This window comes from Schistocerca piceifrons, chromosome 9, assembly GCF_021461385.2.
Source record: "Schistocerca piceifrons isolate TAMUIC-IGC-003096 chromosome 9, iqSchPice1.1, whole genome shotgun sequence".
NCBI classification, from domain to species: Eukaryota; Metazoa; Arthropoda; class Insecta; order Orthoptera; family Acrididae; genus Schistocerca; species Schistocerca piceifrons.
The window spans coordinates 36,880,519-37,024,697 of record NC_060146.1 but is presented as its reverse complement, the minus strand read 5'-3'; positions in this window follow the sequence as shown (position 1 = coordinate 37,024,697).

The following is a 144,179-nucleotide window of genomic DNA, read 5'->3' as shown; positions in this document are numbered from 1 at the left end:
TATTTCAGCTTTACGCGTGTCATCCTCTGTTTCAATGCCATCATCATCCCGTAGTGTCTGCATATGCTGTTTCGAGCCACTTACTGATTTAACGTAAGACCAGAACTTCCTAGGATTTTCTGTCAAGTCGGTACATAGAATTTTAGTTTCGAATTCATTGAACGCTTCACGCATAGCCCTCCTTACGCTAACTTTGATATCGTTTAGCTTCTGTTTGTCTGAGACGTTTTGGCTGCGTTTAAACTTGGAGTGGAGCTCTCTTTGCTTTCGCAGTAATTGTACCATTTATCGAGTAATCGAATTCCAACGGATTTCTTTTGGAACTCATGTGGATCACCTCACACTTTCCGTTATTTAGCGTCAACTGCCACCTGCCACACCATACAGCAATCTTTTCTAAATCGCTTTGCAACTGATACTGGTATTCGGATGACGTTACTAGACGGTAAATTACAGCATCATCTTCGAACAACCTAAGAGAACTGCTCAGATTGTCACCCAGGTCATTTATATGTCTCAGGAACAGCAGAGGTCCCAGGACGCTTCCCTAGGGAACACCTGATATCACTTCAGTTTTACTCGATGATTTGCCGTCTATTACAACGAACTGCGACCTTCCTGACAGGAAATCACGAATCCAGTCGCACAACGGAGACGATACCCCATAGGCCCGCAGCTTGATTAGAAGTCGCTTGTGAGGAACGGTGTCAAAAGCTTTCCGGAAATCTAGAAATACGGAATCAACTTGAGATCCCCTGTCGATAGCGGCCATTACTTCGTGCGAATAAAGAGCTAGCTGCGTTGCACAAGAACGATGTTTTCTGAAACCATGCTGATTACGTATCAATAGATCGTTCCCTTCGAGGTGATTCATAATGTTTGAATGCAGTATATCTACATCTATACTCCGCGAGCCACCTTACGGTGTGTGGCGGAGGGTACTTATTGTACCACTATCTGATCCCCCCTTCCCTGTTCCATTCACGAATTGTGCGTGGGAAGAACGACTGCTTGTAAGTTTCCGTATTTGCTCTAATTTCTCGGATCTTTTCGTTGTGATCATTACGCGAGATATATGTGGGCGGTAGTAATATGTTGCCCATCTCTTCCCGGAATGTGCTCTCTCGTAATTTCGATAGTAAACCTCTCCGTATTGCGTAACGCCTTTCTTGAAGTGTCCGCCACTGGAGCTTGTTCAGCATCTCCGTAACGCTCTCGCGCTGACTAAATGTCCCCATGACGAATCGCGCTGCTTTTCGCTGGATCATGTCTATCTCTTCTATTAATCCAACCTGGTAAGGGTCCCATACTGATGAGCAATACTCAAGAATCGGACGAACAAGCGTTTTGTAAGCTTCCAATGATTTACCACCTATGGCATAATCGTACTGGAATGGATTTCTGCCCCTATGTATGCGCATTATATTACATTTATCTACGTTTAGGGGAAGCTGCCAGCTGTCGCACCATGCATTAATCCTCTGCAGGTCCTCCTGGAGTACGTACGAGTCTTCTGATGTTGCTACTTTCTTGTAGACAACCGTGTCATCTGCAAATAGCCTCACGGAGCTACCGATGTTGAATCCAATCACAAACCTGGTCCGATATTCCGTAAGCTCGTATTTTTTTCACTAAACGTAAGTGCGGAACCGTATCAAATGCCTTCCTGAAGTCCAGGAATACGGCATCAATCTGCTCGCCAGTGTCTACGGCACTGTGAATTTCTTGGGCAAATAGGGCGAGCTGAGTTTCACATGATCTCTGTTTGCGGAATCCATGTTGGTTATGATGAAGGAGATTTGTATTATCTAAGAACGTCATAATACGAGAACACAAAACATGTTCCATTATTCTACAACAGATTGACGTAAGCGAAATAGGCCTATAATTATTCGCATCTGATTTATGACCCTTCTTGAAAATGGGAACGACCTGCGCTTTCTTCCAGTCGCTAGGTACTTTACGTTCTTCCAGCGATCTACGATAAATTGCTGATAGAAAGGGGGCAAGTTCTTTAGCATAATCACTGTAGAATCTTAAGGGTATCTCGTCTGGTCCGGATGCTTTTCCGCTACTAAGTGATAGCAGTTGTTTTTCAATTCCGATATCGTTTATTTCAATATTTTCCATTTTGGCGTCCGTGCGACGGCTGAAGTCAGGGACCGTGTTACGATTTTCCGCAGTGAAACAGTTTCGGAACACTGAATTCAGTATTTCTGCCTTTCTTCGGTCGTCCTCTGTTTCGGTGCCATCGTGGTCAACGAGTGACTGAATAGGGGATTTAGATCCGCTTACCGATTTTACATATGACCAAAACTTTTTAGGGTTCTTGTTTAGATTGTTTGCCAATGTTTTATGTTCGAATTCGTTGAATGCTTCTCTCATTGCTCTCTTTACGCTCTTTTTCGCTTCGTTCAGCTTTTCCTTATCAGCTATGATTCGACTACTCTTAAACCTATGATGAAGCTTTCTTTGTTTCCGTAGTACCTTTCGTACATGATTGTTATACCACGGTGGATCTTTCCCCTCGCTTTGGACCTTAGTCGGTACGAACTTATCTAAGGCGTACTGGACGATGTTTCTGAATTTTTTCCATTTTTGTTCCACATCCTCTTCCTCAGAAATGAACGTTTGATGGTGGTCACTCAGATATTCTGCGATTTGTGCCCTATCACTCTTGTTAAGCAAATATATTTTCCTTCCTTTCTTGGCATTTCTTATTACACTTGTAGTCATTGATGCAACCACTGACTTATGATCACTGATACCCTCTTCTACATTCACGGAGTCGAAAAGTTCCGGTCTATTTGTTGCTATGAGGTCTAAAACGTTAGCTTCACGAGTTGGTTCTCTAACTATCTGCTCGAAGTAATTCTCGGACAAGGCAGTCAAGATAATGTCACAAGAGTCTCTGTCCCTGGCTCCAGTTCTGATTGTGTGACTATCCCATTCTATACCTGGTAGATTGAAGTCTCCCCCTATTACAATAGTATGATCACGAAACTTCTTCACGACGTTCTGCAGGTTCTCTCTGAGGCGCTCAACTACTACGGTTGCTGATGCAGGTGGTCTATAGAAGCATCCGACTATCATATCTGACCCACCTTTGATACTTAACTTAACCCAGATTATTTCACATTCGCATTCGCTAATAACTTCACTGGATATTATTGAATTCTTTACTGCTATAAATGCTCCAAAACCCTACTGCAAACCGACGTCAATTATACAGGTCTGTTCAAAAAATGGTTCAAATGGCTCTGAGCACTATGGGACATCTTCTGACGTCATCAGTCACCTAGAACTTAGAACTACTTAAACCTAACTAACCTAAGGACATCACACACATCCATGCCCGAGGTAGGATTCGAACCTGCGACCGTAGCGGTCGCGCGGTTCCAGACTGTAGCGCCTAGAACCGCTCGGCCACCCTGGCCGGCATATAGGTCGGTAGTTCGATGGATTGCTCCTAGTACCCTTCTTAAACACTGGTGCGACCTGCACAATTTTCCAATTTGTAGGTACAGATCTATCGGTGAGCGAGCGGATGTATGGGATTGCTAAGTAGGGAGCTATTGTATCTGCGTAATCTGAAAGGAACCTAATCGGTATACAATCTGGACCTGAAGACTTGCCCGTATCAAGTGATTTGAGTTGCTTCGCAACCCCTAAGGTATCTAGTTCTAAGAAACTCATGCTAGCAGCTGTTCGTGTTTCAAATTCTGGAATACTCCATTCAAAAATGGTTCAAATGGCTCTGAGCACTATGGGACTTAACAGCTGTGGTCATCAGTCCCCTAGAACTTATAACTACTTAAACCTAACTAACCTAAGGACATCACACACATCCATGCCCGAGGCAGGATTCGAACCTGCGACCGTAGCAGTCGCACGGTTCCGGACTGCGCGCCTGGAACCGCGAGACCACCGCGGCCGGCGAATATTCCATTCGTCTTCCCTGGTGAAGGAATTTCGGAAAACTGCGTTCAATAACGCCGCTTTAGCGGCACAGTCGTCGGTAACAGTACCATCGGCACTGCGCAGCGAAGGTATTGACTGCGTCTTGCCGCTTGTGTACTTTACATATGACCAGAATTTCTTCGGATTTTCTACCAAATTTCGAGACAATGTTTCGTTGTGGAACCTATTAAAGGCATCTCCCATTGAAGTCCGTGCCAAATTTCGCTATTGTTGCGGCCGCTGAATGGCCCACCGCTGGAAAATTTAGGCCAAACTCCACTGAAACGTGTACCGCCAGGTTAGGACGCAATGTCATAGTCGTGCGGTAGAATTTACGAAAGTTCAAAAATGTTTCATGCCAAAGAAAATTTTATTTCGTTGGACAGTCGTTCAGCCGGCATTAAAAAGAAACAATTAACTTTTTCAGCCTCACCCCTCCACAAAGTTCAACGAACAGTTATCCACGGGAACACCGAAGCTCGGAAAGGAATGTTCGTCAGTGACAAAATTATTAGAATTTGTAGGCTACAATTTATTATTTTAACTGATATTTATCCATTTTAGATGCATACCACTAAGGCCCCGATTCTTTTAAGGATCGAACTCTCGTGTATAGAACAGCTTCAAATGTCTGATTACTTTACAAAAGAGTTGTAATGTGTTAAATATTTTACGTTAACGCTGTAAGTGAGAAACGTTTGTAGAAGATTTGGAATTATGCTCAAAATTTGTTGAAAGTTACTAAGTGTCCTCATATGGGTAATGTGTGCTTCATTTGAAGCAAAAGATAGTTTTTCACATATCTCAGTGTTAATGACGTTGTATCTCTTTAACTATGTGCCGCGCACTGATATGGTTTTCCAGTACGTTCATTGATACATATAGATACCGCCTGCAAACCGTGTTGCGAATATAGGGTCGGTACTATACAGGTAATGAGTCAAAACGTGACGCCTGATGCTGCAGTCTTACCTCATGAGTAGCGAAAATGTAGTAAGCGGTTAACTTTTCTTTCCCTTTATCAATTCGTGGGGAGTGCCCCGTGACAAAGTTTAAAAAAAAAAAATGGCTCTGAGCACTATGGGACTTAACATCTGTGGTCATTAGTCCCCTAGAACTAAGAACTACTTAAACCTAACTAACCTGAGGACATGACACACATCCATGCCCGAGACAGGATTCGAACCTGCGACCGTAGCAGTCGCGCGGTTCCGGACTGAGCGCCTAGAACCGCTAGACCACCGCGGCCGGCGACAAAGTTTCATTAAGGTTTTAAGTTATGTGTCATATTTGTTGGAAGATCTTAAGTGCCCTCATTCTCAAATACTGGATGAATACAATCCGCTTATTTACGCGCCGTCACTTACGCTGCTTGAAAACAAATACACAGTCTCTACTCCTGTCTTAGTGTGTTAAGCTTGTAACATGAGATTATGCGACTTAACGAGCGGATTATGAAAGCACTTTAAAATTTTACGCCAACGGTCTTGCCGCAATAGTAACACCGGTTCCTGTCAGATCACAGAAGTTAAGCGCTGTCGGGCTTGGCTAGCGCTTGGATGGGTGACCGTCCGATCTGCCGAGCGCTGTTAGCAAGCGGGGTGCACGCAGCCCTTCTGGGGCCAACAGAGCAGCCACTTGACTGAGAAGTTGCGGCTCCGGTCACGAAAACTGACAACGGCCGTGAGTGCGGTGTGCTGATATCACGCCCTTCAATATCCGCATCCAGTGGTCTGAGGATGACACGGCGGTCGGTCAGTAAAGTTGGATCTTCATATACCTATTCGAACGAAGTTTATTTTAGCTTCTCTTTGGTTAAAATTGTAAACTAAATCCAAACTCCGTCCGAATAGGCCTTGGAAGGCCCAACGATACCAACCGGCCGCCGTGTCATCCTCAGACCACAGGCGTCACTGGATGCGGATATGGAGGGGCATGTGGTCAGCACACCGCTCCCTTGGCCGTACGTCAGTTTACGAGACCGGAGCTGCTACTTCGCAGTCAAGTAGCTCCTCAGTTTTGCCTCACAGGGGGTGAGTGGAATCCACTTGCTAACAGCGCTTAGTAGACTGGATGGTCACCCATCCACCGGCTAGCCCAGCCCGACAGCGCTTAACTTCTGTGATCCGACGAGAACCGGTGTTAGCACTGCGGCAAGACCGTTGGCTCTAAAATTTTTAACTACTCTCAAAAATTACGCGAAATATTGAAAATTGAATTGCTGTTGAACCTTCGCTGCAACTGATGCCGGTTTCCGGGACAGTGTCCTAGTAATATAGATGCTGTGTCGTTAAAATAAAATAATACATGGAATAAATGAAACCAAAGATTGTCACCAAAAATGAGTGCTTTATGTGGAGTTTTATGAAGGCACAGAATTTCCAAGTAAATTCATTTTCTTTTTAAATTTTAGTTACGTTGTAACTAATTTGGGGCACTCCATCTCCCTTAACCACGCGTGTGATGGAGAGAGGTCGCAGTGATCAGCTAGCAGCAGGACAAAACAACACCCAGTCCCTGAGCAGAGAAAATCTCCTGCCCCAGCCGGGAATCGAACCTGGGCATTCCGCGGCGCTGAGCACCCAGCTAACGGGGACGGACTGAATAGGACGAAGATTTGCAACGACAGACGAGATAAAAGGCAATTCGTAGACGGCGCTTCGCGCGATCCAGCAAGAGGCGTACAAAGACAGCTTCCGGAAGAGGAAACGTCGTTGGAAGCGGTATATCAGTTGTGGAAGAGAATATTTCGAAGGAGACCATGCACAATAAGTAAAAGGTAAGCGTAGAAAAATTTTGTGGACAAAGCTCCGGAATCTTTTGAACAGACCTCGTATGTAACGGTAATATATGATAGCATCCAACCGTTTTCTGTCCTACACACGACTCAGCAACCCTTTTCAAGTCAATGCTCTTACCATCCGCTTGCCTAACTTAGCTGGAACGCTTAAAACACTTGAAAGCCTACCAACTAATTTGCGGCTTTCATATACTAAAACAGAATAAAAAGGCATAGAGCTGTTGGTTTTTATCCATGTGTTTTTACTGTTTTATTGTACGAACGAAGCAAATGTGTTGGTAGGCTTATGAACGTTTCAACTTAACGAACTAAGCTTGAAAATCTGATGATGAGACCACTGTGTCCTGAAACGTGCTGTTGAGTCCTGTGTAAGACTGAAGAAGGTTGAACGCTACCACTTATTGCTATTAAAATATAACCTCACATCCTTAAAAAGGACAACATTATACGTTTCCTTTAATTTACGTCTATGGTCACAATCTTTTCTGTTTAATAGATTACCGGTTTCGGTCTTTAATGACCATCATCAGATCTGTCTCATAAAAACAAAGTCCTAATGCACTTTGTTTTTATGAGACAGATCTGATGATGGTCATTAAAGACCGAAACCGGTAATTTGTTAAACAGAAAAGATTGTGACCATATACGTAAATTAAAGGAAACTTATAACATATACGGGTCACTGTGTTTTTTCGCGACGATGTCGCAGCTTGTGAAACATTATACGTCTTGAGACAGTGAAACCAAGACTATATTCATTACTTGAGAGTGATAGCATTTAGCAATTTCCAACAAGCTTTACACATAATTTCAAACTTTTCGAATGTTCTTTTTCTCGCTGATGCCCACCACAACGTAATGACAGGGAAAGAAGAAGTTTATCGCTTATTACATTATCGTTGTTCAAGCAGTAAAACTTGACCATCACGTATTACGTTTGAATTTATTACCTCCTGACTAGCGATTCTATTCGCAACGTGTTTAAAAGACATTATCCACATATACCACTGAGATTACCTGCACAATTGTATCACTGTACGACACATACTTCCAAGAGATATGACGTCGTCGACATTAAGATGCATGGAAGCTAGCTATTTTGTACATCTGACTTCGATTCTTCAACGACTCGAGGCTAGGAGATTGCTGGTTGAGTTATCAGTTACAGATAAAATAAGTCTGTAACCATAAACAGTTGAAAACCTTTTTTAACAAACACCAACATAGTCAAAACTTCAAAGTTCTCTCCTGGAGCATTTTACCGCCCATTCGTCAACACCTAACTCTAGCGTAAAAACTTGCCGCCCCGAGTCTACAGGCTATTCAAAAAGAAAGAACAGTTGTCAAGCATTTATTGCTTCCAAGCTACAAAAGACAGAAACGCAATTCCAACGTTCCTGGAAAGAGAAAAGTTCAAATTTTTATGCATTCAATGTGATCAACCGTGTGTTACACGATAAATACCATAACGGTGGTTCATTTCCTGCCACACACGAATCAGCTGGTCTCCCGTTATCGAATTCACAGCCTCAACAACGCGATTTCGCAGACTTTCAAGAGTGTCAGGTACAGGGCGGATAAAAACGCCGTCTTTTACGTATCCCCTCAGATAAAAGTCACAAGCTGTGAGATCTGGACACCTGCGAGGCCATAGACGATGATGTCCACCTTCTCCTTCTTCTATTCCAGTCCAACGTCCTGGAACAGTGTCATTCAGGTAACATCGGACGTGTTTAGAGAAACTGTATTTCTCTGTTTGGTTCAAAATGTTCAAATGTGTGTGAATTCGTAAGGGATCAAACAGCTGAGGTCATCGGTCCCTAGACTTACACACTACTTAAACTAAATTAAACTAACTTATGCTCCACTCCGCGCGGCTGTCTTTTGTATTAAATTTAATTGTATGGCTAGGGCGCCCCGTCGGGCAGACCGTTCGCCGGGTGCCGGTCTTTCAATGTGACACCACTTCGGCGACCTGCAGTCGATGAGGGTGAAAAGAATGATGATGATAATGATGATGATGATGACAGCACAACATCCAGTCCCTGGGCGGAGAATATTCCCCGACCCAACCGGGTATCGAACCCGGGCCCCGAGGATTGACAATGCGTCACGCTGACCATTCAGCTACCGGGGGCGGACTGTTTTCTGTAGTTAGGAACCAATAAATGACTGAAATCTGTTCCTTCTTTTTGATTAGCCCTGTATATTAGAAAATGGAAGTCAAACTGTCTTCAGTACAAGAGGAGACATTTGGCAACATCCAAATTTTCCGTTTGTGTTGAAATTTACTTTTCAAGTAAATTGTGAAACTACCTGTATCTCTTCAAGATGAACAGGGTGTCCATAAAGTCCCTTTACAGCTTCAAAATTTTATAACAGCGGCAGTTGCTGAAATATTTTAACAAAATATCTTTTACTGTAATTACTGTTTACTTATGTTTTTATATACACTAAAATTTTGTGTTTCAGATACTCTGTTGATGGAACGAACTGAACCTCTATAAAATGGCAACTCTTCAACAGAAAACAGAATGTGTGTCGTGGTTTATTGAGACAAAATCGGATGTTCAGACTCAACGAAACTTCAGAACGAGGTATGGAAGAGATCCACCATCGCGCCCTTCAATTCGTGGATGGTAAAAAAAAATTATGGAGACAGGGACAGTGTTGGATAAATGGAGGAGCGGGCGACCAAGAACATACGAGGAAAACATCGATCGCGTTTTAAACGTCTTCACTCGTTCACCTACGAACTCCACCCGCACCGCTGCCAGACAGTTGTAACTACTACGTTCAACTGTGCAGAAAGTACTCCACAAGAACTTACGGTTGTACGCTTACAAAGTGCAACTCTTACAGACACTTGAGCCAACTGATAAGCCAAAACGGACAGAGTTTGCATTCAACATGCTGGAACGCCTTTCGGAAGATGAAGGATTCCTCAATGCAAACGAATAATTGGCCCATTTCTCTTCCACGAAGTCAACAATTACTGCAGATGTTTACCTCGACCCTCTGACCGAATGTGTAGCACCACAATTGATTGACTTATAACCATCTATAATTTTCCAGCAAGATGGTGCACCACCGCATTGGGGACTGCATGTTCGTAGGTTCCTCAAAGAAACACTTCCAGGCAGATGGATTGGGAGAGATAGGCCATTTCCTTGGCACCGGGTTCGCCAGATATCACTCCCTAGGATTTTTTTTATGGGGGTATGTAAAAGGTATCGTGTATCAAACACAGATACGGGAGATTGCTGATTTGAAGCAAAGAATTCGTAATGCCATTGCCACTATTGATGACGCTATGCTACAGCGAACATGGCAAGATATCAAGTACCGTCTTGATGTGCTTCATGCAATTAAAGGCGCCCATATACAGGTCTATTAAACACTGTCAAAAAACTTTTACAAACACTGGTTATAATAAAAGAAATTTTGTTAAAATATTTCAACAACTGATGATGTAATAAAATTTTGAAGTCTTAAAGGGACTTTATGGACACACTGTATAAATGACTGAGACCAGTTATTCCAGGTCTTTGCTATATTAGCATTATCGAAGTTTATAATTATCGCCCTATGTTTCAAAAACGAACGTAATAGCTGTAGTAACAGACTTGTATGTATACCTCTGTGGCCGTAACGCTAGTGTGTCTATTTTGAGTGCGCAATGGACAGAGTATCAGGGTTTCCTTCATCTCATACTAAAAGATTTGCCCTTTCATATTTCTCGGAACATTGCTGGTTTCCTTAGTAAAAATTATTTCTTCCGCAATAACGAAGCAATCTTCAAACTCTTGCTACAGAGGCATCGACTAGGAGTGTTACCGGAGTGGAGTACGTTGGAATTAACGTAATTTCGTTTGACATCACTTCCAGAGCCAAAGTTCTTTACGCGGGAAATCGAGTGTTATTTTAAGATTATACGCGAACCTCGACCTTGATAAAAAGAAAAGCCAAAATCCAATTTCAACGTCTGCTAATTATTACCAAATGTATGTAGAACTCTGGCCTCAGATTAACGTCATTTTTACACGGGGGAATGGAAAGTAACAAACTTCGCAATATTTTGCAAAAATCGCCGATTCTGCGTTATCGTTTACGCGAAGTTTTCCTTTCCCCACCAACAGTACGCCAGAGCGCAATACCAATAGACCGCGCAAGAGCCTCGGTTTGCGAGCCTCGTATAAAACATTAGTACTTGGGTTCGCGTGATTAAACTCTGAAGTGCTTTCCACCACCTGCCACGCTCCGTCGACGGCGGGGGACGTTTGGCAATCCCCCGCCCCCGCCCCCGCCCCCTCCCAGTGTGACCCGCTAACCTTTCGCAGCCAGCGCGGACACCCAGCCGCCTAGCGCGAAATCATTAGCAGTCGCTGCTCGAGACGCGACGACCAATAGGGTCGTAATACTCTAAGCTTTTCTACGGACGACACGCAGATGGCGCTGTTGAGAAGTTACACTACTGTCATCGTTTTGAAAATACTCATTTGATAGTGTTAAAACAATGATATGTCCCAAAATACGCCTAGTAATTACCATTGCGCCTATACAAAACTATCGTCAACTTAAACTCTGGTAGATGGATGCGTGGCACTGTGAATGGGTGGTTAGTGGTAACGGATGTAGAGTACACAAATTTTTCCCCAGTATAAAGGATCGCATAAGACTGAAACATATGGATTCCAGCCGACATACGGTGCACTTCTTAACTGGACGCAGACCTCATCACACGTTCTTAAGCCGCTTGAATCTGAGACAGACATCAAGCTGTGCAAGTGGGAAACAAGGAACCCCAGAGAGCTCAGTCTTTAGTTGCAGATGACACAGAAGCGTCAGAGAAACACTGCAACTAGACTACAAAAACACAGAACCACAAATCTACACGATAATCGCGAACGAAGGACGATCGTCCCAACTTAACAAACCAAAGTATCAGTTATGAATACCTACGAACAAACGTAATACAGGCCCCAAGCCTATATGTTACTTAGTAACAGGTTCCACAGGATAGAATAATAATAATAATAATAATAATAATAATAATAATACCAAGAATAAGAATAACAAGATGATGGCCATGATTGTGGTTTACTGAAATATAACTATGAACAACATATTCAAATAAACAGTATCAGCAACAGGACATACTATCAGATACCTTTAGTCAGTGCAGGTGTATTGCCGCTAAAACTACACTCTAAACCTGTACATACCGGATGATCAAAAAATCGGTATAAATTTGAAAACTTAATAAACCACGGAATAATGTAGATAGAGAGGTAAAAATTGACACACATGCTTGGAATGACATGGGGTTTAATTAGAACAAAAGAAAAACAAAAACAAAGTCAACAAAATGTCCGCGTGAAAGATCTCTTGCGCGCGTCGTTTGGTGATGATCGTATGCTCAGCCGCCACTTTCCTCATGCTTGGCCTCCCAGGTCCCCAGACCTCGGTCCGTGCGATTATTAGCTTTGGGGTTACCTGAAGTCGCAAGTGTATCGTGATCGACCGACATGTCTAGGGATGCTGAAAGAAAACATCCGACGCCAATGCCTCACCATAACTCCGGACACGCTTTACAGTGCTGTTCACAACATTATTCCTCGACTACAGCTATTGCTGAGGAATGACGGTGGACACATTTAGCGTTTCATCTTTGCTTTGTCTTACTTTGTTATGCTAATTATTGCTATTCTGATCAGATAAAGCGCCATCTGTCGGACATTTTTTTCAACTTTTGTATTTTTTTGGTTCTAATAAAACCCCATGTCATTCCAAGCATGTGTGTCAATTTGTATCTCTCTATCTACATTATTCCCTGATTTATTCAGTTTTCAAATTTATACTAACTTTTTGATCACCCAGTATATACAAGTAAGGAGCATAGACAGTAGACTGATAGACCGCTAAAAATTAATTACATCAACAAAACACTTTGCAGTATCAACTATACTGTCACTGCTCAGTGTTCATTCTCCAACTGCCCAGAATCACTGCTTAAACATTTATTGATTATTACGAGGGCTATTTCGGAAGATTTCCATTTTCAAGTACCCGCGCATATAAAGTTTGAGAATTACAATGTGCTATAGTTCTATAGGAATTTTAGACTTAATGTGAAGAATTTCGTGAATTATTGAGGTACAGCTCAAGTTACAGTCATAATTTTCAGTATCACAATTACACAAACAACTACGTTGTAATTAATTTTATATTTAAGAGGGGGGCTTACTGGTGACTGTTCTCGTTAAATTTGAACTGAAATTCTAAAATATCGATTCACGTCGATTTTGTGCTGTTTCATACAGTGTGGCGTAGTATTCCGGTATGATATTGTAAATATTTCCTGTAATTTTTTGACATTTCACACAATAGATGTTTTATATTTACACAGTAACAGACTATGGTCAGAGGTGATTGTATCTTACGTATCTCAAGTATGTGGATCCTATCTTTGGTTCTCAGCTTATGTCAACGCCGTTCTGGCGTGTATATAACAGCTGGTGTGACTCTTTTTGCTACATTTCATGTGTAATTCAAGAAATTTCGAGATGGCGTCGATTTTGTGCTGTTAGGTTTCTTACAGCTGTCGTAATAATCAATCAATATTCTACGCACTTATATTGGAACCTTACATACAATGTCCTTTCAAGACATGTATTTCACTGCAGCCCCAATGACTAAGAAAACAGGTGTAACGGCCGCCATGAAGTTCAAAGGAAGAATTCCTAAGTTTTGACCACGGGTATGGCGATGGTGGCATTAAACTCAGTGGTCTCCTACCTTCTATATTTGCTGTTATTAAATATCCCTTCGTTACTTATATTTTCTTTCCAAAAGCTAATGTTTTGATTTTTGGGTTTGAAAAGGTGCAGAAAAAAAATGGAATATGAAGAAGCAGCTAGGATCCACGCAACATGTTTAAGGATGACGGCGGAAGTTGTCACAACGATCCCTCAATCCCCGCACCTGGACATAAAAGCTACGAGGCAAATTCACGATGTGGGGGCGTGAAGTTCCTCATAGCCAGTCTCTTCGCCAATGTCCCGAACTGAAATGTAAACCTCTCCGCAGTTTCTCATGAAGTGAGGGCACGTGACACTGCTGGTGTGCCCCTACGTGCTATTCCGAGGGGGGGGGGGGGGGGGGGGGAGTAGCGTATGCGCCGACAACGTGTTTCACCATCTTCCTCCTCCCCTCACCGTCACACAACACAAACGTACCAGCAAAATATACATACATCCATTCCGCTCACCTGTGCTCTTCTACAGGTACACATGTAAGGGAGAGACTTCTCTCATACCAGCAAGCAAGGAAAGGCAACAATGTCCGCGAAAACAGCTGCCTGAACCCACTCCGCGGTACATCCCAGTCAACAGTGCCATACGACGTTCTATTTTACCTCCAGAAAAGAGGGCTCACAATTGGTTGCAGAATATCGTCGTTGTCGTGCTTCCATAAACAATAAATCTCGCGGAGGTCCACGTAATTCACACCTACACAAATACTCCCCTAGCCACCGTAGAGTGCATGTGGTGGTGGTGGTGGTGGTGGTCGTGGTGGTGTTTGTGGTTATGGTAAGTTGTCGACGTCCAATTATTAGAAAAGTTTGGGAAAGTCTGGCTCATCTATAAAGGAGGCAGAGTATAGAACATTAGTGCGACCTGCTCGTGACTACTGCTCGAGTGTTTGGCATTCCTAGCAGCGGGATTGTAGGGAGGCATCGAAGCAATTCCGAGACGAGCTGCTAGATTTGTTACCGCGAGTTCCGACCAACACGCTAGTGTTACGGACATTCTTCGTGAACGCAAATGGTAATTCTCGGAAGGAAGATGTTCTTTTCGCGGATCGGTATTAGCAGAATTTACAGACCGTCCGTTTGCAGACGACTGCAGAATGATTCTACTGTCACCACCGTACATTCCGTGTTGTTGTTGTTGTTGTCTTCAGTCCTGAGACTGGTTTGATGCAGCTCTCCGTGCTACTCTATCCTGTGCAAGCTTCTTCATCTCCCAGTACCTACTGCAAACTACATCCTTCTGAATCTGTTTAGGGTATTCATGTCTTGGTCTCCCTCTGCGATTTTTACCTTCCACGCTGCCCTCCAATACTAAATTGGTGATCCCTTGATGCCTCAAAACATGTCGTACCAACCGATCCCTTCTTCTAGTCAAGTTGTGCCACAAACTTCTCTTCTCCCCAATCCTATTCAATACTTCCTCATTAGTTATGTGATCTACCCATCTAATCTTCAGCATTCTTCTGTAGCACCACATTTCGAAAACTTCTATTCTCTTCTTGTCCAAACTATTTATCGTACATGTTTCACTTCCATACATGGCTACACTCCATACAAATACTTTCAGAAACGACTTTCTGACATTTGAATCTAAACTCGATGTTAACAAATTTCTCTTCTTCAGAAACGCATTCCTTGCCATTGCCAGTCTACATTTTATATCCTCTCTACTTCGACCATCATCACTTATTTTGTTCCCGAAATAGCAAAACTCCTTTACTACTTTAAGTGTCTCATTTCCTAATCTAATTCCCTCAGCATCACCCGACTTAATTCGACTACATTCCATTATCCTCGTTTTGCTTTTGTTGATGTTCATCTTATACCCTCTTTTCAAGACACTGTCCATTTCGTCCAACTGCTCTTCCAAGTCCTTTGCTGTCTCCTACAGAATTACAATGTCATCGGCGAACCTCAAAGTTTTTATTTCTTCTCCATGGATTTTATATGTACTCCGAATTTTTCTTTTGTTTCCTTTACTGCTTGCTCAATATACAGATTGAATAACATCGGGGGGAGACTACAACCCTGTCTTACTCCCTTCCCAACCACTGCTTCCCTTTCATGTCCCTCGACTCTTAAAACTGCCAACTGGTTCTTGTACAAATTGTAAATAGCCTTTCCCTCACTGTATTTTACCCCTGCCACCTTCAGAATTTGAAAGAGAGTATTCCAGTCAACATTGTCAAAAGCTTTCTCTAAGTCTACAAATGCTAGAAACATAGGTTTGCCTTTCTTAATCTAGGTTCTAAGATAAGTCGTAGGATCAGTATTGCCTCCCGTGTTCCAACATTTCGCCAGAATCCAAACTGATCTTCCCCGAGGTCGGCTTCTACCAGTTTTTCCATTCGTCTGTAAAGAATTCGCGTTAGTATTTTGCAGCCATGACTTATTACACTAGTAGTTCGGTAATTTTCACATGTGTCAGCACCTGATTTCTTTGGGATTGGAATTATTATATTCTTCTTGAAGTCTTAGGCTATTTCGCCTGTCTGATACATCTTGCTCACAAGATGGTAGAATTGTGTCAAGACTGGCTCTCCAAAGGCTATCAGTATTCCTAATGGAATGTTGTCTACTCCCGGGGCCTTGTTTCGACATAGGTCTTTCAGTGCTCTGCCAAACTCTTCACGGAGTATCATATCTCCCATTTCATTTTCTTCTGCCTCCTCTTCCATTTCCATAATAATGTCCTCAAGAACATTGCCCTTGTATAGACCCTCTATATACTCCTTCCACCTTTCTGCTTTCCCTTCTTTGCTTAGAACTGGGTTTCCATCTGAGCTCTTGATATTCATGCAAATGGTTCCTTTTTCTCCAAAAGTCTCTTTAATTTTCATGTACGCAGTACCTATCTTTCCCCTAGTGAGATAAGCCTCTATACCCTCACATTTGTCCTCTAGCCAACGCTGCTTAGCCATTTTGCCCTTCTTGTCGATCTCATTTTTGAGACGTAGGGACCGCAAAGACAAGACATTAGGGCTCATAGTTAGGTGGATACACAGTGGTTTATCCCTCCCTCCATTTGCGTGTGGTACACGGAAGGCACTGACTAACAGTGGTACAAGGTTCTCTCCGCCACGCACCTAACGGTGGCTTCCGGAGTATACCAGCTGCAGTCTATTGTGACACGTCTGCAGTAACATTAACAGACGCTCCGCCATATACCTCGTCGCTCGTAACAGACGTTAGTAGCCACCGAGTCCTACCAGATCCCTACTAGCTACGAAATTACGGCAGCGCTATTAGCTGCGTATGGTATGGGGAGACGGCCCCGGCTGGCCGCGTCTGCACCGAGTGCCGCTCTCAGCAGGAAGACGGCGCGCAGCAGCTGCGCTCGCCCCGCCGTCTCTTGTCTTATCTTATCGCCCGCGGCCGCCATATTGCTACCACACTGCTGAGACGCGCTCCGCCGACCGGGACTGTATTAAGAGCGAACGCAACTGATGGCCCGCTCTGCGATTAAGACGCTAGACCCATATTCTTTCACTCACTATTTCCCGACCAGGGCGGCCATCTGGCCAGCCACAACCATCAGTTCTATACAGATTTCCTAACTGAAGTCTGCTGTTTACTTAATCACATTTCAGTCCGCGATCCCAATCAGTTTTCTGCTTCGAAACTATCGTCTCCACGGCAAAACGGCCACTCTCGTTTATCTTACAGATGATGATGTTGCAGTCCTCAGTCTAAAGACAGGTTTGACGCAGTTCTCCACTATTGCACTTCTTATGCAATTCTTCTCCTATCTGCGCAACGCCTACAACCAACACCAGTTTTTTTTAAGGTTGAAATGGCTCTGAGCACTATGGGACTTAACATTTGAGGCCATCAGTCCCCTAGAACTCAGAACTTCTTAAACCTGAGGACATCACACACATCCATGCCCGAGGCACCATTCGAACCTGCGACCGTAGCGGTCGCGCGGTTCCAGACTGTAGCGCCTAGAACCGCACGGCCACCACGGCTGGCTGCTTGCCTCATTCTACAATTTTTAACCCTCCTGTACCTTCTGCACTACCGAACTGTTTATTTCTTGACTTAATGCTTCAGGATTCTACAAATTTATTTGCTCTAGAATTAGATTCTGTAACTATTAATTAGTTATCTGCTCTACCCATCTAATCTTAAGCTTTCTTCCTTAACACCACATTTCGAAAGCTACAATTCTCTTCTTCTCTGCACTCTTTATCGTCAACGCTTCATTTCCACATAAACACTTCCAGAAAAGGAGTACCTAGTTGACAGTCATGGCGAATTTTGTTATTTCCGCAGGAGAGTATGTTCAATGCAGACTGTCAGTCGTTCAATTTACGTTCGATATTACCTCTTTTCCAAGAATGCTTTTCGCGTTATTCTCGCTCTACATTAAATACCTTTTTCTACTTCCCCGCACACAATGCAACTCCCCTATCATTTATAGCGCCTCATATCGTAATCTAATATCCACAGCTTTGCCTAGTTTTAATTCCACTATATTCTATTACCCTTGTTCTACTTTCACTTAGGTATATCTTAAATCCTCTGTTCTAACCACTATCCCTTCCGCACAAATCAGCTCCCAAGTCCTTTGCCGCCAGTTACATATTTAGCTCAAACTCTCTTGTTTCTTCGCCCTAACCTTGAATTAGATTTCCACTCTTAGAGAGATATGAATAAATATTATTCCTCTTTTCCAGCTGAGTTTTATTTTTGTTACTAACCAAACATGTTTCGCTTGCAGAATGAGATTTTCACTCTGCAGCGGAGTGTGCGCTGATATGAAACTTCCTGGCAGATTAAAACTGTGTGCCCGACCGAGACTCGAACTCGGGACCTTTGCCTTTCGCGGGCAAGTGCTCTACCATCTGAGCTACCGAAGCACGACTCACGCCCGGTACTCACAGCTTTACTTCTGCCAGTATCTCGTCTCCTACCTTCCAAACTTTGCAAAAGCTCTCCTGCGAAACTTGCAGAACTAGTACTCCTGAAAGAAAGGATATTGCGGAGACATGGCTTAGCCACAGCCTGGGGGATGTTTCCAGAATGAGATTTTCACTCTGCAGCGGAGTGTGCGCTGATATGAAACTTCCTCGCAGATTAAAACTGCGAAACATCCCCCACGCTATGGCTAAGCCATGTCCCCGCAATATCCTTTCTTTCAGGATTGCTAGTTCTGCAAGGCTCGCAGGAGAGCTTCTGTAAAGTTTGGAAGGTAGGAGACGAGATACTGGCAGAAGTAAAGCTGTGAGGACCGGGCGTGAGTCGTGCTTCGTTAGCTCAGATGGTAGAGCACTTGCCCGCGAAAGGCAAAGGTCCCGAGTTCGAGTCTCGGTCGGGCACACAGTTTTAATCTGCCAGGAAGTTTCATGTTTCGCTTGTTTTATGCGTCCTCAGAGGACTAAAAAGTACACTATTATTGTATTTGACCTCTTATTAAATAATATATAGTTATGGTTTTGACATGCAGTGTCTCATAGCAGCACTCTCAGGTTAACCTAATACTCACATTGATTTCAACACTACAATTTACTGGCAAGATTCCACTGGAGACTGCCTTCTTCCTTCCTTTCAAGGGACTTGCTCAGTCAAGTTATACACACACAGTTCAACGCGATCTCCGAGTGAAGGCATAATTTCGTACATTTCCACATCAACAAATGATTGCGAGAGGCGAAAAAACGATGAATGACATATGATCCACGGTCCGACTGTGGATCGAACCCCGACTTTTGAATTTCTACTCTATCAAACTCACAATTTACACTATGTGGTTAACACTGTCCAAACACTTGTTGGTCGACATTAATGTGCGACTCTGATCATGAAATGCCAGTGAAGTGTCACTGTCTGTGGAGCCGAAACCAAAGAACGTAGTCACCTTGGGCGCTGGGGTTTGGAGTAAAGTCGACGTTCTAATTAATCCCAAACGTGTTCTGCTGTGTTCAGGCCGCGTCTGTGAGCAATACTGTCCCTTTCAGCGATGTTATTCTCCACGGCCTCGAAGATGCCGCTTTAGGCCAGAGGTGCAATCTCATGCTGATACAACCAACCATAGTGCCCAGTTGTTCCTCTACTGTACGCAGAACACAATATTGTAACACGTGTTCCTATCCTTACGCTTGAAGAGTTTCCTTAAGTGCAATATGGGGACCGCACTCTAACCACGAATAGCTTATATCGTTAACACCTTTTTCCCCTGTTCTGCACTGCTGACGATACACATCATGGCATGACACGTTCTCCAGCCATTAGCCAAACCCAAACTCTTTCACTGGATTGCAGTTGTGTACTGCGCGATTCCTCACTTCAAATCACTGGTTTGCAGTCGTGCGCTGTCCACTGGTGTCAAACTTTACTGCACCTACAAGCGACGCTTAGCATTGCCAACAAAAATGTGAGGCTTATGAGCATTCTTTTTAACTTCCTACGCACAGTCGTGATGCTAGCTGGACTCCTCTACTCGGAACACAGTACCTCTCGCCTCCTTTTACAGGGGCGGGTTCGATTCCAGTGGCACCTTCCAGTCAATTCTGCATTACATAGGGGTGGGGAAGTACGAAATTGGGGCGCGTTTGAACTGTCTGTATATAGCTTTACTGGGCCAGTCCATTCAAAGGTTGGAAGAAGGTGATCCAGTGGAATCGTGCTAGTAAAGTGCACACTTGAAATCTTTGTGAATATTAGGTTAACCTGAGAATGCTACTGCGAAACACTACATATCTAAATAATAATACATTAGATGAGCAGAGGTAAAAGACAATAATAGTTTTCTTTTCAGCCGTCTGAGGAAGCATGAGACATTTACGTGAAGCATGTTTTGTTAATAACAAAAATAAAACTTAGCTGGAAAAGACGAATGATATTTATTCATATATGTAAGAATGGAAATGAGATTCACGGTTAGGCAGAAGAAACGAAAGAGTCTGAGATAAATACAGGATGAGTCAGGAGGCAAGGTACATGATTTGAGGGGTGATATTTTAGTGATTCTGAACAAAAAAAACTTCATATGGACGTATGCCCTATTCCGAATGGTTTCCGAGACAGAACACATTTAATATCACTTTTGTACGTTTTTCTTGAATAACTCGAAAACCGCATCCTCTAGCAAAAACGTGTCGCAGTTCAAAATTAAACTATATTAAATTTCCTACAAAAAAGGTGCTATTCCTTTTTTTCTCTAGAACTAATGGTCTGTGCGAAGAGAGCGCGAGAATGTTGAAAAGCTCGCTCGAAGCGCATGCGCTATAGCTTACGTAGTTTTTGTAGGCCAATTTGAGGTAGTTTCCCGATTTAACAGACCACAAGTGTCCTATATCAAACTGTTCGTCTCAGCTTGCTACCTCACTATGCTACCACAATATCTAGGATGCGACAGCACGTTTGAGTACAACCAAAGATTCACTTGTCGAGAGACTGTACAATAAAGCCAGGAAACAAACCCAGCTGAAGGTTTGCAAAACTATACCAGCACCGACCCTTATTGATGGAAGTGTAGCTCGGGTGACAATATGACACCAAGAACGTAAAATGAAGGTTCAGGAAATGACTTTTGTAAGGAGAGGGCAAGGATGTTTAAAAGATTGTATAATAAATACGGACGTAAGGGAAGATTTAGGAATATATATCCTAAACGAGAAACTGATCGAAAATAGCATTGAGTGGAAGGGACTTTTAGACAGTGTGGGTGAAGAAAGACTCCCGATACAGGCCCTCCATCATAGAAGCTGTGGAAGAAGACATGTAAGGAGGCCGTACGAGATACAGAATACCGTCAGATAATTTGTCTAATACATGAAGAGGAGGAGGAGGAAGAGGAGGAGGAGGAGAAAAATAGAAAATGAAACATCAAGTCAGTTCTATTAAACACCTGTCGCGAATCTCACCGTGGTATTCTAGGCGTGACTCCACAACAGGGCTCTGAACCCCACTTCTTCCGATCGATCGTCGACCACTAAAGAGTTGCGTCACCTTGCTCGACTTGTAGCATTCTGCTAGTTATGAAAGCGAATGTGATCATGAGCAATGAGATTTACAACTTCGTCCCTCTGTGAAGAGCGCAAATGCGTGAAACGCCTAATGTTGTACCTGCCGATAACAGAAGTTGATTTTAGCCTGTGACGAAATTCGTAATGTGTGTCGCAAACAGGAGAACAGAACTCTTATAGTATTAGTTCTGCGTCAACAGTATTCTCCGGACTGTGGGTTGTGGTGACAGACATATGTGGCGTAGCCCGTGGAGTAGGTTATAGTATCGTTACGAGTTAGCGAAGACGACGAATGTGATGTCATGAGACTAACTGTAAGTCATGTATCGGTGCGTGTGCTACGCATATTAGATTTCGATGAGACGCTTCCTACTCTCCGTCTTGGTGAAGTCGTGGGAACAGATTGGTTGTATCGAAGGCTTCAGTTAACCTGATGTCCTTGAAATGAGTGAGTCGATAATCTGTTGCGCGTGAAACATCTTTTTTGAAAGCGTACCCTATTTCAAGATATAATCGATACAATAAATTATCTTACAAAATTACAGCACAGCAGCAGAAACTGAAATAAATTTATAAATAACTGTGCACATCGTACCACATTTTCACTTATCATCATCTCTTGCCACCTGCTGACACAGATCTTCCAAACAGAAAGACTTTCCACCACGTGCGAAGGGGTATCAAAAACGCTGTACGCCATAGAACTGATATGAACGAATCCAGTACTAGTTGGGAAATTTCTCGAAAGTCTCGTTTTACATGATTAAAGGACAGTGGTTCTAAAGTAAGAACCGTGTCCCTAACCAGAATCAGCAGAGACGAAATGGGATTCGTACGTATATTTTCATGCGGACAGTTCACTAGTTTTGGAAAAAGCTGACCATCATCGTCTTTTTTTTTTAAATTCTAAGATAACGATGTGTAGGTTATTATATATCGAAAAACGTAGGTTTAAATGTTGTGATTAGTGTCACATTTATGTTCAGAGCAATAACTGTATGGAACATTACTGTAATTTTTACCATAAATAATTTTAAAATTTACGCTATCTCAGTGTGTGTAGTAACTTACATGTCACGTCATTTAAGGGGGGGGGGCGGGGGAGTGGAAATCACTGATGACAGCGAATTATCGCCAAAAGGAGTCTGGAACAAAAAATTAAGCGATCGCGAGCCGACAATTTCCAAATCACACTGAAAGACACATTCCCTTGTATCGACAACTAGGACACAAAGTTACAGTGGCGGAGAAAGTTCTGAGCCCACAGATTACAGCGAAACTGTTGCTTGGTTTGTTTAAAAGAGTGGGGGAAGGGCCCAAACTGCTGGCGAAACTGTCAGCGCACACTTCAGCGAGACAAAGTTCGCCACACAGTACCTTGCTTCCAGCTACGCCACACCGAACAATCGCCTGGCTCCACGCTTTGATGCTTACCTGCAACACAAAAAGAGAAATTCACATCAAAAGAGCACACTGGTTTTTTTTAATTCTCTCCAAATGGAGAGAAACGCATACAAGTAGGACACTGAATATGCAACAAAGTGAGTCATTCGCTACATCGAAAGTACCACTGGGCAACAGTAAAAACGCATTTTTAATCCCGCTATACGTCGTAACGGCCCATTAGACAGTTTTTTTTATTCACCTGGAATGCCGAGTGAAAGGAAAAGGCTGACAATGGGAAAAGATATTTTATTAATAATTTTGGAAAGAAATTAAACACTTTAATCGCCAGTCATTCTATCGTATCCATTCCGGTCTGACGTGCTTATTACTGTGTCAAGCTACGGCTATTACACTTATTTATATTTTAAAGACGGAAACGAATTATAACCGGCATGAGAATTCACAACGCAATGGAAACCACTGCATTAAAGACGAGAAAGACGAATCCACAGGACACGTCGCCTGTAAATGAAAAAGTGTCACGATGATCTCACCATTGGCAAAAGATTCCAGACTAGTCCCTCATAGTGCGATCACTTTCTAAGAGTCGGAGTTTGGAATTTCAGAAGTTTGAACGTGGTAAGGAAACTAAAAAATATGAAAAGCGAATTGCTAAGGATCAGTCTAGATGTACGTGGAGGGTGTCAGTGACGTGAAATGGAAAGAAGACAATGCTTCCTGGGTAGACTAACACAGGGTAATATCAACATCAGCAGATGGCGTAACGGGAGTAGCATTCGTTATCAGTGGGAAAGTAGGGCAGAGGTTGAATTACAGTTTATAGTTCAATGATTGAATTGTCCTCATCAGATTCGACAGCGAACCAATGCCGACAACGACAGCCCAGGGATACAAGCTCTCGTCCTCAGCAAAAGAGGAAGAGATTAAGTATATGAGGATACTGAAGGGGCAATTCAATATCTACAGGGAGATGCAAATCTAATACTCAGTGGGAATTGGAACGCGGTTGCAGGGAAAAGAACAGAAGAAAGGATTACAGGAGAATGTGGGGCTGGTAGCAGAAATGAGAGAGGAGGAAGACTGGTTCAAATGGCTCTGAGCACTATAGGACTTAACATGTGACGTCATCAGTCGCCTAGAACTTAGAAGTACTTAAACCTAAATAACCTAAGAACATCACACACATCCATGCCTGAGGCAGGATTCGAACATGCGACGTAGCAGCCACGTGGTTCCGGACTGAAGTGCCTAGAACCGCTCGGCCACAGCTGCCGGCCTAGTTGAGTTCTGCAATAAATTTCCGCTAGCAATAACAATACTCTGTTCAAAAATCACAGCAGGAGGAGGAATTATTCTTAGCTAAGACCCGAAAAAGCATGAAGATTGCAGACTCGTAACTAAGGTACGAGCATATGGGATTTGTTCCCAAGTATGTGAGTGGCTCGAAGACTTCTTAAGTAATAGAACCCAGTACGTTGTCCTCGATGGTGAGTGTTCATCGGAGGTGAGGGTATCATCTGGAGTGCCCCAGGGAAGTGTGGTAGGTCCGCTGTTGTTTTCTATCTACATAAATGATCTTTCGGATAGGGTGGATAGCAATGTGCGGCTGTTTGCTGATGTTGCTGTTGTGTACGGGAAGGTGTCGTCGTTGAGTGACTGTAGGAGGATACAAGATGACTTGGTCAGGATTTGTGATTGGTGTAAAGAATGGCAGCTAACTCTAAATACAGATAAATGTAAATTAATGCAGATGAATAGCAAAAAGAATTCCGTAATGTTAGAATACTCCATCAGTAGTGTAGCGCTTGACACAGTCACGTCGATTAAATATTTGGGCGTAACATCGGAGAGCGATAAGAAGTGGGACAAGCATGTAATGGCAGTTGTGGGCAAGGCGGATAGTCGTCTTCGGTTAATTGGTAGAATTTTGGGAAGATGTGGTTCATCTATAAAGGAGACCGCTTATAAAACACTAATACGACCTATTCTTGAGTACTGCTCCAGCGTTTGGGATCCCTATCAGGTCGGATTGAGGGAGGACATAGAAGCAATTCAGAGGCGGGCTGCTAGATTTGTTACTGGTAGGTTTGATCATCACGCGAGTGTTACGGAAATGCTTCAGGAAGTCTCTAGAGGGAAGGAGGCGTTCTTTTCGTGAATCGCTCCTGAGGAAATTTAGAGAACCAGCATCTGAGGCTCACTGCAGTACAATTTTACTGCCGCCAACTTATATTTCGCGGAAAGACCACAAAGATAAGATAAGAGAGATTAGGGCTCGTATAGAGGAATATAGGGAGTCATTCTTCCCTCGTTCTGTTTGGGAATGGAACAGGGAGAGAAGATGCTAGTTGTGGTACGAGGTACCCTCCGCCACGCACCGTATGGTGGATTGCGGAGTATGTATGTATGTAGATGTAGAAGATTTTAGATCCGCTGATAACCTCGCCGTCTGAGAGCCCGTAAGCTCCAAGATTTCAGTTAGATAACATCCTGGTCAAACAGTGATTCGGAAATCAAGTATTGGCTTGTAACGCGTAACCAGGGGCAGATACAGACAGGTAACAATTTAGTAATGATGAAGAGTGGACTGTAGTTGTCTGATGAGACAGTTTGAATTTCGCTAAGGATGTGGATGCTGCGTTAGGGAATACCACAGCAGACAAGTGTAGTAGACATTTCTGAAAAAAAATTGTTGTTGCGGGGATTGACTCAGCATATAGAAAAGTCAAAACACCCTTGGCTGAGATTAAAAAGAAGGGTGGTAGCATTAAGAGTGGAATGAGAATTCCACTGTTAAACTCAGGAGAGAGAGAGAGAGCGGATAGGTGGAAAGAAACAATGAAAGCCTCTATGACTTTGTCTGATGACGTGATAAAGGAAATTGGAGTCGATATAGAAGAGATAAGGGATCTTGTATTCGAGTCAGCATTTAAAAGACCTCGAGAAGACTTAAGATTAAATAACGCTGAAGGGATTGACAAGATTCCCTCGGAATTCCTAAAATAATTCTCGAATTGCCGTGTAGAATCTGAGAGACTGGCGGCATAGCATCAGACTTTCGAATAAGTATCAGCCACACTATTCCGAAGATGGGAGAGGCAGGTCAAGTGCAACAACTATCGCACTACCAGCTTCAAAGTTGCTGACAAGAACAATATACAGAAGAATGGAAAAGAAAATTGAGTATCAGTTAGATGACATTCAGTTTGGCTATGGAAAAGAAAAAGCCGGTCCAGACGGTGCGATGGTAATAGTAGCGAGACTGAAGAAAAATCAGATCATCCAATAGCATTTAGTGTTCCGGCGTAAAATCAAGCGCCGGCACGACGGACAAGAATGTTACAGCAGAGAGGTCTGTGAAATGACGTCTGCCAATGGTACGCCGACGAACCCCCTCTCTAGGACGACCACGAGACAGCAGCGGCATCTAGGCGAAGCTTTGCTGCGGACCAGTTGAAGTACAGGCAGTCTACGAACGCTACAGCAGTGACTCGGGAACTATTCTGTTTTGCTTGTATCACGAGCTACATATACTGAAGATCTTACTATGTTCGTCTGCCGCCCATTGTTTGTGACACGTCTACATCTCACGAAATTATGTATTGTCATTTATCTTACTGTTATAAAAATTCATTAATACGATTTGTTTGAACTGTTGTCTAGCGATCCGAGAAAGCAGGTTTCCTATGCACCCTATATCAGACTAGTGTACAGGACACAACATCCACCAATCCAGTCACGCTCACAGCATTCATCGACCCAGAAAAAGCATTCGGCAGTGCAAGATGTTCGAAATTATGAGAAAAATATGGGTTTTATGCAACCCGCAACAGCTTCAAAATACACGCGCGAGATTTTAATATTCTCTTGCTAGCTGCGCGCAGACGATTTGACTCACAAAAAAATGAAAGATAGCTTTTTGTAGGAAGCAATTAACGTACTTAAATTTTGTTCTGGGAAACGTTCTAGACGGAGGCCATGGTTTCCGAATTATTCAAGGTCACTATTGTTTGTTTTATGGAATAATTCGGAAAATACGGAATAATTGGGAAAATACGGAATAATTAGGGAAATACAGCCTCTAGCGAAAATACCAGCGCAAAATTTAACTAAATTAAATTTCCTACAAAAAGGTCCTCTTCACATTTTTTGTAGAACTAGCAGTTTGCATGTAAAGAGCAAGAGAATACGAAAATCTTAGAACATTATATCTGATGCTTAAAACCGAGAGGTACGGGCAAATCAGTCATCCTTTATACTCATCCCTCTGCACAAATTTCAAAGTCATTTTCGAAATAGATTTATTGCAAGATCTGCACAGAACAATTAGTTTGGACATTAAATTCATCCTACTACTTCGTTGTTGAGCAGTTCATACGACCACATTGCTTACAATCGCTACTTCCTTTATGAAAGAAGGTAAGATGCCTACATAAAAAAATGGCTCTCAGCACTATGGGACTTAACTACTGAGGTCATCAGTCCCCTACATCTTAGAACTAGTTAAACCTCACTAACCTACGGACATCACACACATCCATGCCCGAAGCAGGATTCGAACCTGCGACCGTAGCAGCAGCGCGGTTCTGGACTGAAGCGCCTAGACCGCTCGGCCACAAGCATTGTGTATAACCCGTTGCCAGCGATGTAGAAATCGTAGGATACTCTTAGCAGTGCCAGTTGTGTTGACTGTACGAGCGGCGCGGTCTACTGGTCGACGAATTTGCAGCAGTTCTGAAGCGAATGCCGTGAAGTGTTTCCTTCAGTTTAGAAATCGAGTTGAACTCACGAAGGCTTACGTCAGGGGATTGCAGTAGGTGGCATAGCACTTAGCAGCTCCATCACTTAAACAAATCAGTAACAGCCTGCACAGTACGTGCTTGAGCATTGTCCTGCAAAATGATGGTCAGGTCCTGCAGAAAGTGTCATCACTTCTGTCTCTATGCTGTTCATTTTTGGAACGCAACCTACGACCAGCTTAGAAAAAGCTCTTGTGGTGAAATTTCCTGGCCGATTAAAACTGTGTGCAGGACCGAGACTCGAACTCGGGACCTAAGGCAAAGATCCCGAGTTCGAGTCTCGGTCTGGCACACAGTTTTAATCGGCCAGGAAATTTCATATCAGTGCATACTCTACTGCAAAGTGAAAATTTCATTCCAGCTCTTGTGATTTGTATACTTACGAATACTTCAGTATAATTTTTTTTTTGGTCCACTCCATCACTCGTTAGCAATGGCGGCCTGCTACTCAACATGGGACACTGCGAAAATGATTTTCTGCTGTGGTTTGGCAAATTCCGTATTTTTGTCGACCGACTGTACGACTTCTCTGTCGGGTTCCACGCGGTCTCTCTAATAGCTGAAGTGTAGTAGTCTATTTTCGCTACATCCGCCGTTTGCTACCATTAAACCAAGACAAGTTGGGTTGGGTTGTTTGGGGGGAAGAGACCAAACAGCGAGGTCATCGGATTAGGGAAGGAAGTCGGCCGTGCCCTTTCAAAGGAACCATCCCGGCATTCGCCTGGAGCGATTTAGGGAGATCACGGAAAACCTAAATCAGGATGGCCGGACGCGAGATTGAACCGTCGTCCTTCAAGACAAGTCTTTGCCGTCCTTTATGAGTTGACTTGGTATCTGTGCATCTAAATTGTGGTTGTTAACATTCTTCGTCCTTCACCACATTTGTTATGGGTTTGCAGGATCTGAACTGAATGTCATCCGTCCGTGATTTAAGTAATCTGATAAAAACTGTCTTCTCCTTCGGATTTTCTTAGCCAATAAGTTTTCGCTTGGAGCTCTTGATAACCCTTCCGCGTTTGGTAACCATCGTAACTGTAATATCATCATGGTTGCTTATCCTTCTTTCACTGATGAGACTCGAGATATGACAGTGTCTGTTTTAGCCAGGAGGTATTAAATTTTCCTTTGGCGCCTAATTTGTACGAAGTTGCTCCCAACTGGCACACGATGTATTCAATATTATTTAGCAAGACGAACCGCCCTTACCATCGTTAACATATGCGTAATCAGTCTCCAGTTTATAAAAACTGACATTATTTTTAGATGTCGCAGTCCGAAATGGCGTGCTTTTATTAACCTGTCTTTCTTTTTAGGGTTTCTTACCTCAGTCAAAAGATACGTCCATTTATGGCACATATTTTGACACTCGCAAACTCATTCATCAATACGTACACGGTAGTTCCCGTTGATCTAGAATCATGACATTTGGCAAGAAGCAAGATTTCACAGTACAACTAAAAGAAATAAATCTAAACACTGTTGATCTATAATTATATCACATGAAAAAATATTTTTGTCAGTTGTTGTCTGATCTGTGTCTACGTCCATTTTTAAGTCACCTTCTTCTCAGGAACGGGTACACGTGTCAAGCTGAAGTTTATGTCAAATGCTAAGATATACGGTTCTTGGCAGCATAATGAGTGTAAGGTTCTAACTCAGTACAATCAAAAGATAGGGCCATGTACGTCCCTTTGCGCTGTAAAACATTTAAGCCTTTACATTAATGCCATCTAATGATACGGTCATTTATGGCACTTATTCTGATTCATTCCCAGTATTGATAACGGTAATAGGCAGCAATCGTCGAAATTCTATTCCTGGGATGGATGGATGAACTATACAGGGTGACTCAGGAAGATAAGAAGATATTTTAATGCGTTATTCTACAAGTAAAACTAAAGAAAGAAGTTCATATAAACTTAGGTCCGCAAATGTTTAGTTAAAGAATTACGGCTAATAAAAGATTTTGCCTGAAATTCAGCAACTTCGCTAACATGAAGCCATGGCAAAACTATACGAAGTTAAAGTAACGCACGATTTCGATTAATTTTGTTGTTGTTGGTCTGGTGAATCTAATAAAACATGTCCCAGACGTGTATCTGCAGCAGTTTTCCGAAACATCCAGAGAAGCAAAGATTATTATACAAGTAAATTTGTTTACTTTCCATTAAGAATATAGAAACGTTTATCCCCAACCGTTAGTCATTTATTTCAGCCATTTGCTAACCTTGAAACGAGTTAGTTTTCTTTATTGTTCAGCGAAAGAACACAATAACAACAGTGTGAGTGAAACCACATAGTAACTGTTGTAGTGTCATTATTACTTACGAGATAGGGATGCCTTACAAATTTACGACAGAGGGAAACGCCAATATGATGTTTATTTATGGAATATGTAATGGTAAAGCTATGGCTTCCGTTAACGAACATCGCGTACGTTATCCAACTCGGAGGATTCCGAATGCACCTGTTCCTCTTGGTACGCGATAGCAAATGTATTTTCAACATAACGGCGCGCTTCCACGTTTCACCAACACCGTTACTACACATTTAAACGAACATTCTCCCCAGAAATGGATTGGTCGTGGTGCTACATGTCTGTGACCATCCAGACTGCCCGATTTAACAAGTGGCTCTGAGCACTAAAGGACTTAACATCTGAGGTTATCAGTGCCCTGGAACTTAGAACTACTTATACCTAACTAACCTAAGGACATCACACACATCCATGCTCGAGGCAGGATTCGAAACTGCGACCGTAGCAGCCGCGGGTTTCCGGACTGAAGCGCCTAGAACCGCTCGGCCACAGACGCCAGCCCCGATTTAACACCAATGAGTTTTTGTGTATGGGGATTGATGAAAGAGGACGAAGTGGATACACGTGAGGCGTCACTTGCTGGCATTATGAGTGCAATAGGTGAAATTACGAACAACCCTGTGAAACTGAAATGAGCAATAAAATCGGTTCATTCGCTGGAGACGTTTTTGAAGATTTAGTGTGAATGTATTGTGAAATTGTATGTACACTAAACAACTTCCTTATCACTGAGCTTTGCTTTTTCCGGTTTAACCTGAATTCACGTGTGGTGCGGTATTAATAAAGGGAGACCTACTAAGGAGACTGCCTACACTACGCTTGTCCGTCCACATTTCGACTACTATTGCGCGGTGTGGAATCCTTACCAGACAGGACTGACGGAGTACATCGAAAAAGTTCAAAGAAAGGCAGCACGTTTTGTATTATCGCGAAATATGGGGGAGAGTGTCACAGAAATGATACAAGATTTGGGATGGACATCATTAAAAGAAAGGCGTTTTTCGTTGCGACGAAATCTTCTCACGAAATTCCAATCACCAACTTTCTCCTCCGAATGTTGAAATATTTGGTTGACACCGACTTACATAGGGAGGAACGATCACCAACATAATATAAGGGAAATCAGAGCTCGTACGGAAAGACATAGGTGTTCATTATTTCCGCGCACTACACAATATTGGAATAATAGAGAATTGTGAAGGTGGTTCGATGAACCCTCTGCCAGGCACTTAAATGTCATTTGCGGAGTATCCATGTACATGTAGACTACCTGACACATTCATAAAGTTTCCGTTAACGTTATTACCATCATTTTTCCACAATTAAATTCTCTATAACTTTTGCGGAAAACTTTGTACAATTGTCTGGAATTTAAAAAACAAATTGGGCCAAGTAGTTAATAAATTAAAAATGTTATGAAATCACTTCTTTGCTTCTCTCGACGTTGCAGTAAACTACTGCAGATACACGTCTGGGACATGTTTTATTAGATTCACCAAATCAATAACATCAAAATACATGGAAATCGTACTTTGCTTTAACCTTGTACAGTTTTGACATGACTTCATATAAGCGAAGATTCTAAATTTCCGGCAAAATCTTTTATTAGCTGTAACTCTGTATCTAAACATTTGCGGACCTATGTTTGTATGAACTTTTTTCTTTACTTTTACTTGTAGAATAAAATATTAAAATATTTGCGTATCTTCGCGAATCACCGTGTATACGTGATTACGTGATTAAGTTTGTACGGAAACCACAGTGCGCGAGTCCTGCTAGCAGTTAACCGGGTTTCTTTTTTTGGGTTTTTTTTCCAGCGCAGCAACGTGAGGTGATCACGCGTATTTATGTAATTTCTCACCTATGGTACTCGCCTCCTTTCGCTAGCAAGGATGACGACACAGTGAAGCTTGTATTGTTGACTTCAAGAATGTTAAAATTATACTGGATTGTAACTAACGGCTTTCAACAAGAGACAAGGTAACTCAAAGCTTTTTTTTTGTTTTCTAGGGGCAGCAGATTTGACGAAAAATGCGGTCGCGACAGGATAAAGTTCATTATCTAGCTCGGGTTATCCAAACGAAGTCTGACACCCTAGTGCAACGAAACTTCCGGACGCTGCAGGGATGTTAATCACCCTCCCGACCAGCTACTCCGGCTGGGCAAAAGTAATTTATGGAAACAGGCAGTGTTCTCCATAAACAGAGTGCGGGCCGCCCATCTGTTTCAGACGCCAAGGTGGACGAGGGCCGACTGGAGTTTTCAAGGACTCAGAAAAATCAGTGCTTACGGAGAATTGAAAACGGCGCGATCAACAAGGCAAAAGCTCGTGCCTAAGAGGTTAGGTGTGTATGCCTAAAAGGCGCAGCTCCTTCAGGCACTAAAGCCGGCAGGCAAACCTCATCTCTAACCTGTTTGCAGTGGATAAGCTAGGCAAGACAGACGCAAACAATGACTTCTAGGTTGTTTTGTCTTGAGTCAACTTTTCACTATCCGGCAAACTTAGCACTCAACATTCTTCGTATATGGTGATCAGAATGTCCTCATATTAGACTTCAAACGGACAGGGTAAATGTGTGGTGTGGACTTGCGCAGAACTGCATCACTGTCCCACTTTTTTTTTCAGAGAGTCTGCCCTCAAAAGTGTCGTTTACTTGGATCTATTACGAGAGTTTACTGTGCCACAACTGGTACACCTGGATCTGACGTCATATTCCAAAAGGATGGTTCAACACGTCACTGGTCCCTAAATGACAGTAAATTTCTGGATGAAAATTTTCCGGGCACGTGGATTACACGAGGTGGCCCGATTCGGTGGCCACCAATATCATCTGAAGTCACAACACTTCAGTTCCCGCAGTCTTGTAAAAAACCAGATGCAACGAGCCAAGGTGAAAGATCCACGCAATTTCTGAAGCCATGACGAAAATAAACTGAAGGCCGACTGGACACTGTCCGTGCAAAAAGCACTCCGGTTTTGATGCGCTTGGTAAGTTTGTTTGCCAGTTCTCCCCATTTTTATGAATCATTTCGGTTCTTGACAAACGTTCGAACTGCTCGAACTGCTGCCTTAGTCTTAATTTTCAGCATTTCTTCGTTAAGTTTACAATTGCGCAGCATGTGTTAAACAGTGAATTTATCAGAACGGAGAAAGTTACGCAGCAACTGTGATACACGATTTGTATAACGTGTCGGAAAGCTTGATGCGAATACATGACTATGTTAACAAAAGCCTCATCGAAGAGCAGACATGCTCTCGCCCAGGAAGGGCTACCAGTGGACATGTCCTTTATTTGGTGCAACACATTGAGGATGGGTACGAAACAGGTTCAAAAATGGTTCAAATGGCTCTGAGCACTATGGGACTTAACTTCTGAGGTCATCAGTCCCCTAGAACTTAGAACTACTTAAACCTAACTAACTTAAGGACACCATACACGTCCATGCCCGAGGCAGGATTCGAACCTGCGACCGTAGCGGTCGCGCGGTTCCGGACTGTAGCGCTTAGAACCGCTCGGCCACCCCAGCCGGCTACGAAAGAGGTCAAGTCACAGGTATGGCTTTCACTGACCTCACAACCGCTTATGATATGGTCAACCACAATAAGCTGGTTAGAAAAGTATTCAGTTAAATACTGTCACAGAGTTAATCCAGTCTTTGCTGCGAAGTAGGCGTCACTTTGTCACGGTGCAAAATACGAAAAGCTAGTGAATGATTTCCAAAAATGATATCCCTCGGAAAAGTGTGTTATCCCCGTTTACTGTATGACCAATGAATTAGCTCCGGCACTATAACATTTATTTACGCTTATGCCACTGCAGCTGTTGGCCAAACTAAACTGGTGGAGCATTAGCAACAAACATAGAGATTAATTACAAACGAGAGAGAGAGAATTCGGTAAAATGCAGGATAAAAGTGACAACAATAAAAATACGAGGATCAGTACGAACAACGAAACTGTCAGAAAGATAGGGCAAAAAAGGGAAACAGCAAATAGCAAGACAATTCTCTTCACATTCTGTTGAGGGGCCAGTATTTGTATGTTTTGACTGCTGTATCGTTTGCTGCAACGGGGCACAGGTAGCAGGCAAGCAGGTATTATTCCTTTCTGTATTTTATTGAATTCTCCCTATAGTTGATTCTTTATATGTAATTAATCTATTTGTGTGTGTTTTTAATGCTTCACTAGTATTGTAGTAATTTTATGTACCGGATATGCCAAACAAAAAAATTAATCGATATCTCACACACATGACATCATAGCAAAATCAAGACGACGGCAAACGAGTTGAAGGGCGCACTGACAGCACTTCACAACAAACATTAATACATTAAGTGATCAAAGGTATCCGGACGCTTGGCTGAAAATGGCTTACAAGCTCGTGGCGACCTCCATCGGTAATGTTGGAATTAGTATGGTGTTGGCCCACCCGTAGCCTTGATGACAGCTTCCAACCTCGCAAACAAACGTTCAATCAGCTGCTGGAAGGTTTCTTGGGGAACAGCAGCCCATTCTTCACGGAGTGCTGCACTGAGGGGAGGTATCGATGTCAGTAGTTGAGGCCTGACACGAAGTCGGCGTTCCAAAACATCCCAAAGGTGTTCTGTAGGGTTCAGGTCAGGACTCTGTTCACGACAGTCCATTTACTGTTACTGGCGTGTAACCACTCCGCCACAGGCCGTGCATTATGCAGAGGGGCTCGATCGTGTTGAAAGATGCAATCGCTCTCCAACAGTGGAAGCAAGAAGGTGCTTAAAACATCAATGTAGGCCAGTGCTGCGATAATGCCACGCGAAACAACAAGAGGTGCAAGCCCCCTCCATTAAAAACACGACCACCGCCTCCGAATTTTACTGTTGGCACTACACACGCTGCCAGATGACGTTCACCGGGCATTCGCCATACCCACACCCTGCCATCGGATCGCGACATTGTGTACCGTAATTCTTCACTAAACACAACAGTTTTTCACTATTCAATCGTCCAAGGTTTACGCTCCTTACACCAAGCAAGGCGTCGTTTGGGATTTAGCGGCGTGATGTGTGGCTTATGAGCAGCCGCTCGACCGTGAAATCCAAGTTTTCTCACCTCCGTTGTAACTGTCATAGTACTTGCAGAGGATCCTGATGCAGTTTGGAATTTCTGTGTGATGGTCTGGATAGATGCCTGCCTATTACATATTACGACCCTCTTCAACTGTCGGCGGTCTCTGTCAGTCAACAGACGAGGTCGGCCTGTACGCTTTAGTTCTGTACGTTTCCACTTCACTATCAAATCAAACAGTGGACCTAGGGATGTTCAGGAGCGTGGAAATCTCGCATACAGGGGTACGACGCAAGTGACACCAAATCACCTAATCACGTTCAAAGTCCGTTTTTGATTATTTCGTATGTGGCGTTCTTTGTCTCTCTTTTCCTCTCTCATAATGTCTAATGACTAATGAGGCCGCTGATATGGAGTACCTGGCAGCAGGTGGCACCACAAAGCACCTCATATGAAAAACGTATGTTTTTGGGGGTGTCTGGATACTTTTTATCACATAGTGTATATACATACGACACCATTATTAGATCAGCTATCGAAAATGCAGCGTATGTTGGATTGGCTAATTCAAGCCAAACGAAAATATTCAGCACAGGCAGACGAATACTAAGACTAGTTACTAGACCTAGCACACGCAAGACAAAGAACGCCACATACGAAATTTCCAAAACAAAGTATTTAAAATATCGAGCGCACGAACTTACTAGAAAATCAAACTAGACACCAAGAGACTTTAGATGGATCTGCTTGAATGTAAAAGCATAACTTACATTTTACCAGCCGGCCGTTGTGGCCGAGTGGATCTAGGCGCTTCAGTCCGGAACCGCGCAGGTGCGAATCCTGCCTCGGGCACGGATGTGTGTGATGTCCTTAGGTTAGTTAGGTCTAGGTAGTTCTAAAAGTGTAGGGGAATGATGACCCATAATGCTATGAACCATTTGAACCATTTTACCATATTTCTAATACACTTACTTGCCACATATAGTAGTACAAAGAATAGAGAACAGACGAAGACTTCAATGAAACTTAACTGCTAACAGATTATCCAGCAATATCAACAATCTGTTTGAGGAAAGGCAAGACAGAAAACTAGGAAAATAAAAGTGAAACCTGCAGTCCGCAACACAATCTCAGCGCGCGAGGCTACAGTTATTACCCTTACCCGCAAGGGGAATGCAGGTACTACACCACAACCCCTCATAATCAAAATAAAAAACCAAAGAAAAATCAGAATCCAAATCTGAAAGCAACAATATACATTAAAATGAAATTTCTCCTTTCTGCCCACTTACAAATAAAACAGAAAGCAACAATATACATTAAACTGAAGTGTCTCCTTTCTCCTCACTTACAAATAAATGTAATCCAAACAGTACAACCACATCAATGGTTGAAAACAGTGTAAGCTCTCTCATCACCCTACTCTTCAGCTGGGGGAACGAAAGAAAAATCGATGTCTGTTTCCGCAGACAACGTTAGATGTCTGTTTCCGCAGACAACGTTACGGAGAGTGGCGGAGAAAGCTGCTAGTATCACTATCTTCTCACCGCCTTGCCCTCTCCCCCCTCCCCTATTGCACGCTCACGCTCCCTTTCCCTGTGTTCCGTTCCTTTTGTAAACTTACAAGGTAACACCACTAACCTAACCTCGTATTTTAAGGGCAAAAAAAGCACACATGAAAAATACCAATCCCAGAAATCGAATCTCCGTGAAAATTTGGGTCATAATTCTGGTAATCCGCCGCAGTTACTACCGTCTCAGTGTAGAGCTGTAGAACTTCCGCGTCGCACCCACCAGTTGCACTCTCTCCATCCAACTGTAGCCGCCCAGTGGCAGAACTTTAACTACTGTACAGTGTATGGAGGCTCGCGTTCCGTAGTGTCCGTGAACCAACAAGCGACAGTGCTCTGTTCACTGTGCCACAGTGCGCCGTTTTTAACCTGCAGCTGGTGCTAGAGATTTATCTGCTTCGAACACTTTTACGTTGCGACTCATTAGTGTAGTGTAAATTAATTAAATGAATGAGTGTGTCGTTCAAGAAGTAGCGTAGCGGTTTTTAATTATTAACACGGCTGTTCTGCGTTATTATCTTTGTATTTAAATACTGACACTTTTACAGCGAATAGGCGTAAATTTGGAAGAACTGCGCTAATCTGCAATGTCATCGGCATGTTTACATTATAAATCGACAATCATTCATTGTTTCATAATAATTCTTCAGCTGCTTGCGTTTATTCATTTTTTTAAGGCAAATGCAGGGTGGTCGGCAACAGCCTGACAAGCTTGTCTACATCTACATTTACATTTATACTCCGCAAGCCACCCAACGGTGTGTGGCGGAGGGCACTTTACGTGCCACCGTCACTACCTCCCTTTCCTGTTCCAGTCGCTTATGGTTCGCGGGAAGAACGACTGCCGGGAAGCCTCCGTGCGCGCTCGAATCTCTCTAATTTTACATTCGTGATTTCCTCGGGAGGTATAAGCAGGGGAACCAATATATTCGATACCTCATCCAGAAACGCACCCACTCGAAACCTGGACAGCAAGCTACACCGCGATGCAGAGCGCCTGTCTTGCAGAGTCTGCCACTTGAGTTTGCTAAACATCTCCGTAACGCTATCACGGTTACCAAATAACTCTGTGACGAAACGCGCCGCTCTTCTTTGGATCTTCTCTATCTCCTCTGTCAACCCGACCTGGTACGGATCCCACACTGATGAGCAATACTCAAGTATAAGTCGAACGAGTGTTTTGTAAGCCACCTCCTTTATTGATGGACTACATTTTCTAAGGACTCTCCCAATGAATCTCAACCTGGTACCCGCCTTACCAACAATTAATTTTATATGATCATTCCACTTCAAATCGTTCCGCACGCATACTCCCAGATATTTTACAGAAGTAACTGCTACCAGTGTTTGTTCCGCTATCATATAATCATACAATAAAGGATCCTTCTTTCTATGTATTCGCAATACATTACATTTGTCTATGTTAAGGGTCAGTTGCCACTCCCTGCACCAAGTGCCTATCCGCTGCAGATCTTCCTGCATTTCGCTACAATTTCCTAATGCTGCAACTTCTCTGTATACTACAGCATCATCCACGAAAAGCCGCATGGAACTTCCGACACTATCTACTAGGTCATTTATATATATATTGTGAAAAGCAATGGTCCCATGACACTCCCCTGTGGCACGCCAGAGGTTACTTTAACGTCTGTAGACGTCCCTCCATTGATAACAACATGCTGTGTTCTGTTTGCTAAAAACTCTTCAATCCAGCCACACAGCTGGTCTGATATTCCGTAAGCTCTCACTTTATCAGGCGACAGTGCGAAACTGTATCGAACGCCTTCCGGAAGTCAAGGAAAATGGCATCTACCTGGGAGCCTGTATCTGATATTTTCTGGGTCTCAGGAACGAATAAAGCGCGTTGGGTCTCACACGATGGCAGTTTCCGGAATCCATGTTGATTCCTACAGAGTAGATTCTGGGTTTCTAGAAATAACATGATACGCGAGCAAAAAACATGTTCTAAAATTCCACAACAGAGCGATGTCAGGGATATAGGTCTATAGTTTTACGCATCTGCTCGACGACCCTTCTTGAAAACTGGAACTACCTGTGCTCTTTTCCAATCATTTGGAACCTTCCGTTCCTCTAGAGACTTGCGGTACACGGCTGTTAGAAGGGGGGCAAGTTCTTTCGCGTACTCTGTGTAGAATCGAATTGGTATCCCGTCAGGTCCAGTGGACTTTCCTCTGTTGAGTGATTCCAGTTGCTTTTCTATTCCTTGGACACTTATTTCGATGTCAGCCATTTTTTTTTTCGTTCGTGCGAGGATTTAGAGAAGGGACTGCAGTGCGGTCTTCCTCTGTGAAACAGCTTTGGAAAAAGGTGTTTAGTATTTCAGCTTTACGCGTGTCATCCTCTGTTTCAATGCCATCATCATCCCAGAGTGTCTGGATATACTGTTTCCAGCCGCTTACTGATTTAACATAAGACCAGAACTTGCTAGGATTTTCTGTCAGGTCGGTACATAGAATTTTACTTTCGAATTCACTGAACGCCTCACGCATAGCCCTCCTTACGCTAACTTTGACATCAGGGTGTTGCAGGCTAGGTTCGCTGAGAAATAACTGGAAAAACATCGATACCTTGCGCCATTTCCTTCAGAATTAGCTAGCATTGAAGTTAGCCAATCAGGCCGTTACGCGCGCAAGTTAGTGCTGCCCGCCACAGACGGTGACGCCACACGTGTTCCCCGTTTTGTTTTCTGAAACCGTAGAAGAGAGCGATTCAAAAGTCGGATACGGGACGTCAGTCAGGATCGAACCCGAGCCAAAGGCTGAGCAGCCTCGGGCGCCGTCATCTACGCTATGGGAACAACTGGCACGAATTTTATCTGGCGGACCGCTTTAATTTGCGCGCATAACGGTGTGATCCGCTAAATTCAGTGCCAGTTGACTTGGAATCGGCGCAACGTACTGAATTTTCTTCTGAAAATTATTTCTCAGCACAACCTACCCTGCAACATCCTTGCAAGCTTTTCAGTGTTTCTCACCATCCTGAATGAAGAGCGCCCCAGAAAAATGTACAAACTGTTGAATTGTTCATAACTGCCAACTTCACGGAAACGTCTCATTTTCCATACTTTAATAGTTTACTGTTCCGGCACAAACGTGTTTTTTGTTTTTTTATGTTGTGGTCGCGTCACTATATATTGTTGTCTTCCGTCCGAAACTCGTTTGATGCAGCTTTCCGTACTACTGTATTCCGTTCAAGCCTCTTCATATCCGAGTAACTATTTCCAATTACATCCGACTGAACCTGCTTACTGTATTCATGTCTTGTTCTCCCTCTACAATTTTTACCCTCCACGCCGCCCTCCAGTACTAAATTGGTGTTCCCTTGATGCCTCCGAACATGTCCTACCAACCGACTCCATCTTCAAGTCAAGTTGTGCCAGAAACTCCTCTTCTCCCCAATTCTATTCAGTACCTTCTCATTAGTTACGTGATCTACCCATCTAATCTTCAGAATTCTTTTGTAACACCACATTTCGAAAGCTTCTATTTTCTTCTTGTCTAAACTATTTATCGCCCATGTTTCACTTTGTAATGGTACTTGAATTACATAACCATTACGGCACCTCACCTGAACCTCTCGATACCAGCTGTATTCTACTGTGTTTCTGTGAAGTAGGTAACATATTTCTGAGACAACATTCAGATTTGATTTCATTAATGTAGAGGTACTTTGATACATCGATATGTTTATGTTGCAATGATATTATTCTTTCTTTTGTCACTATGATCTTTGTCGTACTTGTAACTGTGATTTTTGGGCGCGTAAGCGGTTATTAGTTAGCTGTTAGAGAGTCGGACCTTGAGAAAGTCAAGTCTTTGACGTCATGTTGGAAAGGCGCTTATTGTAGTCAGCTTATAAAATGTGAACTTTAACAGTGAGGAAGATGTTTTCAAGTATGTTTTGTATTGTGAAGCGACGTTTTGTGTGTTACGTGATATTGCAATAAAAGCAATTAAAAGGAAGTGTAACTTAAATTCGGAGTGCTGATTACTTTTTTTACATCACCATTGTCATGCAAAAGTGTTATCTTCAAGAATGGTTTGTGAAATACATCTACAAAACTTTTGAATATCGCAAAATAAAAATCTAGGCCTCTTTGCATCCGAGCTTGGGAACCATCACCACCTAGATTTTCGACGATTTTGCCATGATCTTACAACGAGACCAGCGTGGGAAACACGAAAGGACGAGTGCCTAGTTTTTTTTTATTTTTACATGAAATTACTTTATTAACTGTGCTCTAATGACACCTGCCACATAATAACTTTGCCACATAATAACTTTGTTGTTGCCCGAAAATGCAGTTTTTAGCAGCGTGAGCAACACCACAATAATTATTAAATTTTGACCTTTGTTGTGGTAGGGTTGTTAGAACTTTCATACGTACATCGCTGCACTCCATACAATTACTTTCAGAAAAGATTTCCTGACACCTAAATCTATACTCGATGTTAACGAATTTCTCTTTTTCAGAAACGCTTTACTTGCCATAGCCAGTCTACATTCTACATCGTCTCTATTTGTTATTTTGCTCCCCAAATAGAAAAATTCATTTGCTACTTTAAGTGTCTCGTTTCCTAACCTGATTCCCTTACCATCACATGATTTAATTCGACTACATTCCACTATCGTTATTATCGTCTAAAAGCCTCTGAAGCGATGTAGATGAACGCTGAGACAATTAATTTAATGTAAGACACATGGGGGTCGCAAATTCTCTCAATATGGTTTGTACCGCTGAGTATCATTGTCCTATGGGCGTCTTTATGAGTGGTAACGGGTTCGTACTTTCTGATGTTGATCAATATACCTGTTTTCCCTACTACTGAATGCAGTGCTTAGAGTTGCATAGAAGACAGTTGAACGTTATTTGCCAGTAAAGGCAGAACATCAGCGAAAGCCACAACGGGGTCCTTTGCTCGTCTGGACTGACTCTCATCCTCAAGCCGTAGACTTCTACAGGCTCGACAACGATCCTGGTGCGACCCAACAGGTTCAACATGTATTTGTCGCTGGTCAGTCAGAAATTGTGCGCTTAATATACAAAAACAGTGTCCCGCAAATTTAGATAACACATGAAACTTCCTGGCAGATTAAAACTGTGTGCCGGACCGATACTTGAGCTCGTGACCTTTGCCTTTTACACAGTTTTAACCTGCCAGTAAGTTTCATGTCAGCGCACTCTCCGCTGCAGATTGAAAATCTCATTCTGGAAACATCCCGCAGGCTTTGGCTAAGCCATGTCTCCGCAATATCCTTTCTTACAGGAGTGCTAGTTGTGCTAGGTTCACAGAAGAGCTTCTGTAAAGTTTGGAAGGTAGGAGACGAGGTACTGCCGGAATTAAAGCTGTGAGGACGGGCTGTGAGTCGTGCTTGGGTAGCTCAGTTGGTGGAGCACCTGCCCGCGAAAGGCAAAGGTCCCGAGTTCGAGTCTCGGTCCGGCACACAATTTTAATCTGCCACGAAGTTTCATATCAGCGCAAACTTCGCTGCAGAGTGAAAATCTCATTCTTGCATAACAAATATTTTGCAGAGTTTCATGTATGTATACATTATCTTTCGTGTTCCTTACCTAACTAATATGATTACTTGATAGTTCTTAACATGTAATAATAAAGACTGATAATCAGATTTCCAATAATAAACAATGATTATTCCTCATTCACAGTAATGTACGACCTTGTGTGCCCGTGGGGTCACTGTCCTTTCACAACTCAGAACTACAAATTACCAATACGGTTGTCTGTGGTTACTAGTAAATGACATGTCAAAATCATAAAATTCCGTGTTTAAGAATAAGTTGTGGGCATATGTAGCTTAATCCGGGGTTAAGCCGTCGGCACACGGACCGTGCTGTCGAACGTTAACGTTGAGCGTGCCGAGTTCAACGTGCTGCTGAACGCTCAGGAACGATGCGACTCGTGCACACGATACGTGGGGCCCCAGCGTGGTATACGCAATCACAACGCCCTCCAGCGGCAGTTGAGGGATGTTTCTAGCTCGTAAACCACACTGTCTTACTCAACGGGCCAGCGTAAAATTCCCACGTTAGTTCTATTAAAACGCACATTTCCTCCATCGTCCACGAAAAGGAATGTACCATGTCCAATCAATAAGCACACAGGCTTGTAAAAGTCCCATTACAAACAGTGCGGTACAAATTTGGAATACTTCTCCGCATAAGATAAACATTATTTCATCATTCCCACATTTTAGTAAAACCCCATGGTGAAAATGGTTCAAATGGCTCTGAGCACTATGGGACTCAACTGCTGTGGTCATAAGTCCCCTAGAAGTTAGAACTACTTAAACCTAACTAACCTAAGGACAGCACACAACACCCAGCCATCACGAGGCAGAGAAAATCCCTGACCCCGCCGGGAATCGAACCCGGGAACCTGGGCGTGGGAAGCGAGAACGCTACCGCACGACCACGAGATGCGGGCAAAACCCCAAGGTGAGTCTTACTTGATCACTGTTCCTACCCAGTAGCAGAATCTTTGCAACATGTGAATTACGAAGCGTAAAGAAAAAGGAGCAAAATATCTTTATTGAAGCAGTGCAATGAAACAAAGTCATCCCTAAAAAAAAGGTGAACTTAAATTATAGTATATATTTATATTAATCTAATAACAAAGTATCAGAATCTAATAAAAACGCGAATGTTAGAGGAAAAGAAATTTGGTAGTGATAAAGGGCGAACCACCGCCCCAACTAACAACTCTACCAGGACAGTGACGCTACTCGTTACGCTAAACCAACGTCAGAGCCTTTGTATCTAATCATATTGTATTACCCCTTGCTGAAAACCTTAATCGTAGATATGTTACTAATTGAAATTTAATTATAACAAATTGTACCAAGAGCAATACGTTTTGTGTGGATCTTCAGTGTGTCGCTGCCTTCAAATAGCCTACTCTCATAATACGCAAGTTACAATAATTCTTTCGCCACGAATATGATGTTTCTCATTATTTTATTGGAACGAATCGCACAGTTAACAACGGGTTTTCCAGTGATTCTCAATTTGCTGGTGCTCAGAAACGGCATATATACATATAGGCTTGAAATGAATGCCGATATGGCGCCTCACAACTCTGTACTGAAGGGAGACGGCGTGCTTGTGACGTAGGTGGCGTTGTGCCATCTCATTGGTCGTTCGGAGAGACTCCCGAACGTGCTATTCCACGCTATGACGTCAAACTCGGCACGCTCAACGCTCAAACGTTCCGATGCACGGTCCGTGTGCCGACGGCTTTAGCTTGTAGAGACCTCGTCCATTCTCTGACGACTTTTTCCGCGACACAGTTGATGTTGTTACTAGCTCTTCTGATTTTATTTCATATACTGACTTCCAATTAGCATTAGTCCTTCGGAGCAAGAAGCAAACTAACAAATGAAAATCCGCAGCATTCCAAACTGCCAATTGTGTTCTTTTACGTGGGTGACTAACACTTTGCCCGATAAGTGAGGCCGCAGCTAGCAGACGCCTAGAGATGCGGTGTTTGTTGTGGTCCCAGAAGAGCTCGAGCAGTCGGCACGCGAGGTAGCCACGCACCGGAAGAGGGGAAGCCGGCTGCGGACGCACTTCCGGTCTCCCGGCGCGTAACTCGAGCCGCCGGCTGCCGCCTGCTGCCGCTATGACCCACCCACCCACGCACCCACCCACCCACCTACTCACTAAGGCCCACTCTCTTCGCTGTGCGCCCGACCACTGTTTACCTTAGCGAGCTAGGTGGCGATGGTCTGCGAACGCGAAAGTGTACAGACGCGCTCAAGGACGTAAGTGCTCGCTGGTGAGACGATATTACGAAATACACGCGTGCATTAGGAAGCGAATGGAATAATTGTGTTCAGTGCTGGTCGGGAGCAATAAACCACTTCTACTAATAGGACTAGAATGAAGAATATTGTCGATGCTGTTCAGATTATAATGTCTGATGTTTTTAAGATAATTACAATTGGTAGGATTAGTGCGATTTCCACGTCAAAGAGTAGAAAGATTACGACAATTAAGAAGAATCGAAGGGACAGCAGCCCACCGAAAAAAATATTGCTCACCCCTTAAATAATAAAATAAACCATGGCCCGTTTTAAACGAGCAACTTTCTTGTCAAAATCGAGTAATAGAAGTGTATGCGCTTTTGGTGCCTGCGTTTAAATCAGCAGTCAATGATAAGGCGACTGTGTCTGTGAGGTCGATAACTACAAATTTTGCCAATTGGGGAGCCACAAATTTCCGTATATGTTGCGCAGTGCGCATGCGCAGAAACATTTATATGGCGGCGTCTGCTAACATTTTAAGTTAACCTGTTCTGATCGAACTCACTCCTATTACAGAAATGCGTTTTGCGATTTCGTGTCTCCTTAATCATTACTAAGCTGTTTGCGTTCGTTTCGCGTACCACTGAAAAGGCTGCACGATGTCTTGGTTTTTGCCCCATTTCTGTTCTCCTACAAGACAAACAAAATGTCGTGAAAGCAAAAAGGTATTTACGTTTTGCAGAGAAAAAGCCTGCACTGTGTATAAATAACAACACAAATGGGTTAACGTGTTTTAATGAAAATTACTTCAACAGTGAAGAACTCGGAATTATTTGGCGAGAAAAATAGTTTTCGTTCTTATTTGGTACTTAGCAAGAAAACGAGATACAAAAGCTCATTTACTGCGTTTGAAGTGTTCGGCAGTATTATTTTCTCGAGCAAATAAATGTACTTGTTCTGAAAAGTCTGGATGCCACACTCGATTCTTTCAATTCTCAGAGTGCAGACCATTTACCACACGATCTTCGACAAGAACTTCTCTGCTTCGGTCATTAATAGACTCCATTATGATTCCACAGTGAGACTTTCACTCTGCACCACAGTATGCTCTGATATGAAACTTCCTGGCAGATAATGTAGTCGGTTGCATGAAATGAGCACAGAAAAACGTAGTTTACACCGGAGCGTAGGTAAGAGAATACAAGCGAACGAAAATTCGCCGACAGTTCGCTAATATTCACAGATATTCGGTAGCATCTGCCAGCACGCGTTTAGACTGGACAGGACGCGCGACGACGAACATAGCCCATGAACACTGCAGTGCTGTTTTCCTCGCTAATAATCGGTACACAGGATGCGACATCAGACAGTCGTGTATCCGAAACGGATATTTAGTGAAGATTATGTTGCACGACGAAGTAAGCAAAAGGGCTCAGGATAAGAAAATTAATGCCGTCTGAATTTGTACGTAAGCTCCAAACACGTTCAGCTTATCTGACACTGACGCAGTTACAGCAAAACTTTGTACATATATCGACTGGACACTTTTCTCCGGCTTCTCATAAATCGACGAGGAAATTCAGAAGCAGAACACTAACTGCCAACGACCAACACAATCCGAAGAACACACTGGTTACCAGCAACTGGTCATACATACGCTAGTGACTCATCCGTATTTCAGCAGCTCACATATCTGAGACAGTTTCAGATGTCTGTAGTGACGCAAGCAATACACTTCCACTAAATTACGACTAAGGAAGAGAACTCCAATACAATATAATTAATGAAATGTGGAATACAGTACATATGACCTGTAAAAGAAGGCTACTTGATGAAATCTGCTATATACCTTTTGGAGGGTACATATCGTGAAGCTATTTTTATTTACCAGAAAAAATCTCTACCATAAAACCGATACATCTGCCGTGTAATTGCAGCCACCACGAACCTAAACAAGGAGAATGATCAAGATTCTCGCATTTCTTTTATTTTAATCAGAATTACGGATACACATCCGCATTGCTTTACTTTCAAGGAAAATATTGTGCTTTTCCATTTTAATAAAGAGAAATACAAAGCTTGTGCTTATTCGTTCTGTTTCCCGCTGATGCAGGCTTCTAATGAATTTGTGGTCTTTCCCACATCCCCGGTGCCTTGCCTGCTTCGACACCTTTCTAACAACCATATTTCTTCCCCTTCAGCATTTGTGCTGTGGATCTCTAATATCCCAGAACCATTTCGAATATCTATATACTTCTCTTAGCAACATTACATTCATGTCGACAACGAAAGTAGACAACACAGCGAACAAAAGAGGGTGCGAACTTCCTTTGTTAGTTTGCTGAAAGACCGACGGCCATGTTCGTTCGATGATATTTGCTCCCTTGTAAAACAGAATTACGATGCGGTGATGAGGAGAAATAACACTTGCACATACCGGGGTATGTTCTTAAGTGATTTGTTACGTCACAGCTGTTCAAGAAACATTTGTTCTCACATTGTTTACTTTAATATCCGGAAACGTAGTAAAATGTTTGACGATATGATGCCATCTCTTATTTTATGCCACGGTACGATTTTTACGTTGCTTTCGAGAACCTTTCTTGATGGTTTAACAGTTCTCCGAGCCTCAAAAAATTTAATACTCTTCTGCTAGTCTAGAACTATGGCTTATGGGATTATGTTCTATCGCTTGTCTGAGGTGACATACGCAATACATGCTCCCTCGAATCCTCCTGCCGTTGGATTACCTTTTCAATTAATGGCTCTACCACTATGGCTTTTAACAAATCTTCATTTCTTTTTCTGTCTTCTTTTGTGCAACCTTTTACTGATCTACGGAACTTAATTTCATGTGTTCCAATGAGCCTCTGGTCTTTTGATCATAACGTCCGACATTACGCTCCGTACAGTGCTCTGGGTTGTACCATCAAATTATAATTTTTTTCTGTTTAGGTTTTCTCTTCTCGTTTTGCCTTATAATGTTGTTGTTGCGTGCCACAAGTATGTTGGTAGGTGTTAATTTTCTTATTCAAAAGTGATACATTCTGTATACTGGAAACGGGACATATGTTCTGTCATCATGTTAGTGACTAGTATCTTAATTTTTACGGCGTATTGTTTTTGTCATTGATATTTTCAGTTTATACTTTAGCCTTCTTTTGTTCAAACTATGTTTCACTATTTATAATTTGTCCTCATTGTACAGTATGATTACGTGGCCTTCGGTAGGCCAATTCTTAATCTATACTGACTTTTTTTGCCCTCAAAAATGTAATAAATAAATAATGGTGTTGGAGCGAAAGCGCCGGCTGTCCCTCCGTCGTGGCCGTCAAAGCAACGGCAGGGTGGACACGAGGAGGGTGGCTTAGTTTAGTTTGCTGGCCGGCTGAGTCGTCTCCACACTATCGATTGTATGCGGCATAATGCATCAGCCGCACCGGAGCGCTTCGGGCTCTGACCGACTGAGCGTCACATCGCTGGGAAGGCGAGTGCAATCCTCTCAGCACGACACGTGACCACTACTGAACAGTCCCACAGCAACAACCACAAGTCCAGGCTACAAAGAATCCTTATTGTTAAACGAAGAACGCCACAGTTAAATGGCCAAGAGCCGCTAATAATACTTCTTTATTACAACTGGTATCAATCTTCACATCATCATCGTAATGTTGTTGTTGTTGTTGTTGTTGTTGTTGTCTTCAGTCCTGAGACTGGTTTGATGCAGCTCTCCAAGCTATTCTATCCTGTGCAAGCTTCTTCATCTCCCAGTACCTACTGCAGCCTACATCCTGCTGAATCTGTTTAGTGTATTCATCTCTTGGTCTCCCTCTACGATTTTTACCCTCCACGCTGCCCTCCAATACTAAATTGGTGATCCCTTGATGCCTCAGAACATGTCCTACCAACCGATCCCTTCTTCTAGTCAAGTTGTGCCACAAACTTCTCTTCTCCCCAATTCTATTCAATACCTCCTCACTAGTTATGTGATCTACCAATCTAATCTTCAGCATTCTTCTGTAGCACCACATTTCAAAAGCTTCTATTCCCTTCTTGTCCAAACTATTTATCGTCCATGTTTCACTTCCATACATGGCTACACTCCATACAAATACTTTCAGAAACGACTTCCTGACACTTAAATCTATACTCGATGTTAACAAATTTCTCTTCTTCAGAAACGCTTTCATTGCCATTGCCAGTCTACATTTTATATCCTCTCTACTTCGACCATCATCAGTTATTTTGCTCCCCAAATAGCAAAACTCCTTTACTACTTTAAGTGTCTCATTTCCTAATCTAATTCCCTCAGCATCACCCGACTTAATTCGACTACATTCCATTATCCTCGTTTTGCTTTTGTTGATGTTCATCTCATACCCTCTTTTCAAGACACTGTCTATTCCGTTCAACTGCTCTTCCAAGTCCTCTGCTGTCTCTGACAGAATTACAATGTCATCGGCGGACCTAAAAGTTCTCCATGGATTTTAATACCTACTCCGAACTTTTCTTTTGTTTCCTTTATTGCTTGCTCAATATACAGATTGAATAACATCGGGCATAGGCTACAACCTTGTCTCACTCCCTTCCCAACTACTGCTTCCCTTTCATGCCCCTGGACTCTTATAACTGCCATCTGATTTCTGTACAAATTGTAAATAGCCTTTCGCTCCCTGTATTTTACCCCTGCCACCTTCAGAATTTGAAAGAGTATTCCAATCAACATGGTCAAAAGCTTTCTCTAAGTCTACAAATGCTAGAAACGTAGGTATGTCTTTCCTTAGTCTTTCTTCTAAGATAAGTCGTAGGGTCAGTATTGCCTCACGTGTTCCAACATTTCTACGGAATCCAAATTGATCTTCCCCGAGGTTGGCTTCTATCAGTTTTTCCATTCGTCTGTAAAGAATTCGCATTAGTATTCTGCAGCTGTGACTTATTAAACTGACAGTTCGGTAATTTTCACATCTGTGAACACCTGCTTTCTTTGGAATTGGAATTATTATATTCTTCTTGAAGTCTGAGGGTATTTCGCCTGTCTCATACATCTTGCTCACCAGATGGTAGAGTTTTGTCAGGACTGGCTCTCCAAAGGCTGTCAGTAGTTCTAATGGAATGTTGTCTACTTCGAGGGCCTTGTTTCGACTCAGGTCTTTCAGTGCTCTGTCAAACTCTTCACGCAGTATCATATCTCCCATTTCATCTTCATCCTCTTCCATTTCCATAATATTGTCCTCAAGTACATCGCCCTTGTATAGGCCCTCTATATACTCCTTCCGCCTTTCTGCTTTCCCTTCTTTGCTTAGAACTGGGTTTCCATCAAAGCTCTTGATATTCATGCAAGTGGTTCTCCTTTCTCCAAAGGTCTCTCTAATTTTCCTGTAGGCAGTATCTATCTTACCCCTAGTGAGATAAGCCTCTACATCCTTACATTTCTCCTCTAGCCATGCCTGCTTAACCATTTTGCACTTCCTGTGGATATCATTTTTGAGACGTTTGTATTCCTTTTTGCGTGCTTCATTTACTGCATTTTTGTGTTTTCTCCTTTCATCAATTAAATTCAATATTTCTTCTGTTACCCAAGGGTTTCTACTAGCCCTCGTCTTTTTAACTATTTGATCCTCCGCTGCCTTCACTATTTCATCCCTCAAAGCGACCCATTCCTCTTCTACTGTATTTCTTTCCCCCATTCCTGTCAATTGTTCCCTTATGTTCTCCCTGAAACTCTGTACAACCTCTGGTTCTTTCAGTTTATCCAGGTCCCATCTCCTTAAATTCCCACCTTTCCGTAGTTTCTTCAGTTTTAATCTACATCATCGAAATATATCCTGCATATTGCCTGTACAAACCTTACTGTTCGACATTATCAGAATACCCAAGAGCAACCTTGTTACTTTTAACATAACTACGTTCCACTTGAAGACAAACATGTGCGTAAACGAAAATGATCCGTTCCAATTCTAACCAACGCATTAACATTGTTGGATGTAAGGCCCGCCAGTTATGAGAAACACCATTTTTTCCAAGTTCCCAAACATGTTTCAGAACCTCTGTACCATCATCAGTGGGTTTCTGTTTTATTTTATCTATAATATGAGCATTTTTACTAAATAATTACAAAATTACGGAAATATTTAGTTGAAACAACAGTTTGTTTGCTTTACTTAATACTTTTACATTCGGTTTGCATGGTTTTGCATGACCACTTGCGTATCATTTCCTTCCAGGTAGCTTGTCATCTGCAACCGAACGATGTTGACGAGAAATTTATTTGGAGTTAACCTATCATATTATGCTTTAAACGTATTTCAAAAAATGGTTCAAATGGCTCTGAGCACTATGGGACTTAACTGCTGAGGTCGTAAGTCCCCTAGAACTTGGAACTACTTAAACCTAACTAACCTAAGGACATCACACACATCCATGCCCGAGGCAGGATTCGAACCTGCGACCGTAGAACACATCCATGCCCGAGGCAGGATTCGAACCTGCGACCGTAGCGGTAGCGCGGTTCCAGACTGTAGCGCCTAGAACCGCTCGGCCACTCAGGCCGGCAAACGTATTTCAGTTTGTTGCGATATTTCGGGTACATATTCGTTTTCACTTACGTTTTTGTGCGGCAAGCCCTTTTTTCTCAGCATCCTGATGAGGTGTTGTGAAGCACACGTAAATATAACATATGTTCAGAAATATGCTGGTAAAAGCTCTTTACACTTCATCGAAACACACACACACACACACACACACACACACACACACACACACACACAGAGAGAGAGAGAGAGAGAGAGAGAGATAAAATGTTAACAAAATTCAAATTTGGCGCCAAACTCACTGTTGAACAAATAAACACTGACTGGTTGGGACACACGACCACTTTGATTACAGTCTGTTTTGGTGAAGTGTCAAGTGCTTTTAAGACCATATTTCTGAAAATATGTGTTATATTTACGTGTGCTTTACAGCCCCTCATCATGATGGTGAGAAAAAAGGGCTTGCCACACAAAAACTTAAGTAAAAACGTATATAGGGGGGACAAACTGAATTACGTTTAAAGCTTAAAATGATAGGTTAACTCCCAACAAAATTTCTCATCAACTTCGTTTGGTTGCAGATGACAAGCTACCTGTAAGAAATAATACGCACGTGGTCCTGCAAACCTATACAAACCGAATGTAAAGGTTATAAAGAATGTAGCAACCAGTCGCGGAAACATAATTTATTTATCTTGTCGCTACATTCTTTATAATTTTTTATTTCAGGGTCGTTGCACAGAAAGGGAACCTTATGGAGCCCAACATTCAAATCGAATGTAAAGGTATAATCTAAAGGAAACAAATTGTTGTTTCAACTAAATATTTCCGTAATTTCGTAATCATTTAGTAAAAACGTTAACATCGCAGATTAAATAGAACATAAACCCACTAACGATAGCACAGAGGTGCTGTAACATGTTTGGGAACTCTGAGAAAACGGTGTTTTGCATAACTGGTGGACCTTACATCTAACGACTTTTAACTGCAACACGAAATACACAAGGAGCTGCAAATCCAAATGATGAATACAAGGTATTAATGCTTCATGCAATATTCCTATATCATTTTACGGCTTGAAGTCTTATGAACGCTTTCAACAATGTGAGTGCACTGTATGTAAACACCACGTCAGCTGCTACCCCACCACCGGCTACTTTCACTGGAAGACTCGCGATCACATGTGTCTAGGACCTTGCTGAGTTTTTTGTACACATGGAAACAGTTTCAGTAGCGCGTGCTTCATGATATAATAATAACGATACCAAATGTTACGGTAACACAATAAGAAAGATGCGTCTCTGATTGAGCCAGGTATACATCCCAGCTCTCCAGAAGAGATTGTCTGCACGCCGTGCTCGTGTATGAAACGACGGTCATTAGATGGAAGCAGCAGCTGAGAACCGAGTGAGAGAAGACTGCAGCCGATACTCGATGTTATTCAACCTGAGCGTCGAGTATGCAGTGAAGGGAACCAAGCCCCAATTTGGAATGAGAATTACAATTCAAGAAGAAGAAGAAACTAACTTTAAGGTTATCCGATGACGGTGCTTGTTCCGACAGCAAAGGCAAAGAACTCCGACGAGCAACTGAACGGAACAGAGTGTCTCCAGAAGGGGTCGTGACAGGAACATGAACGAAAGTAAAACAAGGGCGGTGCAGTGCAGTTGACAGGTGATGCTGAGGGAATTAGATTCAGAAATGAGACAGTAGTAGGTGTGTTTTGCTATTTTAAGGCCAAAACAGCTGATGGTGGCCAAGGTAGAGAGGACGTGCAGTTGATAAAACTGCTAACATCGAATATAAGTTTAAGTGTTAGAACCTCTTTTTCAGGAGTTACTTGTCTGGAGTGGAGCTTGTGTGGAAGTGAAACATGGGCAATGAACAGTTCACACGAGAAGGGATTAGAAGCTTTTGAAACGATGTGCTGAAGACCAATGCTGACTATTACATGTCTAGATCGAATAACTATTGGAAAGGCGCTGAATAAAATCAGGGACAAGAGAGGTTTATAGTACAACTTGAATAACAGAAGGGTAAGATTAAGAAGACACATCACGAGGCCTCAAGGAATAGTTATTTCGGTAACGGAGGTCTCGGGGGAAGGAGCAAAATTCATAATGTACCCAAAGCTTGAGTACAGTAAGCAGGTTGAAATGGATGTAGGATGCATTAATTATCGAGGGATAGATATCACACTAGACCAATTTGCGGTTGCTCTAACGAATGGTCGCGTAAAATTCCGTCTGAAATATCATTTTGTTTGTACCGGGAAACGAACCTGCGCTTTCCGTCAACAATGGGCGTCTCATGGAGGACTTTGTGATCAGCACTTGTTTTGGGTGATTCCTGCTAAATACTGAAAAAAATAGCAATGTAAGTATCTGCCGAAAAACTAGAGAATACGTGTCTGTTGTTGTTGTTGTTGTCGTCGTCTTCAGTCCAGAGAATGGTTTGATGCAGCTCTCCAACAACTCTTATTCACACGCGGACGACACGCAACTCACGAAATTATGGCGTGAATCTGTCTCCTGGAAGTTTGTCGTGCGTCCGGTGGAAAGCAATTTGAATATCTTTGACGGGTAAATGAAAACTTTGTAGCGAGAATTAATAAGCCGGCCGCTGTGGCCGAGCGGTTCTAGGCGCTTCAGTCCGGAACCGCGCTGCTGCTACGGTCGCAGTTTCGAATCCTGCCTCGGGCATGGATGTGTGTGATGTCCTTAAGTTATAGTAGTTCTAAGGCTAGAGGGCTGATGACCTCAGATGTTAAGTCCCATAGTGCTTAGAGCCATTTTAACCATTTTTTGAACTAATTAAATAAATTACGCCAAGTTTATAAGCGCGTACCCGTAAAAAAAACAGCTTTTTTCCCTAGCCTTATCCGGCATCGGTTTTGTTATACGAGTTTTTGGCAATTTTAGTCAGAGCTGGTAGTTGGATACCTTGCCGGACATCAGCTCTCCCCCCCCCCCTCCTCCCCTCCCCCCCCCCCCCACCCCGAGACGGAATCTGTGTACCCCCATCTAAATGTTTGCGCAACGCTTATCTGGTGCGGGGGATGCGAGAACCAGCCCGTCATTTACCTAATTAGATGTCCGAAACCACCTAAAAAGTGCGTCCAGGCTCGCCGGCTCACCAGCCCTCGTCGATACTGCGCGAGGCGGATTTCGTCCGGGCGAGTCTCGCTCCCCGAATCCCGGAAGCGACGCATTAAGGCGCTTGAGGTCTTTATCATGTATCCTGTCATCCTGTCTGTTCTTCCCCAGTCCTGCCGGGGAGTACCTCGTTTCTTGTCTCGTAAGATCACGTAATTACCAGCAGCCTTATGTAACGTCTGAGACGTCTCCATTCCCCTCTTTTGACGCTGTGCACAAGGGCACGTCCGCACAGGGTCCAACAGCACCGGCGCCCACCGTGCGCAGTCGATGCTGCTGGCTTACGTGAGGACACGCGTTTACCCAGGCGTGGAGGCGTACGTCACTGCTTCAGACGGACACATGGCCGACGTGACTACCTGCACGCCCGAGAGCTGCTCCCCTCCACCGTCCCGAAATCACGTGCGCTGCTTCTCAAGGGAAACTCCCCATCGCACACCCCACATATTTAGCCGTAAGAGGGCTCAGTCAAAAAATGAACACAGTCGAAGCATGAAAACAGGAAGCAGGTGTACTTGAACTGTGTGGGGAAAAAAAAAAAACAGTGAACGTTCCAAGTGCAAGTGCAATATACAGCAGTCTTAAAGGGCAACGGCGTCATGGTTTTGTGGTCACAGTGGTGGACTGCCACACGGGTGAGTCGTGTTTAAACTTCCCACGTGCCAATTTGTTTTCCGCTGTATTCAAATTGGTGTCTGTGCCGTGGTGTAACGTCCGTTTGCAACAACGAGGTTTAAGGTAGGGACCTACAATGAGAGTTGTTTCTGTACAAGGAAGTGGCTTTCGAATGGGAACCGCAAATGTTTCGTGACAAAGCGACAAGTCAACCGAATCATCCACCGGATAACCTGTCTGGTGTGTCGTACACGGCGTTAGGGACAGTACGTGTGTCATACGAAAGGAATCTCTTATCGACGCACCTAATTTGTATGCCTGGTAAGGGAATGAGAGCCCGCCTGGTTGGCCGAGCGGTCTAACGCAAGGCTTTCCCGCAGCGAGAAGGAGCGCCTGGTCCCCGGCACGAATCCGCCCGGCGGACTTGTGGCGAGGTCCGGTGAGCCGGCCAGTCTGTGGATGGTTTTTAGGCGGTTTTCCATCTGCGTCGGCGAATGCGGGATGGTTCCCCTTATCTACATCTACATCTATATCTATACTCCGCGAGCCACCTTACGGTGTGTGGCGGAGGGTACTTATTGTACCACTATCTGATCCCCCCTTCCCTGTTCCATTCACGAATTGTGCGTGGGAAGAACGACTGCTTGTAAGTCTCCGTATTTGCTCTAATTTCTCGGATCTTTTCGTTGTGATCATTACGCGAGATATATGTGGGCGGTAGTAATATGTTGCCCATCTCTTCCCGGAATGTGCTCTCTCGTAATTTCGATAATAAACCTCTCCGTATTGCGTAACGCCTTTCTTGAAGTGTCCGCCACTGGAGCTTGTTCAGCATCTCCGTAACGCTCTCGCGCTGAGTAAATGTCCCCATGACGAATCGCGCTGCTTTTCGCTGGATCATGTCTATCTCTTCTATTAATCCAACCTGGTAAGGGTCCCATACTGATGAGCAATACTCAAGAATCGGACGAACAAGCGTTTTGTAAGCTACTTCTTTCGTCGATGAGTCACATTTTCTTAGAATTCTTCCTATGAATCTCAACCTGGCGCCTGCTTTTCCCACTATTTGTTTTATGTGATCATTCCACTTCAGATCGCTCCGGATAGTAACTCCTAAGTATTTTACGGTCGTTACCGCTTCCAATGATTTACCACCTATGGCATAATCGTACTGGAATGGATTTCTGCCCCTATGTATGCGCATTATATTACATTTATCTACGTTTAGGGAAAGCTGCCAGCTGTCGCACCATGCATTAATCCTCTGCAGGTCCTCCTGGAGTACGTACGAGTCTTCTGATGTTGCTACTTTCTTGTAGACAACCGTGTCATCTGCAAATAGCCTCACGGAGCTACCGATGTTGTCAACTAAGTCATTTATGTATATTGTAAACAATAAAGGTCCTATCACGCTTCCCTGCGGTACTCCCGAAATTACCTCTACATCTGCAGATTTTGAACCGTTAAGAATGACATGTTGTGTTCTTTCTTCTAGGAAATCCTGAATCCAATCACAAACCTGGTCCGATATTCCGTAAGCTCGTATTTTTTTCACTAAACGTAAGTGCGGAACCGTATCAAATGCCTTCCTGAAGTCCAGCAGGACTCAGTTACGCTATGTCGGCGATTGCTGCGCAAACAAGTTCTCCAAGTACGCGTACACCACCATTACTCTACCACGCAAACATAGGGGTTACACTCGTCTGGTGTGAGACGTTCCCTGGGGGAACCACCGGGGGCCGAACCGCACAATAACCCTGGGTTCGTTGTGGGGCGGCGGAGGGGTGGACAGCGGTAGCCGTCGTGCGGTTGTGGACAACTGCGGCTGCGGCGGGGACGGAGTCTCCGTCGTTTCTAGGGTCCCGGTTAACATACAATACACACAGTACAATGCAAGGGAGTGAGATATGCCTCCTTGCCCGTTTTAGGTGTTCATGTGAATGTGATCACTCCCGAGGAAATGATGGAACACACACACACACACACACACACACACACACACACACACACACACACACAACACACACTTTTTCTGTAAATAAAACCGCCTTTTCCTGCTGCTACTTAATTTATTCATCCCATACTCGTTTCGCCTTTTTCTTTTTCTAACGCATCATCAGTGGAATCTATTTTTAGATCATTAAACAGTTCACGTCGCGATTTTTTATGTAAAAAAGTAATTCCTTACGATTTACTGATCTGCGTTTCCTCTTATGTCGTCTGGAGGTCGCATTACCACTTTATTACTGACACATAAGCACAACTTTGCTTTCTGACCTCCTTCGCACTGTTCACCATGTCTCTCCTTTTTTGTGGTGTACTGTTGTTCTTTTGCCGCTCGATGTAACTATTTCGTCGAACACTGCTTTTAAGAACGTAAATATTGCAACTGCATTACGCTTTTCCTCCTCTTTGGCTTGTTTACCTACTTGTTGCCAACCTAACTATGTTCAAGGCAAAATTCTATTCATGATGCTTCAAAAAATGGCTCTGAGCACTATGGGACTTAACTTCTGAGGTCATCAGTCCCCTAGAACTTAGGACTTCTTAAACCTAACTAACCTAAGGACATCACACACATCCATGCCCGAGCCAGGATTCGAATCTGCGACCGTAGCGGTCGCGCGGTTCCAGACTGTAGCGCCTAGAACCGTTCGGCCACAACGGCCGGCCGTCGTTCCCTAATGGTATGGGCTGAGTTTACATGGTCCAACTCAACAGAGAACTGACTGGAAATGGTTATGTGTAACCACTTGATGAGTACCTACATCCTCTGATGTTCCCAAACAATGACGGAATTTTTGTAAACAACAATGCGCTATGTCGCCACGCCGTAATCATTCGTGACTAGTTTGAAGGATAATCTGGACAGTTCGAGCGAATGTCTTGGCCAGCCAGATCGCCCGACATGAATCTCATCGAACATTTTTGCAACACAACGGAGAGGTCAGTTCGTGCACAAGACCCTGCACCGGCAACACTTTCGCAGTTACGGCTTCCTATGCAGGCAGCATGGTCAGAACTCCTGCAGGGACGTCCCAACGACTTCTTGTGTCCGTGCCAGGGTGAGTTACCGCATTACGCCGGACAAGGCGAGGTCCGACACCACACTACGACGCATCCATGGCTTTTGTCAGCTCGATCTACACTCCTGGAAATTGAAATAAGAACACCGTGAATTCATTGTCCCAGGAAGGGGAAACTTTATTGACACATTCCTGGGGTCAGATACATCACATGATCACACTGACAGAACCACAGGCACATAGACACAGGCAACAGAGTATGCACAATGTCGGCACTAGTACAGTGTATATCCACCTTTCGCAGCAATGCAGGCTGCTATTCTCCCATGGAGACGATCGTAGAGATGCTGGATGTAGTCCTGTGGAACGGCTTGCCATACCATTTCCACCTGGCGCCTCAGTTGGACCAGCGTTCGTGCTGGACGTGCAGACCGCGTGAGACGACGCTTCATCCAGTCCCAAACATGCTCAATGGGGGACAGATCCGGAGATCTTGCTGGCCATGGTAGTTGACTTACACCTTCTAGAGCACGTTGGGTGGCACGGGATACATGCGGACGTGCATTGTCCTGTTGGAACAGCAAGTTCCCTTGCCGGTCTAGGAATGGTAGAACGATGGGTTCGATGACGGTTTGGATGTACCGTGCACTATTCAGTGTCCCCTCGACGATCACCAGTGGTGTACGGCCAGTGTAGGAGATCGCTCCCCACACCATGATGCCGGGTGTTGGCCCTGTGTGCCTCGGTCGTATGCAGTCCTGATTGTGGCGCTCACCTGCACGGCGCCAAACACGCATACGACCATCATTGGCACCAAGGCAGAAGCGACTCTCATCGCTGAAGACGACACGTCTCCATTCGTCCCTCCATTCACGCCTGTCGCGACACCACTGGAGGCGGGCTGCACGATGTTGGGGCGTGAGCGGAAGACGGCCTAACGGTGTGCGGGACCGTAGCCCAGCTTCATGGAGACGGTTGCGAATGGTCCTCGCCGATACCCCAGGAGCAACAGTGTCCCTAATTTGCTGGGAAGTGGCGGTGCGGTCCCCTACGGCACTGCGTAGGATCCTACGGTCTTGGCGTGCATCCGTGCGTCGCTGCGGTCCGGTCCCAGGTCGACGGGCACGTGCACCTTCCGCCGACCACTGGCGACAACATCGATGTACTGTGGAGACCTCACGCCCCACGTGTTGAGCAATTCGGCGGTACGTCCACCCGGCCTCCCGCATGCCCACTATACGCCCTCGCTCAAAGTCCGTCAACTGCACATACGGTTCACGTCCACGCTGTCGCGGCATGCTACCAGTGTTAAAGACTGCGATGGAGCTCCGTATGCCACGGCAAACTGGCTGACACTGACGGCGGCGGTGCACAAATGCTGCGCAGCTAGCGCCATTCGACGGCCAACACCGCGGTTCCTGGTGTGTCCGCTGTGCCGTGCGTGTGATCATTGCTTGTACAGCCCTCTCGCAGTGTCCGGAGCAAGTATGGTGGGTCTGACACACCGGTGTCAATGTGTTCTTTTTTCCATTTCCAGGAGTGTACATTCTACGTCGGTCTGAATCCTCATTCGAGTGCCCTGAAAGAATGTGAAGTAAATCTAACAACTTTATGGGATTTCTGGTATCAACGTCTCCCCTTTATCTATTACATGCATATTAATATTAACGAAATGTACAGCCTTTGTCCACCCAAATGTTTAATGGACTTTGGTGTAAAAATATGAAGTAAATCGGTCAAGTACTTGCCGAGATTTTTGATTACAGCGTTAAACAACGACTTGTCTTTTACAGTAGTGTAGAAAACTATGAAAACTTTTTTTTTTTTTAGTCATCAGTCTGCTGACTGGTTTGATGCGGCCCGCCACGAATTCCTTTCCTGTGCTAACCTCTTCATCTCAGAGTAGCACTTGCCATCTGTGTCCTCAATTATTTGCTGCATGTGTTCCAGTCTGCCTTCCTCTACAGTTTTTGCCCTGTACAGCTCCCTTTAGTTCCACGGAAGTCATTCCCTGATGTCTTAACCGATGTCGTGTCATTCTGTCCGTTCTCCTTTTCAATGTTTTCCGCATATTCTTTCCTCTGCGAGTCTGCGCAGAACCACCTCATTGCTCACCTTAGCAGTCCACCTGATTTTCAAGCTTCATCTGTAGCACCACCTCTCAAGTGCTGCGATTCTCTTTCTTTACGTTTTCCCACAGTCCATGTTTCACTACCATACAAAGCTGTGCTCCAAACGTACCTTCTCAGAAATTTCTTCCTCAAATTAAGGCCGGTATTTAATATTAGTAGACTTCTCTTGGCCAGAAATGCCTTTTTTGCCATAGCGAGTCTGCTTTTGATGTCCTCCTTGCTCCGTCCGTCATTGGTTATTTTGCTGCCTAGGTAGCAAAACTCCTTAAGTTCACCTACTTCGTGACCAACAATCCTGATGTCAAGTTTCTCGGTGTTCTTTCGCCTTTCTTCGATTTACTCTCAATCCATATTCTGTACTCGTTAAACTCTTCAGTCCATTCAGCAGACCATGTAAGACTGCTTCGCATTCACTCAGGATAGCAATATCATCAGCGAAACGTAGCAATGATGTCCTTCCGCCTTGAATTTTAATTCCACTCCTGAACCTTTCTTTTATCTCCCTCATTGCTTCTTCGATGTGCAGATTGAACAGTAGGGGTGAAAGGCTACACCCCTCTCTTGAACGCTTTTTAATCCGAACACTTCGTTCTTGGTCGTCCACATTATTCCCTCGTGGCTTGAGTACATATTTTACATTACCCGTCTCCCCTACAGCTTACCGTTTACATCGTCGAACGCTTTTTCCAGGTCAATAAATCCTATGTACGTATCTTTATCTATCTTTAGTCTTGCTTCCATTATCAACCGCAACGCCAGAATTGCCTCTCTGGTGCCTTCACCCTCCCTAAACCTTGGTGGGGCGGCTTCGGTGCCTCAGCGGTACAGATAGCTGTACCATAGGTGCAACCAGAAAGGAAGGTATCTGTTGAGAGGCCAGAGACACGTGTCGTTCCTGCAAAGGGGCAGCTGCCTTCTCAGTAGTTTCAGGGGCAGTGGTGTGGATAATTGACTGATCTGGCCTTTTAACACTAACCAAAACGGCCTTGCTGTGCTCGTACTGTGAACGGCTGAAAGCAAGGGGAAACTACAGCCGTAATTTTTCCCGAGGGCACGCAGTTTTAGTGTATGAGTAGCATGGAGAGTTGCATCGAACCAGTCTCTGGACTGAAGACCACAACAACACAAAGCCAAACTGATCGCTTGCTCTAGAAAATTTGGAGCCAAGCTTCCCCCAGACGACCAAATTCTTCGATTCGACTCTGGCTTGTAGTAGAATGTTTTTGGGGTGGGGGTTATGAGGGTACAAGCTGTGGGGGAAGATTAGAGCGGCTGTTTCCCGCCGCAGAGCACGTGGATGGCGGTTGCGGCAGGGCAGTGGCGAGCGGCTAATGTTTACGCGGCCTTGGGAAAACGCTAGCGGGAGCTTGGCAGGGGCACGTATGGCCGTGTTTGCGCGCTTGGAGGAATTTATATTCGAGAGCAAAATTGATAAAAAGAAAACTAGGAGTGAGACGGAGATGCGGGTTGGAACTTATGGACAGAAAAATTTGTAAAGCTAAGTTATCTACACGCGGCACAAAAATATAATAGTTTAAGAGTTATTCTTGTCTTAAAAAATTGTAAATGTATGAAAGTTCAAAAGACAATATTTCTGCAATGCTTTGGCCGATTAATATAAACAAAGTGTCTACGGATACGGCTAACAGAGCTGAATTGAGCATATAATGTTACTTAAAATCCGTCTTGATTGCAATTTTTTTAATTCATATGACCGGTTTCGGTTCATTCAGAACAATCTTCAGATCTGTAAAAATAATGATACTAATTTACTATTTCACGGAAGCAAATTTTTTTCATCCTATCTAATCAACATCAAATGTACCAGAACGTACCTGATATTTCAGTTACAGGAGTAACCTGTCCAATTCCAGCAACTTTCACATGCTACGTCACATAAAATTGGTTGGCAGAGTGCACGTCATTTATATTAATTGTAACACTATTACCGACAGGTGGCGTCTGGTACATTTGTTACATTCCAGTTGCACATACTGTATTCAGCAGATCTTTTTTATATTAAAAATATTTAATTAAAATATGTACATGTCAAGGTTAAAATCTGTACTTGTCAGAATTAAAAAACCGTAAAATTGTCATTTTTATACGACCTAAAAAGCATAGGGAGATTTATATATCTATGGTGCTGGTGTGAACTAGTTTTCCTCTACGGCCTGCTTCCGTGGTTCCCGCCATTTCGGTCCGCTCAGTCGTCTGCTGTCCATCGCCGCGGGCAAGAGGGCCGCACAGGACCGCCCCGTCAACGACGCCAGGCGCTGCACGCGGCTTCCGGCTTCTCCAGCGCGCACCATCTCTCATCCCTCGGCCCGGATCTCCACACGCAACAGTTGTCATCTTAGTAGGTCGTCATAAATGCTAAAATAGGCGTTATGATTGAATTCGCTTTGCTCGTTGAAGATTAAATCCGGATCTTTATTTCTGTGGGAGTACATTTCAATCTCTTCCAAAATGTTAAGAAACCGTCCCTTATGAGCTCTATGCAGGATGTCTAAATTGTGTTCAATGTTCGTGACTGACAAGGGGAGGCCGCCAATTGTGAAATTCAGATTCGATTCATACTGCGCATAATAAAAGCTCATGGCCAGATGTGTAATGTGGCAAAGCACCAAGATGCACTTCTCAGCCGTTGTCGAGAAAATCGACAGTTAAAAGAAACAGTTGCGGTGAAATACTCTATACGGTTAGTAGTTTTCTACAGCGTCGTGGCGCAGCGGTAAGCGCTCGGGTTTGAAATCAGAAGGTCGCCGGATCACATCAAATACTGACGAACCGATTCCACAGACCGAACGTGAGGAGAGGGGCTAGTGTAATTGTTTAATACAAACCATACAAAAATGCACGGAAGTATGTTTTCTAACACAAACCTACGTTTTTTTAAATGGAATCACGTTAGTTTTGTTAGCACGTCTGAACATATAAACAAATACGTAATCAGTGCCGTTTGTTGCATTGTAAAATATTAATTACATCCGGAGATATTGTAACCTAAAGTTGACGCTTGAGTGCCACTCCTCCGCTGTTCGATCGTGTGTATCGGAGAGCACTGCAACATACATCGCGTTTCTACAGAATGATCTGCCAACGTTGCTTAAATGTCCCACTGGAAACGCGTCGACGTATGTGGTATCAGCATGATGGTGCACCTGCACATTCCGCAATTAACACTAGGCTGACCCTTGACAGGATGTTCGACGGGCGTTTCATAGGAGGTGGAGGACGCATAAATTGGCCAGCCCGTTCTCCTGGTCTTACACTTTTCTGTGGCGTACGTTAAAGGAGAATGTGTACCGTGATGTGTCTACAACCCCAGAGGATATGAAACGTATTGTGGCAGCCTGCGGCGACATTACACCATATGTACTGCGACGTATACGACATTCATTACGCCAGAGATTGCAATTGTGTGCAGCAAATGATGGCCACCACATCTCTATTCCACTCCGTAACTGAAAACGGAAACCATGTGTGTACGTGTACCTCACCCCTCGTGGTAATGTACATGTGCGTCAGTGAAAAAGACCAATAAAAAGGTGTTAGCATGTGGACGTAATGTGCTGTTCCAGTCTCTTCTGTACCTAAGGTCCATCACCGTTGCCTTTGGATCCCTACGTAATTCGGTGCTCTCCGATACACACGATCGAACAGCGGAGGAGTGGTACTCAAGCGTCAACTTTAGGTTACAGTATCTCCGGATGTAATCAACATTTTACAATGCAACAAACGGCACTGATTACGCATTTGTTTATATGTTCAGATGTGCTAACAAAACTAACGGGGTTCCATTTAAAAAAACGTAGGTTTGTGTTAAAAACATACTTCCGTGCATTTTTTTATGGTTTGTATTAACCAATTACACTAGCCCCTCTCCTCACGTTCGGTCTGTGGACTCGATTCGTCAGTATTTGATGTGGTTTACGAAATATATCCAGCGGTAACGTTAGGTGACTCACCCTATATATATATATATATATATATATATATTCGTGCCATAACACGTGGGGGCTCGAAGTAACTGTTAAATCTACAGTGCGTAGTGCCCAGCACCGTCGTAATAGCAACTTACCACAAATTAAATCAAATTCATGTAGAGATCTGGAGGTCAGTATACGCATACTACATTAAAGCCCCTCCACTCTGTAACACTCGACCACTGAAACAATCATGTTTGCCATTGTTCATGGATCTACAACATGTTCCCACTTCCTGTCTTATGAGTTTAGATCCAGAATCACTACGAAGACTGAATCTGCTGTCATGCGAACCCACACCACGTTGGTCCAGTCACTATGCACATGGCACCATCACAGATCCTTGAACAGTGCACACACATCGGTCAACGTAAATGTGACGCAGTACTCCTTCTACATAAGCGTCTTCTTAACGATGCATTTTTATGCAAGAGAACGCACGATCGCACCCAGCTCTTGGAAGGAAGGGACATTGGGCGAATGGTGTGACCTGCTCGTTCGCAATGGCACGTGAGGCTGGAGCCAAAGTGTTCAGTGAGCTCTCTTGGGTCCGCGCCCGAACTGTCGTAGAGGTGTGCGAGGAACCAGCCGTGACGCTGTCGGCCAGCAGCAACGCGCCGCTGTCCAGAGGGCCGCAGCGCCGGTGGCTGCCTTCGCCTGCCGCTCCCCGCGTCCCGCGGCCGGCGGCTCGGCAGGGCCGCCATATTGATCCCGGCCACTTGTTGCCGCCGCTGCAAACACGGCGCTGGCGGTGGTGGCGGTCCCGCAGGACAACTGGGACACGTCGCTTTCGTGCGCCGCGGCTCCACTCGCCAAAGGTCAGACACTCGCTGCAGTGCCTACCGTCTCCAGGCAACCGTACCTCCGGTCCCACACCGACAGTGTTCAGAGCGAAAAGTAGAACGCTGCAGACGGACAGTATCGACCGTTCAGATTTCACCTTCGTATGACGGAGAGAACCGAGAATCCACAATCCGTGGACCCAAAATTTCGGAAAATTATTTACAGAAGAATCAAGAAAAAAAACAACAAAAAACAGATAGATGCCAAGCTCAAGGTAGATCAATTTCGGCTTCCGAGGAATGTCCAAACACACAAGGGCATACTGATTCTACATCTATCAAATGACGGGAAATCCAGGATGGACAGTAACAATATTACAAGGTGTACAACTTTGCTTTCGCCGCTTGCCGATAGGTAGCGACAACGGTAAGTAGCGGTCGAAAGAAACAGATCGCAGACGTCAGGCAGTTAGCTTGGACCTCGGTCACCACAACCTCATTCAAACATTGGCCGATTTGTGTCTGCGTCATACAGTTTTTCTTGATTGAAAATAGTTTAAGAGCCTATTTCTCGTCATTTGCGGGAGGTGTTTTCAATATGAAGAAAACAGCGGCTGAGTCTCATCGGATGCTCTCAAGTACGTATGGTAAAGATGCTATTAGTGAAGGAACGTGTCGTGAGCGGTTTCAACGCTTCAATAACGGTGATTTTAACGTCGTCGACCGGCATAGTGGTGGAAGAGAGAATGTTTTCGAAGATGCAGAGCCGGCCAGTGTGGCCACGCCGTTCTAGGCGCTTCAGTCTGGAACTGCGCGACCGCTACGGTCGCAGGTTCGAATCCTGCCTCGGGCATGGATGTGTGTAATGTCCTTAGGTTAGTTAGGTTTAAGTAGTTCTATGTTCTAGGGGACTGATGACCTCAGAAGTTAAGTCCCATAGTGCTCACAGCCATTTGAACCATTTTGAAGATGCAGAACTGGAGACATTGCTGAGTGAAGACTCGCGTCAGACTCAAGAAGACTTCGCACAATCAGTGGGAGTGACACGGCAAGCCCTTTCAAAACGTCTTAAGGCTATGGACATGATTCAGAAAGAAGGTTCAAATAGTTCAAATGGCTCGGAGCACTATGGGATTTAACTTCTGACGTCATCACTCCCCTAGAACTTAGAACTACTTAAACCTAACTGACCTATGGACATCACACACATCCATGCGCGAGGCAGGATTCGAACCTGCGAGTGTAGCGGTCGCGCGGTTCCAGACTCTAGCGCCTACAACCGCTCGGTCACTCCGGCCGGCCAGAAAGAAGGAACTTGCGTCCCGTGTGTGCTGAAACCAAGACACGTTGAACGGCGTTTGTGAACAGTTGCTTCAGAGGAAAAAACGGAAGGTACTTCTGCATCGCATTGTGACCGGGGAGAAAAAATGTGTTCATTACGATAACCTCATACGCAAAAAATCATGGGGATATCCCAGCCATCGTTCCACGTCGACGGCCAAACCGAATATTCACGACAACAAGATAATGCTCTGCATTTGGTGGCACCAGCTCGGCGTCGTGTACTATGACATGTCAAAACCAAGTGAAACAATCACAGGTCCTCGTTATCGAAATCAGTTAATGCGTTTGAGCAGAGCGTTAAACGACAAACGGCCGCAATACAGCGAGAGGCACGATAAAGTGATTTTGCAGCACGACAACTCGACCCCACGTTGCAAAAGAGATCACACCGTACTTGGAAACGTTGAAATGAAAAGTCCTACCCCACCCGCCGTATTCTCCAGACATTGCTCCCTCTGACTACCACCTGTTTAGATCACTGGCGCATGGCCTGGCTGACCAACACTCCGATCTCATGAACAAGTCACAATTTGGATCGATTCATGGATCGCTTCAAGAGGTGAACAATTTTTTTGACGCGGGATTCGTACACTGGCTGAAAGATGGGGGAAGGTAGTGGCCAGCGATGGAACATACTTTGAATGATGCATGTGTAACCAATTTGTTTCATTAAAGCCTCAAATGTTGGGGAATAAACGGCGGAAGCAAAGTTGTAGAACTTGTATGAAAAGGAAAGTTGTCACTCACCATATAGCGGAGATGCTGAGTCGCAGTGCAGATAGACAGAACAAAAAGACTGTCACAAATAAGCTTTCGGCCAGTAAGCCCTTCGTCACACACTGCCAGAAACTGCAGTCATGTGCGTGTGAGAACGTCACGTTTGCAAAACACGTGGATGCAGGATGGTAGATAGCAAGCCAGTCTTTCAAAATGCAATCAAGAATTGAAGGCTACTACTCGTGTATTCTGTCTATAGCTTGGGCAACAGAGTACCGCAACTGAATCAAGGAAGCTGAAAGGTTATTCTTACCTGTTTCACTTCGGAAACACAGAGTTTCCTCACACAACTTCTACGACGTTTTTCTGGTAGCACTCCGAACACGACTACATCAGTGGCGAGCTGACCAGTTTACTGAACAGTGAGGAACACAAGCTGCGCTCTCTTTGGGACTACCCACTCTTTGGTACATCTGCCTTACCGCGAGTTTTGGTATTCAGACAGAAAAATGATGATAACCGAAGCGCAGAGGAAAAATAATGCTGGCAGGCAATAGCAGTCTTGTTCAAATGTGTGTGAATTTCCAAGCGACCAAACTGCTGAGGTCATCGGTCCCTAGACTCACACACTACTGAAACTAACTTATGCTAAGAACAACTCGCAAACCCATGCCCAAGGGAGGACTCGAACTTCCGTCAGGAGTGGCCAATAGCAAGCTTAGCATTTCTAAAAAAGACGAATTTGTTAACATTGAACGTAAACTTACATGTTGAGAAGTTTTCTTTTTTTCAACGTATTTATGTGGAGTGTAGCTTTGTATGATAGTCAAATGTGAACGATAAACAGCTGGGGCATAGAGAGAACAGAAGCTTTCGAAATGGGATGCTGCAGAAAAAGGTTGAGGATTAGATGGGTAATGGAATACCTAATGAGAAGATAAACGAATTCATGAAGGAATCGCAAATTTTATAATGTAGGGGTGTACTGAAGATGAGGTGGGAATTGCAGAGTGGGACAGAGACTCGAATACAGTAAGTAAGCAAGCAAGCAAGTTCAAACGCCTGTAGGTTTCTGTCGTTGTACAGAAATGGTGAGCCGTGAGCTGCGTCGACTGGCGTGAAGAAGTGCACTGAATCGTTAGATACACGCCTCTTCGTGGAACAGTCCAGTTTTCGGAAACATTACCTGATCACACTAAAGCAATTAAAGCTTTTTTGCAAAACTGGAAGTCACACTGGTCGGTTTGATACTCCATTTGTCAACTTCCCCACTCTTCGTCTGGCTATGTAAATTCGGGCAAAACTTCACTGTGTGGTTTCCTCGGGAGTCCTCTATTCGCTCGGCTCATACATTTGACCAGTGACCTGGTTAAGCAGTCAGGATCACCGGCTCCTGACTCTCGAAGTGCACTTTAGAACACCACCTCCGTACCGGCGGGCGTACCACAGGTTGTGGCTTTGCGATCGTGGGCTTTGCGAGCCGTGACGTCATGGTGGTGTTTCCGGCGACAGATATTTTGGGCATGGGTTTTCCGACCGTCGAAGGAAGCCTCAACAGTGGGAATTTCATAATAAGAACATCCCTTCACATTTTATCCAGGCTCAGAGATACCGCATCTTAGAACTGATACACACATAGTACATAGGCATGTTTAAATTTTTATTTTTACCTTTTTTTTGCTTTGTATTCCTTATACAGCATTACTGCAGCAAATGATTAAACGTCTCTTCTTACTGTATGAATTTCAATTCCGCAATCAATTTTTTGCTAAAAACCTAGACATTCCGATCATCATATCAATTTCCCCCCCCCCCCCCGAGTCATACATACTTGCGAGAGCTTTAACGTTTTTTGAAGACCTATCGGGTGGTAAGGATGGCGGTTCTCCGCTACACCGATTATTTTCATATCCATTTTAACCGAACTGTTAAGCCCACTCCAAATGACCAGTTTCTGAAATAATTGATTTTCTTCTTTTTGCTGTTATTCCAAGAATAAACGAAAACACAGCACCAAGAATGGAAAATTCTACGACTCCCTTAGAGTTTTGTGTTATACGTTTCAAGATACATGGAATTAAAATGTCAAATAAAATAGGCAAATAAAAGAAAACTTATTATGTCTACGTTTACCAGCTATTCACTGAAAGTATTTACCGTTTGAGCACTACAAAAGATTCACTTGATTGTAATTTTTTACATCTGTATTGAAAATCACGTTGTAATTGAGGATGATAGCACTATTTGGGCATTACGAACAGTCGGTGCTAAAGAGGGGACACAGGTTTCGGACTATATTTTTCATGTTAAGATATCTGTTTCTTTGGGCTACAAGCAGATACGGGCATATTATGTAGATACAGGCATCAGATCTGTTATTTTTTGTACACTATGAATACACCGGTAAGTTTTTAATTTACTACGCATGCCGTAACATCCTTTATACAGTATTTTCCTTTTACTATTTCGAATGAAAAGGCGTGTTTTAGTGAAATATACCTTTGCTGTATAGCGAAAATTTTAGTATAATGGATTTTTGTTGGCAAAAATAAAAATGCTCTTTCAAAAAATTCAAATGAAGGATTTAGGTAGTGCGCAAAACATAATCTTTTCCAGGAACAATTACGTGACAACAGTTGTAAGTTTAATAGGTAATGAATTAATCTAATGTCGAATCTCTATTGGGAAATATCTTGAAAATACTCGTTCTATGATGTGTTTATCTGTAGTCTGACTCCTTTCTTTTATTTACCAATTTCATTCGATATTTTAATTTTGTGTATCTTGAAACTTATAACGTAAAACTCTGAGGGAGTCGTAGAATTTTTGAACTTTTCTATTACGTCCATGTTTATTGGTGGAAATAACAGCAAAAAAAAAAAAAAAAAAGAAAAAAAGAAAGAAAAGGGAATCTTATTTCAGGAACCGGTTGTTTTGAGCGGTTTTAACAGTCAGGTTAGACCGGAGATGAAAAAAAGAAAAACAGTTGTAAATACATAAAACTGCAACCAGTCACTATTTTTGAATAATTATTTATTATTCCATGAAGCAGTTTTCGAACCTTTTCAGGTTCACCTCCAGATGGTTTCCTGGAAGTTACATCAGTGTTTCTAGTATAACGCTGGTTGCTGGCTTGCGACAGTATGGGCGGTTTTTTTCGTTAGTGTCCATCTGTCTGCTTCCATTTTGATGGCCATTTGGTGCATGACTTCACACACTTTTACACAATCTGTATTTATTTAGACTGTGACATCGAAACTTTGGCAGCAGCCAGCATGTGCTATACAGAACCCCCTACAAACTATTTTTTTTTAATTTATCTAAAACGAAAAAATTGTTCACCAGTGCTATGGTAAATAGAGGATAGGTTTTATACCCGGTTATCAGTAAAAAAAAGAAAAAATCTTATGACTCAGACCAAACAAATACCGAGAAATACCGTTTTTAAGAACTAACAAGGGGAAGCCACGACGTTTGGAACGCGGACTTACTGCAAACTTCATACACTCGTAGCACTCCCTTTAGGACAACAAAATGTGTAAGCAGTAGCGCGTACTTCTCGAACGTTATTGAGAAAATCGCAAGATAATTTCGGTCGTCAAATATGTATACCTGTGCGTGGCCATTTTTACTATGAAGAGCTGGAAGCAGAGTGGTTGGCGTTCAAGCTGCTGGATCGCTGGATCGAGTCCCGTTGGTCAGTTTTTTTTTTTATTTCTAACACAGTCATTTTCTATACTATTTATATTACTATTGATATAATGGGAAAAATACGTGTAATCGGATGAACTTTTATTAAATTTACAATGTTATTTGGCAGTCTACAAATTTTTATCACCGCGAATAATGTAATATTCGTAACTACCGACTAGTAAACGACCAAATGCATAAAGTGATACTGAAAATGTATGCTTGTCCGTGTCTTCAAAATTGTTCGTATTTAATCCAAAGAGAACGAGAAATTGCTTCTCGTGAAGACGCTATTAAAATACACTCGATACTACATGACCAATGATCAGCGCAGATATCTAGGGAAATGCTGTATTATGCATGGTTTGCTTCCAAATTATCGGCTGAAAGAGAGGTTTTTGAAACTGTTAGGTCGTGCGGTTCTAGGCGCTCCAGTCTGGAACCGAGCGACCGCTACGGTCGCAGGTTCGAATCCTGCCTCGCGCATGGATGTGTGTGATGTCCTTAGGTTAGTTAGGTTTAATTAGTTCTAAGTTCTAGGCGACTGATGACCTCAGAAGTTAAGTCGCATAGTGCTCAGAGTCATTTGAACCATTTGAAAATGTTAACGAGTTTTGTTTTTTTCCACGGAAAACCTCAAAAGAACTTGCGTGTGCGGAAACATAGCATTTATTCAATGCAGCTTGTGCTGTAACTTTGTTTTTCATGTTTTTACGAAAAATACCATCCTGCAACTTGTAGTCGTAATGTCGAAAGCGACAATTAATTGTACATCTTTCGAAAGCCGTCTATGTCGGTCAAAACTTGGAGGTAACAAGTCGTTTAGGGCTCCTTCAAGGTATAAGGGATTTTTCAAATCACGGAAAGCATACATTTTCAGTATCACTTTATGCGTTTGGCCGTTTACTAGTCGGTAGTTATGCACAATTATATTTATAGAATGAGATTTTCACTCTGCAGCGGAGTGTGCGCTGATATGAAACTTCCTGGCAGATTAAAACTGTGTGCCGGACCGAGACTCGAACTCGGGACCTTTGCCTTTCGTGGGCAAGTGCTCTACCAACCACGACTCACGCCCCGTCCTCACAGCTACTTCTGCCAGTACCTCGTCTCCTACCTTCCAAACTGCAGGAGATCTCCTGCGAACCTTGCAGAACTAGCTAAGCCATGTCTCCGCAATATCCTTTCTTTCAGAAGTGCTAGTTCTGCTAGGTTCGCAGGAGAGCTTCTGTAAAGTCTGGAAGGTAGGAGACGAGGTACTGGCAGAAGTAAAGCTGTGGGGACGGGGCGTGAGTCGGGCTTGGGTAACTCAGTTGGTAGAGCACTTGCCCGCGAAAGGCAAAGATCCCGAGTTCGAGACTCGGTCCGGTACACAATTTTAATCTGCCAGGAAGTTTCAATAGTTATATTATTTGTGATGATAAAAATTTGTAGACTGCCAAATAACATTGTAAATTTAATAAAAGTTCACCCGATTACACGTATTTTTCCCTTTACGTCAACTGCAATATAAATAGTAAAGAATATGACTGTGTAATAAATAAATAAATAAAAAACTGACGAGCGGGACTCGATCCAGTCACCAGTGATTACGGGGCTTGAACGCTAACCGCTCGGCTGTCGGCGCTTCCTGGTAAAAACGGCCACGCACACGTGTATATATTTGACAACATTTGACGATAGAAATTATCTTGCGATTTTCTCAGTAACGCTTGAGAAGTACGCGCTACTGCTTACACATTTTGTTGTCCTAATGGAGTACTACGAGTGTACGAAGTTTGCAGTAAATCCGCGTTCCAAACGTCGTGGCCTCCCCTTGTAAGACGTCGGTAGCGTGTTTTCCCATCCCCATCGGCTAGGGCACTGCCTGACTGCCAGTGACCACACGTCCGCTACTGGCGAGCGACTGACGTAAATCGGCAGTGGGGGAGGCTGGGTGGGAGAACCCACTGTGCAATGATGATTGGCCGGAAGTCGACCGTGCCTGCGCCGCCTGCGCCACCTGCAGGAGAGTGGAAACACGACTGCCGGATAGCCCACGTGGGATAGCTACACCCGCGACGGCTGCCGGCTGACTACGGCCGGTTACTCAGCGTGCGGGGCGGGGAGGGGAGGGGACGCAGCTGCTGAGCGCGGCTGGTTTTCCGGCTGCGTGGAGCCGGGCCGGCTGGCAGGGGAGCGAGCAGTCGCCTGGTTATTATAGCGCACAACTCCACACGCAACAGGTACCCGGGGACCCGATCCACAGCACGGCGCCTGTTAAGCTGCGTTTTCCTAGCTGCGGCAATTTCCCGCAGCGTGCAGCGTAAAACGTGTGCGAGACGCCGCTGCCGACTCGCACAATGCGAACACACGAGGCCGTTTTCCTAGGGTGCGGACAACGCAGTGTCGCAGCGAGCTCCGGCTGCGAGGAACGCCGACACCCCCGGGATGACGAGGCCGCCCAGCAGTGTTAGTGACGTCACGCTAAGCGGCCCATAGCCGACGCAGCAGTCCACGGACACCTCCGTACAGGCGCGCCTGGTGCTAACGATCTTCTGTCCGTCATACAGAAAGGAGCGAACTATAATTAGAACCAAAGACCAAATTATATATATTCTTGTAAACAGCATAAAGGTTCATAACGAAATACCGATTACATATACGGGCAGGAATAAGTTTAATCGATTGAAGAACTTTGCCACTATTTTATAACTGTCAGAACACTATTTAGCTTTAAAACTCGCATACAGGTGGTGACAAATGCCAACTGACAGCAGGACTTAACATTTTCAAGCAATTACACTGAAAGTAAATTATCTTAAACACTGTCATACATAGCAAAACCCTCACAACTTTCGTTTACAATAAGGTAACAAGAGTTCGCTTTATCTCATAAAACACATGACTATTGTGAATTTAGTCATATGTTCATGGTGACAGCTCTTTTCAAGAATTTTTACAAGTGTATCCCCAGTAATAAAGAATGGAAACAAAAGATGGATATCAAATATTCTCCTTTTAACATTGACATCATTGAACACAAGATTCTGTCTTGCACCATGATACTAAGGGACTGCTCTTTCCTTTAAGAAAAGCCTGACAATTTGAAGTTCACTCTGCTATTGAAGATACACTTCTTGAAACAATATTAAAAATGTTATGAAAGGTAAGGAAATGAAAAACAACCAAGTGCATTACATGTAAGAATGTGAGCAAAAGGCTGAGGCTCTCTTTGCTTACCATTTTCAATCTCTCTACAGCTTTTCCACGTAGAAATCACCAACTGCAAGTCTCATTATTGCTGTCTGTTACTAACAAAATGCTTTTCTATTTAGAAAACCTGACAATTTGATGTTCATTCTGGTACTGAAGATAAACACTTTTCAGAGGAGTTCTAGAACCTATTCCTGCCCGTATATGTAATCGGTATTTCGTTATGAACCTTTATGCTGTTTACAAGAATATATATAATTTGGTCTTTGGTTCTAATTATAGTTCGCTCCTTTCTGTATGACGGACAGAAGGGCGTTAGCATCAGGCGCGTCTGTACGGAGGTGTCCGTGGACTGCTGCGTCGGCTGTGGGCCGCTTAGTGTGACTTCACTAACACTGCTGGGCGGCCTTGTCATCCCGGGGGTGTCGCAAACGCTCGCTTGCTTCGGCAGGAGTCCGGCCCGCACGTCGCAGCGGTTTTCTTGGCCGGAGGAGTGGGGGTAGTCCAACCTGGCAACAGCCAGATGACACCTTCAGTGTTATTTCGCGCGCACAGGCAACAACAGACAATTTTTAATAGAGTTGTTACAGAAGCAATCACAAGCAATGTCAGCTGACGGATACTCTGCCTTAGAGGATGAACATACCGCACTGGCTTCCTAAAAGTAAATTTTGCGGAATATGGCCGACGCCGAGTGGAAAAAATCAAATGAAAAAGGACTCAATTTGGGCAGAAATCGAAAGAAAAATGAATAAAACAAGTAAGTAGAATGTACTACATTTATAAATATATTTGTACTAATTGTTTACCATACTTATCATGAATTGGATGTTGTTAGTGTGATCAGTACAGTCAACGTCGATTAAAATTCGGTCAATTGAAGTAATCAGTGAATCCGCTTCTCACAGTGAATCCCTCAGCTTTCGGGTAACCTCCAACTCCTACCAAGGGTTGGGCAGTTCATTAATTTCTGACGGAGCTGTGTTATAAGGCTGTGGGGACTGGTAGTCTTCTCTCAGATAGTTGTGCAAGCATCAGCAAACTGGAATCACTTTGTCTATAGACTCAACTTTAATATTTATAGGAGCAAAGAAAACTCTGAGTGTGGAACACATGATACCAAAAGCATTCTAACTCCTCGTGTTTACCTTAACTGGTAATTGAAGTTTCTTTTACGTCCATCTTCTTGCGTTTGTCTAATTTGAAGGCCTTGTCGCAAAGTATGACATGAGGCAATAGCAGATTTGATTGTGGGAATACCTGTGGCGGCAAGAAAAATTGATTCATTTTTTACTAGTCACCCAATTCCCGATTTATTGAATGCTCCTGCGTCTCCCTCTTTGCCATAAGAGCCTATGTCAACGACCAGGAACTTGTACTTCGCATCCACCATGGCAAGGCACTCCTGAAAAGTAGCCTTTGTTGTTGTAGTATAGACTTCCCCTTTTGTTAGGTGCTACAGTCCTAACGTGTTTAGCCGGCCGATTTGGCCGAGCGGTTCTAGGCGCTTCAGTCTGGAACCGCGCGACTGCTACGGTCGGAGGTTCGAATCCTGCCTCGGGCATGGATGTGTGTGACGTCCCTAGGTTAGTTAGGTTTAAGTAGGTCTAAGTTCTAGGGGACTTATGACCTCAGATGCTAAGTCCCACTGTGCTCAGAGCCATTCGAACCTAACGTGTTTACCATAAAGTGCAATAACAGCATTAGGAAATTTCCAACGAGTCCAGATTTCTTCTGCCTTCCTCCCCAGTCTATCTGGTCAGAATGAGGTAAAAATTTAGGTAACACTGCTTGTTCAAGTGCCTCGATAACATGGGGCACAAATGTACTTATCGCAGACACTGAAATGCCATGTGAGAATTGTAGAGAATGGAAAAATTCCCCAGTTGCAAGATACTTGAGAAAATTATGGGAGTAAAATACTCTGGATGAAAAGTAAGCACTCGAACTTGAAACTGACACAAAATTCAAGACATAACAACATTTATGAAGTTTAATGACAATGCTAATTTTTTGTTGTGATTTCAGGTGCACCGTGCAAAGGGCGATGGAGAAATATCCAAGATCATTTTAGGAGATACAGGAAACTAGAAATGTCTGCGACAACTGGGCCAGCAGCCACGACGAAAAGAGCGGTGTACTGGGACAGACTTCGATTCCTTTATAGCGTGCATTCGGGAGGACGACGGTTCAATCCCGCGTCCGGCCATCCTGATTTAGGTTTTCCGTGATTTCCCTAAATCACTCCAGGCAAATGCCGGTATGGTTCCTCTGAAAGGGCACGGCCGACTTCCTTCCCTAATCCGATGAGACCGATGACCTCGCTGTCTGGTCTCCATCCCCAAAAAAAAAAACCCCCCCCACCCTTTATAGCGTGGAGGATGACAGGAAAACGTTTTCCAATGTCGACACGGAATGTATGGAGTCTACTGAAGAGAGACAGGCAACAGTCGATGATGACAACCACCCGCCAGCTGACGACTCCACAGCTTCAGTTGTTAATGCAGAAAGAACCATTCGGGAACCTAACAGCTCTCCTCCACTTGTTCATAGGCCCGCAGCAAACAAAACAATACTCGTGAGTAACAGTGTGCTACAGGAACTCGTTAAAGAAAGACGCCAAGATCGACAGACTTTTTGTAAATTTATTGAGAAGCTAATGGAGCCTGAAACTGAAGACGAAACTGATTTGTTCTTCAAATCCATGGCAGCAACAGTAAAAAAAAATTAGATCCGACCTTTTATGCGAAGCCAAAAAACAGATTTGCAGCATTGTGATGGACCTAGACACCACAAATCAGAGAGATCAAGGATATGGCAACAACACGTTTCGGTACAAAAACAGCAGCCTTCCTGCTTCTGTCCCAACCGTTGACAGTGAGGAAGGCCCTAAAAACTACGACAATTATCTCACTCCTCGGGCATGGATGTGTGTGGTGTCCTTAGGTTAGTTAGGTTTAAGTAGTTCTAAGTTCTAGGCGACTGATGACCTGAGAAGTTAAGTCGCATAATGCTCAGAGCCATTTGAACCATCTGAACCAATAATCTCACTGCTGCAAAATTTGATACCTATGATAAGTGAAACATATTTTCTGTATTATGCCATGTAGTATAATTTTCTTTATTTCTACTGCAATAATTTTTCTTGAAAGTACAGAGTCAATATTTTTGTCGCATCTGCTTCCGTCGGAAGCAGTATAAACCACTCGTATGTACGTAACGGAAGTTGGCGAATTAGCATTTATTCTAGTGGAACAATGACAAAACAGTGCAAAGTGTATTATAACAATCGATATTACTGAAATAATGGCACAGCCGTAGATAAAACAACCATTACTAAACCAAATAGCCCAACAACTTACACTATCGTTACTTATTATTGAGAAACTGTGAGTTTTTCTGCTGGTGTAATCGGTTTTGCCATTCGGTTCCAGGAATTACTTCTCAATTTGTCTCCAGTTAACGAAAGAAGATAATGAAACTGGTTGGGACCGAATCTGAAAAATCCCTTAAACTTCTCTGTATCGTCGAGCAAATGTTTTGTAACTAAAATTTTATATGCTCCTTCTCGACGATTCAAGAACATTTGTCTCACTGCTCAGCGCTTCCTGAGCACTTTTTCCAATGATGTACCGCCCTCCTCTTCCTTGACTTCCATGTACTTTCGGAGTGCCACGATTAACAGTTTTTTAGCTCTAGCACTGCGCTTAATGTTTGGCCTTCACTGCCTCCGCTGTTACTGCCGCGCTGCACTGCCCCGAGCCTAGCATTAAGATACTCGCAACGCACAGGACACAGCGTCGCGCCAATGAACTGCACGAAAACTTCTTTCGTCTAGGAGAAATTATAGCAACCAACGATTTCAAATGGACTGTAAAAATTACCTCAAACATTTCCGAAACTTTTTCTCGCTTTCACCCCCCACAAAAAAATGTACCTGGAAGAAGTTTGTCGCTTTTGGACGTTGGTTTGGTGAAAGTTCGCGTCAGACGTTACATTTTAATTTATTACCTCACTATTACCGACTCTATTGGCCAGAACTTTTGCAGACGTTATCGACATGTGCTACTGAAAGCAACTATAAAGTTATGTTGTTGTACGACACTTACACTACTGGCCATTAAAATTGCTACACCACGAAGATGACGTGTTACAAACGTGAAATTTAACCGACAGGACGAAGACGCTGTGATATGCAAATGAATAGCTTTTCAGAGCATTCACACAAGGTTGGCGCCGGTGGCGACACATACAACGAGCTGACATGAGGAAAGTTTCCAACCGATTTCTCATACACAAACAGCAGTTGACCGGCGTTGCCTGGTGAAACGTTGTTGTGTTGCCTCGTGTAAGGAGGAAAAATGCGTACCATCACGTTTCCGACATTGATAAAGGTCGGATTATAGCCTATCGCGATTGCGGTTTATCGTATCGCTACACTGCTGCTCGCGTTGGTCGAGATCAAGTGACTGTTAACAGAATATGGAATCGGTGGGTTCAGGAGGGTAATACGTAACGCCGTGCTGGAGCCCAACGGCCTCGTATCACTAGCAGTCGAGATGACAGGCATCTTATCCGCATGGCTGTAACGGATCGTGCAGCCACGTCTCGATCCCTGAGTCAACAGATGGGGACGTTTGCAAGACAACAACCATCTGCACGAACAGTTCGACGACGTTTGCAGCAGCATGGACTATCAAGAGCTCGGAGACCATGGCTACGGTTACCCTTGACGCTGCATTACAGATAGGAGCGCGCTGCGATGGTGTACTCAACGACTAACCTGGCTGGACGAATGGCAAAACGTCATTTTTTCGAAAGAATCCAGGTTCTGTTTACAGCATCGCGATGGTCGCATCCGTGTTTGGCGACATCCCGGTGAACGCACATTGAAAGCGTGTATTCGTCATCGTCATGGGGTGCCATTGGTTACACGTCTCGGTCACCTCTTGTTCGCATTGACGGCACTTTGAACAGTGGACGTTACTTTTCAGATGTGTTACGACCCGTGGCTCTACCCTTCATTCGATCCCTGCGAAACCCTACTTTTCAGCCGGATAACGCACAACCGCATGTTGCAGGTCCTGTACGGTCCTTTCTGGACACAGAAAATGTTTGACTGCTGCCCTGGCCAGCACATTCTCCAGATATCTCTTCAATTGAAAACGTCTGGTCAATGGTGGCCGGGCAACTGGCTCGTCACAATACGCCAGTCACTACTCTTAATGAACTGTGGTATCGTGTTGAAGCTGCATGGTCAGCTGTAGATGTACACGCCATCCAAGCTCTGTTTGACTCAGTGCCCAGGCGTATAATGGCCGTTATTACGGCCAGAGGTGGTTGTTCTGGGTACTGATTTCTCAGGATCTATGCACCCAAATTGCGTGAAAATGTAATTGTATGTCAGTTCTAGTATAATATATTTGTCCAATCAATACCCGTTTATCATCTGCATTTGTTCTTGGTGTAGCAATTTTAATGGCCAGTAGTGTCGTTTAGGAAATACGGCGTGATAACTGTCAAGTAGCGCGAAATATTGACTTTCCTTAAAATCTTATCGATTTCAATAACACAAAATTTTCATTGAGTCAGAAGTATCAGGAGGTAGTTCTCGTATCACTATCGGGTGCACTTACCAAATTCTAAAAAACATTTTTTAAGTTCTGACGCACACTGCTCCGCGCCTAGGAAAACATTTCACGCAGCACCCTCCGACCCGCATCGGAAGACGCAAACGGATTCCGCAACACGCTGGAAAAAATTCTCGCAGCTAGTAAATCGTAGCTTTATGCTGGTCGCAAAACACAGTGCCCCGGCAAATGCACTTGTTTTCGATACGACCTGCACTATGTGAGAGGTCTGTTCAAAAAATTTCGGAACTTGGTCCACAAAATTTTTCTACGCATACCTTTCACTTACTATGCATGGTCTCCTTCGAAATACTCTCCTCCACAGCTGATGCACCGCTCCCAACGTGATTTCTACTTTCGGAAGTAGTCTTGGTACGCCTGTTGCTGGATCACGCAAAGCGTCGTCTGCGAATTTTCTTTTATCTTATCTATCTTTGCAAATCTGCGTCCTTCCAACAGGATTTTCAACTTTGGAAGTAATAATAATAAATCTCCGCAGGTGTCAGGTCTGCAGAGTAGGGAGGATGAGGCAGCCCAGTGATTTCGTTGTTTGTGCAACAGTCACGCATCAACAGGGATGAATGTATGCGGCTGTGTTATCGTGATGTAAGAGCCATGAATTGTCTCGCCACATTTCAGGTCGTTTCTTTCTCACATTTTCTCGCAGACGTAGCAACACGTCCATATAGTACCATCGACTAACAGTTTGTCCCTGGAAACTATCAGCATCGCTTTGAAATTTGATCTGATCTGACGAGCTTTTTTTGGTCTTTGAGAATCTTTACTGACCCATTGTGAAGAAAACACAACGTTGTACTCATTATAGCACTCAACAATAACTAACAGAGATGCAACACTGAAACTTCCGGCGGTTACACATTAAACAGGCATTTGCCGGGATGCCAACCGCATTTCGCTCCAACACACCATTGGCGCAAAATTGCAAATGTTCCGGAATTTTTACAACAGACCTCGTAATGACAACAGCGTGGTGTGGTCTTCAACAGGACACCACGAAACATCGAGTGTGTTCCAGGAAAGAGTGTTGTCATCCTTGGTGTTCATTTTATATTTCAGTGGCCTGGCAAGCAATATTAACAGTAACTTCAGACTTTTGTCGTGCGAAGACCTGATCTACACTGCTTAACAAAAGGAAGTGAAGCATCAAGAACACATGACGTGATGTCCATCTAACGTAAACATCGTCAGTGGGTATGTAAAGGATTGTAGTTGCAGTTCTCTGTGATAGGTAGGACGGCCACCAGAGTTCGTTAGTGTTTGTTGTCCCAGTTTAGTGTTGTTCAAAAATGGTTCAAATGGCTCTAAGCACTATGGGACGCCGGCCGAGGTGGCCGAGCGGTTCTAGGCGCTTCAGTCCGGAACCGCGCGACTGCTCCGGTCGCAGGTTCGAATTCTGCCTCTGACATGGATGTGTGTGATGTCCTTAGGCTAGTTAGGTTTAAGTAGGTCTAAGTTCTAGCGGACTGATGACCTCAGATGTTAAGTCCCATAGTGCTCAGAGCCATTTCAAGCATTTGTTGATTTACACGTTCAGATCCAATATGATTACGGGGCACTGTACAAGTGTCACGCAGTGAATTGAATACACGAGTAAACACACTTGAATCTGGTAGACTGGAAGGAAACAGCCAGACAGCTACTGCTTCCTCCCAGGTCTCTGAGGGCTATTAATCGCGTTCAACGCCTCGGATACGAGTAGGAAGAATTTTATCGGCGATGTAATGAAGCATCGACTGTGACTCCCTGGCTGTTACTTCCCAGTTCTATGGGACTTTCAATTACGTTTGACGCCTCGGTCACGATTAGCAGGAGTTCTTATCGATTGATGATGCCTGGAACAGGCGAAACGCCTCACTTGTGAACATTAAGTAAAACTATGTTGTGCAACCACGACTGTTTCTTCTGCATCTAGAGACCTATTACGGTTATTGTACCAGTGCCTTCGCGGTAGTGATGTAGTGGAGTGATTTTAACTCGTTTTAAGTGTACAAAAACGTCAAACTGTATACGTCACATAACGAAAAAACGTTGTTGTTGTTGTTGTGGTCTTCAGTCCTGAGGCTGGTTTGATGCAGCTCTCCATGCTACTCTATCCTGTGCAAGCTTCTTCATCTCCCAGCACCTACTGCAAACTACATCCTTCTGAATCTGCTTAGCGTATTCATCTCTTGGTCTCCCTCTACGATTTTTACCCTCCACGCTGCCCTCCAATACTAAATTGGTGATCCCTTGATGCCTCAGAACATGTCCTACCAACCGGTCCCTTCTTCTAGTCAAGTTGTGCCACAAACTCCTCTTCTCCCCAATTCTATTCAATACTTCCTCATTAGTTATGTGATCTATCCATCTAATCTTCAGCATTCTTCTGTAGCACCACATTTCGAAAGCTGCTATTCTCTTCTTGTCTAAACTATTTATCGTCCACGTTTCACTTCCATACATGGCTGCACTCCATACAAATACTTTCAGAAACGACTTCCTGACACGTAAATCTATACCCGATGTTAACAAATTTCTCTTCTTCAGAAACGCTTTCCTTGCCATTGCCAGTCTACATTTTATATCCTCTCTACTTCGACCATCGTCAGTTGTTTTGCTCCCCAAATAGCAAAACTCCTTTACTGCTTTAAGTGTCTCATTTCCTAATCTAATTCCCTCAGAATCACCCGACTTAATTCGACTACATTCCATTACCCTCGTTTTGCTTTTGTTGATGTTCATCTCGCGAAAATTGATCGACAGATGGCGTTGTATGTGCCACAATACGTAAATGAAAACCTGTTATGTGCAAGACCCATTGGATTTGGTATAAACACGCTGGATACACAGCTTTTCCGCCTCTCGCGTCTGCAAAGTTCGCCATAACTGTTTCAATGCAGGATCGCGTTGTTGCTGTAAAGCTGCATTAAAAGAATCATGACTGCGCACATATCGTTCTGACACTGAAGGGTTTGGAAAAAGGCGTTGGTCTGGAGAAAATGATTCGGAAATTTGAAAAGACGCGTTCTTTCGGTGTGCAACGTGGTAGAGGGAGGAAACGAATTGATTCGATGTCAGTGGCAGCAGTGGCCACAGCAATGCAGGAGACGAGTGGTGGTGTGCAAACATGTAGTGTGAGGAGAATTGCCCGAACATTGGACATACGCGTCAGCACGGTGAGTAAAATCCTACAAAACATCCATGTTTGCTGTCCATTCAAAATTACCCATGTGCATAAGTTGGTTCCTGTTGACCTGATACCAAGAGAGACTTTTGTTTCAGAATTTCTTGCTTGCATGGAAGTGGACAATGATTGGCCGTGGAAGATTTTATGGACAGACGAACCCCACTTCCATCTGACAGGGTATGTCAGTACACAGAATTGTTGAATACGGGCAACGGAAAATCCACACGCAAATCAGCCAGTACCACTTCATCCTGAAAAGATCGCTGTGTGGTGCGGTTTTACGCCATCATTTATCAAAGCCATATTTTTTCGTAGAGATAGGTGCTTCCGGTCCTGTTACCTGTACCGTCACTGCGCAACCACGTCATTCCAGCTCTCCGACAGCGTGGATGTGTGGATGCGATGACTTTTATGCAAAATGGCGCACCTCCTCACATTGCAAATCCAGTTAAGCTGCTCCTGAAGCGCCATTTGGGAAATGCTAGAATTGTCAGCCGCCATTTCCCTACAGCCTGGCCGTCCCGATCACCTGATCTTAACCCGTGTGACTTCTGGCTGTGGGGCTGTCTGACAGATGTTGCGTTCAGTGTGCCGATTACAAACTTCGCTGCACTGAAGGCACGCATTGCGTAACACATTCTGAACGTGACCCCGGAAACACTTCGATCAGTTGTGGAACAAGCTGTTTCTCAATTTGTTGCAGAAGACGCTGGACAGCATACTGAACATGTTGTGCCCCAGTCACACGCAAATTAAAGTTCCGATTTGATTTTGATTGATGCTTTTTATGCGGGTTTTGGCCTCAGGAGGATTAAAAACCGGTTTTTCCCATCCGATGTGATATGACCTTGCCGTTGTGCATGGGCCTACGTAGCTGACAGTATCACACCTGTACACCCATGCACACTGAGCAGTACAATTTGTTTAACGTCAAACATAGACCTTAGGCATTGCTGTATGATTCATTTGTCATTTGTAGTCGACCAATATTAAATTATGAAACTTAAAGCACCATCTATTGCTGCGTTTCGTAACTATTTGTTTTCCTTCTGCCGTACATTTCACCCCTTCTCCGATAATATTCCGTTGCAATTTGACGTCATTCTGACCAGTGGTGTTATTTCAACAGCGGTTTGAAAGTTTAATCACCCTGCACAACGCGATCAACGAGCCGTTAACGGCAACAGGCGCCGCCCGCAACTAGCAGCTGAGGTGGCAGAGCGATATGGCAGTGGTAAACAGAGTGGGAGTCGTCCTGAGCGAGGTGGCGCAGCGGTTAGCACAATGGGCTCGCATTCTGCTGTGTTCACACCCGCGCTCGGCTATCCGGATACAGGTTTTCCATGATTTCCCCAAATTGGCTCCAGGCAAATGCCGGGAGGATTCCTTTGAAATCCTCCGCAATCACAGCTTGTTCTACGTCTCTAATGACCTCGATGTCGACAGGACGTTAAGCCGTATCTTCCTTCCTTCCTTTAGAATGGGATTTGTGGCCGATTTCGTCTGACTAGTTGTTGCTATGGTAGCTGTCGTGTAACTAACTAGGCGTCGATCATTTTGGTGTTCTGATCCAGGTATAGTAACATGTTGCTATGTACAGGGTGCGTCAAAAAAATGTACACACACTTTGAACTGTGTTAGACAATTTATTTCTGGTTTTGCAAGGTTAAATATCTGCGAGAAAGTAATGTTATGTTTCTTCAACAGGTGGCAGCAAGGGCAAGGAAGTAACTGCAACATGGCGGACGTGCGTTTGAGCTTTGAAGCGCGGAAGCAGATAATTAAGTGGTACTGAAAGTTTGGGAATGTAGCTGCGGTTCGAAGACAGTGGAGAAGTGAGTATGGTACAGAACCACCTTCAAGGTTAACAATTACACGTCTACGAGACAAATTCGAAATTCATGGAACAGTGTGTGATGTGCATAAAGGTCGATCAGGGCGACCTCGTACAGCTACAAGTGATGATTCTACAACTGCGGTCTTGGAACTGTTTCAGCGTTCGCCTCAAAAATCTTCAAGGCAGGCGGCACGTGGGAGTAATGTAAGTGCTAGTATTGTGCTACGCACTCTGAAGAAAGGCAAGTTTGGTGTGTACATTCCAAGGCTGGTGCAACAGCTAAGTGACGACGATCCAGATCGAAGGTTAGAATTTTGTGAATGGGTTCAGGAGATGGTGAGACGTGAACCGGCATTTAGGGGTAGCAGAATTTGGTCGGATGAATCCCAATTCGAACTCAATGGAACTGTCAATAGGCACAATTGTGTGTACTGGGCTGAAGATAATCCTCACATTACGGCTGAAAAGGCTGTGAATTTGCCTGATGTAAATGTGTGCTGTGGTGTGGTTTCTCTGCAAGGGGACTCATTGGGCCTTTCCGCTTTGAAGGTACTGTTACTGGAGAAACGTACCTAACAATGCTTGCTGACTCCATATTCACTGTCATTCGTGCATGATACGGTAATTATGAGTTTTATTTCCAACAAGATGGCGCCCCGCCGCACTATCATAGGGACGGACGAGCATACCTGGATCACAAAGTGCCAGGCCAGTGGGTAGGACGCAGGGGACCAATCGACTTTCCTGCACGCTCACCAGACCTCACGCCGCTGGATTTCTTCTTATGGGGCACAGTAAAAGATGAGGTGTACAAACGTGAACCACGTAACCTGGACACACTTTGGAATGAGATTCAGGCGGTGTGAGCAGAAATCTCTTTGGACACTTTGGTACGATGTACGGAATCAGTGGTGACTCGTACTCAGAAATGTACTGATGTTGAAGGCCACCACTTTGAACATTAATCACATTTGCAAAGTACATTTATTTTTCCAATTGGACTTTAAGCTTTCCACTTGCAGAAATTTAACATTGTAGAACGGGAAATGACGCTTCAAAGTGTGTATACATTTTTTTTGACGCACCCTGTATATGTATTTCCTCGTACACGCTGCTGCCGAATGACGTTTGCGAAATAGCTCGGGATAATAAGGCAGTGACACACGAGCTCGTCATCTCGGGCACGGAGCGCAGGTCGCGACGGGCACAAATCCCGAGCCGATGACGAACGTTTCAATACGTCACTGGGGGCAGACGGGAATCAACCAGCTTGTTTGCACAGCCGACGCGCTGACCACGTGTTGTATTTACACAGCAGTCAGATCCCCTTCCGTTTTAATAGTAGACACAGTGCTCTTACAATTGAGGAGTATCTGGACTCTCTCTCCACCTACCAGGTGTGGAAATATGACACCGGAATTTCCCCATACACGATGCCAGTCATCAGTGTAGGGCCGCGTCTGCAGCGCCACCTGGTTCCTGTAACGAATGTCAACACAGAGTAACCCAAGAAGTTCCATACATCGGTATCTAACCCTTGAACATGTCGAGTTTTGTGCCTACGAACTACGATTTGCGGACAGCATTGGTTTTCTGTTACCACTTGAAGAAAACTGCTGCAGAATCGCATCAGATGGTTATCGTGGCTTTCGGAGAACATGCTCTTGGGAAAACACGGTGTTTCGAGTGGTTCAAAAAATTCGAAAGTGGTGATTTTGGCGTCAGAAACGACGAGCACGCGAAACCACCGAATAAGTTCGAAGACAATGAATTGCAGGCTGTATTGGATGAAGACGATATTCAAACTCAACAGGAACTCGTGGAACAATTGAATGTGACGCAGAAAGCAGGTTCTCGTCGGCTGAAAACTACGTAAAAGGTGTAGAAAGTGGGAAAATGGGTTCCACATGAACTGAATGAAAGACAGCAATCAAATCGAAAGACAAATTGTGAAATGCTGCTCGCCAGATACAAAAGAAAGACATTTCTCCACTGAATAGTGGTAGATCATCAAAAATGGATCCTATGCGTCGTAAATAATGGGTGAATCCATGCAAACCATCGACATCCACTGGTAGACCAAATCGCTTCGGAACGAAGACAATGCTCTGTGTTTAGTGGGATCAGAAGGTTTGAAAGCGTCCTGTAGCCAGCTTTCATTAGCCCGGTAGCCAATTTTCGCTAGTATTTCTCTTACCTTCCTTGTTTCTCTTTTCCCATAATTATGACAGTGGTGTGATTGAATGAATGTGGTTGTGTGTCACGTTGCTAGACGGTGGCGTAGTCTGCTGCAGAAAGTCTGCGATAGTCGTACAGATTCAGCAGCAGTTGCACAGAATAGCCAACTCTCGTAGTGGTCGAGTAGGCAAAGAGGTTTTCGCTACTTGTGAGAAGTCCACCTGCCTTAGGTTGGTAGCGGAAACGGCATCTTTGGGTTTTCCGGGCCACGCGGGGCGTGGAAGAGACTGGAGATGGAAAAGGGAGGCAGTCTGCCGCCGGTACGGGAAGCGTCCACAGCTGTGCTCCAGTCGAAGAAGGGTGAGTTAGACTGACCGCGTGGCGCGCTGTTACTTGGCGAGGGGAGAGCTGTTAGCTTTTGGTCTCACTTTTCAAATCTGGAAGATTGCTTTGCCTTGTCGCAGCAAGGAATGCAAAACTTTGGCAGATTTTTCTTTTAGCAAATTTCTGTAGCAGACTTGGATCTTCCGGAAGAGCGCCACACTAAGGTGTCGATAAGAAGTGAGCCCTCGCTTCTGCATGAATGTCTGTTTGCCTTCAGCTGTGCCTGCATAAGCTTTCACCTTTCTAAATATTTAGAGCTTTGGCTTCTCGTAAATTTTCCTTGCTTTGTGTGTCTTTCGTCCGTGGGGAGCCAACCACGTGGTAGAACATTATAGTTGTTGTGCTACCGGCATCACTAACTGTCCGATCGCATGTTTGTTTTAGATAATGTTAACATGATTGTGTGATGTGATATTGTTGGAATTTGGCACTATACCTAGAAATTGTGTCTCCACAAGCCACGTGTTATCAGGAATCGTGTACATGCCTCACATCCTTATCTTAGGAATAAATGATTTTATCTACGATTTTCTCTAGTGTTCCGAGATTACGTTTTTGTACCTAAACCACTCACCTCGCAGCTTTCCCGTTAGCACATCCAATGCGTTTCCTTATGCACAGGTCCAGTGATTAAAAAAAATGGTTCAAATGGCTCTGAGCACTATGGGACTCAACTTCTGAGGTCATTAGTCCCCTAGAACTTAGAACTAGTTAAACCTAACTAACCTAAGGACATCACAAACATCCATGCCCGAGGCAGGATTCGAACCTGCGACCGTAGCGGTCTTGCGGTTCCAGACTGCAGCGCCTTTAACCGCACGGTCACTTCGGCCGGCTCCAGTGATTAGTCTCCCCTTGTATTTTATAACAAATGCTTTAGATTAAGTCTTATTTTTAGGTGTGTTGCTGGGAGCTGATCTTATGCAGTGTTCAGACATTTTCTATTTTATTTTTATGTTTGATTGCCGTGAACAGTGCACGGGCAATACTATTAACTACATCGTATCCGCTATGAGCGACCGCACAACGTATGCATTTTTGTGAGTTTTTGGTCTGTGATCAAATTAATTTATTTTCCGATTCGACCAAACCTTCGGTTAGTTGTATGGCTAGAGTCGGTGGCGACCCTAATCTTCTCAAGTTAACTTCACAAGCAATAAGTATTTACATTCCCAATAATAACGTAATAACCGGTAGTAACAGGTTAGTTACACATGGCTTACCCTGCTCACGGATTTCGGTAAACCAGATATCTTCTGATGGGCAGTGAGGACTAGTTATTTTCGGTTGGATGTGCTAATTGGTATATTGTCTTTCTGCAACACATAATTTATTTGAATTTAGGATATAGGTGTGCATTTTCTTCCATGTTTTATTTTGTTTATGTATTACTGTATAGACATTGTGATTTAGTATTCCATTGTGCTACAAGTGTGGGTTGATTCTTGTCCTGTGTCGTGTATCGGTGTAATATAGTAAATCTTGGCTGCCTTGTGGGGACTGTGAGTTCATTAGGAGACTTTGGTACTATTCTTGTATTTTGGAGCACGGAGTAACTGTCCTTGTGATGGAATATCGAGGAAGCAAATAAAAGATTGACTAGTGAAATAGTACAGGATGTTGGGGAGAAACTGGCGATCGTTGACCAATGCATCTCCGCCTTAGAAGAGGGGCAGCAAGTCATTAGCAAGCAGGTGATGGAGCAAGAAGAAAGGTTCGCTGGGAATATACGTATGCTAGCGGAACAATGCCAGAGTGAACAAGCGGCTCTTGTGTCCCGAATAGAGGACACTGCGGCTAAGTGCCCGGTCCACCTTAGCGCGCAGGTAGAAACCCTCAGCCAGGCGATAATAGCTCTCGAGCGAGAGCAAGGGATTACGCAAACAAAACAAGACACGGCCCACCGACAGATGCGAGAAGAAATAGCCAGGATCTCAGACGCAGTGGCGCGTAAGTCTGACAATAATAGGGAAACGATTACTTCTTCATCAGCGGATGCAGACGAAATACGGTCTATAACGAAATATCCGCGCGGACAGTGTGAAATAAATATACGACAAAGAGGGGTTACCGAGAGACTATGTGAGCGCAGAGGGGTTACCGAGGGACTATGTGAGCGCATGGCCCGTTTAGAACTTCACCTAAAAGGGTTAACGGCCCATAAAGTTGAAAGAAATGAACGAAGGGGCCATTATTCCGACGATGATTCCGGGAACGATGGCGAATTTGATCATCGTCACGATCACGGATCTCGTACCAGGTGGGAACGGAGCGGATACCCTCAGGAACGTTCGCCAAGGGAAACTCACGAATTCGACTTTAAACATTTTCTGACGGTGAGGAAGTTTGGAGTCTTCCGTAACTCGGCTACGGGGATTCACCCGCGGGCCTGGTTACAGCAGTTCGAGTTCTCCCTTCCTCCTACGTGGCCCAGTGCGCACAAAATAGAGAATGGAGTATATGTGCGGCTACCTCGAAGGTGAGCCACTGGCGCGGATGAGGTCAATTGCACGCAACTGCTACACTGTTGGGGAGTTTCGACAACACTTCCTGTCGATCTGTTGGTCAGTGGCAGCGCAAAGTCGTGTAAAACACGGACTAATTATGCTACCAGAGTTTAACAGGTCAGAATTCTCCAGCCCTGTGCAGATGTTCGAGCACATGCTGCAGGCGAATGAACATCTTGACGATCCTTATGGACCTGCAGAAATTATTCGTATTTGCCTGGGAAAGTTTCCAATGCAGTTGCGGCACGTTATCCTTGCAGGACGATGTAAGGATGACGTAGAGGGGTTTCGCAATCTCCTTTTAGAGCTTGAGTGCGATGCGAATGGCACCACGCGGAATTACGGTCAGAGCGCCTACGAGCAGCGGCCGCGCAAGCGAAGCCGCAGCCGTAGAGACAGACAGGTGGCAATACAGACGTAACGGGTCGCCTGAGAGTTACAGAATGCGCGAGCGTTGGCAGCGTCGCGACTCCTCACGGAACGCGGGTAGAACGAACTATGCCAATGGTCATCATTCGCCTAGAGGAAATCAAAGACACCCTCGGGAGTTAAGAAGATATGGTAATGAGCAGAGATTTAGGCGCAACTATAGCGGACCTAGGAACGCTAGTCGTGACCGACCACAGAATAATTATCGAACTAGCAACAACAAGGTTGCCGATAACAGTACGGGTGGTCCGCCAGTGGGTGTTGAAATTCGTCCCGCAAACCCGCGGCACAATCCGACAAATGCCTCTAATCAAAGGGATCAATGACTGTTGGCTGGCTCGGCTGGCGTCAAACTTAATGAGGACCGGTGTTATTGATGATATTGATGTGCATTTGATAGAGGAAGACGTTATTATGGAAGATTTGTTGAGGGAGGGCCACGGTATTGGTGTGCCCGCGGTAAACCCAGTCGCTTCTGTTTCGTAAAATTACAGTGCATATTTTCCAATGATGTGATTAAAATTAAAGTGTATATTTTCTATGAATTGTAAAGGGTCCCCCAATATGTGTGTAGTTATTTCTTCTTCTCAGCAGAAAGGAGTAGTGTTGTGCAGCTTCATAACGTCTGAATGTGAATGATTATAAGGCTCCGATGAAGCGTTTCCTGTTACAGTAAGATGGCTTTTGTTTTTTGATGACTAAAATGGTATCAGGTGTGTTGACGTGGTGAGTCAATGGTCTTAAGGTAATTCTTGATGATAAATTACAGTTGTAATGTTCTTATTCCCCTTAGGTCAGCATGATTCAGTGAGATTTTTCAAATATTTTGCGATGTTGATGAAGCGACTTGGTAACTTGTAGGTGAAGGATTTGTGTACGAAGGGAGATTAATAGTGTGTGATTTTCAGAGTTACCATCTTATAAGATATTTGGAAAGTGTAACTTGCCGCCACATACTACTAGGTACGGTTGAGGGCACCAGGATGTGAAACCCCAGAAGACGTATATGGAAACAGCTTATAAACTCAAGCAGCTTGATATTTAATAGAGAATCAAGCTGAAATAACATGACGGTAGGTGAGGACCCCTGGGGACATGTGGTGAGTAATTGTGTAATCATTATGAGTATCTTATGACAGCAGTAAGTTGGGTACTGCTGGCTCTGGGCAATGGATTTCTTTTGACAGTCTTTTGTATGTACTTATAGGACGAAGTGTTTATGTGTTTGCTAATAGGATAGAATGATTTTTATTTCCATTGTTATGCCCACTGACCTTTTGCATTAGTCTGATGAACAGATGTTGAAACATTTACAATTTCAAATGTGACTTGAATGAACCTTCTATGTCTCATTAATCATAACTTATATTATGCAACGTCCGTAGAAAAGAAGTCTCGGAAATGTTTCACAGATCAGCAAACGTGTGCTGCAAACCTTGGAGCAGCAGTCAATGAACAACGATATGGGTATTGGTGTTGGAAGGAATATTTTGTTTATATGTGGGAATTGTAGTCGGGCTATATGGTGATGGTGACTAGTACGAGCTCTGTAGATTGTGTGTGAGGGCGTAGTTAGTAGGTATGGTTTTGTGTCTGTAGTTAGCAGCGGCGCCAAATCCTATCCAAACCGTGACCAAATCTTGTACAAGATCTACCCTAAATGATAGACAGCAGATGTAATGCTGGAACTATATTTTACAAAAATGATTTTTTGTTTGTTTGAATATTGGTTACGTAATTTTCCTTATTTATACTGGTAGAAGAAAGATACAGGAATGGAATCAAGAAGGTGCACACATTACCAGGTGCAGATATTAATAGTGACCACAACTAAGTTATGGCAGCAATAGAAATAAGAATGAAAAAACTGGAAAAGGCGACAATGGTGAAGAAGTGGGATCTAGAGAAGATAAGGTCCAACACAGAACAAATTACAGAAATGCTGTCTCGGGACTTTCTACACACATTACGAGACAAAGAAGCACCTGATAATGCCAACGAGTACTGGAATATGCTGAAAGAAGGAATCATTAAAGCAGGACAGCAAAATATAGGATATGTAAAAGGGAAAAGGTCAAAAAAACCATGGGTCACACAAGAAATGATTTCCAAGATGGAGGAGAGAAGAAAATTGAAAAACAAGAACACTGAAGATGCAAGAAAGATATACCGAAGGTTAAATAACGAACTGCGAAGAGAAACAGAGCAGGCTAGGAAAAAATGGCTAAAAGAGGAATGTGATGAAATTGAAGAACTGGACAGGAAGGGAAGATACGACTTACTATACCACAGAGTAAAGACTATGACATGGGAACAAAACAGAGCAGGAAGTGCTACTATGGAAATTTTGAGTAAAGACGAAGAGGTAGTGTACAAAGATCGTGACGATGTCCTCCAGAGATGGGAAGAATATATAAAAGAGCTATATGACACAAATAGCAAACCAGAAACTCTGGAACTTGAACCACACAACAGTGTAAGTGATGAAGAGAAAGGACCGACCATCATAATGGAAGAAGTAAAGTCTGCCATTGCTGCAATGAAAAATGGCAAAGCAGTAGGTACAGATACAATACCGGGAGAAATACTAAAATGCTTGAACCACAATGGAATAAGAGAAATATTGAGGTTATGTAATAAAATATATGACAGTGGTGAATGGCCTGAGGACTTTGGCAACAGTAATGATTCCATCACCGAAAAAACGAGGAACCAAGAAATGCACCGAGCACAGGACAATCAGCCTCATTTCACATGCAGCGAAAGTGATGTTAAGAATAATAAAAGACTTGAAAAAGTAATAGAGGAGAATCTCGGCGAGGAGCAGTTTGGCTTTAGACGGAATACGGGCACCAGAGATGCAATAGGGCTCCTACGAATCTTGGGAGAAAGGTTTATTGAAAAAGGAAGAGACCTATATATGTGCTTCATCGATTTAGAAAAGGCATTTGACAATGTGGTTTGGGACAAGCTGGCGACTATTATGAGGGAAAAGAGAGTGGACTGGAAAACCAGAAGACTTATAAACTCATTATACCTTAATCAAAAAGTTTCAGTTTAAGTGAGAGGAGGAAGTACAAACTGGGTCAGACTAGGGAAAGGAGTAAGACAAGGATGCTGTTTATCACCTACTCTTTCCAACCTGTACTTGGAAAATATGATTGACCAATGCTCATTAGATGACAAAGGAGTAGAAACTGGAGGAAGAAGAGTAGGGTGCTTGAGATTTGCTGATGACATGGTCCTTCAAGCCACAGGGGAAAAAGAATTACAGGATTTGGGGACACCATTGCAACTAACGGAAAAAATATGGAATGAAAATTAACACAATTAAAACAAAAGTATTGGCAATAGGAGGAAATAAGGAAATAAAAATTGTGCTGAATGGAGAAACACTAGAACAGGTGCAAAATTTTAAGTATCTTGGAAGCAGGATAGACACCGACTGGAAGTGCACCACAGAAATTAAAACAAGGATAGCAATGGCAAAAGAGGCGTTTTATAAGAAAAGGAGAATCTTCTGCAGCGGTCTGGACAGAGAACTCAGAAAGAGACTCATAAAATGTCTTGTATGGAGTGTTCTTCTATATGGCGCTGAAACATGGACTATGAGGAAAAAAGACAGAGAAAGGCTGGAGACTTTTGAGATCTGGACATGGCGGAAGATGGAAAGAATAAGTTGGATGGACAGAGAAAAAAATGAAGAGGCACTGAGGAGAGTGGGAGAGAAAAGACAGTTACTAGCTGTAATAAAGAGAAGAAAAAGAAATTGGATTGGGCATATATTAAGAAAGAATGACGGACTGATAAAAACAGTTTTAGAAGGTTATGTAGAAGGGGAAAGGAAGCGAGGAAGGAAGAGATTCCAGATACTGGATGACATGATGGACAGTACAACATAGAGCAGCCTTAAGAATGAAGCAATGGATCGCAGAAAATGGAGAGGCAAAGGACCTGCTAATATAGCAGATAACTGGCGATGATGAATTTTCCTTATTGTTTTTTTATGAGATATGTTAAGCAGGCCCTTTTTATCGAGTTAATTTTGGGCACTATCCCATGTATTGATCAGGAGTAAAAAACTCCGCTGATTTTGTGTGGTAATCTGTACACATGATATTTTGTAACGATCTGTGTGAGCGCAGTTCTCAAGTGGGTGCAAGGCCGCCTAGGGAGCCTCCGCGTCAGAAAGCACAGGCCTTGCTTGGTCCACCGGCAGGCGTTGCAGAACCCTGCAGTGGTGCGGCGAGGCGAGCGGCCGCAGCTGTTTGCCCACCAGAGGGGAGGGGAGGGGATGCTGGTCTTCCCCCAAGCCCAGGCTCACACCGGGGCCCGCAGGCGTGTCACCCCAAAAATGCATACGTTGTGAGGTCGCTCATAGCGGATACGATGTAGTTAATAGTATTGCCCGTGCACTGTTCACGGCAATCACACATTTAAAATAAAACAGAAAATGCATGAACACTGCATAAGATCAGCTCCCAGCAACACACCTAAAAATAAGACTTAATCTAAAGCATTTGTTATGAAATACAAGGGGAGACTAATCACTGGACCTGTGCATAAGGAAACGCATTGGATGTGCTAACGGGAAAGCTACGAGGTGAGTGGCTTAAGTGCAAAAACGTAATCTCGGAACACTAGAGAAAATTGTAGATAAAATCATTTATTCCTAAGGTAAGGATGTGAGGCATGTACACGATTCCTGATAACACGTGGCTTGTGGAGACAAAATTTCTAGGTATAGTGCCAAATTCCAACAATATCACATCACACAATCATGTTAACATTATCTACAACAAACATGCGATCGGACAGTTAGTGATGCCGGTTGCCCAACAACTATAATGTTCTACCACGTGGGTGGCTCCCCACGGACGAAAGACACATAAGGCAAGGAAAATTTACGAGAAGCCAAAGCTCTAAATATTTAGAAAGGTGAAAGCTTATGCAGGCACAGCTGAAGGCAAACAGATATTCACACAGAAGCGAGTGCTCACTTCTTATCGACACCTTAGTGTGGCGCTCTTCCGGCGGATCCAAGTCCGCAACAGAAATTTGCTAAAAAAAAATCTGCCAAAGTTTTGCGTCCCTTGCCGCGACAAGGCAAAGCAATCTTCCAGATTTGAAAAGCGAGACCAAAAGCTAACAGCTCTCCCCTCGCCAAGTAACAGCGCGCCACGCGGTCAGTCTAACTCACCCTTCTTCGACTGGAGCACAGCTGTGGACGCTTCCCGTACCGGCGGCAGACTGCCTCCCGCTTCTCCAGCCTCTTCCACGCTCCGCGTGGCCCGGAAAACCCCAAGATGCCATTTCCGCCACCAACCTAACGCAGGTGGATTTCTCACAAGTAGCGAAAACCTCTTTCCTACTTGACCACTACGAGAGTTGGCTATTCTGTGCAACTGCTGCTGAATCTGTACGACTATCGCAGAGTTTCTGCAGCAGACTACGCCACCGTCTAGCAACGTGACACACAACCACATTCATTCAATCACACCACTGTCATAATTATGGGAAAAGAGAAACAAGGAAGGTAAGAGAAATACTAGCGAAACCGGGCTACCGGGCTAATGAAAGCTGGCTACAGGACGCTTTCAGGGCGGCATCTATTATGAGCAGCTAAGACCCGGTGAAACCGTTAACACTGATCGCTACCAACAGCAAATGATCGATTTAAATAGAGAATTACGTGAAAAACGACTGGAATATGGAAAAAGGCAACACAGAATCATATTGCTCAATGATAGCGCCCCATCACACACAGCAAAACGGGGGAGCGAAACGATCAAGGCGTTCAGATGTGAAATACTAGGGCATGTGGCTTGTTCTCCAGACTTGGCTCCGTCCGATTGTCATCTGGTTGCATCACTGGGACACGCTCCCGCTGAATGACACATCAGTTCGCATTACAATGTACGAAAATGGCTCGCTGGCTGGTTCGTTTCAAAAGAAGAACTGTTTTTTCGCGTGGCATTCATAGCCTGCCAGAGAGGTGGGAGAATCGTGTAAATAGCAATGGACATTATTTCGAATAAAATATTATTTATCAGTTTCAAACAACAGACGTGTAATTATTCTAACCAAATTCCGGATTCATACTTCTACACCTCGTCTATCAGTTTGACACCATCTTTAACACAGACCACGTGTCATACTTGCTACACAATTTAAGGAAAGGAACGATATTGGCCTCATTAGAATTGTACAGGGTTATTACAAATGATTGAAGCGATTTCACAGCTCTACAATAACTTTATTATTTGAGATATTTTCACAATGCTTTGCACACACATACAAAAACTCCAAAAGCTTTTTTAGGCATTCACAAATGTTCGATATGTGCCCCTTTAGTGATTCGGCAGACATCAAGCAGATAATCAAGTTCCTCCCACACTCGGCGCAGCATGTCCCCATCAATGAGTTCGAAAGCATCGTTGCTGCGAGCTCGCAGTTCTGGCACGTTTCTTGGTAGAGGTGGTTTAAACACTGAATCTTTCACATAACCCCACAGAAAGAAATCGCATCGGGTTAAGTCGGGAGAGCGTGGAGGCCATGACATGAATTGCTGATCATGATCTCCACCACGACCGATCCATCGGTTTTCCAATCTCCTGTTTAAGAAATGCCGAACATCATGATGGAAGTGCGGTGGAGCACCATCCTTTTGAAAGATGAAGTTGGCGCTGTCGGTCTCCAGTTGTGGCATGAGCCAATTTTCCAGCATGTCCAGATACACGTGTCCTGTAACGTTTTTTTCGCAGAAGAAAAAGGGGGCGTAAACTTTAAACCGTGAGATTGCACAAAAAAAAAATGGTTCAAATGGCTCTGAGCACTATGGGACTCAACTGCTGTGGTCGTAAGTCCCCTAGAACTTAGAACTACTTAAACCTAACTAACCTAAGGACATCACACACACCCATGCCCGAGGCAGGATTCGAACCTGCGACCGTAGCAGCAGCGCGGCTCCGGACTGGAGCGCCTAGAACCGCACGGCCACCACGGACGGCGATTGCACAAATCGTTAACTTTTGGTCAATTGCGAATTTGCTGCACGAATGCGTGAGGATTCTCTACCGCCCAGATTCGCACATTGTGTCTGTTCACTTCACCATTAAGAAAAAATGTTGCTTCATCACTGAAAACAAGTTTTGCACCGAACGCATCCTCTTCCATGAGCTGTTGCAACCGCGCCGAAAATTCGAAGCGTTTGACTTTGTCATCGGGTATCAGGGCTTGTAGCAATTGTAAACGGTAAGGCTTCTGCTTTAGCCTTTTCCGTAAGATTTTCCAAACCGTCGGCTGTGGTACGTTTAGCTCCCTGCTTGCTTTATTCGTCGACCTCCGCGGGCTACGCGTGAAACTTGCCCGCACGCGTTCAACCGTTTCTTCGCTCACTGCAGGCCGACCCGTTGATTTCCCCTTACAGAGGCATCCAGAAGCTTTAAACTGCGCATACCATCGCCGAATGGAGTTAGCAGTTGGTGGATCTTTGTTGAACTTCGTCCTGAAGTGTCGTTGCAGTGTTATGACTGACTGATGTGAGTGCATTTCAAGCACGACATACGCTTTCTCGGCTCCTGTCGCCATTTTGTCTCACTGCGCTCTCGAGCGCTCTGGCGGCAGAAACCTGAAGTGCGGCTTCAGCCGAACAAAACTTTATGAGTTTTTCTAAGTATGTGCAGTGTGTCGTGACCATATGTCAATGAATGGAGCTACAGTGAATTTATGAAATCGCTTCAATCATTTGTAATAGCCTTGTACAGTTCCAAAATACGAGAGGCAGCAGGATAGGCGTCAAGCCCCTCTAATGGCACGTAACGAATGACTCTACTTGCATCTGAAGCCAATATCTGTACAGCGTAAGTCATATCTACTTTGCGCGTGGTGATGTGATATGTGTCAGGAGTTATCTGCGGATCACTCTTGACAGTACGTTCGGCTTTAAAGGGCACTTGCTGAAAACTCCCACTGATACGAAAACAAGGAGAAACACCTTGCAGGAGCTTTCAAGGTGGCCGTCGGCTGCAACACTACGGACTGCTCTTTGACTGTCGTACCCTATGCCGGGATACTCCGCAGCATTCCGGGCCAACCGCCCACTCACCAGGAAGCTTGAAACAGGCTGTGCTCATCATCACAAGAACAATTAGAAACACTCCAACTTTCTGAAAGTTCCTGGCGGATTAAAACTGTGTGGCGGACCGAGACTCGAACTAGGGACCTTTGTCTTTTGCGGGCAAGTGAAGCTGTGAGGACGGGTCGTGAGTCGTGTTTGGGTAGCTCAGTTGGTAGAGCACTTGCCCATGTATGGCAAAGGTCCCGAGTTCGAGTCTCTGTCCGGCACACAGTTTTAATCCGCCAGGAAGTTTCATATCAGTGCACACTCTGCTGCAGAGTGAAAATCTCATTCTACTCCAACTTTCTGGTTGCTCATTCCCAGCCACGCAGCTCCCACAATTTTACGGTAAAGATCACCTTGAACGCGAGTTTGCAAAATCAGCGGTTAATCTGTATCTCCCTGTACGTGACGACATTCCTGCACTCAATACAAACAGATCACGTCTGCTGTCGACGGGAGGAGGACAAATAGCGTACAAATGTGTACAAATGGCGATTAACAACATTGCCGAACTGCGACTGTGGTGAAGGATGACAAACTGTTCAGCAAGGCATTGTACGTGTCCAAATGGATCGTTTCCTAGTGATTCGGAGGACATTCTGAAGGCAACAATTAATTTTGGATACATTTATTCACCGGCTGGCTGTAAGTCTGTGACCATCTGTGATTTGTAAATTTCAAATTCAAATGGCTCCAAGCACCATGGGACTTAACATCTGAGGTCATTAGTCCTCTAGAACTTAGAACTACTTAAACCTAACTAACCTAAGGAAATTACACACATCCACGCCCGAGGCAGGATTCGAACCTGCGACCGTAGCAGCAGCACAGTTCCGGACTGAAGCGCCTAGAACCGCTCGGCCACAACGGCCGGAATCTGTAAATTTAATTTACTTATAATTACGAATTTTTGCATTTGTTGGATACGTCTATATGTACTATTAAAGAATTTTTGTTCTTGTGTGGTGTGATAAAGCCCACATGGTAAATAAATAAATGATCTACACAGCGTAGCTTCTGAGCATAAGGGACGCCATTTGTTATGAAATACATTTAAGTCATATTGATACTCACAGGATCCTAATGCGACCTGCAGGTAGAGGAGACCATCACAAAAGCAGGGGAAAGTGACACAGGAGTGTATTTGTTACGGATAGAAAGACACCTTGAAATTTTACGTAATGCAACAGTCGCCATTCTAGCAAGGGGAAGAATTATAGAAAGAAAATTCCGTCCAACACCAATCCTACATAGCAGTTATCAACCTACGATCCAGGAAGCTGCTGACCAGGATTGGAACCCTGAACGCCATTTATCTCAATACCGTATGGGCAGACACCCACGGCCGCACAGCCGGGCATCTGTCCTTGAGCATTGTAAAGCTATGTGAAGCTAAGTAAACACCATATGATGTCAATCATTCGTACGACACTGGAATGCATTGACATAGAATAAAAATTCTAGTCTCTGGAAGTTGTTGTGCGGATCACCGACGAGGTCGACTTGAATCATACGATACTGGCATGCACGAAGTACAAGGAATCACAAGAAGACTGTACGGGAAGGTGATTGCAACGGGCCCTGCCGCAGTATTGTATATTACACTTGATGTAACATTGCATTCCCTTGACACTTAGCTGATGGGTATAACGTCGTTATTGTTTGATTTTAGCTAGTCAAATATTCTGACATGGTTTTAGGTACGGTGACATTTCGACCCATGCAGACAGTTCCTGACTCATTAACGTCATTAGACTGAATATGATGACACTGGATGATGTACTTAAGATCCTGATAGTCATCTTATACGTTATTACATGCGGCCTTAATGCAACCTTGAGAATGATTTGACATGGTTATAGGTGGTACCCTTAGTATTAGGGATGGTTTATGTTTTTTATCATTAATACTGCGGCAGCTATTTGTCGTACCACACACAACACGACCTAGGCTACACATATGTAATTTATGTATTGTGACATGGTTATGTCACATTTTCTTGGATTTTAATTTATTTTATTATTTATTTATATTAGTGAATTAAAAAAAATTCTTCCACTGGACGTATGATTGTATGCAGTACATTTGATTGTTGTGTTGCATGGCCTATTACAACCATGTGGTACGGATTTATGAATTAGCGTATACATATGTTCATCTGTTATGCTAATTAGAGTAAAGCAGTGAAAACTATTAACAATAGCATGACAAAGGTTCAAATGGCTCTGAGCACTACGGGACTTAATGTCTGAGGTCATGAGTCCCCTAGAACTTAGAACTACTCAAACCTAACTAACCTAAGGACATCACACACATCCATGCCCGAGGCAGGATTCGAACATGCGACCGTAGCGGTTGCTCGGTTCCAGACTGAAGCGCCTAGAACCGCTCGGCCACTCCGGCCGGCGCATGAGAAAGGCAAAAGCATATTTGCCCTAATGTTAAATATAGTTTTAATGGTATACAATATGTGTTTTTGAGCCACTTACATAGTTCACATGATCACTGTCAATTGTTAACGTATGTTCTATATTTTTTATAATAGTACATTTGTTCTACTCATTGTACAGGGGCCTGTAGATGGCATCAAAGTAATGCCGAAACTGGTAGCACATAAGAAGTTCATGAAATAAATTTCTACAATACAAAATTATTGCATGAAGGAATACATGTCAGCTGTTGTTCCACGGTCCATAATGGATCAACAAAGAAGTCTGTAAACCGTTCACGTGCCGCCGTGGTTAAAGCATATCGTGCCTGGCAAAACGGCATTATCCAAAACCGGTGCAGAGGCAACTGTGGTACACCACGGACCATAGATGCCAGGGGCGAACCACAGTCGCGGATGTTTGAACGGGCGAATGGGCGTGCAACTGCTGAACAGCTGATCGGCCAGATGAACAAACGGGCTACCAACCGTTTCTCCTCAAAGACCGTCCAGCAAACGGGGCTGGTTCATGCTGTAAGTAGGCTGTTTAGGTTTTTTTATTGGTAACGCCACCTCTGTATGAAAATCACTGGCTGTGTATGTAAGTAGGCTGTTTAGGTTTTTTTATTGGTAACGCCACCTCTATATGAAAAATCACTGGCTGTGCTGTGTGCAGTCTGAGTTTGCATTGTTGTCTGCCATTGTAGTGTTGGGCAGCGGCAGCTGGATGTGAACTGCGCGTAGCGTTGGGCAGTTGGAGGTGAGCCGCCAGCAGTGGTGGATGCGGGGAGAGAGATGGCGGAGTTTTGAAATTTGTCATGAACTGCTATATTTATATATGATGATATCAAGATTTGCAACGCTAATTCTTGACCTGTGAAATATTTTTATATGAGACTGTCACTGTAGCGGAAACTGCTGTCGTAAATATTTCCGTAAGAAAGTTAAGTGACCACCTGCACGTGCGTCGTCGGCACACAGCTGTGTCAGACACCTGGAGAACAAGCCATTAGGGTGTGCCTTTCTGGAAGCACAGGTAGAAAAAAAAAAGGGGGAGGCCATTATCCTCGCTATTGACATTTCCTTGTTGAAAGCATACTGTGGAGCTCGTAATTTATGATATTTACTAAAATGCCTAATGAAATGATTAGAAACATTTTACATCTATTGTCTTTGTAGTTGAGAGATTGCTCATTTTGTTTAATATCTGGTTTCCAGCTGTGTTGCAGCATTGGTTTTATAAAATAAACTTAAATGCATCTGCTAATGTGAACACTTTCTGTCAACAGATTTATTAAATAATTATTTTCTGATCCACATTCTTCGAAAAAGGAGCTCTTGGAATGGAGAGAACAATAAGAAGGGACTAATAACAGTAACTGCATCTATAATTTTCTTTTTAAGTACTTGGTAATTTCTTTTGTTGAATAATTTGTGGTGCACCACTTTAATTACATAGACATTAAGATGTGAATATACATTTCCCTTATCTGCATTGTTGTTTTTACTGTAATATTTTTTCTGCTTGAGCTATGTCATGTTTAGGTATAAGTTACTGCTGTTTGCCAGGCATAGTGTTACTGAATTTGACTTTGTGTTACTCTGCTAAGCCAGTTTTACTACTCATTTATTTTTCTTGTTGCTGCACATTGGCTCATATTAGTTGTAATGTTGCATTGCTTGGTAATTTAGATTTACTGTAGCTTGCTTTGCAATTTTCCATTTTTTTGGTCATTGCTGTTTGTGTTACTTATTTTGTGCTGCTGCATTGCCTCGTCCCTTAGTCTAGCATCTGAGCTCAGTAGATTTAAGTTAGCTTAAGAGGGGGTAGCCTCTAAGAGAATGAGTTGCGATGAATTGGAAGAAATGCATTGAGAAGTTATACGAAAAAAAGTACAGAAAACAGGTTTAGGTAGGATTTTCTTGGAAATAAATGTTGAGGTAAGAAATGTGTGAACATATAAATACAGAAAGCATGCTTGGATAGAATTTTTTTGGTGGAAACAAAGGATGAAATAAGAGGAAAGATATATGAAGTTTTGGGTTCGACTGCAGTACCAAATGTTACACTGAAAACGAACCCTGTCCTTTCCTATTGGTGTTACCCCATTACGTGTTTGTGTACCCTTGTGTATTTGTTTTCTTCCTGTCTCTGTGTACTGTTTCATAGAACTTTTTTCTCTTCTAATACTAAGTTACATTCACTATGATGAGGAATACTGTTATCCTCAAATACAATTGGCATTAATAATGTGTTATTTACTTTGTAAAGATGTTTAGACATTATTTATTCTGTTTTGTGTTAATGCTCATGTGTGAAGTTGATGTTTCAAAAGTTATTGTGATCTTTTATTTATGTATGTACTCATGTCATAATTCCACTGATGTATATGTTAGTTCGATTCTTTTGTAAAGCCTGTACTACAAATGTTATCTGTATTGTTATGTTTTTAATGATGTATTTTGTACCTTTGTTATTGTATTCTGATGTTATAAAATTGTAATTGTCACCAGTTCATGATATTATTAACTTGTTAGTTACATTTCACTGCACACGTTTCTGTTGGTCATAGTATATGGACAATATGTGAGAAGTAGGGACTGATAGTGTTTGCACATTTGTTAATAATTCAGCAAGGGACTGGATAACAGCATTGCTGGTTCGAAGGGCATTTCAAAAAAAATTTTGTGAGTGCACAAGTGGTAGTTCATGGACTTGCTATATTATCTGCAAGACTCTTCAATGGTGATTGTGCACCTGCACAGTCACAACAGATGGCTGCTGGCCATCTCTACAAGAAATACAGTGGGTCTGCATCTTTGATGACCAACCAGTACCATTATTTCTACAAGGACTGCAGTGGGTCTGCACCTCTGGTGGCCCACCAATACCGTAATCTCTATCAGGACTACAGTGGGTCTGCTCTGTGATGACCTACCAATCCTCTTCAAAATTTCGACTGACTGTGCTGTGGGTTTGCTCTGTTGTGGCCCATTACCTGTATGCATGTCAAGAGTCAGCACTGTCTTTCCGTTGGAAGGACAACACTACTTCTTCAAGACTGCATGGAAATCCACTACTTCCGTGTGCATTTTCTTCTACTGCTCAGACTTTGAGAAAAACACTACTATTTTACCGTAATGAACGATCAGGACTGTCTTTATGGACTGTGAGAAATTTTTAGCTTTTGACCAACATTGTATCAATAAGTGTGTGCATTTGATTTCTTTGTTATTGTAATTATGAAAAATTTTTTTCAAATCTGTATTGGCCACTGCCCAATCCAATTTGTAAAATTTTTTTTGTGGGGAGCATGGGGGCTATGTAAGTAGGCTGTTTAGGTTTTTTTATTGGTAACGCCACCTCTGTATGAAAATCATTGGCTGTGTATGTAAGTAGGCTGTTTAGGTTTTTTTATTGGTAACGCCACCTCTATATGAAAAATCACTGGCTGTGCTGTGTGCAGTCTGTGGCTAGTTTGCATTGTTGTCTGCCATTGTAGTGTTGGGCAGCGGCAGCTGGATGTGAACAGCGCGTAGCGTTGGGCAGTTGGAGGTGAGCCGCCAGCAGTGGTGGATGCGGGGAGAGAGATGGCGGAGTTTTGAAATTTGTCATGAACTGCTATATTTATATATGATGATATCAAGGTAAATACATTGTTTGTTCTCTATTAATATCTTTCATTTGCTAACTATCCCTATCAGTAGTTAGTGCCTTCCATAGTTTGAATCTTTTATTTAGCTGGCAGTAGTGGCGCTCGCTGTATTGCAGTAGCTTGAGCAGCGAAGATTTTTGTGAGGTAAGTGATTTGTGAAAGGTATAGTTAAATGTTAGTCAGGGCCATTCTTTTGTAGGGAATTTTGAAAGTCAGATTGCGTTGCGCTAACAAAATATTGTGTGTCAGTTTAAGCACAGTCGTGTATAATTCTTCAAAGGGGACGTTTCAATGCGACCCAGCTTGACTACTGTTCATCGGCGACGAAAGCTGCAACTTTTTTTCAGATGTATCACGTTTTATGCTTCATCAGAACAAATCGCCGTTGGCGCGTTCGGAATGAAATGTCTGAAACCAAACCCCGTGCAACAGCCATCAGATGGGTCCAGGCCGGAGGGAGGGGGGCAGGGGGCGGATCGTTATGATCTGGGGAATGTTACCATGCCATTCCCTGGGTGATCTCGTCATTCTGGAAGGCACCATGTTCAACACAAGTAAGCATCTAACTTTAGGGGCTCCCCCACCCAAAAATATAGTTTGTTTCTACTGGGAACCAGAATGGACAATGAAACGTTTCACACAGCTCGCTGTGTACGTGCGTAGTAATAAGTGCACCGAGATTAGTTTACCCTACTCCCCTCGTCACTAAACACCCCGGGTTGAAACTCAAAAGGGAATATGTGGGACCATCTCGATTGGACTGTTCGTGACATATATCCTCAACCGAGGAATGCAGTGCAGCAGTTTACGGCAACGGAGTCGGCACGCCTTCACATCCCCGGGGTTGTCGGTGGCCTCCGCAACTTCACTGACAGTCATCCTGCACGTCTGCGCTGCGCAAGGCGGGTATTCAGGCTTTGGACAGGTGTGCACATTAACATGTTCAAATGTGTGTGAAATCTTATGGCACATAACTGCTAAGGTCATCAGTCCCTAAGCTTACACACTATTTAACCTAAATTATCCTAAGGACAAACACACACACCCATGCCCGAGGGAGGACTCGAACCTCCGCCGGGATCAGCCGCACAGTTTATGGACTGCAGCGCCTTAGACCCGCTCGGATAATCAGGCGCGGCACATTAACATGAATCGACCGGGTATATAACTAGCATTAATCCGCATGTACATAAATGGCGGGGGGATTGGATAGTAAGCCGGCCGCTGTGGCCGAGCGGTTCTGGCCGCTTCAGTCCGGAACCGCGCTGCTGCTACGGTCGTAGGTTCGAATCCTGCCTCGGGCATGGATGTGTGTGATGTCCTTAGGTTAGTTAGGTCTAAGGAGTTCCAAGTTCTAGGGGACTGATGACCTCAGATGTTGAGTCCCATAGTGCTTAGAGGCATTTGAACCATCTGACTGCATAGTAACATCAGCCGATGCTTCTACTGTAGTCCGCAGAAACTTCTTTGCATCGAATTACTATGTTTCGAAGATAGATTCAAATATTCTGTACTGCTCATCTAGTCTCCAGCAGACATGGATGGAAATTGCATTTTTCTTCTGGCTGTTAATTTGTGTACACCTACCGTTAGATCTTCTTCATATGCGACACAGAGCTAGAACACTGGCAGGTGTTGGGGTTTCCACGTAGGTACCTCACTAGGTTGCAGACCAATGTTCTGCGTTTGCCACCTTAGCCGTACGCCTGGTCGTCGCTCAGCAGTCCATTCGCGTGTGCCGACGCAATTTAAATAGCAGCCGTTATCGTGCAGCATTAGTACGAAAGCAGCAGATCACTGCAGACAACTGCCGATCGATGGCAAGGTCGCATTTACCGCGTAATAACAGTTAAAAGTCAGAGGAGGGCGTTGACATACAATTCTCCATGTATGAAGAACATATACCATCTTCATATAGATAAGGCTTACCGGTCAATGACCTCCTTCAGTGCGGATGCATTCACATTGCTCAAACTCTTACGGGAATCGGTAGACTCACTGCCCCGAGTAATGGGTGTGTGGACAGTAAGTTGGAAGTGTGGGTCTCAAGGGGAGCGTGCCAGAGGTAAGTCCCAGCAGTCGCGCTGTCCTCTGTGACCTCGGTGGCTCAGACGGATAGTGTGTGTGTGCAATGTAAGCAGGAGATCCCGGGTTCGAGTCCCGATCGGGGCACACATTTTCAACTGTCCCCGTCGATATTTGTCAACTCCTTTAAGCAGATGACGGTCATTATAATTTCATACAATTCTCCGTGTCTCTCGCAAGTTATTCATCCAATTTCCGACACGTGGCACCGAATTAATGCTAGCTACTGCCGTACGCTGAATCGGTTTCTCGGCGAATTTTCGCACTCGCCGAATAACGGAGAAATGCAGAGCGTTGTTTAAAAGCAACTAAGGTCTCCGAAAGTGATTAAACTGATCACAACTGTAAACTGGAACTACTAATTGTAATATTATTGGGATTTCCGTCGTATGAAAGCTTTGAGTACCCTTGGAAAGGCATTCACCTAACTGTATATTAAATGATCAACTTATGAGATGAGACATATTCTTTGAAAGACAGTTTTATATAATTTACATAACTGTAAAGATGCGCATCTAGCGCGGACGCTAATACATCGATTGCGTAGTCAAAGAAACATTTTAACAAAAGCTGAACTGAGGTTCCGCTTCGATCTAAATAAAAGATGACAGTAAAAAACTATTGTAGATCTTCAGATTTTAATGTACTTCTGCTTGTAATGTGAAAACGTAAAACAAGGTCGACTTTAAGCTAGAAAAGTGAGCGGTCTTGCGAGCGTGCAGACAACATTATTAATTAATAAAATTCAAGTCATTTATGTTCGAAACTGTAAATCGGCAAATTATTGTTATGAAGGTGTTGGACAGTGCAAGAATTGTCTTTAACGAAGCAGAAAGTAATGACTAATTTGTGACAAAAACGTAAACCAAGGAGACAGCACAGGGCAGGCTGAAATCTGATCGCACCATACAGTTAGAAAAGTACTTATGTAAGTTATATTGTTTATAAATAAGCCCTAATTTGCAAGTGAGAATTGTTTGAATATATTTAGTGTTTACCAGATTTCTTATTCTATTCTTTTGCTTTATATATATATATATTTACCTCCATGTCATATTATTTTTATAAACGTCAAACAGCCTTTACTACAGCAGGGAATACTGCGGCATCCTGGTCGTGTACAGAAGGCCGCCCCTTGTCTTCTATACAACTCACAGCTGCCCCATTTATTAATGATTTCATTTGCAAATGCAATTTTTTTTTACTGTTCATTGTCATACTGATTACGTAAAGAAATCCGGGTTGTTCTTTTCCAAATAATAGAAGTCTCTGAGTAATCAAAAACTAGCCTCCTTCTGACAACGATCAAAAGCCGACCAGAAGGCGGACGTCTTCGACCGCTTTCGTGTCTCCTGTGGCAAAGCTGTGCCAAACTGGGAACGCGACATTCTAGTATGAAACACAGATTTAAATTGAAAGAATTGAAATATATTTAAAATAATAATTTTTTTATCGTACTAGATAATTTACTATAACCACACCCAATTCACTTTATTTCCATTACGTGTTCCGGAGGTTGAAACCTCCATCATCAAGTCGATTCCTGATGATTAATAAACCAGGTTAAGTGTGTGACTTTTTGGAAACTGGTCTCCAGTGGTCACTGGCAGCCTCTCCTGTCGTCTTTGCATCATATATAACAGCCACACATTAGGAACTTTGTTTTTCGCCGCGACATTTTTGAATAAATGCCTCACTGAGTCTTTCGCTGCGTCAAATTTGCACTCAGTCTCCAGCCTTCGACGGCTTCATCCTAATGGGATTCGAGTAGAGCGTGTTGTACTTAATCGAGAAGCTCGGACTCTGTAGACGGGAGGAATTAGCAGAATGCTTGAGACTGAATACGAATCTGACGCGGCAAGAGCTTCGTGAAATGTTTAATTCAATATGCCGTACGCTTCGTACGCACTGTAGTAACCCAATTTGCCTACAAATAAACTGTGACAGGATACAGTAAACTTGTAGTTACTACCCATATCAACAAAAGTCACGGTACAACCTATCCTAGATGTTCGCATTTAAAACTTATTAGAACTTTTATTTACACTGGGTCCCTCAAACTATACATGAGCGAGAAATCAGGACAAGAAAATTTGACACATCACTGCAAATTAGATTGACAAATTATCTAAGAAACCTGACCTGTACAAGTTGCGTATGTAATGCGCACACATTACAAAGCTCAGGCAATGGGTGCTAATTCCAACGTGAGTTAGAACAGGTCCGTTATGTCATGCGACTCATGCTCATAATTATATTTCTGACGTCAATTATGTTTCAAAATTATGGAACACCATTATTCTCTCGCAATATGACATTTTAGGAGAATCAACAGCGATTCCCTAAACCGAACCGAGTTCTTGTGAAATTCGGCTCTGTTAGATAGTTGTTGTTGTGGTCTTCAGTCCTGAGACTGGTTTGATGCAGCTCTCCATGCTACTCTATCCTGTGCAAGCTTCTTCATTTCCCAGTATCTACTGCAACATACATCCTTTTGAATCTGCTTAGTGTATTCATCTCTTCGTCTCCCTTTACGATTTTTACCCTACACGCTGCCCTCCAATAGTAAATTGGTCATCCCTGGATGCCTCAGAACATGTCCTACCAACCGATCCCTTCTAGGCAGGTTGTCCCACAAACTTCTCTTCTCCCCAATCCTACTCAACACCTCATTAGTTATGTGATCTACCCATCTAATCTTCAGCATTCTTCTGTAGCACCACATTTCGAAAGCTTCTATTCTCTTCTAGTCTAAGCTATTTATCGTCCACGTTTCACTTCCATACATGGCTGCACTCCATATAAATACTTCCAGAAACGACTTCCTGACACTTAAATCTACACTCGATGTTAACAAATTTCTCTTCTTCAGAAACGCTTTCCTTGCCATCGCCAGTCTACATTTTATATCCTCTCTACTTCGACCATCGTCAGTTATTTTGCTCCCCAAATAGCAAAACTCCTTTACTACTTTAAGTGTCTCATTTCCTAATCTAATTCCCTCAGCATCACCCGACTTAATTCGACTACGTTCCATTATCCTCATTTTGCTTTTGTAGATGTTCATCTTATACCCTCCTTTCAAGACACTGTCCATTCCGTTCAGCTGTTCTGCCAGGTCCTTTGCTGTCTCTGACAGAATTACAATGTCATCGGCGCACTACAAAGTTTTTATTTCTTCTCCATGGATTTTAATACCTACTCTGAACTTTTCTTTTGTTTCCTTTACTGCTTGCTCAATATACGGATTGAATAACATCGGGGAAAAGCTACAACCCTGTCTCACTCCCTTCCCAACCACTGCTTCCCTTTCGTGCCCCTCGACTCTTGTAACTGCCAACTGGTTTCTGTACAAATTGTAAATAGCATTTTGCTCCCTGTATTTTACCCCCGCCACCTTCAGAATTTGAAAGAGAGTATTCCAGTCAACATTGTAAAAAGCTTTCTCTAAGTCTACAAATGCTAGAACGTAGGTTTGGCTTTCCTTAATCTAGCTTCTAAGATAAGTCGCAGGGTCAGTACTGCCTCACGTGTTCCAATATTTCTACGGAATCCAAACTGATCTTCGAGGTCGACTTTACTAGTTTTTCCATTGTCTGTAAAGAATTCGCGTTAGTATTTTGCAGCTGTGACTTATTAAACTGATAGTTCGGTAGTTTTCACGTCCGTCAACACCTGCTTTCTTTGGGATTGGAATTATTATATTCTTCTTGAAGTCTGAGGGTATTTCGCCTGTCTCATACATCTTGCTCAACAGATGGTAGAGTTTTGTCAGGACTGGCTCTCCCAAGGCCGTCAGTAGTTCTAATGGAATGCTGTCTACTCCAGGGGCCTTGTTTCGAACTCAGGTCTTTCAGTGCTCTGTCAAACTCTTCACGCAGTATCATATCTCCCAATTCATCTTCATCTACATCCTCTTCCATTTCCATAATATTGTCCTCAAGTACATCGCCCTTGTATAGGCCCTCTATATACTCCTTCCACCGTTCTGCTTTCCCTTCTTTGCTTAGAACTGGGTTTCCATCTGAGCTCTTGATATTCATACACGTGGTTCTCTTCTCTCCAAAGGTCTCTTTAATTTTCCTGTAAGCAGTATCTATCTTACCCCTAGTGTGATAACCATCAGTAGTACCTGCCGCCCACCCCCACCTCCCCCCATCGCTGTGTCTTATGTTACCAGTTCTCCTAATTTTCAACATCCTTCTATAGCGCCGTGTCTCAAGCTTCGATTATCTTCTTATACGGTTTTCCCACATCCCGTGATTCACTTCCGTACAATGCTGTGCTTTAAATGTACATTCTCAAATATTTCGACCTCAATTCTGGACCAATGTTCGACACCAGTAGACTTGTTTTGGCCTTTACTTCGTCCACCACACAGTACTTTTCTTGAAAGGTAGCAAAAATTAATCATTTTTCAGACCCCAATGTCGTTATTAAATTTATCGCTAATCTCATTTCTGCTACTTCTCAATCACTTTCGTTGTTCTTTGGTTTACTCTCAGTCCATGTTGCGTGCTCAACAGTGTATTCATTCCATTCAAACACTGTGACTCGCCTTCTTCCATGAGGACAGCAATGTCTTCAGCTAATCCTGTCACTGACATAGTTTCAGGGTTCCGTAGGGCAATCGATGATCACTTTTTGTCCGTCCGACTGTTCAGAACCCTTTTTCTGAGACAGGGGGTAGACGTATGAAACCGAAATTTGTGTCATTTATTAATGTCTACTGTCCGTTGGCGATGTAAAAAAAGTAAAGCTTCTAAGTAAGTGCAATCAAAAGATACTGTCATTTATGCCACATACTTTGATACTCACAAACTCACCCTTAGGGTACCATCCCTTGACGCATAATCATGAAATGTGGCAATAAGAAAAAGTTTCACAGTACCAGTAAAGGAAAAAAATCGGAAAAATGTTTATTTGTAATTATATCACATGAAAAATTATTTGTCATTTGTTACGCGACTTCGGTTTCAAACATTCTCGAAAGTCTTGGAATCCTTGGAACCGCTATCTTGTCAGTATGAATGTCGATAACAGGCAACAATCGTCGAGAGTCCCCATTCCTTGGATTTTAATTTTACTCCTGAAACGTCGATTTATTTCCGCCGTTACTTTTTCGATACACGGGCCTGAAACGTCCCCTTAGAAAAATTTATGAGTGACTGTGCTGGTAAACCCCTTACGTTATTTGATTTTCAAACAGCTGAGCAAAACTGAACGTACTCAAGACATTTCTCTCTTTACTTATTCTGATCATCACTGAACTGATATGCAATATTTTTAGCGCAACGCAATCTGACTTTCAATAATCCCTACAAAAGAATGGCCCTCACTAACAATAACCTATACCTTTCACTAATCACTTACCTCACAAAAATCTTCGTTACTCTACCTACTGCAATACAGCGAGCGCCAAATAAAAGATTCTCACTACTGAAGGCACTAACTACTGATAGGCATAGTTAGCAAATGAAAGATTTTGATAGAGAACAAACAATGTATTTACCTTAATAATGTTCAAAAGTCATATGTATCAGTTCATAATATCCAGTATTACAAATTTACTCTTTCTGGCGGACACACGTCCAGATCGTCCGCTCTTAAAATTCTGCCATCTCTCTCCCCACATCCACCACTGCTGGCGGCTCACCTCCAACTGCACAACGCTACGCGCTGTTCACATCCAACTGCTCAACACTACAATAGCGAATATTTCAACAATGCCAACCAGACACAGACTGCACACAGCACAGCCAGTGATTTTCATACAGAGCGCTACGTGGCGTTACGAACATAAAAACCTAAACAGCCTCACATGAAAAACTATTTGTCGTTTGTTATGCGACTTCGATCTCAAACATTCTCGAAAGTCTTGGAATCCCTGGAACCACTATCTTGCCAGTATGAATGTGGATAACAAGCGACAATCGTCGAGAGTCTCCATTCCTTGGATTTTAATTCTGTTCCTGAAACGTCGATTTATTTCCGCCGTTACTTTTTCGATACACAGGCTGAACAGTGGGAGTTAAGGCCGGACACACTGTCGTATCTCCTGCATCAAGTAACTTGTCTCTTAGAATTCCACTCCTCCTGTTCTTGTTCGCGTTTTATAACGTGTGGCTCGGTTAAAAACTGGCCCGCCCCACCTTTGAATGTGAATGCAGTATTTCGACTTCTGAAATGGAGTAAACAGCTACAACAGTGGACAGTTTTGTGCAAAAAAACTGGTTGCCAGCATTCTTCTTCGCCGTTTCAGTTTATTTCATCAGTGAAGTTTCTCTTTACGTTCTGGAAAACGACTTTCTCGTTAAAAGGAAGACCTGAAATTGTGTAAGCATGTGTGAAAACACGTTCGATTAAGGTACCGCGCGAAATTTTCGGGGTCAGAGTACCCGGATAGAGGATTATCAGCGAGGAGAGCAATACAAAGCACGTATAAAAACTGGCGCACATATGGACCTCTGCAAAATGGAACACGACAAACAGTTTCTCCAGTTCGCACGCCAGAAGTTACTGCAGACATTCATCGAAGAACTATTGAGAGCCCAAAGAAGTCTACACATAAACTGGCCAAGCAGGCTATGTAAGTAGGATTAGTTAACAGCGGGTATTGAAAAGTCTTAATTTGAAGCCATCGTGTGACGGTTGTGTAGCAATTACGTGAGGATGACAACAAGAAACGTGTAGATTCCTGCAGGTGGCTTTTGAATAACATCAACGATGGTGTGTTAGACCCTTTCCCTTACAGCACGAGTGTTGAAGCATGGTATCATCTTTCGGGTCACGAGAATTCACAGAACACAAGGTGGTGGGCAAAGGAGAACCCTAATATTGTCTGCCAGCAACCACTCCACTTTTGTGCTCAACTCACGGAATATTTCTTTCTCCAGCCGAGATGGGACAATATGCCAAACGTCTGACGCATCCCTGGAACGAGTCCATGTCTTCACTGAGGAACCAACTGTCAATAAACATGGCCACCACGTTCGCCGAATTTAACAACAAATGATTTTTTTTCCCGTGGTGACACTCGATAAGCAAGGCCTGTGAAACAACTCTACACACAAAACAGGAACCGAAAGACAACATCAGCCGCGAAATTGCCGCCATCGGTATCCGAACTTTACACCGGTTGTATCTGAATGTGCTTAAAGGTGCACAGCTGTGTAATGGTATTGCAGGGATTATTTTCAACATTACCTACAAATTTATTTTTCACTGTAAATAAATGTAAGTCCATTTCAGCTCTTCGTTTCTGTGATTTCACGGCATTTCCTTTATACTTAGACGGGCTACTTTTATCCGCGCCCCCCTGTACTTCTGATATTTCCCAACAGCATATACCAAATTACTCAGGTTTTTCTAGGCCTAAAAAATCCTACGAATAACGTGTGTTGCATCCATTATCAAGCGGCACGTCAGAACTGTTTCTCTGATGTCATACACTCCTCTTGCTCATAACGCGTAACCTCATGGAATGGCCACTGACGTTTCGTACATACAGAACGTAGTGCAGTCCCAGCTGCAGCGAATCTCAAGCTGTTATGAAAGTTCATTACGTGTCACTTGATATTAGGTGAACGAGACTGGTTTTTGTGTCCAACCAGTGCAGTTGATGGCAAGTTTGCGGCCGAATATTTAGTTTAGTACCACTGAAGTTTCAAAAACGGTGAAATTAGGATTCCACGCCCTGTCGGCGGCAAGGTTCTTCGACACGCTTCCCAAGATGGGGTCTGGGAGGGAGGGGGGCCTTGTACGGTTTAAGGTGATTGCCGACAACCTCAAAATCGGTGCAGTAAATGTATTCGCAATAGCGTATATAGACAACCATCAGCTGTGGAAGGGAATGACGACAATACAAATGTGTGCCGGACCGGGACTCGAACCTGGCTTTCCCGCTTGTCGCGAGCGGTGGCCTTACCATTTGGCTATATGTGCACGAATCACGGCCAGACCGAAACTTCCACATGCCATCAACCATGCGTCTACAACCAGTACACGTACATCCGTCGTGGTCTCGCGGTAGCGTTCTTGCTTCCCCAGCACACTGTCCCGGGTTCGATTCCCAGCGAGGTCAGGGATTTTCACCTGCCCCGAGATGACTGGGTGGTGTTGTGGCGTCCTCATCATCATCATTAATCCCCATTATGGTCGGAGGAAGGCAATAGCAAACCACCTCCACTAGGACCTTGCCTAGTACGGCAGTGCGGGTCTCCCTCATCGTCCCCTACGCTCTGTCAAGGAGTATGGGACGACATCATCATCATCATCATCATCATCATCATCAGTACATCCCTTATGTATATTCTCTTGGCTGGTGTCGGCAGATATATACGAATACACAACTGGCCATTAACATTTCTACACCAAGAATAAATGCAGATGATAAACAGGTATTCATTGGACAAATATACTAGAACTGACATGTGATTACATTTTCACGAAATTTGGGAGCATAGATCTTCAGAAATTAGTACCCAGAACAACCACCTCTGGCCGTAATAACAGCCTTCATATGCCTGGGCATTGAGTCAGAGCTTGGATGGCGTGTACATGTACAGCTGCCCATGCAGCTTCAACACGATACCGCAGTTCATCAAGAGTAGTGACTGGCGTATTGTGACGGGCCAGTTGCTCGGCCACCATTGACCAGACGTTTTCAGTTGACGAGAGATCTGGAGAATGTGCTGGCCAGGGCAGCAGTCGAACATTTTCTGTATCCAGAAAGGCCCGTACAGGACCTGCAACATGCGGTCGTGCATCATCTTGCTCAAATGTAGGGTTTCGCAGGAATCGAATGAAGGGTAGAGCCACGGGTCGTAACACATCTGAAATGTCACATCCACTGTTCAAAGTGCCGTCAATGCGAACAATAGGTGACGCAGACGTGTAACCAGTGGCTTCCCATACAATCACGCTGGGTGATACGCCAGTATGCCGATGACGAATACACGCTTCCAATGTGCGTTCACCGCGATGTCGCCAAACATGTATGCGATCATCATGATCCTGTAAACAGAACCTGGATTCATCCGAAAAAATGACGTTTTGCCATTCGTGCACCCAGGTTCGTCGGTGAGTACACCATCGCAGGCGCTCCTGTCTGAGATGCAGCGTCGAAAGTAACCGCAGCCGTGGTCTCTGAGCTGATAGTCCATGCTGCTGCAAACGTCGTCGAACTGTTCGTGCAGATGGTTGTTGTCTTGCAAACGTCCCCATCTGTTGACTCAGGGATCGAGACGTGGCTGCACGATCCGTTACAGCCATGCGGATAAGATGTCTGTCATCTCGACTGCTAGTCATACGAGGCCGTTGGGCTCCAGCACGGCGTTCCGTATTACCCTCCTGAACCCACCGGTTCCATATTCTACTAACAGTCATTGGACCTCGACGAACGCGAGCAGCAATGTCGCGATGCGATAAACCGCAATCGCGATAGGTTACAGTGCGACCTTTATCAAAGTCGGAAACGAGATGGTACGCATTTCTCCTCCTTACACGGGGCATCGCATCAACGTTTCACCAGGCAACGCCGGTCAGCTGCTATTTGTGTATGAGAAATCGATTGGAAACTTTCCTCACGTCAGCACGTTGTAGGTGTCGCCACCAGCGCCAACCTTGTAGGTCAAAACTAGGTGGTTTTTGTATGATGCTCTGAAAAGCTATTCATTTGCATATCACAGCATTTTCTTCCTGTCGGTTAAATTTCGCGTCTGTAGCACGTCATATTCGTGGTGTAGCAATTTTAATGGCCAGTAGTGTATATATGCATGCATCTCACACGAACTTTGTATCGTGTAGAATATCACAGGCACTACAATATCGTATGAAAATGCATGGTCGGATGCGAATTTGAAACGTCGGCCTTCCGAATGCGATCCCACATTTCTAACATTGCAGCATCTCGCTCGGTCGCCTACGAAAAGAAAGTAGCACCACGTAAGATATTCGAATTTTGAAACTTGCCTATGCAATCTAAAAATGAGAATATGTTTTGGTACGCTTTCAGTCATTGTATTTGGTGCTTTTCCCGTTTATTGTTGCTACCTGGAAACAAGCGACGTTCGCCGACGAACTGGAAACAAGCAATACAGATGAGTAGAACTAAGAGAGGGATACGTGGGATGTGGGGTGAAAAGGGCGAGCTGAGAAGCTGTGTGTATGATGCAATAGGTAGGACTACCAGTAACGGGATTTTTAGCGGAGAGCCTTAACGTTACGGTAGCCACGTTACAAAGGAGATCGTTTACTAAAAAGCTCTAAAGAACCATCCTAAAATATCACTCGGGTCTGTGCGGCCTATACCAATAGGACTAACGTGGGGTATTGAGCGTACACACAGAAGAATGGTCACAGATGTATCAGATCTCACAACAGTCCTAAGGAAGACGGCGTGCCGCAATACAGCCAAGCATTCCGCAAAACCCCTGGTTTTCACAAAAAAAAACCTATCTACACGAATGTTAATATTCACAACTTCATAGCTTGAAATTTCAGCCCCTTCTGTGCTCCGAAATCCGCCAAATGTGATTGCTGGCCTCAATCTGTGTGATACTTGGGTGTGGGCGTTACGACAGACAGCGCCGCAAGTTTCTCCGGGCCTTGATCGGACTAGGAATTCCGCAACCTAAATCTGTGACTGACCTGTTTCGGCAGCTGTCCAAAGCGGACTGTGTCAGTATTGCGCTGTTTCTCCAAAAAGGGGATATACAGTCATAAATCAGCCACAAAGCACCCAGCGTGAGAATATGTGATACGTGGATGCTGTTGAATGTATATAGTGTACCATGAAGTTTAACTGGTATTAGTGTAATTTAATATGCCTATGTTGTTTATACGATACTGTTTACTAACTCTGTCATTACTCACTTCTCCAGCTAAATAGTTAACACCGAAGGCTAATATATAAATAAAAATATACTAAGAAGGGCGGCAAAAATGATCACAGCAGTGTTTGATACACTGAAGAACGCCACGGAAAGGGTGAAAAAACTGAACGGTAGGCATCTCGAAGACAGATGCACATCATCCCGTGAAATCCTGTTTACAAAGTTGCAGGAACCAATACTAAGTGAGGAGTCTACGATTAAACCACAACTATCTACCTATAGCTTCCGAAGCGACCGCCTAAGCAAATTAGAAAGGACTATACGATAGTGCAGTGCCTGTGTCATTCTGACTAGAAACGCATTTAAGCAGTCAGTCTGTCCGTGATCCATACGTGAATGGGACAGGACGAAAACCTGATGTCGTGCAATGAGAAGTACGCTCCACCATGCACTCCAAAGTGAACTGCAGTGCCCGGATACAAGTGGCTCTCCAGCGGTGAGGCGCTATCGTGGGAACGAAACGGGACAGTTCAATTCAGTGACGTATAAATTCATTTTTATGCCCGTCGCCGCGTCTCGCTCCCAGGCTTACGCGTTTTCTTATCACGTCATCCCAGTTTGAGCGTCCTCTGGCGATTGTCGTATTACCAGCGACTACGTACCGTCTCCTAGACGAACCTCTCCGCTTCTTTCTCTCTGGGGGAAACCATCCGTGCATGCCTTTCAGCCTTCAATTTGCGTTCATCCTCACAAGGTGACGAAAGGACTTGATCCTCTTCTAGCAGCAGAACCATTCAATATGGTTCATACTTACGCATTACGACGTTTTTGGAGAACGTAAATCTCCCTTACGAACCGATTTCGTAAAGTGAATTTTTGTCCCTGAGATCTAGAAAGCCAGGTTGATACCATGCTGCTCAACTTCCGAACTTCCATACAGTTCCACACTGCCGTTTACTCAACGTAGTGCGAGCTTATTTGGAGCATCGGATCAGATACGTGACTGGATTCGGATCTTCCTAGCAGACAAAACTCATGAAAGTTGTCCTCAAAGCAACGACATGGACAGATGTAATTTCCAGAGCATATCAACGGAGTATTTGAAAGCAGTTACTGCTTACAAAATACATAACTGATGTAGTCGATACCGTCGGAATCTCCATTAGACTATTCGCAGGTGACTACGTTGTCCACAGCAGCGGTTTCCGAACTCGCGGGTCCACGGCTCCTTTGAGCCAAATAAAAACCCGCAGCCCTTTTCGCACGTAACATCGGAGTCGAAATGTGGAGTAAATAAACTCAGACTTCGAAAAAAATTAACAACGGTAGCTGTTTCTTTATCAGCCGTCGATGTAACTATATTAACCAACGTCTAACTTTTTTACATCTCATACTTGCAATGAAATAATCGTGAAGGATGAGTTTGCTTCTTTTCAGATCTCAGAATAGGACTGGAAATTACGACTCGCATTTGTTTCTCCACATTGATAACTGCCAATGCTCAAAAATGTCCCTCACATACAGAGAATGTTGCAAAATGTATCACAACTCGTAAAGCCGTGTTGTTGTTGTTGTGGACTTCAGACCAGAGACTGGTTTGATGCAGCTCTCCATGCTACTCTATCCTGTGCAAGCTGCTTCATCTCCCAGTACCTACTGCAACTTACATCCTTCTGAATCTGTTTAGTGTACTCATCCCTTGGTTTCCCTCTACGATTTTTACCCTCCACGCTGCCCTCCAATGGTGATCCCTTGATGCCTCAGAACATGCCCCGCCAACCGTTCCCTTCTTCTAGTCAAGGTGTGCCACAAATTTCTCATCTCCATAATTCTATTCAATACCACCTCATTAGTTACGTGGTCTACCCATCTAATCTTCAGCATTCTTCTGTAGCACCACATTTCGAAAGCTATTCTCTTCTTGTCGAAACTCTTTATCGTCCATGTTTCACTTCCATACATGGCTACACTCCATACAAATACTTTCAGAAACGACTTCCTGACATTTAAATCTATACTCGATGTTAGCAAATTTCTCTTCTTCAGAAACGCTTTCCTTGCCATTGAGTCTACATTTTATATCCACTCTACTTCGACCATCATCAGTTATTTTGCTCCCCAAATAGCAAAACTCATTTACTACTTTAGACCCTCAGCATAACCCGATTTAATTCTACTATATTCCATTATCCTAGTTTTGCTTTTGTTGATGTTCATCTTATATCCTCCTTTCAAGACACTGTCCTTTCCGTTCACCTGCTGTCTCTGACAGAATTACAATGCCATCGGCGAACCTCAAAATTTTTATTTCTGCTCCATGGATTTTAATTCCTACTCCAAATTTTTCATTTGTATTATCAAGTAAACAGCACGGCTTTGTTTTTAGCAAGCAGTGAAGGAAACAAAGCTGTGTTGTATACTCGTTCTTCACCAAGCTTCAAAACTCAAACGGTGATGAAGGAACGAACTTCGATTTCAGCGTGGAGTTTGAAAAAAGAAAAAAAGAAAACTTAACAAATTGCCATTGTTCTTCGTTGGTAAGTGTTGATTCAAGTTTCTGTTGGAAGAATGTAGATTCCTTGTTTGTCTTGATTAACTACTTCTGTAAAGTAATTCAGAAAATAATCACAGAGTTCAGTCAAATGATCCACAAACACAGGTCTTAAATATTTCACTCAAAGTCACTGTTTTCTAAACCTGTGGGGGGAAAAAAGGACAGGGACATCGTAACGTGTACCTTTATTATCGAACTTTTCCTTCCACATTGGTAGTTTCTTTTCGAAGGCTGAATTATATCCGAACAGAGGTACATCAACGTCAAAATAAATTCGCCGTCTTCGATCTTCCCCGGATGTTTCTCTTAAACAAGGTATGAGTAAAATTCATTCCTAAGTTCATAGACCCTATCCAAGGCATCCCATGTGAAAGCCAGCGAGAGCTATTGTTACAAATTAGGGGCATGTGTACAGCCCCCATATCAACTTCAGTAATCGTTACTGAATAAGAACAAATGAAGAGCCGCCCAGATAGCCGAGCGTGTTAAAGCGCACGCTTAGAGATCGCAGGGAGGTGCGGCAGCCCCGGTTCGAAAGCGCCCAACAGATTACAGGCGGGGGCCAATGTGACGGCATGCCTGGATGTGGTTTTCAGTAGGTTTCCCACTTCAGACTAGGTGAACATCGCGCTGGTTCCCACGCCCCATCTCTGGTACACGATACTCAGATTCAATCTAGATCCCCATAGATGACTTACACAAATTCCGTCCCGGCTGCAATTGGTGGATATCCGACCACAAGCACTGACAAAATCAATTCAACATGCCGACACGGGAAACAGGCAAAGAAGAACCTACCACGCTGCCACAATAACATGACTTATTTGCCGATTCGTTAGGTATGCCATTCTAGCACGCACGTACTTACTTTACTCTCAAAGAAAATAAACCAAATTATTTTTCATGAAATCACGGCGACGCCCCGTAAGGACCGCGACACACTGTTAGAAAACCGTTGGTCTACAGGAAGGCTGCAATGCCAGAATACTGTGCCCAAAAGCAGCAAGATATGCGGAGGATCAAAAATGGTTCAAATTGTTCTAAGCACTATGGGACTTAACATCTGAGGTCATCAGTGCCATCGACTTAGAACTACTTAAACCTAACTAACCTAAGGACATCACACACATCCATGCCCGAAGCAGGATTCGAACCTGCGACCGTAGCGGTTGCGCGGGTCCAGACTGTAGCGCCTAGAACCACTCGGCCACTCCGGCAGGCTGCGGAGGATCGGTTATTGGTGCAGTGGCTTGTGGCTGACCCTGAGCGTAAATAAATTTAAAGTTTTCGGCTTAAACAGACGAAGAGCGCCATTACTGTTCCATTACGATACGGACATTAAACCAGTTGATCAGCAACAACGGGAAGAAACCTCGGAGTGTCTGCACGGAGCAACCTAAAGTGGAATGATCGCATAAAACTAATTACGGGAAAAGCAGATGCCACAGTAACAGTCATTTGAAGAATCCTAAAAATGGGTAAATCATCAAAGAACGGAGTGGTACACAGAAAACTTCGCTGACAAATTGTCTGGTACACACATAAAAAAATGTTTTGCATCACCCCGGCTCCCAGAACTCCTGAAGATAGACGTTGACTGTGGATATTGTATCACACACACAGTCCCTTTGACTGTTCAGAGATGTCACTAAACCCGCCCAACGATGTAAACAAGCATGCACGAGCAGCGCCTATTACACGGCGGTAGTTTGACAGCCGATCAGTTCCAGTCATTCCACCAGGGAGGAGATACACGGTTCGTATTGACCGTGGTTCAACCATGCCTAGACGGTCAATAAAGTGGTTCGACCGCGTCCGCATTGTTACTTTGTGGCAGGAAGGGCTCTCAACAAGGAAAGTGTCCAGACGTCTCGGAGTGAACCAAAGCGATGTTGTTCGTACATGGAGGCGATACAGAGAGACAGGAACTATAGATGACATGCCTCGCTCAGGCCGCCCAAGGGCTACTACTGCAGTTATGCCAGACAATCGTCGGAGACGTGTTTGGAGGCAACCCCGTCAGGCTGAACGCCTTAGACACACAGTCCAGCGAGTGCAGAAAGGTGGAGGTTCCCTGATATTTTGCGGTGGCATTGTGTGGGGCCGATGTACGCCACTGGTGGTCATGGAAGGCGCCGTAACGTCTGTACGATACGTGAATGCCATTCTCCGACCGATAGTGCAACCATATAGGCAGCATATTGGGGAGGCGTTCGTCTTCATGGACAATTCGCGCCCCCAACGTGCACATCTTGCGAATGGCTTCCTTGAGGATAACGACATCGGTCGACTAGAGGGGCCAGCATGTTCTCCAGACATTAACCTTACCGAACATGCCTAGGATAGATTGAAAAGGGTCGTTTAAGGATGACGTGACCCACCAACCGCTCTGAGGGATCTACACCGAATCGTCATTGAGGAGTGGCACAATCTTGACCAATAGTGCCTTGATGAACTTGTTGACAGCATGCCACGACGAATACAGGCATGCATCAATGCAAGAGGACGTGCTCCTGGACCACCACCTCTAAAGGTCTCGCTGTACGGTGGTACAACACACAATGTGTGGTTTTCATGAGCAATAAAAAGGGCAGAAACGATGTTTATGTCGATCTCTATTCCAATTTTCTGTACAGGTTCCGGAACTCTCGGAACCGAGGCGATGCAAAACTCTTTTTGATGTGTGTATTACTCGTGTCTGGGCCTCTTGATTAGAAGAGATGAAGATCCATGGAAGAGCGACGCGTTTCGTCACGGGATAGTTTAGTCGGCGCGAGAGCGTTTATGGAGATGTTCAACAAACTCCAGTGGCAGAAGCTAGGAGAGAGGTGTCATGATTCATGAAGGAGTGTTTACAGTTAAAATGAACCGAGTCGTTTTCGCCCATCAGGCAACATATTACTTCCTCCCACACACATATCGGACATAAAAATAAGCCGGCCGCGGTGGCCGAGCGGTTCTAGGCGCTTCAGTCCGGGACCGCGCGACCGCTACGGTCGCAGGTTCGAATCCTGCCTCGTGCATGGATGTCATTAGGTTAGTTAGGTTTAAGTACTTCTAACTTATAGGGGACTGATGACCTCCGATGTTAAGTCCCATAGTGCTCAGAGCCATTTGAACCATCTGAACATAAAAATAAAATATCTGGAATTTACCACGAGAGGTGGTTGCTCGTGTAAGAGGAAGGAAGGAAGTACTGTGTTGTAGGTAGAGGTGCGGTAACAGCAGGACTGGTCGGTCAGGAGATATCATTGGATGCCACCTGAATAACAAATCCATCAGACATTTCAACTCTTGTGAACCTGCTCAGGTCCACTGTTGGTGATGTGACTGAGGTCCAAATGCAGAGAGAACAACCACACCTGAACAACGACCAGGCACACCTCGTGGTCAATAAAATTCTTCTGGGCTGTTGACCGCATAGTCAAATACATAAAATTGTCCGATGTTTCGGTCACTGTTGCAAATGGCCTTCTTCAGGGCTTTGTGCTGAGCTGGAAGACACTCGCAACAGTGGTCTAAACGTCGGACAATTTTATATATTGACGATGCGGTGAAAAGCCCAGGAGAATTTTATTGACAGTGACAACGGCCGCCGAAGTCCACGCCTACAGGCTGACCGCAAGTATTGACGGGCAGGGACTGTCTAACATTGATGAGGGTCGTAAAACATGGTATGAAATCAGCGAAATAAATCACTTGTGACTTCCAAGTTGCTACCGTCAGTCTGGCTAGCACAATGACTGTGCGTAAAGAGTTAAAAAAGAATGGGGTGCATTCATCACTTATGCCATATTAACATGTGTGTATATCGCACATTCCACACATATTTGTCAAAAATAAAATTACAAACAGACTCGCCGCAAGTAAAAATATACACAGCTAAAATGCCTGTTGTCGAACTTGGCATGTCTATATATCTATAGCACCCCTTTATGCTTGTCAGATATTAAAATACAGAATACATATTAGAAGTGGACATTCATACCAATGTTTACATTTAAATGACGAGTGAAGCACATCTTCGAACCTACTCACTCGAAACACACACCGAAATGACACATTTCTATAGTCAGTGCTAAGCGTTGCTTGAGGTGGTGCGTGGAGCGACAGTACTGGACAGTGGGTAACTGGAAACGAGTGATTTGGAATGACGAATCACTCTACACCCTGTAGTAATCCGATGGTAGGGTTTGGGTTTGTCAAATGCCTAGAGAGCGCTACCTGCAATTGTGTGTGAAGTCTACAGTGAAGTAAGGAGGAGGCCTGACCAGAAACCCAGACCTCATGCCAATGGCCCAATGGAACACTTTTGGGATGAGTTAGAACGTAGACTTCGCTCCAGACCCCTGCACCAAACATCCGTTCCTTCTGTAGCTTCGGCTCTTCAGGAAGAATGGGCTGCCATTCCTGCACAGACATTCAGACACCTTATTGATAGCGTCCCCAGTATTGTTCAAGCAGTCATGAAGGCGAAGAGCGGATGAACCGCATATTAGTCCACTGATAGGTGTGCTGATACTTCTGGTCAGGAAGTGCGCACGTTCCGAAAGGACCATAATTCAGACGGAGGTTTTTCTACAGCCTTTCTACCCGAGCACCATTCGCAGTTGGTGACAGCTGAAGCTTCGTCTGTTGGCTCTGTCGGGCTACTCACTAGCGACCGCGTGGATGCGGCTGATCGACCAAAATGGACGTCGCTTCAGTTCTGTTTCCAAGTGTGTATATACTGCACAAGAATAAAAATACGACAACACTTATCATTTTCTACACTACACACCCTAGAAACGCAACCGGCATCATCCGTAAGTCTGTATACGACATTTCTTTCTCCAAAACCTTAATTCGCGCTCTATTACTTTTGGTATCTTCTGTAATCGTACTTAATGTAATACTGCCAGTAGTTCTTGGTACAGGTACTTCCATTAACATTTGAAATGACGGCTATTTCACAGCAGCAGTACAAAATTTACGTTTCCACTTTAAAATGCTATGTTGGGGAAAGTTGTTCCATTCGGCGACGAGGTGACTTGAAGCGCGCTAAAGCAATGAATCTGCTGTATAATCGGATGGAGCCGTTTGTATTCGTACCCGTGGATGCCGACGCCTTAAGTTGCAAACATCTGGAATCCGTTTCATAGCGTGAGTGTATGTGCTGCTCTGGCGCAGATTAGTCTGTCAGGACGAGGTGTTAATATCAACAATACTGCAAAGGACATACACACTGAAGAGCGAATGCAAACTAATTATAATTTCAAACTGCGATTCTAATCTCGTCAAGGCTCAAAAACTCAGAATTTGAAACAGGAGTCTAGCAAGAGCAGATTCCTTATCACCAAAAGCTATTTCCAACAATCATGGGGAAAGTTTTCAAATCCTGAGTCCATGAAAACTAAGATTGAATGCAGGTTAATGGAGTACATGAGAACTATTCACTGATGCCTTCGATATCACTTCAGTAACTCACAAACGGTCAACTTTTAACCTAACAGGGCTCTAGACCTTTGGAACAGATCAGTATGTTAGCACAATCTGCATTCCAAAAAAATAATGTAGACGAAAAAAAGTTACCTATGTCATGTTCTCTTCCTATTTGCGGATGTATGGCGCCACACGCCACATCATCCATTACGTCACAGGACGAATCCGACATCGGGTATCCACAGGTCCAGTTGACCTGAACCATATTCGTGGTGGTGATGAAATTGTGCTCTTTCCTCATTGTGCCGATAACTTCAATAGTCGGTGGAACAAATTATTAACATAGGAAGTATTTGCCGGTATGACAGAAAATCAATTACAATAGAACTAATGCAATGAAAGTGAAAATATGACTGAGTTGGCGAAGCCAACGAATGACTAAGTGTAGATTGTGGCAACTGTCACGAACTCCGAGGTCTTCGATAGTCGTTGGAAACACTTGCTCCCTATTTAATACACATCATCATGAAGACATGTGACCTCTGCTTTGTGATTTGTAGGGCCACTTCCAATTTACGTACCATATCAATACGTCTTAGCCAACACTCACTCTGCATTTAGCACATGTTCCTTTTAAATAACTAGAAGTGCATGATAACTTTGGAATATCTTGTACTACACTACGGTCGCAGGTTCGAATCATGCCTCAAGCATGGATGTGTATGATGTTAGGTTTAAGTAGGTTTAAGTAGTTCTAAGTTCTAGGGGACTGATGACCTCAGATGTTAAGTCCAATAGTGTTCAGAGTCATTTGAATCATTTGATTTGAAGTGCTGCAGACCACAGTTGTGGGCGAGCTATTGTACAAAGCCTGGACAGAAGAACCATTTCGGCACAAAAACTGCATCAAACCTAAAAGCAACTTGAGTTACGGAATTTGATAACACGATCTACTTAAGGCAGTTCTAGTAACTCCACCAAAAAGTGCAACGCAAAAGAATACTAAGACTATAGGACAATTAGTTTTACAGTCATGTTACAAAGCCTGTAACGAGAGTCATACTTAGGTGAAATGAAAAGAAAACTAGAAAACAAAAATGTTGGCGAAGACAAGTTCATGTTCAGAAAAGGTAAAGGAGCAAAAGATGCAGGTGGTTTAAGGACGATTGGAGAAAGAATGATAGACATAAACAAGAAATGTATTTTCTGTTTTGACTGGGAGAAGCGAGTCCGACAGAGTCAACTGGAGCATGCACCTGCGAATATTAAAAGGTGATAGTATAGAATGGATAGATCGAAGGCTAATAAAGGAAATGTACAGAAAAAAAGTGACAGAGTAGGTAATGAAATGACGAAAGAGAAGAGCACTGGAAGGGTGTAAGGCAAGGGTGCTCAGTGTCACAAAAGTTGTTCAACATATGCGGGACCGAACTTACAGGTAAGACCACAAGGGACTCAAGAGGCATTGTCATTGGAGGAGAAAGGCTATAAAATACGCAGATTATATCGAAATACTGGTAGAATCAGGAGGACCCACAACAGATGCTGAAGAGTATTGCAAGAAGGGCTGTGGAGTATATAATGAAGACAAATTCTTCTTCTTCTTGTACTGGTGCCTTGTCCTGCAGTTTCACAGGGTCGGCACGGGTAGGAACGGATTTGGCAAGGTTAGTTTCAATGCGTGGTCAGATGGAATTACTGTACCCCAGTTGTCTGCGTCTAGCGTAATCAATGGAAGAGTGTGAACATATTCAGACGTCTGCGAGTCGTGTAGCTGGGGCAGAAGGTGGAGACCAGCCTGGTGTTTACCTATCGGGATGTGGAAAACCGCCTAAAAGCCACATCCAGGCTGGCCAGCACACCAGACGGATTCAGTGCCAGGCCGCCGCTCCAACCGAGACCAGGAAGCAGCACATTAGCGCTCTCGGCTAACCTGGCGGGTGTATATATATATATATATATATATATATATATATATATATATATATATATATTTTTTTTTTTTTGAGCACTATGGGACTTAAGATCTTTGGTCATCAGTCCCCTAAAACTTAGAACTACTTAAGCCTAACTAACCTACGGAAATCACACACATCCATGCCCGAGGCAGGATTCGAACCTGCGACCGTAGAGGTCACGCGGTTCCAGACTGAAGCGCCTAGAACCGCAAGGCCACACCGGCCGGCGGGTATATAATTAGGACAAATATAGGAAGGCAAATGCGACGAGAATAAGTCGGAAGAAAGGGCCAGATAACGTATTTTTGGATGGAAAAACGATAGAACAAGTACAATCCTTTATAAACTTAGTTAATGATATGGAACTAAAGCTGTACAGAAGAGACAAGGAAGATATTTATGAAAAAATAGAGCATTTGAAAAGGTAAAGATGTTACAGTTAGACGAACAGTATTGGAGCAGAGGATAAGTTTTGCTAAACGGTAGGTCTGACGTGTAGTGATATGCAGTAGTCAGTGATAGATAATTAAAAAGAAACGAGAAAGATATTCAGAAAGGTTTGAAATATGGCTATGGAGAAAGGTACTTTAGGTAAAGTGGGCTGACAGACTTAAGAAAACAGAATTAATGAAAAAAAAAAAACAGGCAAGAAACAATATTATTGGAAGTGACAGAGAGAGAAAGAAAACCTTGGTTGGTACGTATAGTATGTAGCGATTGTCTGCAACTTAGAATGGAGGAAAATTGGAAGGAATGGAGGAAGAGGTAAGGAGAGAATTGACTGATGGACGAGGCTAGAAAGAGAAGGACATACAAACAGGTGGCGGACGCTGCTCAGAACAGGACACTAAAGAGGTCCTCCAGTTGAAAACTGTCAAATGACAGACGCAATAAAGAAGACGAAACATCGTCGGTCAAATGACCACCTTCAGGTCATGAGTATCAGTACATTATGCAGAATACGCCAAGGAACCTTCCTTTAACCTGATGTAAGCCGGCCGCGGTGGTCGTGCGGTTCTAGGCGCTGCAGTCCGTAACCGCGGGACTGCTACGGTCGCAGGTTCGAATCCTACCTCGGGCATGGATGTGTGTGATGTCCTTAGGTTAGTTAGGTTTAAGTAGTTCTAAGTTCTAGGGGACTGATAACCTAAGATGTTAAGTCTCATATTGATCAGAGCCATTTGAACCATTTTTTTTAACCTGATGTACTAAAGATGGTCGCTTTACCTAAACGGGTTGTCCGTAACTAAATTCGCGTTACTGCAGCTTTTGTGGTTTTGTGATGCCGTTGTTTCAATACAGTAAATTAGTATAGCATTGTTTAGGCAACATATTTAACTTGCCATTACTTATTACTGGGATACGTGGCAGGAGCGTCGACGACTTATAGTCGCACACACAGAGGGGAAATGAAGGGCAGTCCGTCCTATTGCTTAACCTCCCGCCTATATAAGCTACTTGAAAGCGTGATTCTGTTAAGAATAGCAACCAAAATCGATACAAAACTTGTCCCTGGATATACTGACTCCACACTCAAGACGGTTTCGAAACGAAATTAGGAACTGCTGCTATATTTGTTGACCTTTCTGCAGCATGCGAGACGATTCTTCAAGAAAGTCTATGAAATAACAAAGAACATTCGACTGACTCTCATGTTAAGAAGCCTGCTGCAGAATGGAAGACTACGCAGCAGAAAACAGGACGAAGAAACTAAAACAATGGATTATGATAAGCGATCGTCTAATCCCCCTATTCTGTAGAATATGTACACACATGATCGGACACACCAGCTGGAAATAAAGAGATTCACATATATGCAGACGACACCGCCATTACTGGTCAAAAATGGACATTTGAGGAGGTTGAAAGAAAACGACAGTGTGTTTGGAAACTATTGCGAAGAAAATCATTTCAGACCTAATCCAGCAAAAGCTCTAGCATCCGCATTCCACATGCGTGAAGGTGGGCTACACACGGAACTGCATGCTTGAAAAGCACGCGCGAACTCACACGACGACGCGCTGGCTTTGGCAACATGTTTTGCATTTGTTACGAAAAGAACAAAGGGGGAAACATGATTTGTGGAGTGAAGAGTGGTTAAAGAAACAAAACATTATGCTCATATTAATTATTCGCTGCAGACACAGTGCGAAAACAGTCTCACAGTATTGCTGTTTTCCATATCTTGTTTCGATTTTATGTTGTGTTCTTTGACTTCTCCTACAACTTGCAACCTTTGTACAGAATATAATGTAACAGGACCCAATAAAGATCAGATCAAATGGTGAATGCTTGCACAAGCATCCCTATACTAGGCGCACACGCACAAGCATGAATAATCAAAATTCGATCAAGCATCAAGCTGCTTGTACAGTCCTGATAGTTGCGCAGATTTATCCTACACACACTCGCGCATGCTTGAGCAGGCACACTTGCTCAAAGCTGCTTATCAAGCATGCATGGTTTAGACTGACCACTGCACCAACCCAAAATACTTTGGAGTCAGCCCAAATCGCACATTGTCACTCAAGAAACACTGCACCGATCTTACAGGAAATATATATTTAAAAAATAGTATTAGCTATACGTGAATATGACATTCTTCGATTGTCAGCAATGGGAGTCTATTTTGCAGCCTAAGTATGGGAGGCGTCTTTGACTGCTCTTGAATGAGATTGTTACCAAATGCCTGAAGCCTACGTCTGTCCACAAAATTTTCTCACTTGCGACCATGACGCCACCAGATATCAGACGCAAAGTAGCTGATGGCATAACGAGGGAAAAAACATCGAACTTACTTAATGTATAACCAGCAAAGAGTACTAACTACTCGTACGTCATCGAACAGTCTTATCTAACGGACGGTATCGCTAAAAGGCCGACCTAAGAACCGCCGCAAATTTTTATGCTTGGACACGCTGCAACTACAGTACAGTACATGGGCAGCACTGAATATATGGGGAGCAGGAGTCGCAAAATGCAGGTAAACATGGTTCCGTGAAGCTACTCTGAAGACGACCAGTGTGAAAGCGGAGTAAACACGGACGGTTGAACATTTGCTCAAGTGCCCGAGGATGGAGTTTGCTTGCACACCGGAAGATCCATTTTTATGCAATGAGAAGACTATTTAAGCTGTAGAGTTTTGGAAGAAGAGAGTTTAGGTATTCTTGCCCGGACAGGGAAAGCGAAGTAAGTAGTTACAGTTTCCATTACTTCCGCATCTAGCCACTGTCATAACAAAAGACGTACAATCCAACATGGATTGTTTTTTTTGGCCTACACAGCTACTTCTCAGTCTTTGTTACCGGAGCTATACAAATGTGTGCTGCCAGCTCAAAGAGCGAAACGCTGGGAACTTTTCGTATCGGGTCCGGATGCGATAACATTTACTGTTTGTCAAGTTAATACACTCTCGACAGGAAGTGTCGAAATAAGCTTAAATAATTGTCACCCAGCTCTAATACAACTTCATGAGAGTTTAGCATATCGCATAAAGTACTAACCGTGGCAGTTCCACGTCGTCCTGAAACTTGTTATTAAACTTCCGGACAGCGGAAGGCAAGCAGAGTCGGTAATCGAACACGAGGCCTCGCGCATGACGCACTGCGTCTAGGCCAACACTGATAGCGGCAGGCATTTTCGCGGAAAAATTTATACTAGTTTCAGTAGCTGGATTTACAGGAAACACGAGGAAACATCCAGAGTATAACTACAAGCAATCACGGAAGTTTTATGCATTGGAAGCGTCAAGATATTCTATAACAAATAAAATAATTTACTTTTCACTCATTCAGTGTTACGTTCAGCTTACACAACAAGATTGTTCGAAGTAGAACGAACTAATCTAATAGTAATAGTAATTAATTATGTTTTTATGTGTGAACAAGATGCTCTCTGCTGTAAATCTTGTCTGCAATTAGCACGGATACGTTACATACACAAGACAGCGATTTTTTCTTTCTTTTTAAGACACTTTAAACTTTGAAACAAGTTTCGTATGCTACTGAGCAGTTTTCTGAAAGCTATTTTTCAGCGCCAACCACAATGCTCGATAAATACATAAATACATGCGATGTGTTGCTGAACAGATCATGCCGCCATTATCAGGCAAAACATACACAAGAATTTTACTAGTTTACAAAATGTGGACAAAAAGGAAAAAAAGGTTTTTGTGTGGCATTTATCTGATGATAGGAGAATGACCTTTCGGAACCCATCGTGTGTGTTATGTCATTAGCATTATTGAACACTGTAGCTCACAGAATACATCAAAAATTTTGATATTACCACGACAATTAATCCAATAAAACCTGATAAAATCAAAGTACTTTACTATTAGTACAGTTGAAAAATTCATTTATTAATCGGAGAATGACAAACTTTACAACGATCTGAAAGAGCAAGTCATGTCTTTCTTATTCGTACACCACTTCATTGCATTTTTTAAAACACCCGAGCTCTTCGATTTTCGAACATCTAGCAAACAGGTTGTTCCCACACTATGTACAAGCAGGATACACGAAGTACGGCTATTCGAGGTTTAGACTTGTCACATGGCTGCGGAAGTATGTATTCTGAAAACAAACGGCAGCTTTTTAACCACGGCATTCCCCTCTTTGCAATGAAACAGGAGATATTGTCTCCCCGATGTTGTCAGCTCACTAACTGCCAGTTCGCGTGATGTCAGAGCAGCTCATGTGCTAGAATACAGAAGCCACAATTTGTATTTTTCATACGTGCACATATTCCGTTTTATTCATTTTCCGTGTCAACTTTTCCACCAGCAGTTTTAACGAAAATTTACAATATTCAGAATTCTGAGTTTTCTCCACAAACTACTTTCAGTATCTTTTAACTGTCGTTCTCGATATTTATTTCGCGAAACTTGCTCGCGTATCCTGCTGGCTTAACACAGCGCATCATTCGAACCGAAGTACATGAAGATCACGAAACATATTTTTCAGATAAATTAACAGGTTATTATTGTGTAAGACAATTCAAAAATTGCTGACAACCGTCTGAAACAGTTTCTGCTTCAGGCAGTTCGCCTGTCACATGAGATTTTTGAAATGATGACGCAAACACAATGACTGCAAATTAATTATAATTTTAATTAAGAATGAAGTATGGTATGGTACTAACCGAAACAGGAGGCTGCCAACATTCACCGGTCAATTATTGCAGCTTCTGTCGCCGAACACTAAACAAGGCCTGTTATCCTTGAGGCACTGCTGTTTTTACTGAAGCAACATCACCACGGTTATGCACAACACGATCGTTGTTTCCAGTTTAAAACGCGATTAATACACACCGACACGCACAAATACGCGGGTACGGGACGCCACCGACACGCATTTTAGGGTAACACTGTTTACGTAACACAGCAGGCAAACGACACTTTCATTTTGGGACGTTCAAAGGTCAGTAGCTTATTTTCATCCGAGCCATGGCCAGGGAGCACGGCACTCACAAAATTTTCCACTGACACACTCCACTTCAGGTGGTTCACCACTTTTCGGCGACTGCTATGTACGGTTCAGTCTGATTGTGCGAGAATTCACCATTAACAAGCAGTCCGGTGTCCCGGCACGATGAGCACGCACTCACACACATCCACAGACGCATCCACGTACGCTGTAGTCGATGGAGGGGCGCAAGGATAATTTATATATAAGCACACGTTAAGACGCAGATGTGCTGCCGGCCGGCCGGCGAAATCAGAAACACGCTCTGCAACCGGCGCGCGGGTGAACACAAACACACTCGCGAGTCACGTACACACACGCGGGTGAGAGAGAAACCTTTCAACGAGCGGGCTAGCTCTCCCAAGACTGCGACGCAGTACCACCACAGCTTCCTTGGTTCTCTGCCGCCGCACGAACGGCCGGCCAGCCGATCGAGAAGGCGGTGGAAGCTCGGCTGTGGGCGGAGCCAAGCTTCGGCTGTCTCCGTCTCCGTCGCTCGGCTCGGCCTATCCCTCTCGCACGCGCGCCATTTCGGCACGCGCCTCAACCCCCACCACCGCCGCTTCGAACGCTGGCCAGTGAGGAGAGATCCACACGCACATTGTGTGCGACCTCGTATGCGCGGAAAATCGTCGCGAAACCGCACAATATGGCCAGCAATAAGGCACAACTGCCGCAGTGCGCGGGAAGCGGGAATAAAATGACTGCCGCGAAACAAACTCGGAGCATGCGGCGCAGGGCCCGGCACCGCCGTGCTGCCACCTAGTAGCCGCTCGGAGAAACCCGTATCGGACATGTCCGCCATGACCTTCCTTCACCGCTGCCCAAACTGAGTGGCATTGACGCCTCTCGTTATTCCTTTGGCACACACATCTAGTTTCGTCGCACGTGAAGAGTTGATAATTAAAATACTGCGGAGAAAACTGAACTGTGAAATACTGCCCAGTAAACAGTGTTGATAATGAGTAAACTATAAAATTTTTTACGGTACTGTTCTGCCACGATAAGATTTAGGAAATTTGTAGATCGGAAACTAGCTAGATATTGAGCACAGTAATGACTTAAAACAGTAAAATTATCGATTTTACGAAACGCCGTTTTTGATTCGTAACTATCAAGGTGCTCGGCTTGGACAAGGATTGGAAAGATAATTGGTTGTGGGGGTTTGACTCCAGTTGCTCGAATACAGGCCAGTGTGTTTACTACTGCGTCACCTTGCCCGGTGCTAGTTCGTACGCGAGAGTTTAAATGAACACCGACATAAGTCACAAACAAAAGAAACTACACAAAAAAATTTTTCACCCATAACTAATGCATCCGGACAGAAAGGCACAGCACAATTCTTAATATAGAAGGCGATTTATACTTAAATTTCGCATCTGTTCTTCTTTTGGAGGTTGCCATCGGTTTATATCAGACGAGGGAGGAGCTACAAGGTAATTCCATACTCAAAGCAGCAGTAAAAGAAAAATGTGTTTCCGACGCGTTGGTGTAGCGCTGGCGGTAATCCAAAACCAGGAGAGGCCCCAAAATGAAACTATTTTAAAATGTACGTTGGCTAATAAATTAAAAAAAATTTCAAGACGACAGGTTGATTCCATCGCTTCACCATGTGATAAAAGTAAAACGCCTTGATCGTTGTGAAACTATTAGACGTAACACAAAAATTTTGTTTGACGAGTCTAATGCACGAACGGGCAGAGTGAAAAACGCAGATGGGTAACAGGTCGGATCTTGAAGCACGAACATAAATGGAGAGCTAATTCTTCATCTATAACTGTATCTAAACTCTGCAAAGCTCTGAGAAGAGCATGGCAGAGGCTATTTCACATCGTATCAGTTGCTGGGGCTTTTTCCCTTTTCATTCACGTATGTAGTGCGGGGAGAGCAACTCATTAAATGCCTCTGATTTCAGTGACGTCTTATATCTAAAATCACTACCAAGCAATCAGCATGACCTCTGCATAAAAAGAGTAACGTTGGAATCCAAACAGATCCGGACCTAAAGCCTTCCATAACCAAGAACAGATTATACATGGAACAACATTTTCTTTGGGGAGACATGCATTCAAGATCAGAATGATTGCGCAGGGCTCGGCAAAACGCAACACTTATCAGCATCGAAATTCAGGCAGTCTCCCAGACAACACTAATGTGGACAGTTGAGAACAACCTATGTCAGTCTGCAGACAACCGAATAGAAGAGTGGAATGGACGGAACGAACATTAACATATTAAATTGCGACATTCGTTCTTAAAAATGTGATAAATGACCTCCAAAACCATTCGTTCTGAAAATAAAAAAAAAACGAGCTCTCGATAAAAACTGGCCAGCAGAAATAGAATACGAGTTCCTCATCAACAACGCCAGGAATAAACATCATGTTACGAGGCACCAACATTGTTTCCGTCGAACAAATGAGCCATCGGAAAAACTGAACAGAATTGCCATGTGCCACGATCCACCACACGAATCATCATCATCCTCATCCTCATCAATAAACATTAGGCTCTTCCACCTGTCGCGAACTTCAGACTCGTTCTTTCCATCTCCTCTTCGATCTGCCCACTTTACAGATCCCTGTAGATTAACATCTGCAAGCTGCTTGTGGGTCACCCGTTCCGTATGAAATCTCCGATTTTGACTGTATTGCACGATTATAAGCTGTAAATGTTGACCGTTTAACGTAACTCTCCATTTCTCTTCCCGTCCTTCTGTCACACTCGTGACTGAACGAAGAAATAAGAATTTCGGAAGCTTGGGCTCTGCTTTTGTCCTTGATAGTGAGGAGACACGCTTCAGCCCCGTAGTCTTGAACACTGTTTGCTTCATCAGTTTGTTAGTTAGGGTTATACCTATTGCATCAAACGTTCCGTTGAAGTTTTCAATTTTCTTCCCAACATAGTCCCTCTAAAGGTGAGAGGCTGCAAATGATGAAGTTACTCAAGTATTGAGTAATATCTTGACAAAATCTGAAAGTAGAGATTGGCTACCTGTTTTAAATGTAAAATTTTCCGCTTCACAAAACGTAAGAACGCAGTGTCCTTTTTATACAGTACCAATGAGAGTCACAGTTGAAAGCGATCAACTCATACAAAAAGTTAGGTGAAACAATCTGATATACGAAATGGAATGATAACATAGGGTAGCCGTATATAGAGAAGGTAACACGAGCACCTTGCGTTGCTCGAGAAACATCGAAACTGCAGCCCATTTCTTTCCGCACACGAATAAACAAGTGTATGTTTACTGAAACGACAGCTTCAAAATTTCGAATTTACATCTACATCCATACTCCGCAAGCCACCCGACGGTGTGTGCCGGATGGTACCTTGAGTAACTCTATCGGTTCTCCCTTCTGTTCCAGTCTCGTATTGTTCGTGGAAAGAAGGATTGTCGGTATGCCTCTGTGTGCGCCCTAATCTCTCTGATTTTATCCTCATGGTCTCTTCGCGAGATATACGTGGGAGGGAGCAATATACTGCTTGACTCCTCGGTGAAGGTATGTTCTCGAAACTTCAACAAAAGCCCGTACCGAGCTACTGAGCGTCTCTCCTGCAGAGTCTTCCACTGGAGTTTATCTATCATCTCCGTAACGTTTTCGCGATTACTAAATGATGCTGTAACGAAGCGCGCTTCTCTCCGTTGGATCTTCTCTATATCTTCTATCAACCCCATCTGGTACGGATCACACACTGCTGACCAGTATTCAAGCAGTGGGCGAACAAGCGTACTGTAACCTACTTCCTTTGTTTTCGCACTGCATTTCCTTAGGATTCTTCCAATGAATCTCAGTCTGGCATCTGCTTTACCGACGATCAACTTTATATGATCATTCCATTTTAAATCACTCCTAATGCGTACTCCCAGATAATTTATGGAATTAACTGCTTACAGTTGCTACCTGCTATATTGTAGCTAAATGACAAGGGATCTTTATTTCTATGTATTCGCAGCACATCACTTGTCTACATTGAGATTCAATTGCCATTCCCTACACCATGCGTCAATTCGTTGCAGATTCTCCTGCATTTCAGTACAATTTTCCATTGTTACAACCTCTCGATATACCACAGCATCATCCGCAAAAAGCCTCAGTGAACTTCCGATGTTATGCACAAGGTCATGTGAATAGCAACGGTCCTACGACACTCCCCTGCGGCACAGCTGAAATCACCCTTATTTCGGAAGACTTCTCTCCATTGAGAATGACATGCTGCGTTCTGTTATCTAGGAACTCTTCTATCCAATCACACAATTGGTCTGATAGTCCATATGCTCTTACTTTGTTCATTAAACTCTATAAGAATAACTGTCATAGGCGGGACAAAGACTTTGTCTTTTATGTACCTCCACAGAAAAAAAGTGTGAGGTCTGGTGACCTGGGAGGCCAAATGCAATGAACAAGATCTTGTTGTCCACCTCCTCCAATCGAATGTTGTGGGATGGTGGTGCTTAGGTAAGGCCGCACCTGAGTCACGCATAAGAAAGAAATCACTGGCATATTCGTGAAGTTGAGCAAAAAGTTTCCAGCATGCCGAGGTGCGACATTCCTGTCACAGTTTCCTCCGCAGAAGAGAAAGGTCCATAAAGTTTGTGAAACAGAAACCGCACAACACACATTCAGTTTCGGTGAGTCCCTTTCATGTTCGACGATGACGCCAGAAGTTTGTGACGGCAACATTCTCACATTATGTTGCTTTACTTTAACCGATAAATCAAACGTCGATTCGTCCGAAAAGATGTGTCGTTCGGAAGAAGTGTCCTCTGCCATGTCCCAGAGAACTGAAACGCATAATTCGTACCTTTTGTCACGGTCGACGAGACGCAATTGCTAGGCAGTAACTGCAGCTTCCAAGACTCCACATGCGGGCGTCGTTTCAGAAGACGCCACACCGTCGTTTGGGGAAGTTGAAGTTTCTGGCCTGCCCGTCTCGTGGACGTCCGAGGCCTCCGTGTGAATGCATCTCGGGTGCGCTCGACGTTTACATCAGACGTGTGCGCCAGACCAGTGCTCTTCCCTTTGCATACGCAACCAACATCCAAGAATTTTGTATGGCCATAAATGTGCTCGTGCAGAGGCTTCTTTCCAAATTGACGGCGGAGTGCGCGTTGCACCTGACAGTGCAAATTCCAACACACAAAATGATTTCGCTTCTGGTGTAGCAGCCACCGTACTATAAACATATAACAGCGCAGCTGTGTCAAGACGTTGAACCTACCTCTGTCCAGTGACCTGCGCATTGTGTTTGTAGCTTTTAATAGAGTGTAGAATGGGAAGTACCCGGTCCCACGCACTTCAGAGTGGTTTCAGGGTATGGTCGTAGGCTCAGATGCCTCCAAAATCAATCTCTTTATGGTTGTAGAATTTGATCGGAGGAACTGGTTCGCTGTCGACCGAGGTGATATGCAGCGGCGCTGAAATATTACTTACCTCCGCTTCCGTGAGCCGTCTGAATCTTCTCCTCTTTTCTAGGTCGCCTCCAGCTCTGCGGAATCCAAAAGGATCCGTGACAGTGTCTCGGAACACTTGCTAGTATTGTAGCAAACTTACCTATATTCGGCCCCACTATCAGCCAGTATAGCAAGGTAACAAAAAGCGAGAAAAAAAAATACCAAAACCTACACTGCATAGAGATCGAACTCGGGTATCAACGTAAAGCAGGGTTTCTCAAACTTATTTGCAACCCAATGTTCTATCATAATTTTCATCGTCTCCCCTTTTCCAACACGATATCAATATACGAGGGTTGGAACTTAAATAGTGGCAACTACACTGCTGGCCACCGTAAATGCAACACCAAGAAAGACAAGAGGTAGCACAACAAAATTTATTTTGTAGATAACATGTTGACCAAGTATCAAATGATTACGTTTACAGACGTCTGTGACATGTGGTTCCTGCCAGAATCAGTAGCCAGAGTAGCCGCCATTGTTGGAGATCACCGCTGCCACACGTCTCGGCATTGAGTCAAAGAGACGTTGGATGTGTTCCTGGGGTACAGCAGCCCAAGCAGCTTCCACACGTTGCCAAAGATCATCTGGTGTGGCAGCTGGGGATGTAATCTGGGTCACTCGTTGAGCAACCATGGACCACATGTTATCTATCGGCGAAAGATCCGGAGAGCGAGCCAGCCAGGGAAGCACTTCAATCTGGTTATTGACGAAGAACCTTTGGACAATGCGTGCCACGTGTGGTCGCGCATTATCCTGTTGAAATATGGCTGTGGCCGAGCCCTGAAGGTAAGGAAGGACAACTGGCTCCAGCACCTCGGATATTTAGCGCCGGCTATTTAAAGTACCGGCAATGCGTACTAGAGGCGTGCGAGAGTAATATCCAATACCGCCCCATACCATAATACCCGGTGCAAGACCAGTGTGGCGGTGCATAATGCAGCTGTCCAGCATCCTCCCTCCACGGTGTCTCCACACTCGAATCCGACCATCGTGGTGCTGCAGACAGAAGCGTGCCTCGTCAGTAAAGACAACGTCATTCCATTCTGCCGTCCACATCCGTCTGTCATCACACCATTGGCGACGGAGACGTCTGTGGTTCTGCGTCAATGGTAGACGAAGCAATGGACGTCTTGCGGACAGACCACTCTGCTGTAAACGGCGTCGAATGGTACGCGCAGACACTGGATGATGCGTTACAGACGCAATGTGCTGTGCTACGGTTCGGGATGTCACTGAGCGATCCGTCACTGCCATGCGCACAATTTGCCTATCAGCACGTGCAGTGGTGCACCGAGGTGAATGCGATCGACCACGTCGGTCCGTCGTACCCACCTGCATCCAACGGTCACATATCCGCATTACTGTTGTTTGCTTTCGTCCAACACGACTAGCGATTTCTCTGTATGATAATCCACAATCTCGGTAAGCCACTATCCTTCCTCTGTCGAACTCGGATACTTGATCAAACGATGTTCGCTGTTGTCTACGAGGCACAACTGATCGTCTTGTGAAACAACCACAAGGTAAACACACGTGCCGAACGTACACTCGTCGAAATCGCCAAGCCTTAAATGGCGCTATGAGGTGGCGCCACCGGCGCGCGTGATGTGCGTCTGCGCTGAAATTCTAATCAGTTGCGTATCTCATCGCTGCAAACCCATGGTGTGAATTCGGATGCTTCCTTCAGGGTGTTGCATTTACGGTGGTCAGCAGTGTATTTATTTACAACTCGTACTTTTCACAAGAATCACCCGAGTACAAATGACAGCTTCGCCAATGCACTGCCCTTTTATAACTTGCGCACGCGATGCTACTGCCGCCTGTGTATGTGCATATAGCTATCCCACGACTTTCGCCACCTCCGCGTATACAAATGATTAGTAAACAACATCGGAGGCTCTTCAGGAGTGTTAGCAAATAATACGGTTGTCTGTAAGGAAGTAGCAACGGCAGACGCCAGAATCGATTTGCAGAGCGACCTGCATGTGACTGACGAATGATTCGGGCTCTGGCAGTTGGCGCTGAATTAAATAAATTTAACATATTGCACAAGCATAGGAAGAGAGGGCCACTAATGGGCAACTACACTAGTGATGGGGAACGCTATCTATCGCTTGAGACTTGTCCCGCAGCTACGCAGGGTCAGCCGTCGTTAATCGGATGTGGCACATTAATGGTTAAGGGGTGGCCGGATGCCCTTCCTGCCACCACCCCGTACCCCCCGGGACGGAATCAGTGTACCCCAACTGTGTGCGTCTAGTGAAATCCGTGGAATAGTGCGAAAGTGTTCAGATGTCTGCGAGCCGTGTAACTGTGGCGGAACGTGGCGACAAGCCCGGTATTCACCTAGCGGGATGTGGAAAACCGCCTAAAACTCACATCCAGGCTGGCCGGCACATCGGCCCTCGTCGTTAATCCGCCGGGCGGATTCGATTCGGGGCCGCCGCACCTACCGGCTACTCTGGCGGGTGAACTACACGAAACGCTATTTATCATAAATTATCTAGGAGTAACCATTCGGAGCGACCTTAAGTCGAATGACGACACAAAACACTTAGCAGCAGAAACGGATGCCACACTGAGATTCATAGAAATAATCTTAAGAAAATGTAAATTTCGACGAAGGATGCGGCCTACACGGTGCTTGTTCCACCAATTCTTGAATACTGTTCATCTATCTGGGATCCTTACCAGACTAGTGAATGAGGACCGCCATATTTCGCATTTCGATTCTTCATGTAAAACTAATCGGACAGGCGGGTCTCAGAATTGTGAAATTATGAAAAAAAAGTTCAGTCGAAAACTGATACTTATAATAGGGAAGGGAAAGATTTTATTTAATTTCTGTAATAATGGGTGAGATCACAACAAGTTTAATTTTCTTACAATGGTCAGCACCTATAACCCACACTGACACAGATTCGGATTCATTTATTTTAGGATGACTTCTGGTCCCCAGAATGAACGGTGTCGACGACAGGTAATGTGATTTCGCCATGTCTTTATTGTAGACCCCTGCGACGTGAAATGTCCGGTATGCGATGACGTCACGGCTGTTAAAACTTTCAAGCCCTGAAACTTTATCTACTTTAGGTCCATGGACGAGGGCTACGGTTTCCCATCCGTTACCATGCTGAAGGGTGTCACTGTTGCTAACAGTAAAGTTGAGAACACCACAGAACACTGATGGACCATGCAGGACGACTTGTGCACCTACATAGTTCGAGGTATTAATAGCAATATTGTCTGTTGCTTTATAAACTGTAGGGCGGGTACGCGTCCTTCTCCTTTAATATCGTGGCATCTTCTGTGTGAGCGGTCCAATGCTGACGCCGTCTTACCCAGTTCATTTTTTTTTTTTTTTTTGGTCATCAGTCTACTGACTGGTTTGATGCGGCCCGCCACGAATTCCTTTCCTGTGCTAACCTCTTCATCTCAGAGTAGCACTTGCAACCTACGTCCTCAATTATTTGCTTGACGTATTCCAAACTCTGTCTTCCTCTACAGTTTTTGACCTCTACAGCTCCCTCTAGTACCATGGAAGTCATTCCCTCATGTCTTAGCAGATGTCCTATCATCCTGTCCCTTCTCCTGATCAGTGTTTTCCACATATTCCTTTCCTCTCCGATTCTGCGTAGAAACTCCTCATTCCTTATCAGTCCACCTAATTTTCAACATTCGTCTATAGCACCACATCTCAAATGCTTCGATTCTCTTCTGTTCCGGTTTTTCCCACAGTCTATGTTTCACTACCATACAATGCTGTACTCCAGACGTACATCCTCAGAAATTTCTTCTTCAAATTAAGGCCGGTATTTGATATTAGTAGACTTCTCTTGGCCAGAAATGCCTTTTTTGCCATAGCGAGTCTGCTTTTGATGCCCTCCTTGCTACGTCCGTCATTGGTTATTTTACTGCCTAGGTAGCAGAATTCCTTAACTTCATTGACTTCGTGACCATCAATCCTGATGTTAAGTTTCTCGCTGTTCTCATTTCTACTACTTCTCATTACCTTCGTCTTTCTCCGATTTACTCTCAAACCATACTGTGTACTCATTAGACTGTTCATTCCGTTCAGCAGATCATTTAATTCTCCTTCACTTTCACTCAGGATAGCAATGTCATCAGCGAATCGTATCATTGATATCCTTTCACCTTGTATTTTAATTCCACTCCTGAACCTTTCTTTCATTTCCATCTTTGCTTCCTCGATGTACAGATTCAAGAGTAGGGGCGAAAGGCTACAGCCTTGTCTTACACCCTTCTTAATAGGAGCACTTCGTTCTTGATCGTCCACTCTTATTATTCCCTCTTGGTTTTTGTACATATTGTATATGACCCGTCTGGCTGGCTGGCTCTGAGCACTATGGGACTCAACTTCTGAGGTCATCAGTCCCCTAGAACTTAGAACTACTTAAACCTAACTAACCTAATGACATCACACACACCCATGCCCGAGGCAGGATTCGAACCTGCGACCGTAGCAGTCGCGCGGTTCCGGGACCCGTCTCTCCCTATAGCTTACCACTACTTTTTTCAGAATCTCGAACAGCTTGCACCATTTTATATTGTCGAATGCTTTTTCCAGGTCGACAAATCCTATGAAAGTGTCTTGATTTTTCTTTAGCCTTGCTTCCATTATTAGCTGTAACGTCAGAATTGCCTCTCTCGTCCCTTTACTATTTCTAAAGCCAAACTGATCGTCACCTAGCGCATTCTCAATTTTCTTTTCCATTGTTCTGTATATTATTCTTGTAAGCAGGTTCGATGCATGCATGAGCTGTTAAGCTGATTGTGCGATAATTCTCGCACTTGTCAGTTCTTGCCGTCTTCGGAATTGTGTGGATGACGCTTTTCCGAAAGTCAGATGGTATATCGCCAGACTCATATATTCTACACACCAACGTGAATAGTCGTTTTGTTGCCACTTCCCCCAATGATTTTAGAAATTCTGATGGAATGTTATCTATCCCTTCTGCCTTATTTGACCGTAAGTCCTCCAAAGCTCTTTTAAATACAGATTCTAATACTGGATCCCCTATCTCTTCTAAATCGATTCCTGTTTCTTCTTCTATCACATCAGACAAATCTTCACCCTCATAGAGGCTTTCAATGTATTCTTTCCACCTATCTGCTCTCTCCTCTGCATTTAACAGTGGAATTCCCGTTGCACTCTTAATGTTACCACCGTTGCTTTTAATGTCACCAAAGGTTGTTTTGACTTTGCTGTATGCTGAGTCTATCCTTCCGACAATAATATCTTTTTCGATGTCTTCACATTTTTCCTGCAGCCATTTCGTCTTAGCTTCCCGGCACTTCCTATTTATTTCATTCCTCAGCGACTTGTATTTCTGTATCCTGATTTTCCCGGAACATGTTTGTACTTCCTCCTTTCATCAATCAACTGAAGTATTTCTTCTGTTACCCATGGTTTCTTCGCAGCTACCTTCTTTGTACCTATGTTTTCCTTCCCAACTTCTGTGATGGCCCTTTTTAGAGATGTCCATTCCTCATCAACTGTAGTGCCTACTGCGCTATTCCTTATTGCTGTATCTATAGCGTTAGAGAACTTCAAACGTATCTCGTCATTCCTTAGTACTTCCGTATCCCACTTCTTTGCGTATTGATTCTTCCTGACTACTGTCTTGAACTTCAGCCTACTCTTCATCACTACTGTACTGTGATCTGAGTCTATATCTGCTCCTGGGTACGCCTTACAATCCAGTATCTGATTTCGGAATCTCTGTCTGACCATGATGTAATCTAATTGAAATCTTCCCGTATCTCGCGGCCTTTTCCAAGTATACCTCCTCCTCTTGTGATTCTTGAACAGGGTATTCGCCATTACTAGCTGAAACTTGTTGCAGAACTCATTTTGTCTTTCTCCTCTTTCATTCCTTGTCCCAAGCCCATATTCTCGTGTAACCTTTTCTTCTACTCCTTCCCCTACAACTGCATTCCAGTCGCCTATGACTATTAGATTTTCGTCCCTCTTTACATACTGCATTACCCTTTCAATACCCTCATACACTTTCTCTATCTCTTCATCTTCAGCTTGCGACGTCGGCATGTATACCTGAACTATCGTTGTCGGTGTTGGTCTGCTGTCGATTCTGATTAGAACAACTCGGTCACTGAACACAGTAACACACCCTCTGCCCTACCTTCCTATTCATAACGAATCCTACACCTGTTATACCATTTTCTGCTGCTGTTGATATTACCCGATACTCATCTGACCAGAAATCATTGTCTTCCTTCCACTTCACTTCACTGACCCCTACTATATCTAGATTGAGCCTTTGCATTTCCCTTTTCAGATTTTCTAGTTTCCCTACCACGTTCGAGCTTCTGACATTCCACGCCCCGACTCGTAGAACGTTATCCTTTCGTTGATTATTCA